Genomic DNA, 120,005 nt, shown 5'->3' with positions numbered 1-120,005 from the left:
GAATGTAGTCAGGTGCCCCCACCCCTCTTCCACACTAGATTTCAACTACTGTTCATATTACAATACAACACCATGCACATTGTAACACAAGATTTGTATATTACATACAGTATTGTATTATTGTTAATATTATGCGTATTTATTATTATATCCATACTCTCACCATCTTGAATACAAAATACTTATATACTCTCTGTTGCCTTCTTTCTTGTTTGCCAGTTTGTGCACACAGTAATTAACATTATTTTATTGCATTGTAACATTTATATCATCCTTGCAGTCTGTATTGAAATGGCAGTCCAGGTCTTTTTACATACATTTAATCAGCCTCATCTAAATGAGTACGTTAATATTGCAAGACAAAGTATAAAGGCATGGCGCAATTGGCGGATTGTCTGATCCGCTGCTTTCCGCATTCAGTCACCATCATGACTATTAGGCAGGCTACCGCCATCTAATGCCTCTTTCACACTAGTCTAAATTCCCAAGTTGGGCCAGAGAACAACCTGCGACTAGCGCTGGTGTGTAAGGTTTCCGGGCCAAAATCCCACCAAATGGAGCAGGGTTGTTCCCGTTCTGGGGTCCTGGCTGGTGTGAAATGGGTAGGGGTACTCACTCGGGTTGCCGGTCCTCGTGCGTGCTGTCAGACGGGGAGCCACACAGGTGGCGGAGGTGAGATGGATGGAGGTGGGTTGGAAGCCTAGATCAGTGGTTCCCAACCTGGGGTACTAGTACCCCTGGGGGTACTCTGCATACCAGTTGGGGGTACTTGAAAATAATATTGGTAATGGCGGAAGATGAAAAAGTATTTTGATGGCAGAATAAGACCCATTGCTATGGAGAAGAACCATGTTGTGTCACTTATGGTTCTGTCTTCAGCGTCATCAGCGTCTTATTGTGCTTTTGCCTGACCAGCAATCCACTGGGAGCTACCTATGCTGCCCTCAGACATCAGCGATCATCTGCCCTGCACTGACACAGGTGGAGGAAGCAGCGGCATTAATCCTACAGGTGTAAGTGGGAACCCTGGAGACAGTACACAGCCAGTGGCCAGACACGGAAGGTCACAATTCCTGTCCGCTACTCCTTAATATAAGGACTATATTTTAAATTGAGAGGAGGGGGTACTCATCAATGAAAAGCCTAATCAAGGGGTACGGGAGAGAAAAAAGGTTGGGAACCACTGGCCTAGATGAAAGGCTGGATGTGGCGTGGTAGGCTAGATGAGAGGCTGGAAGTGGGGTGGTAGGCTAGATGAGAGGCTGGAGGTGGGATGGTAGGCTAGATGGAAGCCTGGAGGTGGGGTGGTAGGCTAGATGAGAGGCTGGAGGTTGGGTGGTAGACTAGATGAGAGGCTGCAGGTGGGGTGGTAGTCTAGATTAGAGGCTGGAGGTGGGGTGGTAGGCTAGATGAGAGGCTGGAGGTGGGGTGGTAGGCTAGATGGAAGTCTGGAGGTGGGGTGGTAGGCTAGATCAGAGGCTGGAGGTGGGGTGGTAGACTAGATGAGAGGCTAGAAGGTGGGTGCTAGGCTAGGTGAGAGGCTGGAGGTTGGGTGGTAGGCTAGATGAGAGACTGCATGTGGGGTGGTAGACTAGATGAGAGGCTGGGGGTGGGGGGTAGACTAAATGAGAGGCTGCAGGTGGGTGGTATGCTAGATGAGAGGCTGGCTACCCATATCTCTCCGAACACCCGTTCACAGACTCTCCTTACTCCGCCCTTCCTAGCTAAATCCAAAGGTGACATATCCTTCTGGTACAAATTTCTGATAACCCCCGATGACCAACCTAAGTCAGGTGCCCAAAAAAATGGGAGCTGGATCTGGGTGTAACTCTAACCCCAGCCCAGTGGCAAAAGATTTTCTTATCATCTTACACTATGTCTAGGTGACTCAATCACACTGAAATGCATATTAAATTGATAAACAGACTAAACCTCACTCCGGACCGTCACCACACATTCTGGCCCACATGTTCCAACCTGTGCTGGAGACTATGCAGTAGTGTGGGTCAAATCTTCCAGGTATTCTGGTCCTGCCCCGTGATCCTGAAATATTGGAAGGAGGTTTTCACCTTGATCTATGAGAGGCTGGAGGTTGGGTGGTAGGCTACATGAGAATCTGGATGTTGGGTGGTAGGCTAGATGAGAGGCTGGAGGTTGCATTGTAGATTAGATGATATGCTAGAGCTGAGGTGGTAGGCTAGATGAGAGGCTAGAAGGTGGGTTCTAGGCTATATGAGAGGCTAGAAGGTGGGGTGGTAGGCTAGATAAGAGGCTGGAGGTGGGGTGGTAGGCTAGATGAGAGGCTGGAGGTGGGTGGTAGCTAGATGGAAGTCTGGAGGTGGGGTGGTAGGCTACATGAGTGGTTGGAGGTGGGGTGGTAGACTAGATGAGAGGCTGGGGGTGGGGGGTAGACTAAATGAGAGGCTGCAGGTGGGTGGTATGCTAGATGAGAGGCTGGAGGTTGGGTGGTAGGCTACATGAGATGCTGGATGTTGGGTGGTAGGCTAGATGAGAGGCTTGAGGTTGGATGGTAGATTAGATGAGATGCTAGAGCTGAGGTGGTAGGCTAGATGAGAGGCTAGAAGGTGGGTTCTAGGCTAGATGAGAGGCTGGAGGTTGGGTGGTAGGCTAGATGAGAGGCTGCAGGTAAGGTGGTAGACGAGATGAAAGGCTGGAGGTGGGGTGGTAGGATAGATGAGAGAGGCAGGAGGTGGGTGGTAGGCTAAATGAGAGGCTGGAGGTTGGGTGGTAGATTAGATGAGATGCTAGAGCTGAGGTGGTAGGCTATATGAGAGGCTAGAAGGTGGGGTGGTAGGCTAGATAAGAGGCTGGAGGTGGGGTTGTAGGCTAGATGAGAGGCTGGAGGTGGGGTGGTAGCTAGATGGAAGTCTGGAGGTGGGGTGATAGGCTACATGGGTGGCTGGAGGTGGGGCGGTAGACTAGATGAGAGGCTAGAAGGTGGTTGCTAGGCTAGGTGAGAGGCTGGAGGTTGGATGGTAGTCTAGATGAGAGACTGCATGTGGGGTGGTAGACTAGATGAGAGGCTGGGGGTGGGGGGTAGACTAAATGAGAGGCTGCAGGTGGGTGGTATGCTAGATGAGAGGCTGGCTACCCATATCTCTCCGAACACCCGTTCACAGACTCTCCTTACTCCGCCCTTCCTAGCTAAATCCAAAGGTGACATATCCTTCTGGTACAAATTAAGGTACTCTTTACCTAGAACGGCGCCCATCGCGGTGATCGCGACATCGCGGGCAGCACATAAACGGCCGCGACGCGATGCCCGCGATCACCGCGATTTTCCCATAGGGAACAATGTTAAAAAGCCTAATTGACCGCGATTTTGCATTCAATGCCTCAATGCCCGCGATTTTCCCATAGGAATCAATGTTAAATGGGCTACAGAGCCCAAATAGCCCCAATTAACCCTTAAATGTCCCCCCAATTTTTGTACGCCACCCCACGATCCACGCCAACCCGAAGCGTGGCGAGCGCAGCGAGCCCGCGAGGGGCGGCGGTACGCGTCCTCCGACCTTTTCATGCCCTACTATCCACGTCGGCGTGGAGTTGAGAATAGAATAGTGTGGCGAGCGCAGCGAGCCACCGAGCCCGAAGCGTGGCGAGCGCAGCGAGCCCCGCGAGGGGACGCGGATACCTTCACAGTTATACGCGTCCCCTCGCGGACTTCACAGGTGTCCGTGGCGACGCGGACACCTGTGAAGCCCGCGAAGGGACGCGTTTACCTGTGAAGGTATCCGCGTCCCCTCGCGGGGCACGCTGCGCTCGCCACGCTTCGGGCTCGGTGTCTCGCTGCGCTCGCCACACTATTCTATTCTCAACTCCACGCCGACGTGGATAGTGGGGGTATGAAAAGGTCGGAGGACGCGTACCGCCGCCCCTCGCGGGCTCGCTGCGCTCGCCACGCTTCGGGTTGGCGTGGATCGTGGGGTGGCGTACAAAAATTGGGGGGACATTTAAGGGTTAATTGGGGCTATTTGGGCTCTGTAGCCCATTTAACATTGATTCCTATGGGAAAATCGCGGGCATTGAGGCATTTTACAGTAAAATCGCGGTCAATCAGGCTTTTTAACATTGTTCCCTATGGGAAAATCGCGGTAATCGCGGGTACCCGATTTTGATGTACCCGCGATTTACCCGCGATGCCCGCGATTACCGCGATTTTTTACCCCCGACGCCCGCGATTCTGATTGCGGGCGCCGTTCTAGGTAAAGAGTACCCAAATTTCTGATAACCCCCGATGACCAACCTAAGTCAGGTGCCCAAAAAAATGGGAGCTGGATCTGGGTGTAACTCTAACCCCAGCCCAGTGGCAAAAGATTTTCTTATCATCTTACACTATGTCTAGGTGACTCAATCACACTGAAATGCATATTAAATTGATAAATAGACTATACCTCACTCCGGACCGTCACCACACATTCTGGCCCACATGTTCCAACCTGTGCTGGAGACTATGCGGTAGTGTGGGTCAAATCTTCCAGGTATTCTGGTCCTGCCCCATGATCCTGAAATATTGGAAGGAGGTTTTCACCTTGATCGATGAGAGGCTGGAGGTAGGGTGGTAGGCTACATGAGAATCTGGATGTTGGGTGGTAGGCTAGATGAGAGGCTGGAGGTTGGATGGTAGATTAGATGATATGCTAGAGCTGAGGTGGTAGGCTAGATGAGAGGCTAGAAGGTGGGTTCTAGGCTATATGAGAGGCTAGAAGGTGGGGTGGTAGGCTAGATAAGAGGCTGGAGGTGGGGTGGTAGGCTAGATGAGAGGCTGGAGGTGGGGTGGTAGCTAGATGGAAGTCTGGAGGTGGGGTGGTAGGCTACATGAGTGGTTGGAGGTGGGGTGGTAGACTAGATGAGAGGCTAGAAGGTGGGTGTTAGGCTAGGTGAGAGGCTGGAGGTTGGGTGGTAGGCTAGATGAAAGACTGCATGTGGGGTGGTAGACTAGATGAGAGGCTGGGGGTGGGGTGGTAGACTAAATGAGAGGCTGCAGGTGGGTGGTATGCTAGATGAGAGGCTGGAGGTGGGTGGTAGGCTACATGAGAGGCTGGAGGTTGGATGGTAGATTAGATGAGATGCTAGAGCTGAGGTGGTAGGCTAGATGAGAGGCTAGAAGGTGGGTTCTAGGCTAGATGAGAGGCTGGAGCTGAGGTGCTAGGCTAGATGAGAGGCTGGGGGTTGGGTGGTAGGCTAGAAGAGAGGCTGGAGGTGGGTTGGTAGACTAGATGAGAGGCTAGAGCTGAGGTGCTAGGCTAGATGAGAGGCTGGAGGTTGGGTGGTAGGCTAGATGAGAGGCTGCAGGTGGAGTGGTAGTCTAGATGAGAGGCTGGAGGTGGGGTGGTAGACTAGATGAGACGCTAGAAATTGGGTGCTAGGCTAGATGAGAGGCTGGGGGTGGGGTGGTAGACTAGATGAGAGGCTGGGGTGGTATACTAGATGAGAGGCTGTAGGTGGGTGGTATGCTAGATGAGAGGCTGGAGGTTCGGTGGTAGGTTACATGAGAGTCTGGATGTTGGGTGGTAGGCTAGATGAGAGGCTGGAGGTTAGATGGTAGATTAGATGAGATGCTAGAGCTGAGGTGATAGGCTACAGTAGATGAGAGGCTAGAAGGCGGGTGCTAGGCTAGATGAGAGGCTGGAGGTTGGGTGGTAGGCTAGATGAGAGGCTGTAGGTAGGGTGGTAGACTAGATGAGAGGCAGGAGGTGAGGTGGTAGGCTAGATAGAAGGCTGGAGGTGGGGTGGTAGGCTAGATGAGAGGCTGGAGGTGGGGTGGTAGGCTAGATGAGAGGCTGGAGGTGGGGTGGTAGACTAGATGAGAGGCTAGAAGGTGGGTGCTAGACTAGGTGAGAGGCTGGAGGTTTGGTGGTAGGCTAGATGAGAGGCTGCATGTGTGGTGGTAGACTAGATCAGAGGCTGGGGGTGGGGTGGTAGACTAGATGAGAGGCTGCAGGTGGGTGGTTTGCTAGATGAGAGGCTGGAGGTTGGGTGGTAGGCTACATAAGAGGCTGGATGTTGGGTGGTAGGCTAGATGAGAGGCTGGAGGTTGGATGGTAGATTAGATGAGATGCTAGAGCTGAGGTGGTAGGCTAGCTAAGAGGCTAGAAGGTGGGTGCTAGGCTAGATGAGACGCTGGAGATTGGGTGGTAGGCTAGATAAGAGGCTGCAGGTAGGTTGGTATACTTGATGAGAGGCAGGAGGTGGGGTGGTAAGCTAGATAGAAGGCTGGAGGTGGGGTGGTTGGCTAAATGAGAGGCTGGAGGTTGGGTGGTATATTACATGAGATGCTAGAGCTAAGGTGGTAGGCTAGATGAGAGGCAAGAAGGTGGGTGCTAGGCTAGATGAGAGGCTAGAAGGTGGGTACAAGACTAGATGAGAGGCTGGAGGTTGGGTGGTAGGCTAGATGAGAGGCTAGAAGGTGGGTACTAGACTAGATGAGAGGCTGGAGGTTGGGTGGTAGGCTAGATGAGAGGCTGCAGGTGAGGTGGTAGTCTAGATGAGAGGCTTGAGGTGGAGTGGTAGGCTAGCTGAGAGGCTGGAGGTGGGGTGGTAGGCTAGATAGAAGTCCGGAGGTGGGGTGGTAGGCTAGATGAGAGGCTGGAGGTAGGGTGGTAGACTAGATGAGAGGATAGAAGGTGGGTGCTAGGCTAGATGAGAGGCTGCATGTGGGGTGGTAGACTAGATGAGAGGCTGGGGGTTGGGTGGTAGACCAAATGAGAGGCTGTAGGTGGGTGGTATGCTAGATGATAGGCTGGAGGTTGGGTGGTAGGCTACATGAGAGGCTGGATGTTGGGTGGTAGGCTAGATGAGAGGCTGGAGGTTAGATGGTAGATTAGATGAGATGCTAGAGCTGAGGTGGTAGGCTAGAAGGTGGGTGCTAGGCTAGATGAGAGTCTGGAGGTTGGGTGGTAGGCTAGATGAGAGGCTGCAGGTAGGGTGGTAGACTAGATGAGAGACAGGAGGTGGGGTGGTAGGCTAGATAGAAGGCTGGAGGTGGGGTGGTAGGCTAGAGGAGAGGCTGGAGGTTGGGTGGTACAGTAGATTAGATGAGATGCTAGAGCTGAGGTGGTAGGCTAGATGAGAGGCTAGAAGGTGGGTGCTAGGCTAGATGAGAGGCTGGAGGTTGGGTGGTAGGCTAGATGAGAGGCTGCAGGTGGGGTGGTAGACTAGATGAGAGGCTTGAGGTGGTAGGCTAGATGAGAGGCTGGAGGTGGGGTGGCGTATAACCCGGGCAGGGGACCGGGGTTGGACACATGCTCACAAGAAGATGCCGAACAGTGGCTGCCGACACCCTCTCATCACTGCACAGCCAAAAGGTAATGCGCACTCACCGGAGGCCCCACCCACCTGCTTCTAATGTTCCGCCTGCTTCTGGCAGGAGGCAGCGGGCCACTTAAAGTGACATCATGGGCCACAATTAGCCCGCGGGCCGTACTTTGGACATGGCTGAATAGGAAAGGCTGGGGAGTGCTCTGAGCAGTGCAGCAATCATGGCAGACATGCACATGTCTGTAGCAGAGACTTTGTGATAGTTTCAGCTGTACTGCTATTAGATTCAGCATTGCCCTGTAATCCTCATCAACTCCCTCCCCTCCTCATCACTCCAGGTTGCCATAATTGTAATGTACTGTACTGTAAATATGATAAAAACCCTTCACCACTCCTTCCAACGTGCTTCCTGTTGTTTTCTGATTCTGGCTGGTGACATCACACAGAGAGATAGCCTATCACCTCCTTTTGCAGAGTCATGGCTTTAAAATACTGAGTCTGAGGCTTTCACACTGGTAAATGAATCGGCTCGGAACTGTGTAGGATACCTCCTTTTAAAACGGTTTGAAATACCAGATTTTTTGACCTGGTGAATTCACTGTGGCGCTTTTACGCTGCAGCTAGAACTGGGTTGACACGGCTCAAAATCAGCAATATACCGTATATGATGCTGTTAGAAAGAGGTACTAGGTTTGTGCCCAAGGTCATCTCTGCCGTATACATAGTAATTCTGGACTTCTTCCATTGAAGAAGTGAGGACGTAAGTATCTACTCAACAATTTTATGGTTGAGTGATGTATACTGTAGCAATACAGAAATGTACATATTTTGATGTCTGCAGTTTTGATGTGAAGGGCATGTCCAATTATCCAAAAGGGATAATTTCCTGTATGCCCAGCAGTGCAGGCTACCTTACAACTAAACTGGATTCTCCCGGACATCCCTGAAGATCAGGAGAAAATTATTTTGCTACCTACAGTATAAAATTCTTTAGCAAGCGGTATACATATTTATCTTACATTTTATTAATGTTCTCCTTCCATTTGTTTTACCAAGGCCTAAAGTTTGCTGTATTCTACTTATTAGGCTTTAGGTATAAAGGGAGAACTTTATTTTTTTTATTTTTTTTAAGTTATTACTTTCGAAATTGATATACTATAAGCAATTTAACAAAGGTCACCAAATCATCCATATATATTGATCATTATTTATATAGTGTCTTATATAGTAATGTAATCATAAATTAAATGGAAGAGTTGTTTAGAATGAGTGCTATTTAATTTACTCTTTTTTTAGCTAGTATACTCTGGAGATTCCATGTATACAAATAACAAATGATTAAGTGTTTTCTGATGATATACAATCATAATTTAACTAAGTCTCCTGGTGCGTAAATGCTAGATCCTCCGGGAGTCACACAAACAGCAGAACCTCTCTCCCGTAAACAGTAATTATGCTAAGAAATAGCTTCAAGAATATTTTTAGATATACTGTGTTCCCATCTTGTGGGGTATCTGGTTAGTACATCCTTGGTCATTACAGCCAAATTATTTTTATTATTATTATTATTATTATTAATTTACCTCTATGGAGCGGGCGGTATTGAAGTCCGTCGCCGGCAGCCATCGAGGATGCTGACCAAATTCGGATGTTTTTTATTTAAAGGGCAATCATTTACAAGGCAAAACCATGCCTTGTGAATGATTACCCCTTTAAAAAAACATTGGAGGTATGGCCAACGAATTCAGATTCAATATATCCCGCCCTAGTATTTAAAAACCATACATCAATAGGTACCAAGACCTCTCTCATGTGTAATGTTCTCTATTTCAGTCCAATTTTCCAAGAGGGCGGAGCAGGTAGACCGCTGCTTCCCCTTACAGGCATTGGACTGCGACTCATATTAGCTGCTGTCCCGGAATTGGCTGTATGATGGCAAGGCTTGTGGAAACTACGCTGGTGCATAGTGCATACTCACCGACTCTTCCGTATCGGCAGGGAGGCTCCTGGAAGGCAGGCAGGTCTTCCAACATCTTTCCACAACTTGGAGCCGGCCGACCACATTGCAAGTAAAGTGGACGATCCAGGTGGGCAATGGAGCAATTCTGGCTATATCACATTATCCTAGCGACACCCCTGGCTGTGGTTGCTGGAAATATTAACATTAACCTTGTGAGTGCCAACTGAATTTGTCAAAATAGGTGTGAAAATTCTGATTCATCATAATGACCTGTAACGTTTATCTTATATAGGAAATCTAATCTTTTGTACACAACTTTTTTTATTTGAATTTATATAACAAATGTGAGCAACGCTATCATTATGACTGTGATTGGCATACACATTCTCTCACTTTCCTCAGTGCGCCCTTTACACAAATATGCAAACGCAAATGACGACCATAATACGCCAACGTTGCAAAGATGCAATCCGACTTCCACAGTCTAAGCCACACTGCACATGTGCAACAATGGTTGTAATGAGTATTTTATTGCAAAGCGATTAACAGATAGGTAGTGATTGTGGGTGGTAACAGAGAAGGGGGGCGGCTTAAATGCAGGTTGTTTTGGGAGCATATGACAACTTGCAACTGCCAGCGCATGAGGTAGGAAGGCCCTGCTCGTGAGAACTTGCAATCTAAAGATAATGTCTGGTATATTATAACTTGCTGCCCTCAAATAAACATATTATTGCTGAACACACTTGACTTGGGATGTGGGATGGAATTTGATCAGCGATGGCAGAGAACGGTTATCAGTTTCGGCTTAGTGTTTGTCTTCCTCTTCAAAGTATGAAAATATTTTTGAGCATTTTTTTCCACTCAGTGGTGACACTAAGACAGTGTAAGGTCAGGTAGTGATAAAGTATCATGTTCCATCTGTCTTCTCCTCATCCAGGGCCAGCTTAAGAGGTGAACATAGTCCTAGTCCTTCAGCGATCTTATCAGCAAGGGATGGTGATCCTTTATGAGCTGTAGGAACTGATGGCAGATTTCCTTTCCATTCCTTATGATCATAAGCAGAGTATTCCTGACGTGTTCCTGGGTCCAATCTTGCTGACTGCCAGGTTTCATCTCTTCCATTGTCTCTTCTGTTATTAAACCTCTGGAATAGAAGTCATTTAATATAAGGCTGAGGTTGGGTTTACTGCTAGCAAATTTAGGAAATTTTGATCGTAGAAATCTTGTGGAGGAGAAAACAGTCATCAATACTTTGATATGGCATAAACATATTTATAAAAGTGGTATTGAGGAAATTAAAAAAGTATTGGTGCATATTGCAGTGGCACATGCAAGGGGGGTTTGACCCACAAAAGCACCGCACATTAACCTTCATCTCAGTGATCAACAGTGGCGGCTGCTGTCCATGGGCTGTGGCACAGGCCACATACAGGAGGAGGGGTGGGGCTAACACATATATACACCTGCAATGTATGGTTGTGCTACATTTTGGCTATTGTGTCGGTGTGAAAGGACTTCTACAGGTAGATACTCAGGTCATTGGCTTTGGGGGGAAAATATTTCTTACCTTCTGGATCATGCGCTTCTTCATTGTGATCCTAAATAATGTAAAAAAATATATTTGGATAACGATATTTATAAGAGCTTGGTAAATATGGTAAGGGGCATTAAAGGCATCAATATGATAGATATCTATACCATCATACTCCCCAAGTTTGTCAGGAATGCACTCTTTATTATAGAGTTTAACTTGGGCCTTATACCCCAACCCTGACCTTATACCTTGCACCTTATTCCCCAACCATAACCTCATACCTTGTGCCTTTTCCTCCAACCCTGACCTTTTACCTTGTGCCATATACCCCAACCATAACCTCATACCTTGTGTCATATATCCAACCATAACCTCATACCTTGAGTCATATATCCCAACCATAACCTCATACCTTATGACTTATTCCCCAACATCATACCTTGTGCCTTATACCCCAAACCTGACCTTTTACCTTGTGCCATATACCCCAACCATAACCTCATACCTTGTGCCTTATACCCCAACCATAACCTCATACCTTGTGCCTTATACCCCAACCCTTAACTTATACCTTGTACCTTATACCCCAACCATAACCTCAAACCTTGTTCCTTATCCCCCATCCCTGGCCTTATACATTGTGCCATATACCCCAACCATAACCTCATACCTTGTGTCATATATCCCAACCATAACCTCATACCTTGTGTCATATATCCCAACCATAACCTCATACCTTGTTCCATATACCCCTACCATAACCTCATACCTTGTGACTTATCCCCCAACCTGACCTTATACCTTGTGCCTTATACCCATACTCTAACCTCATACCTTGTGCCTTATACCCCAACCTCATACCTTGTGCCTTATACCCCTGTAGCCTATAGCCCTGCAAAAATCCACCTGGAAGTTCCACTGAACACTCCAGGCACACATGCCTAAGCCTAAGGACATTCCAGTAAATGCTCTGTTCCTCCTGGAGCCAGTAGCCTTACCCTTTGAAGTAACATTATTACCGTATATCATGTATGTGTTGGAGAGAGGGGATTCCCAGGGCTGGCACAGGAAGGAAAATGTACATCCTTCAGTAGTGTCTGTGTAGTCGATGTGCAAATGTACCTGGCTTCTCTTTGCAGAGTGTGTTATTTTGTGAACCACTGGGCAATACTCAGGTCCTAGAGATCAATTATGGGCAGTACTGCTCTTGAGTAGACTGGACTGGATTCCTAGTACCAGAATACATTGACGCTCTTGGTCGTTTTTGAGACAATGCTTAGCTGAATAATAGGAAAACCACATGGAAGACTGGATAAGCTGTTGTAACACTCGGAGGGTGGGGTGGGATGATTCGATTGGGGACATTGCTATTTAGTGATGGGACAGTAAGGTGGAGTTGGAAGTGAGGCAGATGGACAAATAGAATTAAAGAGACATGGGGCAGTAGATGCAGAGAGCAGTACATTCAAGAAATGGTTTATTTGGGATGAATTAGATGACAATAAGTTTTGAGATGGAACAGAAGGTGCCAGTGGAGAGAAACAAACCTAAGGGGTTAACTAAGTTCTGGAAGCATTGATAATCCAGGATGAGATAGAAAGCAATGTAGGAACCAAATCTTCAGTAACAGGAGAGAAAGAAAGTGGACAGTGGCATTGAGAGGGTAGATGTACTAAGTATCACCAATCTCTCCACAATTTCTCAATTTCTCAATAAAAATGTATATTGGAGAAGGTAGATGTACAAGGGTTAACCAATTACCTTGTGCAATGACATAAACTGACTGGTTGCTTTGACCAATGACTTCACTTTATAGCTTTAGAAGACTCGGAACTTCTCAATGGTGTACATTTCGCCTATGAAATAGGGCATTGTTAAACTTAATGGATATAGGGTGTCATAGTGGGTGTGGATCGTATTGCCGACCCGACTTAGGTCGGCAGTCATTCGGTCAACAGGCAACTAGGTCGACAGGTGTCTAGGTCGACATGGGACAAGGTCGACATGGGTTTAGGTCGACAAATGTGTTAGGTCAACATGGTTTTTTTAACTGTTTTTTTTTACCCGAATGTCGACACAGTCGACATGGACACAGTTGGAAGTCAACCGCAGCCCCTCACATCGATCGCTACGCTTCGGGCACACTATTTTATTCTACCACAACGCCCTAGTGGAGCTTGCAGCAGGGCCCTCCTACCTCCAAGTCTGTCTGTTGTTACCCAGGTTGTTCTATCACTGTCTACTATTGTAAAGCGCAACGGAATCTGCTGCGCTATATAAGAAACTGTAAATAAATAAATGGTAGGGCATGAAATACCGCCTGCCAGCACGTCGGCTCAAAAAACAGACAATACGACCGTATCCCATCATAGTAGTGAGTAGAAAGTACTGTATAGTAAGAAGACAAGACTTTTTGGACAGCAGATACCAGTCAAGGTCAATGAAGGGAGAGAATTATTGCGCACACTAATAATTTTTGCCGGAATTACAGTGCATCATCAAGCAGGGATGGGGGGATGGGGGGATGGGGGGGGGGGGGGTGAGAGGACATTGCATACATTACATTGAGGACATTACATGTAGGGAACACATACCCGCCGAGCTGCACAGCGCCTAGGCAGCCATCAGCGGCGCCACTGGTCGTTGCAGCAGTCGGTAGGTGACAATATGAGCAAGGATAGTACAATTTATCACACAGGGGACACATACCCGCCGAGCAGCACATCGCCTAGGCAGCCATCAGCGGCGCCACTGGTCGTTGCAGCAGTCGGTAGGTGACAATATAAGCACGGACAGAACAGTTTGTCACACAGGGAACACATGGAAAAGAAAAACCTACCCGCCGAGCAGCACAGCGCCTAGGCAGCCATCCGCGGCGCCACTGGTCGCTGCACCAGCCAGGCAGGTAACACACGGGGGTTACATAGCTGAGATGCACAGTTCCTTGGCAGCCATTTGCGGCGCCATCTTCCTGTAGGAGAAACCAGCGTGGGGGATGGAGTGGTGTGGGGGAGTTGGGGGGGGGAGGGGGCAGAGAGAGTCACTGGGCCTGGGGAGAGACAGTGAGGCCTGGGGCTGGAGTTGGGCCCTCCCTGAGCTGAGTTCCACGCCGCTGCCACTGATGGACTGATCCCACCTCCTCCTTCATTGGGTGGGTGACGCCGCCCGGTGCCGATGGGGGGGAGCGAGCTGTGCGCCTGCGGCAGGGTCCCATGCCGCATTCTGGACGCTGGGGGCTGAGCTGACACGTGCAGCCGTCCAGAGCCGGGCCGGGTTCCCCTCCTCTTCACCGATTCCGTCTCCTCAGTGCGGGGGGGGCCGTGGCGGTGTCCTTGTAGCCGGCTGTGCGCCGGGGGCTGGGCTGACGATGGTGCCGATGGGGGAGGGGGGCGAGCTGTGCGCCTGCGGCCGGGTCTTATGCCGCATTCTGGACGCCGGGGGCTGAGCTGCGTGCAGCCGTCCAGAGCCGGGCCGGGTCCCCCTCCTCCTCGCCGCTTCCGTCTCCTCAGTGTGTGGGCCGTGGCGGTGTTCTTTGGCCGACTGTGCGCCGGGGGCTGGGCCTGAGCCACATCCAGAGCCGGGTCTCCCTCCACCATGTCCCTTCCGTCTCATCTGTCTCTGCGGTGCGGGTGCTGTGGCGGTGCCCTCTCCCGGTCGGGGGGGGCTTCTTCTCTGCCCTCTCCCCTTCATCCTCCCCCCGTCCACGGGGCGCCCTTTCTCCGGGGGCCGAGGATGGAAGCTCCGGTGGCCAGGAGCTCGCATGCATGCGACCATCCCCGGCCCCCACCGGAAGCACATAATAATGTTACAGAGACTGAAACACTGAAAGAGTAATGGTGCATGAATGGATGGTAGTTTGTAGCACAAAGGTCTAGCATTGCAGAGTACAGTACATAGGAAAGTAGAAACTGTGGGGGGTTGGATGGGGAAATGTTCTCACTAGCCAGAAGCACGTGGGTCAGAATGAGGATGGGAAGGTTGGTGAGTGTATAGTTGCAGTAAATAGGATTTTAAATACCTACCGGTAAATCCTTTTCTCGTAGTCCATATGGGATACTGGGGTTCAATACTATCGGGATAGAGATCCTCCGCAGGAGAGACAGGCACATAAGATCTTTCAGTGTGGGTGTACTGGCTCCTCCCTCTATCTCCCCCTCCACTAGTCAGTTAATGAAAAACTGTGCCTAAGGAGAGCAAAGTATATGAGGAGTAAACATGGAAATGTGGTGAGATTCATACCAGCACACCATAACAAAAGTAACAAAATAGGTGAAGAAAAAACCTATAAGAACACCCTATGGTGAAACGTCATACTTTATATATAAATAACATATATATATATATATATATATATATATATATATATATATATATATATATATATATATATATGGCAACAAGTAAATTCAGGAACGTCACTCTGTTCAATAAGGCAACAAGCCAATACAAGAACATCACTCGTTCAATAAGGCAACAAGCCCAAGAAAGCAAGGTAACTACCTGCAGCAGAAAAATCCGCACTGAGGCGGGCGCCCAGTATCCCATATGGACTACAAGAAAAGGATTTACCGGTAGGTATTTAAAATCCTATTTTCTCTAACGTCCATTATGGGATACTGGGGTTCAATACTATGGGGAGGTCCCACAGCCACCAGAACGGGCGGGAATGTGCTTTAACACCGCTTGCCCAAACTGGGAATCCTCCCTGGCCAGGGCATCAAATTTGTAGAACTTTACAAACGTATGCTGCCCCGACCAAGTAGCAGCTCTGCAAAGCTGTAAGGCCGAGACTTCTCGAGCAGCCGCCCAGGAAGTCCCTACCGACCTTGTCGAATGCGCCTTCAATGAGAATGGAATCGTCAATCCAGCCATCCCATAGGCATGTTGGATAGTGGTACGTATCCAACGGGCAATAGTCTGTTTTGATGCTGGTGCACCCTTCTTCTGTGCATCATAGAGTACAAACAGACCATCCATCTTCCGGAACCTAGAGGTTTGCCTAACATAGACCTTCAGGGCCTGAACAACATCCAGAGAGGCAGGAATCTCTGAATGAGCCAAACTGGACGGGACCACAATCGGTTGGTTAATGTGGAAGGCCGACACAACCTTAGGCAAGAAATGCGGCCTAGTCCTCAACTCCGCCCTGTCGCCATGAAAAACCAAGTAAGGGCTCTTGCAAGAAAGGGCTCCTTCGGACACCCTTCTGGCCGAAGCCAAGACCAGCAGGACCACAGTCTTCCACGTAAGATACCGTAAATCGGCCTGTTCCAATGGTTCAAACCAGCATGATTGTAAAAAGTATAAAACTACATCCAAGTCCCATGGCGCAGTGGGCGGCACAAAAGAGGGTTGAATTCTTAGTACCCCTTGAAGAAAAGTCTGGACCTCAGGTAAGGCTGCCAGTTTTCTTTGAAAAAATACTGACAAGGTCGAGACCTGGACCTTTAAAGACCCCAGCCGAAGCCCCAAGTCCAAACCTGCTTGAAGAAACCGCAAAAAATTGCCCAGTTTAAACACCGCAGGTGGTAGGTCCTTTTCCTCACACCAGGCCACATATCTTCTCCAAATGTGATGATAGTGGGAGGCTGTCACTGGTTTCCTGGCTTGGGTCATGGTGGATATGACCAAGGAATCCAGCCCCTTGTGTCTCAGGATCTGCCTCTCAACCTCCAGGCCGTTAAACAAAGCCGAGGTAAGTCCTGGTAGCTGAACGGTCCTTGAAGAAGAAGAGCTTGCCTGAGAGGCAGGCGCCAAGGGTCTTCCACCAGCATGGCCTGAAGATCCCCATACCAGGCTCGCCGAGGCCAATCCGGTGCCACTAGGATTGCCTCTGCTCTTTGGTTTCTGATTCTTTTTAACACCTTCGCCAGCAGCGGAAGCGGGGGGAAGAGATATACCAACCGGTAATCCCAAGGCCAAGTTAGGGCATCCACTGCCTCCGCACAAGGATCCCTTGTCCGAGAGCAGTACCTAGTGACCTTGTGGTTCCTTCGAGAGGCCGTGGGGTCTATCTGTGGGGTCCCCCACAGATCTGCAATGGCATCAAATTTCTCTTGATGCAATTCCCATTCCCTGGGATGGAGGTCGTGGCGGCTGAGAAAATCCACCTCCCAGTTGTCCACTCCCGGTATGAATATGGCGGACAACGCCAGAATGTTTTGTTCCGCCCAAGAGATGATCCTGGCCGCTTCTCTCATGCATGGCATGCTCCTTGTTCCTCCCTGACGGTTTATGTAGGCGACCGTGGTCGCATTGTCGGACTGCACCTGCACAGCCCTGCCCTGGAGCATGGGAGCAGCCTTCAACAGGGCGTAGTAAACCGCCTTCAATTCCAGCCTGTTTTTTTTTTAATTGAGTCTTTATTTATATTTTAATCATGTAAAAAACACAAAACAGACACTAGTACAATACAGACGGAGTTTGCTTTACAGTAATTAGTCCACAAGATCATTACGGGTGACTTAACAATCGTGTCTACCCACTTCGTACCACAGAAAAGAGGAAAAAAAAAAACACATACCAAAACAGCATACATATTATGAACGTAGAGCATATTTTTACCATATTTCATATATAGACACAACCTATTGGGAATACTATTTTCTGCTAACCTAATTAAGGAGGGTCGTTATAGCTATTCTACCAGGCCTAGGGAGAGAAAAAGTAACCAGGATTTTCATAGGAGCATGAGGAGGCACGCTGAGCACCATATAACAATTTGTCTATGATGATTGATTTTGGTGACATTGCGCATTAGAAAAAAGATTTGACTGCCCATCGGTCCAATTTATATGTGTATTACTACACCCTTCAATAAATACTATGTACCCCATAAACGTGCTAAGTTGCTTAATTGCCTACCACATAGGACTAGGAAAAAGAAACACATTAAAGAAAGAAGAAAGACATAACACTTATTAAGAAGAAAGGACGCTCAAGGAGTCCCAATATAGTGATCTAATTGTCCTGTCGAGCAGGACTGTTAGTGAAAGTTACCGTGAACATTAATCAGTGAGGGTATATTGATTTGATCTGCCCTTTATTCAGACCTAGCCGAGCAACTTGTATACCGATCCGGCTAGGTAAATAGGAAAAGTGTAAGTACATAAGGATCTCGCCAATGCGAGGCCTCCCTTAGTGACATACTCAAGGAAAAGAGAAGATCGAAACAGGACATATACATGGTCTATCCTTTAAATTGATAGAATGATGATTGATACCAGGGATTCCAAATTGAATAGAATATAGTGCTACAACCATTTGATGCATAAAAAAATTCATGTTCATATGTAGTATTTACGAGATTTACCCATTCAGAAAAGATCGGACCGTTTTGAGCCATCCAATATCGCGCTATGACCACCTTGGCCAGCGCCGCGAGGTGCGTTAATAAGAGGCACGACTCTAGGCATCTTTTCTGCTTGCCAGATCCCCATTATGAGATTAATATCCGTGGGTGCCACCTTTATCACCCCCATATCCATAATCACCTGGCTTTTCCTATCCCAAAAACGGTCTACACAGTTACAGGATCTAATAAGATGCCAGAAAGTGGCTCCATTCTCGCCACACTTTGGACAGTCGTCTGTAACCGAGCCTCTTATCTTTTTTAGTCCGATGTAATATGTTAAACTGGACTTGTTGGACTCGGATAGAGTCCGTTGCCTTCTTTGGAGATGCTAGAGCTAACTGCCAGTTGCTCTCTTTTATATCGGGGATATCTATAGCCCATTTCTCCCTTAACTGGCAAAGCCCGTCGTCGGGAGCAATAGCAGATAATTACTTGTATAGTTTCGAAACCCCTTTCCGAGGTGTGATTTTTCTTAGCTGTACCTTAATGGGCGTCTCCATTAACCACCCATCTTTACCACTTCAATAGCTATTTATGGCACTTCTAAGCTGCAAAAATCTGTAAAACATTGATTGGGGCAATGCAAATTCAGCCTGGAGTTGAGTAAATGATTTAAAAGTCTTATCTTGAAATAGCTGGCCTAGTGACCCTACTCCATACTGGGCCCATAGTCTCCCGCCTTGTTGTCTGGTTATCTCCCTAGCTGTAGGTAATAGGAGAAATGATGAGTCTGGATCCACCCCCTGAAACTTCTCTATACTACAGGCCGCTCTCCAAACTCTGACAACCTGTGATACAATGGGAGGATAGTTTCTGAGACTTGAACTGGACACCAATATTTGTAGGAGCATAATACTAGGATCAATGCACCTGATCAGCATGGACAATTCTGAGGACTGCTCTTCCGGCTTGACCCAGGACCTGAGATCTAACATTTTTACCTCTTGAACTTTGGAAGGGCCAAACCGCCATTATCTCGGTTTCTCCAAAGACTCGCTATTTTAACCCTAGGGCGCTTACTACCCCATATAAATGACGAGATAATACTATCTAGGTTTCTAAAATGCTCATCCTTGATGTAAATAGGGGAGTGTTGAAGGGGGTACAAGATTTTGGGGAGAACTACCATTTTAATCAGGTTCACCCGCCCCTGTACCGATAGGGGAAGTTTGGCCCAGCCTAAACTTTGTCTTTACTTCCTGAATCACCGTTGTAATATTATCTTTCAGAAAGGCTTCTGTTATCACTGAGACCCTTACCCCTAGATATTTAAAACCCGAGACTTTTAGCAATGGTACGTCTAGCCTGCTATTACACCCACTTTCATCGCCTAACACCAACAGGTGCGACTTACTCCAATTTACCGTAAGCCCTGACAATGATCCGAATTGATTCAATGAATCTATAACAATGGAGAGGTCTCCATTTGGGTCCGTCATCCCAACCAACAAATCATCGGCATAAAGAGATATCAGATTGTATCTCAAATCTCTCCCCGGGTCGTAATGGTGCAGCTTCGATCTCAAAAGACAGGCTAGGGGTTCAATCGCTACCGCGAATACCAGCGGGGACAGAGGACAGCCCTGCCAGGTGCCTCTGAATAGGGGAAACGGCTGTGAAGTATGCCCGTTAATGGATACTCTTGCCCTAGGGTTCTTATAAAGCAGCCTCAGCCATCTGACAAATCCTGGTCCGAACCCGAATGCTTTGAGAGTGCTCCATAGGTAGCCCCAATAGACGGAATCAAACGCCTTGTTCGCGTCGAATGAGGCTACCGCGGCATTCAAGCCTCTCACGTTCATATGTTGTATATAGGAAAAGACCCTTCTTACGTTGATCGTGGTAGATTTCCCACGCATGAACCCTGATTGATCAGGATGTACAATGTCCTGAACCACGTTACTTAATCTATTTGCCAATACCTTTGCAATTATCTTTGCACGGGAGGCATTAAAGAGATTGGTCTATATGAATCGACGCTAGAAAGGTCCTTGCCTTTCTTAGGGATAAACACAATAGACGATTCGACCATAGAGGAGGGCAACTCGTCCTCTGACATCATCCCCTGACAAAGTGCGACGATCCGGGGGACCAGGATTTTGTCAAATTTTTGATATGCCTCTCCTGGCAGTCCATCTAGACCGGGGGCTTTACCTAGGGGCAAAGATTTAATTACATTTTCCACTTCTACAGAGGTAATTGGCGCATCTAATAGGCTCTGGGTGTCTGAGCCAATTACGGGGAGATCCAATTCTGCGAAGAATTCCCTCAAGTCCTCCTTGCTTGCTTTCTGGGCAGATTGATAGACTTTACTAAAATGGGCAACAAACTCTTCCACTATATCGGGAGTAGATGTCAAAATTTCTCCTTAGTCGGTCCTAATACTCGCTATAACATTAGACGGTCTATCCATCTTAAGTAACAGGGCCATAAACTTGCCCACTTTATCTGACCCAGCATACCAGTGGTGAGAGTGAACAAGCAATCTACGAGAATTTACTTCCTGCAGATATTCTAACCACTCTGTTTGCTTCATTTGCCATTCCACCCTATCTAGTTCGAGATTACTAGCCTAGTAAACCCTTTCTAGTTCCATAGACTGCACCTGAAGATTGCGCACTTTCTTTCAGTGCGCCCCCTTGAGGTACGAAATCCTCTTGATGAACACACCCCGAAAGTAGGCCTTAAAAGCTTCCCATACATAAACATTCGAAGACAAGCCTTCATTGATCTCAAAAAAAGATATAATTTCACCCTCAATCTCTGCCTGGTTAAACTGGGAGAGTCAGTAGGGCTGGAGCTTCCAGTACCTAAACCCCACTGGCTCCGCCAGATCCAGATGCATGATTAAGGGGGAATGGTCCGATATCCCATGGGCCTTGTATTCAATGTGGGTAATCTTGTTTATTAGGGTATCAGATACCAAAATCAGATCTATCCTGGAAAAGACCTTGTATGTTGCTGAGTATCAGGAGTATTGGAGGGTTTTGGGGTATCTCATTCTACATGGCTCCTTCCACCCAATACCGTCAATGAATTCTACAAATCTATTTCCCCCTTTACTAGCTACTTTACTGCACTTACTCCATCTGTCAAGTTCAGGGGACAAAATGTTATTGAAGTCTCCCAGGCAGATCGTGTGGTTTGCAGGAAAAAAGGAGGTGAAGTCGACTGCCGCCCTCAACACCTCGTAAGAGAATGGGGGAGGAATATATACAGCCAGGAGATTTATCCCCACATGGTTAATGCTAGATTCTATAAAGATGTATCTACCCCCCGGATCTATCCTTACCGTACGCTTTTCCAAGACTACTGATTTTTTGACCAGAATAGAAACTCCTCTAGAGGAGGATGAACAAGGTGCATGAAAAGCTATACCCACCCACCCATGGTCGCTTTAGTGTAGACAAATTATTCCCACACAAATATGTTTCTTGCAAGCAAATAATATCAGCCTCTAGGGATTTACAGTAGTTTAAAACTAGCGATCTTTTCACCTTATCATTAAGGCCTCTTACATTCCATGTTACGACTTTAACCATCCCCACGTTTTCTTATCAATCTCTCCAACGGTCTCTTTTTCAAAATCAGCTTCTCCATTTTCCTGCCCTCACCATGTGTACATTTTGTTTTGGGGTATGACTTACACAAGACACGACACAGACACACATACATTACATATACCCCTCCCGCCCACCCCCACCCTGTACTACCTGGACTCCCCAATGTACCTGAATCCCTACTTCCCACTCTACTCTCTTACCCCAAACTTAAATTGCTAGGGGCGATTAATTAATGGACACCATTCACATGACCGGCTCTCCCCTATCCTTAAACCAGATTTTAATTTTGCAACATTTCTACCACCCTCCCCCCCCATGCATATACACAAAGGAACAACTTAGTGCAAGTGATTCACATTTTCACATCGATGAAATTAGTCACAGGTTATGATTATAATAGGTCTATTGATTGGCTAGCGGTTTCCTGCCAGGGTAGGACCCGTCCAGCCAACCAGCGGCCTCTCCTGGGGAGAAAAAGAATTGAGTCATCCCATTAACTTCAATCCTTAATTTAGAGGGGTAAAGCATAGAATATTTTAAATCGAGTTCTCGGAGCCTTGCTTTAACGTCTCTAAATTTTGCTCTCTCATGCTGGATTTCGACTGGATAGTCCAGAAAGGCCGAGATTTTTTTGCCCATGTACCCGAAGTCCACCTTGTTCCTTGCTAGACGCAAGACACAGTCACGATCTCTAAAGTTCAATATTTTAACTATAAGCGTGCGCGGGGAATCCCCGGGGGGAGCAGGGCGGGCCGGCACCCGATGTGCTCTTTCGATAACAAATTGTGTAGAGAATGCATCTCGCCCAAATTCTTGAACAAGCCAGTCCTCAATAAATTTCTCTGGAAGACTGCCCTCCACTCTCTCCTCGAAGCCAGTAAATCTTATATTATTTCGACGTAGCCCCCCCTCAATGTCTGACATTTTAGTTCTCATGTCTGCCATCTGCCCAGACATGACTTTAGCTTGATTTGAAGAGGGGCCACAACATCCTCCAGAGAAGAGACCCGGTTCTCCACTTCCGTGACCCTCTCTCTAATAATTTGGGCATCGTGCCGCAACAGTGAGATATCCGATTGGACTTTATTAATCTGCTCAAGCAGTTGTGTCTCGCAGGTGTTAACAGGATCCAGTACCTGCTGTAGTGTGACCTCTGCAGGACGAAGATCCTGAGAACCCTTTGATGGAGTAGTCTGCGGGGTATTAGGCGGAGAGCTGCTCCCTGCCTGGGTCTGTGAGTGCGCATATTTTTCCAGGCGGGCAGCCGCCGCGCTCTGGCCTGTCTTGCCCACTTTTATCTGTGCCACGCGACTGTGGGTGCCCCTGCATGCAATTTTAGATGGGAAATAATTGTAGTTGCCTCCTGCCACCAACCAACCTAAGCAGGCTACTTATGTGCCAGTTACGCAAAGACTCAGTCCAAGAACAATGTGGCCACCTGTGACACCTGGAGGGCAATGTCCACCAATATGGGCTAACCCCTCGCCTACACACCAACCAAAAACCATAAAGTCATAAAAGTCCCAATCTGGGGCTACAAGCACACACGCCTTAGCACTCTATTTCATAGGACCAGTACATTAAAGGTACCTTAGCCAGATGAATGAGTGAAGTGCTGATTGGACTGTCGAATAGAAGCTTCCACCGTGTGTGCTGAGGCTGGAAATCACCGGCTTGTTAGGCTGTGGTGGAAATGACCCAGTACTCCTTGCTGGGATCTTTTCTGGTACCATCTGCTGGCTTCCCCCCTTGGCTGGGTAGGGTAGGTGCAGGTCTCAGGGGAGTCAGGCTACCCACCGCGTTTTAGCTGGTAGCAGGGATTCCCAGAGCGGAGGTCGGCGACGGAGCCTGTCACAGGGAGCCAGACGAGTCCTGAGCTGTACACCACGGCTGCACACTGCGTCCAGCTGACGCCACGAACTCCCGCGAGAGGGTCAGGCGGGGCGACACAGACGGAGACCAGGCTTCTTTGTGCACATACGATACACGGCACCGCTTCCAGGCTCTTGGCAGGGCAGACCGCGTTCGACTCGGCTGCAGAGAAGCCCGGATACCGGCAGAGGTAATGAAGGCACTATTGTTCTGTTTGTCGCCCACTTTTTTTATGCATTTAGGGGACGGAGGGTGCAGGAGACAAGGGGAGAGCCGACATCGACCTCCCTCACTCACACGCTGCCATGGCCACGCCCCTCCGTGATCCACTGCAAACCTCGCTGTTCTCCAGCCTGTTGATATGCAACTTGGCTTCCAACAGGGACCATCTGCCCTGCAGATGGACTCCCTGAACCACCGCTCCCCATCCTCTCAGACTGGCATCCCTGGTCAACAGAAGCCAGTCCTGGATCTGAAAGCAATGGCCGGCCAGTAGATTTGTTGAATCTAGTCACTATTGGAGCGACAGTCTTGTTTGTGCAGAGAGTATTATCATTCTGTGCATCTGGCGGGGACACCCCGACCACTTTGTCAGGATATCCAGCTGGAATGTCCTTGTGTGGAATCTGGTGAGGCCACCATCTTGCCCAACAGCCGTAAGCAGAGGTGAACCGACACCTATGGGCTCACCAACACTTCCACCACCAACTGCTGAATTGCAGTCACCTTCTCCAGTGGGAGGAATACCTTTTGCTCCGCTGTGTCCAGGATCATGCCAAGGAACAACATCCTTTGACTTGGAACCAGGGATGATTTCTTTAGGTTCAAAATCCACCCGTGGTCAGAGAGAAACCTCCTGGTCAGTTGGATTGCACTGCACAAGGCCACTGCCGACCCCGCCTTGATTAGCAGGTCGTCGAGGTACGGAATCACATTCACTCGATGCTGCCGGAGAAGGGACATCATCTCCACCATAATCTTCCTAAGGATGCACGGGCCGAGGACAGGCCGAAAGGCAACGCCCAAAACTGAAAATGTTCCTTTCCCAGCGCAAATGGGGATGTGCAGATAGGCGTCCTTGACGTCTATGGACGCCAGGAACTCCCCTCGCTCGAGACTGGCAATGACTGAATGGAGGGACTCCATTCTGAATTTAAACACCCGGAGGTACGGGTTCAAAGCTTTCAGGTTCAGAATGGGCCTCACTGACCCATCTGGCTTGGGCACCAGGAAGAGGTTCGAATAGTTACCCTGCCCTTGCTCCTGTAGCGGAACCAGCATGATTACCTTGGACTGAAGCAGTCCCTGGATTGCCCCTTGCAGGAGAATCTGGTCCTCTGCAGATTTGGGGAAGGCCGACTTGAAGTACCTTCTGGGAGGGGTTCTGTCAAACTCTAGCTTGTAGCCCTGTGAAATAAGACTCCTTGCCCAGGAATCTAGGAACGAGGCATCCCACACGTGGCTGAAGTGTGACAGGCGACCCCCCACCACGAGAGCATCCCGCGGTGGGGAGACCCTGTCATGCTGACGGTTTGGAGGCAGCTGCAGTGGCAGCACGGTCCTGTGTGCCAGAGGGGTTAGGTTTCCTGAACTTACCTCTTCCGCCTCTGTTGGCATTGGACGCACCTCTGGCCCTCGAACGGAACCGAGTCCCGCGAAAGGACTGCTGTGTAGGAGAGGTAAATGGACGCTTAGGTGCAGGAGGGGCTGATGTAAGGAAAGTGGACTTACCAGCCGTAGCCTTGGAAATCCACTCATCCAGCTCACTCCCAAAAAGTCTTTCCCCTGAGAAGGGAATACTCTCAACACTACGTTTGGAGTCCACGTCCGCTACCCACTGCCGCAGCCACAGGGCCCTTCGGGCTGAGACAGCCATGGCAGAATTGCAGGCATTAATGGCCCCCAATTCTTACTGGGCCTCGCAGAGGACCTTAGCCGTGTCCTGGATGTGATGCAGGAGGCTCCTCCCACAATTTTCTACCCGCAGGGTCAAAAGGATAAGCATTTGCAAACCTCTTTGTAAGCTGGAACCTCTTCTCAGGGTTCTTCCAGACGTTTTTAAAAACACCCTCTAATTCCACCTGCTCCGGAAAACACACAGATTGTTTCTTCTGTGTCATAAAGAGGGAGTCACCCTCCGTGACCTCCTCCAGAGGGAGCACTAAGACCTCCCTAATGGCTCTGATCAAAGGTTCAGGGCCATGGACTGGTGCCTGTTCCTGTACAGGCTCCTGATCCTGCAACTCATCCCCCTCATCAAGGATGTCATCCTCATCTGTATCAGGGACCACAGCCGACGAGGGCCTTTTCTGAGGCTGGCTAGACTGGCTGGGAAAAGGGGTGATAAAATCCACCCTAGCTGACAGGATGGCTAGATCCTTCTGTATCCTCTGAGTCTGCTGTGTATTAGCAGCTAAATGGGATGAGACTGAATCTAGCAGCGTTTTAATGCTACTGGCCCATGCGGGCTCATGGTCTCCCTGTGACACCCCACTGTATTGAGGGGACACACCACTAGCCGGAGGGTTAGTCCCACTGGGCTGTGGAGACATACACGGTTCACAGGTAACCTGAGACTGTGAGGCAGGGATAAACTTGGTGCTGCACACCATGCAGGTACATTTCTTAACCATTGTGAAGCTGGACCCTCAGCCACGCCACACACACACGCACACACACTGTTTTGTAAGTGTGTAATACTAAGGCTATGTGTTAAGGAGCTAAACAATCTTAACTAGCCAGTGTGGAAGAAAACAGAGCTGCAACCTGAGCTCACAGATTTGAGACAGCTGGTTTGTACAGTAAAAAACACAGTGATTCTATTATTCATAAAAAAACACAGTGTCATACAGGTATACATATGCTAGGTAACGCAATGCAAGCGTTACTTAGCGCTACAACTTGCTGTCTCTGCCGGCAGAAAGATCCAAGATCCACCCAACCGATGAGGAGCTGTAATGGCGACCTCAGCATGCAGGAAGAAGCAGGAAGTATGATTAAAGCGCGCCCAGCAGAGCCTGGTCCCGCTCTGAGCTAAGCCCTGCCCCCAACACGGAGCTGGCGCTGTTAGCAGTACAAAGCTGGCGTTTTAACTATATCTGCGTTTCTTTGCAAAAAACAGAAACTGCCATAGCCCTGGTGGTCCAGCGGCTATCTGTACATGCCAGTAAATATATTAAAGATGGGGGGTTCGCGCGGTATCTGCGCGAGGTCCGCCGCTACTGCCACCGCCATCTGCCGCACATAAAGTCGGGGTACTCCCTGTGAGGGACCCCGACTGGTACTCACCACTTGTAGTCTTCAGACCCTGCCAGGGGTGTGCGGCAGCTGGGGGGTCTGCTCGCCCCAGCGCAATGCTGTGCGGTGACAGAAAACCCCACTCAGGACAAAAGTCCTGCAGCAGGGCAGCTCTGCGCCTGAAGCGGCCGGTGGCTGACCCTTCCCCTGGCACCCTCGAAGCAGGACTGCTGCCTAGGTCTAAAAGCAGCGCCCCAAAATAACAAACTAAAACAAATTGTTGAAATATCTCTCTGGAGCTCCCAGAAGTGCAGCCTCTCCTGAGGCACATTTTTCTAAACTGAGGGGGAGATAGAGGGAGGGGCCAGTAGACCCACACTGAAAGATCTAATGTGCCTGTCTCTCCTGTGGAGGATCTCTATACCCATAGTTATGAACCCCAGTATCCCATAATGGACGTTAGAGAAATATGGGTGCATGATGCTGATCATTTCAATTTATTGGCTGAGGAAGTAATTAAAGGTATGGAAAAGCTGGTATGTTAGAAGAGGTAAGTAGGAGGGATGATTGTGAGTATGTAGAGGAGCAATGAGAGAAAAGATTATGGGCTAAATGTAATAGGTCGCCAAGTTCTAGAGGTCCCGGATATTGTGTGAGTCTGCCTGGTTCACCTTGTAACTGCTGTGGATGACTCGGGGCTGTGAGCAACATTGCCGGAACCTCAAACATCATCTTTAGCCCACATACTGGCCTCCTTGCCGCTGTAGTACATACTGTACCTGTGGCTTGTCTGGAGTTCCCGCTGCTCCTCTAATTTGATCAGTACCTTCTTGGTAAATGTTATTTTTCCAAGTCTTGGCATCTAAAACCAGATAGAGGTATTACAATGTGATCAGCTTTGGGACATAAAATGGGTGTATTGTGAGGAAGCAGGGTTCACAACATCTACGCTCACTCACCTGGGGGGTTACTTGTATGATTCGGCTTATTTCTGCCATCCAGGGTGTCTCGGTCCTGTAAAGCCAACAGGAGTCACTTAATCAAACAAACTAAAATATTTGTGCAGCAATACTACAACATTCATATACGCCTACAAGGTGATACCGCCTGGTTCGGGGTTGGATGCAATTCACATCGCAGTTGGGTCTTTTGGAAGCAAGAGCCATGAGATGATATGCTAATGTGTGTATATAGAAACCTCCTATCTGCTTTTGTGATCCGCCGCTGCACCCTAAGACACAGCATCATATTACTCTACAAAAACACTGGTCAACTGAGTGAGCCTGAGGCTACTGAGTGCCGAGAGTAGAACTTGCCTTATACCCCAACCCTAACCTCACCTTTTACCTTATATCTCAACTCTAACCTCATATCTTGTTCCTTATATCCCAAACCTTACCTCCTATCTTGTGCTTTATACCCCAACCTTAACCTCATTCCTTGTGCCTTATACCCACCTCTTATGCCTTAAACCCCTGAAGCCAATAGTCCTGCTGGAAAGCCACCTGAAACTTACACAGAACACTCCAGGCACACATGCTGCAGCGTGTAGAGCTCATGGACACTCCAGGAAATGCTGTGCTCTCCTGGAGCCAGTAGCCTTGGCCTTTGTAGTAACATTATTATATCATGTAAGTGTTGGGCAGAGGAGATTTCCAGGGCTGGCACAGGATGGAAAATATACATCCTTCAGTACGGTCTTTGTAATCTTTGTGAAAATGTACCCGGCTTCTCTTTGCAGAGTGTGCTATTTTGTGAACCCCTGGGCAATACTCAGGTCCTAGAGATCAATTATGGGCAGTACTGCTGTTGAGGAGACTGGACTGGATTCCTAGTACCAGAATACATTGACGCTCTTGGTTGTTTTTGAGACATATTTAATTAATGCTTAGCTGAAGGATAGGAGAACCACAAGGAAGACTGGATAAGCTGGGGCAGTAGATTCAAATTCAAGAATTGGTTTATTTGGGATGAATTAGATGGCCATAAGTGTTGAGATGGAAGAGAAGGGGCCAGTGGAGAGGAACAAACCTAAAGGGTGAACTAAGTTCTGGAAGCATTGAGAATCCAGAATGAGATAGACAGTGATGTAGGAGCCAAATCTTCAGTAACAAGAGAGAAAGAAAGTGGACAGCTGCATTGAGAAGGTAGATGTACGAGGTTAACCAATCACCTTATACAATGACATAGACTGACTGGTTGCTTTGACCAATGACTTCACTTTATAGCTTTAGAAGGCTTGGAATTTTTCAATGGTGTACACTTTGTCTTTGAAATAAGATGTTGGTCAACTCAATTGATATTAGCGTGTTATAGTAGTGAGTGAGTAGATAGAAGACAGATTTGTTGGGCAGAAGATCAAGGAGTATGGGTCAAGGTCAATGAAGGGAGAGAGTTAATAATGGCACAGAGACTTAAAAAAAAACTCGGAGAGAAATGGGACATGAATGGATGGTAGTTCGTAGCACACAGGTCTCGCATTGCAAAGCACATAGGAAAGTAGCAACCGTGGGGGCTTAGATGGGGAAATGTCCTCAATGGGCAGAAGCATGTGGGTCAGAATGAGGATGGGTGAGTGCATAGTTGCAGTAATATGGGTACAAGGAGCTGATCATTTCAAATTATTGTAATTCAAGGTATGGCACAGCTGATATGTTAGAGGAGGAGGGATGATTGTGAGTATGTAGAGGACCAGAGAGAGAGAGAGAGAAGATTATGGGCTAAATGTAATAATTTGCCAAGTTCAGGAGGTTACGAATTTTGGGTGAGTAGCTGTGGCTGACTCGGGGCTGTGAGCAGCATTGCCGGAACCTCAAACATCATCTTTAGCCCACATACTAGCCTCCTTGCAGCTGTAGTACATACTGTACCTGTGGCTTGTCTGGAGTTCCTGCTGCTCCTCTAATTGTATCAATATCTTTTATGTAAATGTTTATTTGGTACTTATGTAGTAACTGGGCTGCCGATTTTGAAATCGGGTCCATCGCATCGCATCGCACCCGACCATATCGCATGCGATGCGATGCGATGCGATGCGATGGACCCGATTTTTCCATAGGATTCAATGTTAAAATGGACTGAGTCCATTTTAACATAGAATTCAATGGGAAAAGGGGTCCTTTTCATACCCCTACTATCCAAGTGGGCATGGAGTTGGATATAAACCTGTGGCGAGCGTAGCGAGCCACCGAGCCCGAAGCGTGGCGAGCGTAGCGAGCCCCGCGAGGGGACACAGAATACCGTCCCCTCGCGGGGCTCGCTTCGCTCGCCACGCTTCGGGCTCGGTGGCTCGCTACGCTCGCCACAGGTTTATATCCAACTCCATGCCCACTTGGATAGTAGGGGTATGAAAAGGACCCCTTTTTCCCATTGAATTCCATGTTAAAATGGACTCAGTCCATTTTAACATTGAATCCTATGGAAAAATCGGGTCATCGCATCGCATCGCATCGCATGGTCGTATGCGATGCGATGCGATATCGCATCGCATCGCATCTGATTGTATGCCTTAACTTAAGGCATACAATCAAAAAATCGGCAGCCCAGATACTACATAAGTACCGTTTATTTTCCAAGTCTTGGCATCTAGAAACAGATAGAGGTATTACAATGTGACCAGCTTTGGGACATAAGATGGGTGTATTGTGAGGGAGCAGGGTACACAACATCTACACTTTCTCACCTTTAGTGTTAGTTCTATGGTTCGGCTTATTTCTGCCATCCAGGGTGTCTCGATCCTGTAAGGCCAACAGGAGTCATTTTAAAGGATAATCAAACAAACTAAAATATTTGTGCAGCAATACTACATCATTCATATACGCCTACAAGGTGATACAGCCTGGTTCGGGGTTTGATGCAATTCACATCGCAGTTGGGACTTTTGGAACCAAGAGACATGGGATGATACGCTAATATGTGTATATAGAAACCTTTTGTCACTCTACAAAAACACTGGTCAGCTGAGTGAGCCTAAGGCTACTGATATTGGCCAATGCAGCTGAATTGCCAAGAGCAGGAAAGGCGCAGACTCTGGCCTGGGCAGTATCCGGATATCTTAAAGACAATGTTTAGGTCATCATCAAAGGTCACTATCCCCAAGGTGCTTTGGATGTAGATTCTCGTTTACTGCTAGGTCTGGATCAGACGCATAGAACACGGTATTCCAAGACCTATTTGGCAGTAAACTAGCAAGCAATACAGAATACAATACAGTTCTAACTAACTGGTATTTCTCAGGAACAGGCTCACTGACTATCTGACTAAGATTCAGCAGCATGTGGCCGATGACTGCACAAGATGTTTATGCCAGAAGCAGAGTGCCGGGCCGGCCCCCTGCTGCTGCTGAGCATGCCACGCCTCCAGCCTGTGTCCCTGTACAGCTTGCTTCCCGGTTGTCATGGCGATGCGGCCGCACAGGGCAGGGGAGCATAACAGTACCCCCCCTCTGACGAGGGGTCAAAGAACCCCTACCACCAGGTTTATCGGGGAAATGTGAGAAGAAGGAGCATATCAGTCTGGTGGCATGAAGGTCACAACTGCGCACCCACGATCGCTCCTCCGGGCCATAACCCTTCCAGTGCACAAGAAAGGACAGCTGACCCCGCACCATCTTGGAGTCAAGAACCTTCTCAACCACAAACTCCTTCTGACCACGTATCAGAAGAGGAGAAGGTCTTCCATTGGAAGAAGGGTTATTAATGGCCGGTTTCAACAGGGAACAGTGAAACGTCTTGTTAATGCCCAAAGAATGTGATAAGTTCAACTGAAATGCCACCGGATTGATGACCCTTGTTATCTTATAAGGGCCGATAAACCGGGGGCCCAACTTATAAGACAGCTGTCTCAATTTAGACAGTCTAATAATTTGAAGTTACAAGGCCTCTTCCACTTGTCAAAGCACCTTTTGGTTGCTGAGGACAGAGATACAAGGTCTCTCTTCACCTTCCTCCAAATTCTCCTAAGAGCCGAAACCACAGAGGAATCCCCAGGACTGGAGTCCAGAGGGTCAAAAGAATTGGCTTTAGGATGATATCCATAAATACAAAAGAAAGGAGAAATCCCTGTGGCCGAATGAGCCGCGTTGTTATAGGCAAACTCCGCCATAGACAGGTGAGCAACCCAGTCAGTCTGACATTTGGAGACGTAACACCTGAGGAATTGCTCCAAGGACTGGATCACATGCTCAGTCTGTCCATTCAACTGCGGATGGTAGCCTGACAACAAGCTCACTGAAATCTGGAGTTTAGAACAAAATGCTCTCCAGAATTTGGCCACAAACTGGGAACCAAGTGGCAACCCATGAAGACGCACAACATGCTGGATAAACAATTCTGACAGGCGTTTGGCCGATGGCAGCCCAACCAGTGGGACGAAATGTGCCATCTTAGAAAATCTGTCAACAACCACCAAGATGGAGGTCATTCCTGAAGATTTGGGCAAATCCAGCACAAATTCCATGGAAATGTAGGTCCATGGTTTGGATGGAATGGGGAGTGGATGCAATGGGACGACGGGAACTCCTCTAGGAGTCTTATTACGGGCACAAACATCACAAGCCCGAACCCACTTATCCACATCCTTAGCCACTGAAGGCCACCACACAGCGCTAGACAGCAACTCTCGAGTTCAAGCAATGCCTGGGTGACCTGCCGACCTCTTGGCATGAAACTCCAGGAATACTCGCCGTCTTAATTTAGGAGGCACAAACAAGAGACCCACCAGAAGGTCTGAGGAGCTTGCTCCTGTGCCCTAAGGACCAGTGACAATACATTTTGGGTAATGACCACTTTAATACATGATGGCAACAAAATAGGCAGTGGCTCCTCGGTTGTCTCCTGGACAGGAGAAAAACTCAGAGAGAGCGCATCAGTCTTAGTATTATTTGACCCAGGGCGATAGGTAATCAAATAATTACAGCGGGCAAAAAACAAGGTCCATCACGCCTGTCTGGCATTAAGCCATTTAGCTGACTCCAGATATGCCAAATTTTTATGGTCGGTAAGGATGGAGACCACAAACTTAGCCCCCTCCAGCCAGTGTCTCCACTCCTCAAGTGCATCCTTTATAGCCAACAACTCCTGATTCGCTACATCATAATTTATCTCGGCAGATGAGAACTTACGGGCAGGCCCGGGGACAGCTGACCCGGGCCCCAACGATCTGAGGGGCCCCAAGGTCAGCCACCATCCTCCCCTCCGCCTGGTCCCCCGTCACTCAGACACCGGCTCTGCCGCCACGCAGCCGAGCCCTCTGACCTGCCTCCCTCCTGCCGCTCAGATGCTGCTCAGCCTTGCTGCCGCCCAGGCGCCAGATGCACCCCCACCACTCAGATGTCCGGCAGCGTGCAGTCTCCTCCTCCGTGCCGACTGCCTAGCGCTGAGGTGAGGACCCGGCGGATAATGGAGAACCCCTGCAGCAGGAAACGCACTCTTGCTCCTGGAATCCACGGCCGCAGAACAGGTAGAGGCTGACAGGCAAGCAGCGTGGACAGGGCACAGGTCACCAACTCTCACTGCACTTACTAGTATGACAGGGGGTAGCCAGCGCATGTTAGCTGGGTTTAAAAGTCCCTTGCTGGTGTTTAGCTTTCAGTGTAAAGTGGAGTGGGGGAGATAGGAGGTGACCATAAACACCAGTGTGCACATGTTTTACCCTCAGCCCCCCCTGCAAGCAAGTCTTTCTCCCCCTGTCTCTCTTGCTCCCCTCTCTTTATCTCTCTGACACTCTGTCCCCTGATTCTATCTCTCTCTGTGACACTCTCCAAGATGCTATCTCTCTTTCATTCTCTCTCTCTCTCTCTCTCTGACACACTCTCCCTCCCTGAGAGAAGGGGGGGGGCTTTCAAGATTTTTGCCATGGGGCCCAACAAGTTCTAGTTACGCCCCTGTCAGCAGCCATGGTGACCAAGCTCCTCGGCCATCCTTATGGAGACAAAATCCCTTCTCCAGCCACTCCCATCCTCCCTCCTTGCTCCTCGCCACTACTCCCATCCTTTCACCCTGCTCCGCACCACTACTTCTAATTTACCTCCTTGCTCCGCACCACTATTCCCATCCTCTCTCCCTGCTCCACACTACTACTCCCATCCTGTCTCCCTGCTCCGCACCACTACTCCCATCCTCTCTCCCTGCTCAGCACCACTACTGTGCTTGATGAGGATGTGGGGCCCCCATATATATCAGTGTATGGGGCCCCAAGATTTCTGTTGCCGGCCCTGCTTACGGGAATAGTAAGCACACGGATGAAGGCGATTATCAGATACCCCCATCTGAGAGAGTACTGCCCCAATACCCATCTCAGAGGCATCCACCTCCACCACAAAAGGACGCTCTGGATCTGGGTATCGTAGCACCTTGGCAGAGATAAATGCCCTTTTGAGGTGGGCAAAAGCCCCTTTGGCCTCACAAGACCAGTGAGCTACATCCGCCCCCTTTTTTGTTAGTGCCACCAAAGGTGCCACTATAGACGAAAATACCGGAATAAATCGCCTATAGAAATTTGCGAAGCACCTCCAAACTAGTGGGCTGCGCCCAATAAAGGACTGCCTGCACCTTAGAACTCTCCATCTGAAAACCCTCTGCAGAGATGATATACATGTATATATGTTCTTAATCGTGATACAGTTCAGTTCCCTGAAGTCAATGCAAGGACGTAACGAACCATCCTTTTTACCAACAAAGAAGAACCCCGAACCCACTGGGGACTGTGAGGGTCTGATCAATCCCTTAGCCAGGTTTTCCTGAATGTACTCTGTCATAGCCTGAGTCTCAGGACGTGACAGAGAGAATAACCTGCTCTTGGGAAGTTTAGCATCGGGCAGCAAATCAGTGGTACAGTCATAAGGGCGATGGGGCGATAGTACCTCTGCAATTTTTTTAGAGAATACATCCGCAAATTCTGCATAACACTCTGGCAACCCTGGTAAACTTAGCTGTGAGTGCCTGACTGGAAGGTGCAAGCAACCCTTGGAGCAATCACTACCCCAACTAAGAATCTCCCCAGAGACCCAATCAAACTGAGGATTATGGGCCCTCAACCAGGGTAACCCCAAAACCAGTGGGGCAAAAGAACAAACAGTCAAATAAAAGATAAAAAAAAGATAAAAATAAAAGATAAAAAAAGATAAAAATAAAAGATAAACTCTACGCGTGCGTAGTCCCAATAAACAAATGAATCTGACAGGTTTGGGAAGTAATTCTACCTTGGGACAACGGTTTCCCATTTAACCCACAGATCCCAATTTCTGATGCCAAGGGTACTGAAGGAACAGAGTGTTCCAGGGCAAACTGGTAGTCCATGAAAACCCCATCGGCCCCACTGTCAACAAAGGCATCAGTATTGACAGTTTGACCTAGGATCTCCAGAGTCATCGGAATAAGAAAGGTCTTCTTGGGAAATTCAGATCTCTGGCCTGACAGGCTATTTCCCATCACCCTCAGGCCTAGAAGTTTTCCGGCTTCTCTGGGCATGATGCCACCATATGGCCCTTATTCCCACAGTAAAAGCACAAACCCTGCTGTCTCCTCCGTGTCTTCTCACGCGAGAAGAGGCGGGTAGCCCCAATTTGCATAGGTTCCTCGGAATATTCCTCTGAGTTTAAGGTCCCCCTGGGAAAAACAGGAACCGCAGTCTCCCTTTCAAGCCTACGCTCTCGTAGCCGTCTATCCACTCGGATTGATAACTGCATAAGCTGATCTAAACTCTTAGGCATAGGATATTGTACCAGTTGATCCTTAATCTGGTTCGAAAGCCCTATACGGTACTGGTTTCTCAGGGCTGGGTCGTTCCACTGAGTATCCATGGCTAATCTCCTGAACTCGGTACAATAAACCTCTGCTGGCCGTCGTCCCTGTTTCAGGGCCGTAATCAGAGCCTCTGCTGATGCCATTTTGTCAGGGTCATCATACAGAATTCCCAATGCGGCAAAAAAGGCATCAACACTTTTAAGCGACGGACAGTCAGGCTGCAAACCATATGCCCAGATTTGTGGGTCCCCTTGAAGCAAGGAAATCACCATGCCCATCCGCTGAGTCTCCGACCCAGAAGACTGGGACCTAAGCCTAAAATATAGCAGGGTTGCCTACCCTCCCAGAATTTGCGGGAGTCTCCCGAAAATCGGGTCCCCCCTCCCGGCCCCCCATTTAAATGCCGCAATCCGCGGGTCTCAGAGGAGGGGGTGGAGCTAAAATGGCACAATCGTGTCATTTTAGCCACGCCCCCTCCATGGAGATAAGTTATTTCGCTATTTGCCGTAATGGGGGAGGGGCTTAATGACATCACCGTTAAGCCCTGCCCCCCAAACTCGTAATGAAAGACTCCTCTCCGGGCTTCTCCCGGAGAGGATATGGTGCAAGTCGGCAACCCTGAAATATAGCTTACAGCTCTCTATAAAACTAAAGAACTGTGAGCGATCTCCAGAAAAAGTGTCAGGGAGATTTTCTTTTAGGCTCTTTAATAACCCCAGAGCTTGCTGCGGCTACTGCGGGGGCTCTGCCAGCGACCTGCTGGGTGTTCATTTTAAGGGTCATTTCTTGAAATTGTGGAGTCAGGACCTGCACCTGCTCGACCACCTGTTCCAATGTTTTTTGGGGGGTATGATCCATAGTCCCACAAAATTTCAACAGGAGTGTGGCTGCTGAATATGTTATGCACAAATATGGTGTACACCATGAAAGGGGTACAAACAATACACACAAGGAGCTATAGGGGACGACTCACGCACACAGAATGGGTACAGTGCATAAACAGATAGTGAGTAAGTAACAATATAACACAAACTGGGAGGTACACACTACCTACTCAGAAGGTAGTGGGTTAACTAACAGACACAAACAGAGACTAGGGAGCCGAGGGCTCTACAGACAGAATGTATCACTAGCATGGAGTATATGCTCAGATGTAATGAAGCAGAAACGGTGGAGCGAGATGTTATGTTTCAACACGTGGATAGCAACTGAAGTGCGGTTGCTAAGGGCAACCACTGAACCCCGGAGGGTTACAAGCAAATAAGGCTAGCAGCTCCTAGGTCCTAGATGGGAATAAGGACTGTAGGAGTGTAGCCACAGGCCTAGCCTCACTTGCAGTATACCGGTTCAGCTTACTGCCACTAAGCTGACACCTGGAAGCACTACACAATGAGGAAGGACAAGGCAGGTCTGGGAGCATAGCTGCAGACTTACTGGATCCACAGTGTGGAACAGGGACCCCAGCAAATCAAATGGCCGAGTCTCGTTTACTGCTAGGTCTGGATCAGACGGATAGAACACTGCTAGAAGACCTAATTGGCAGTAAACTAGCAAGAAATACAAAATACAATACAGCTCTAACTAACTGGTATTTCTCAGGAACAGGCTCACTGACTATCTGACTAAGATTCAGCAGCAAGTAGCTGACGCCCGCACAGGATGTTTATACCAGAAGCAGAGTGCCGGGCCGGCCCCCTGCTGCTGCTGCTGCTGCTGCTGAGCATGACACGCCTCCAACCTGTGTCCCTGTACTGAGCACAGGTCTTCGGATTCAGTATGAAATCCCGGCGGTCGGGATCCCGGCGTTCAAAATCCCGATGCCAAAATCCCGACATGGGAGGGGGGCGTGGATCGCCCCCCCTTGCGGGCTCGCTGCGCTCCCCCAGCGGGCCCGGTGCATCGCTTCGCTCGGCACACTAATTTATTCTCCCTCCAGGGGTGTCGTGGACACCCACGGAGGGAGAAAGTGTCGGGATTTCAGCAGTCGGGATTCCGGCGTCGGGATTCTGAACGCCGGGATCCCGACCGCCGGGATTTTAACTTCATCCCAGGTCTTTAACCTCTGGCCCTCCAGATGTTGTAGAACTACATGTCCCAGCATGCCCTAACAGTTTTGGCATGCTCTTATAGGAAAAAATGTGACAATGCATGTTGGAACATGTAGTTTCACAACATCTGGAGGGCCACAGGTTGAAGACCCATGCTGTACAGCTTGCTTCCCGGTTGTCATGGCGACGCAGCCACACAGGGCAGGGGAGCCTAACATGAGGACCAGTTACTCCTTCTATATCCTCTACCAGGCCGATAGCTTCTTGCCTCTCTATAATCCTGTGGTTGATATTTGAAAGTCTTATTAGTCTGACTTTTTTTGCTTGTTTTATCCTGGAGTAACCAGACAGATTTCCCTCCGGATATTTTAGTAATAATTTGATCCAGCTGAGCACCAAATAAAAATAGTCACCCTGAAAAGGCAAAGATAGTAATTTGTTCTTTGACTGAACGTCAGCGGCCAATGGTTTGAGCCATAGCTCTCTCCTCACCACTGCCACGGTAGCATTAGCTCTTGCTGTTAACCTCATAGAGTACATGGAAGCTTCGCATAAGAACTCTACGGCTAACTGAATGTTCTGCACTGTCTTGGGGAGGTCCGATCTTCTAATTCCATCGAGCATGTCGGCTTCCAGTTGCTGACACCATTCCCTCAGCACTCTTGACATTACTGACATGGATGATGCAGGTTTTAAAGCTGCACCTGTAGTCAGATGTTGCTTTCTTAAGCCCAATTCTATGCGCCGCTTCATTGGATCTTTAAATATATTGGCATCTTCGAGCGGCAATGTCGTCTTTATTTAGATATCCTTGCTATTGCAGAGTCAACTTTGGGCAACTCGTCCCTTGCCATTATCTGATCCCGCTGAAAAGGGTACATCTTGCTGAATTTCAAAGGCACCGTCCCCCTCTTATCTGGGTGCTTCCCTTCATCTGCAACCAGCTCTTTTAGAGACTAGGACAAAGGAAAAGTTTTGCTTTACTTTTTACTATCCCTGAACAATAATTCTTGCAACTTCACTTCCTCTTGTGTCTCCTCTATATTCAGAGACGGTATCCGGACTATTTGTCTACAACAAGAACATAGACAGCCATAAGGTCGACACCATTAGTTCGACAACTCAATAGGTCGACATGCCATTAGGTCGACATACCATTACGTTGACATGCCATAAGTTCAACATGCCATTAGGTCGACACTGCCATTAGGTCGACAGTGTCTAGGTCGACAGTCAAAAGGTCGACATGCGGTTTTTCACTGTTTTTTGAGCCAACATGTGCCGACAGGCGGTATTTCATGCCCTGTGGAACAGAAAAGGTTTTTCCGGGGTGACCGCGCTGTAGACCTTATGCAAGTGAGTGGGCTGCGGGGTGGTGAAGGTATACTACAGGATACCTGTTGGAGGTAATGGGTTCGGATTTTACACCCTAGGGTGTCACCCTGCGCTCGGTTACACTTGCCTCTTAGTAGGTGCAGGATCTGATTCAATTGATTAGTAGATCACATATAATAAGAACAAGTTTCTTGAATAGTAAATGTAATTTATTTAGTAATAAGACATTATGTTAGCTTTTGGTACAATGGATAAATACAGAAATTCAAAAATAAAATATATTTAATATGTTTAAAAAGTTTTTTTAGAGCAAAAAATTTTTTTTAATAAGTACAATATAAAAATAATATAAAATTAATATAGTTGTATATATAAGTATAAAAGTCCTCAACTTACACTAGTACCGGTACAACAAACCACATAGGGGAGGATGGGGTGAGGGATAACAAACTGAGACTAACACAGTCCTTCTGGTACCGGTTTTTTGGGGGATGATAAGCGATTGCTGGTGTAAAAGTTTTCAGAGTATAGACTGAATGAAATCCGCAGTAATTGCAGTACTGGTATGTTCAAATGATTCCTTTACCTTTTCCTTGTGGTCAGGCTGGGATGAGTGTCTGCCGGCAGACTCTCGCTGATGCTGCTCCTGTGCGTGCAGCGCTGGGCGAGTCCAGGAAGTTCACCTATCTTTCATGCCCTACCATCCACCAGGGCGAGGTGTGAGAATAAAATAGTGTGCCGAGCGCAGCGAGGCACCGTGCCCGAAGCATCACGAGCAAAGCGAGCGATGCAAGGGGCTGCGGTTCACTTCAAACTGTGTCCATGTCGACTGTGTCGACATTTGGGTAAAAAAAACAGTGAAAAACCCCATGTCGACCTTTTGACTGTCGACCTAGACACTGTCGACCTAATGGCAGCGTCGACCTAATGGCAGTGTCGACCTAATGGCATGTCGACCTATTGAGTTGTCGAACTAATGGTGTCGACCTAATGGCTGTCTATCTTCTTGTTGTAGACAAATGTTCCTGCATCATTTAGAGACTTGTGTATCAGAGTGAGTAAGTTCTCTACCATATCAGAATTAAAGTCTGTTTCAGATTTATCCAATACAGTTTCGTTGTCATCGTCCAATGCCTCGGCTACTGTCTCCTCTACTGAATCCATAGAGTTACTAGCCCTTGAATGGCTTCTCTTTCCTGTCATTTTTATCAAGTCCTCCTTTGTGACAAAGGTGTCGGCAAGAGCACTTTTAAGCATGTCCACAAGTCCGGACATTTGTGCCATCAGCAATTGTTGAGGCATTTGACACATTTCACAAACACTTCCCACGTATTTATCAGGTAGCGCTTTATCACACAATGATTTGCCTTAACATCACCTTTGTCTTTGCTGGTATCAGACCTGCATAGACATATATATATTGTTTATACAATGTCCATACAATAAATTCAAGAATACTCATTACTCATAACAAATTTTTTTTTGCTATAGTGGCTTATCCCGACTTTTTAATGCCTGCCTCTTTTCCTCCTCCATGCTGTATGCAGATATACTGTCTATTAAAGCACAATAATCCAATCCAGGGTTGCCAACCCTCCCGGAATTTGCGGGAGTCTCCCGAAAATCGGGTCCTTCCTCCCGGCCCCCGAGAAGGGTGGGCAACCCTCCCGGAATCAGGGGGAACCCCACTGAGCCCCCCCGATCGCGGCATTTATATGCCGCAATCCGCGGGTCTCAGGGGAGGGGGCGGAGCTAAAATGGCACAATCGTGTCATTTTATCCCCGTCCCCTCCATGGATATCAGTTATTTCGGCTATTTGCCACAATGGGGCGGGGCTTAATGACGTCGGGCTTCTCCCGGAGAGGATTTTTTGAAAGTCGGCAACCCTGATCCAATCACTATCAGTGTCACAATAGCAGAATTAAAAGCACCTCCAATGCTTGCTGCATGCCTGCTGGCGGTCCCGTTACTCCTGCCCTGCCGGTATTCTTAGTGATCCGGCATCACTGGGAGTAGCTTCCGGGTTGCTCTATGGCCTGCGCCGGCCTCTTCCGACCACGGTGCTGAACTTCCGGTTGCCGCATCACAACAGTGCGCCCCCCCACCCCGCCTGGGGCACTCTGGCACCTGGCACCGGCCCTATATACAGAGATATCAGGGGCCAATATAAGGAACAGTCAGGCACCATTTTTGCTTTGAGGAAGTAGTCTAGGACACATGGGCATGCGTTCAGACTAGAGGAAAGAATATTTCATACACTTAGAAGGAAAGACTTTTTACGGTCAGGGCAATTCAATAATGGAACTCTCTTCCTGGTGATGTGGTTTCGGCAGACACAATAAATACATTTAAAATAAGTTTGGACAAACATTTATTGGTTAAAAACATCCAGGGGTGCAATCATAATTTGTTAAAAATTAAATAAAAATACACAACTCATATCTAGGAATATACAAAATAGACCAGTGGACTCCAACCTTTTTTGGGGTGTGAGCTACTCGCGGCAAAATAAACCACCCGAAGAGCTACTAAAATAAAACATTTTAAAAAAAAATCTGCCTAATAACCAAATAATGCCCTTTACACATTATGCCACATACTGTAATGGCCCTGACACACTATGCCGCATACATAACTGCGTGTGCGCGCCCAAAAATTGGGTGTAGCCACATGGGGTGCATCCAATGAAAATGGGGTTGTGATACACATATGCCCCCAATAGCGCAGTGCCAGATACACATATGCCCAAATACTGCCAGATACACATATGCTCCCACGGTGCAAGGTATGCCCCCACAGTGCCAGAAACAGGAATACCCCCATGTGACATCTGTGCCCCCATGGTGCTGGATATGCTCCCACAGTGCCAGCAAGTAGTATGCCCCACAGTGCAGCAAGTAGTACAGTATGCCCCCACAGTACCAGCAAGTAGTATGCCCCCACAGTGCCAAAAACTAGTATGCCCCCACATTGCCAACAACTAGTATGCCCCCACAGTGCCAGCATGTAGTACAGTATGCCCCACAGTGCCATCAAGTAGTATGCCCCCACAGTGCCAACAAGTAGTATGCCCCCACAGTGCCAACAAATAGCATACCCCGACAGTGCCAGCAAGTAGTATGCTCCCAGTGCCAGCAAGTAATACAGTATGCCCCCACAGTGCCAGCAAGTAGTACAGTATGCCCCCACAGTGCCAACAAGTAGTATGCCCACATAGTGCCAGCAAGTGGTATGCACACTTACACACTGCACACTCACCATTGGGTCCGGTGTCCTCCTGCAGTGTCAGTGTCTCCACCACCACTTCTCCCTTTCTCAAGGAAGGAGAGCACAGCACAACGCGCGTCCCCGTCCTTGGTAGTGTCTAGTTCCTTCTCTTTACACGTACCAATATGACGTCACATACCATGTGACCACAACATTTGACCACCACAGTATGCTTCAGGGTTGAGTCTATTTTGTAGTTGGCTAAAGAACCTTGTCCCTCCAGGCACTGTGATTTAGCCCACTCAATACAAATAGGCTATATCCTAGTGGGCTAAAAGACATGTCACACTGATCTAGCCTATTCAATAAAACTAGGCTATTTCTTAGTGGGTTAAAGAATCTGGTCCCTCTGTCCACTTTGATTTAGCCCATTCATTAAAGTTAGGCTATTTCCTAGTGGGATAAAGGACCGGTCCCTCTATCCACTTTGATTTAGCCCATTCAATAAAATTAGGCTATTTCTTAGTGGTCTAAAAGACTCACTTAAAGAACCAGGTACTTGAGGCTACTTGATTCCAACACATTTTATATAAGTAGGCTAAATCCAAGTGGGCAAAAGGACCCGATATTTTCTGAGCATCTGGTGTAAAGGATCAGGTCCTTCAGGCAACTTGATTCTAGCCCAAGACACTTGCGTAAAGAACCAGGTCCTTTTGACCACAAGTTTGTAGCCCATTTGGACATAGCCAGGCTAAATCCTAGTGGGCAAAAGGAGGGTGTGTTGTGTGCCCAGGCACAACATAAATGTCTGACACCCCCACACACAAACCGTGTTTTCTTTTCTAATGTGAATACACCAGAAGAGAAGTGCGGGGTGAAGCTATCAGCCACACTCCTCTAGGTGGAGAGCTTGTGGGCGTAGTTGGATCTCTTGGGCCAGTGGTGGCAGGGGGTGGGAGGAAGGTTAGTTACCGCCGGGTGCCACTACCAGCAAGTGTGGATCCATGGCAGGAACCGGTTATGTGACTAGCTTGGTTGGCACAGACGAGGAGAAGTGAATCCGCTATACTCATGGGGAACCAGTGGGACACTGAATAGCGGGCAATTGGGATGCGCTGACTGAAGCACCACAGATCAGGGAATAGAACAAGCTGTGGGTGCTACTGAAACAGGTGAGGTTGCATACAAGGGGTGGGGGCAAGGGATGGAACATGAAGGCGAGAAGAGAGGGAGTGAAATAAAGACAAAATAGTACAAAAACAGGAGGAAAGGATACAGAGAGGAAAACTGGAAGGACACATATTGGCACATTTAGGTAGAAGGGGCACAGACAAAGGCTCTGAGAGGCAGAAGAGGAACAGATAGTCATAACAGGGCACAGTCAAGGCCCCCATACCCTATGTGATTTTGGCCCGATTTCACTCGATTCCGGCGACTCAGGCCAAGAAATCATGTGAAATCTGCCCAAATTGCACGTGAATGACATCTAATCCGATGCTTGGTCCCGTGCGTTCAGATCAGAGCCGTAGAGCATTCGTGCTACACATAAGATAAATCTTATGTGCAGCCATCAGCGGCACATCGAGGGTGCTTCTCAGCAGAGTTTGCAAAATTTTACCCCTAATTGCGGAGCCCTAAACTGAGTGGGTACCCAGGGATGCCTCGCAGAGCGGGACACTCATGCTGCTCCCCAGAGCCTGCTGCTGGAACTCTCCTTCCTTGGCTAACCACTGCTGCCAGAGCTCTGCTCCCTAGGTCTCGCTGCTGGAGCACTCCTGCTTCCTGGACCACCCGCCACTGCTGTCTGAACTCTCCTCCCTGGGTCATCCGCTCCTGCACCCGGGGGGCCTGCTGTCGGAGTACTGCTGCACCCGATGCTACCTGCCACCAATGCTCTACTGCTCCCAGTGCTGGCAGCTGGTGCTATTACAGGCGAGCACGAGCTGCCAGCGCTGGGAAGCATGAGAGCATCCCTTTGCAGAACTGTAAAAGTCAGTGCATGGAAGGCTGATTGCTGGAGCAAGGCCTGCCGTCGCCTCACCCCCCTCCCCTCTCCCCCACCCCATCTCTTTACTCTTTTTCACCTTTTCTTTTTCTATCTCTAATGTCCGGCAGTGACCACATTTGAAATGTCTGCTAAGAGGGGAGCAGGATCATTGCTATTAGGGATGTGCACCGGCCACTTTTCGGGTTTTGGGTTCTGATTATCTTGAGGTTTTGGGTTCTAATGGGTTTTGCCAAAACACCTCCTAAGTGTTTTGTGTTTGGATTTCTTGGGTTTTGGGTTCTGATTTTTTTGTTAAAAAAGCTTAAAAACTGCTAAAATCGCAGAATTTTTGTTTTTTCTTTCTCCTACGCTATATTAACCTCAATAACATTCATTTCCACTCATTTCCAGTCTATTCTGAACAGCTCACACCTTACAATATTGTTTTTAGGGCAAAAGGTTGCACCGAGGTAGCTGGATAACTATGATAAGCCACACAAGTGTGCGGCACAAACACTAGACTGATATGGCACACTTAGCATACCCTCTAGGCTGATACTGCACACCTAGAATTACCCCTGGACTGATATGGCATAGGTAGCATCACCCCTGGACTGATACGGCACATTTAGCATCACCCCTGGACTGATATGGCACACTTAGCATCCCACGGCACACCTAGCAGCATCACCCCTGGACTGATATGGCACGCTTAGCATCACCCCTGGACTAATACAGCACACTTGGTTGCACCCCATGAATTATACGGCAGACTTGGCTTACCCCAGGAATTATACGGCACAGATGGTGGCACCCCTGACCTGATACAGCACACATGGAATTATACGGCACAGATGGCGGCACCCCTGGACTGTTACGGCACACATGGCGGCAGGCATGGAATTATACAGCAGACAAATTCCTGCAGTAAAAAAAAATTGTATTTTTTTAATTATAAAAAAGAGCAGCACACCTTACTTAGCAACACCCCATGAATTATACAGCACTCTTGGCTCACCCCTGGACTACAGCGCATTTAACAGCCCTTGCAGTAAAAAAAAAAACACCTTAATTTTATTTTCATTAAAAAAAGGGCAGCTCCCCTGGTCTGATATGGGACACATGGGGCACCCCTGGAATTATACGGCACACATGCGGGCACCCCAGGACTGATACAGGACACATGGGAGCAGCCATGGAATTATATGGCACACATGCGGGCACCCCTGGACTGATACAGCACACATGTGGGCACCCCTGGACAAATACAGCACACATGTGGGCACCCCTGGATGGATACAGCACACACGCAGGCACCCCTGGACTGATACGGGACACTGGGCAGAGCAGCTGGACTGATATGGCATACTTAACACCTCTTGCAGATTAAAAAAAAAAACACCTTTTTTTATTTCAATTAAAAAATGGGGGCAGCTCCCCTGGACTGATACGGGACACTGGGCAGCACAGCTGGACTAATTCGGTGCAGCCCTGTAGTAAAAAAAAAAATTCAGAGATCCCTTTAGATGTCCCCCACAGTGGTCCCATATAACACAGCCCCCTTTAGTAGTAGCCTTAGTAATGCCCCCTTAGTAGCTGTTACCTGAATATGTTTCCCCCTCAGTAGTTCCCCCTCAGTAGTTCCCCCTTAGTAGATGTACAACAGTTCCTGCACATGTAGTTCCCCCTTAGTAAATGTATCTTTTGTTGCTTCCCGATATATATTTGTCCCCCTTAAGCAGCCCCCATAAATTTATAGCTTCTATTAGTTCCCCCCTTAGAATGTCCTCCACAGTGGTATTATGTTATGGTATTATATTATGTCCCCCATAGCTTTTTTTCCCTGTGCGCACAGACAGCATGGACACATCCGTGCTGTCTGACTTCTACATGCCGAATGAAGATGGCACCGAAGCCGGATCTTATATAGAGATCCGAATCCGGCGCAGGGTGATGACGTTTCACTCTCGTTTTGGACCCGGGAAGATGGCTGCGACCACCGAACTCCCTGGATCCGGCCTCGGATCAGGTAAGTCCGTGGGGGTTCGGATCTCTAGGATCCGAACCCGCTCATCTCTAATTGCTATAGGGCAGAAGTATCAACTAATGTTAAGTACATATGTGCACTTAATGCTGGTTAACTGTGGGATTAAGTTTTTTTAATATGTATTAACAGCACACCTAACGTGCTCTAGGGACAACCTGTCGAGTAACGCTCGTTGGGGCTGTCCTCTGTAATCCCCCCCAGCAATTAGCGGCCCGGGGCGATGTATTAACAGCCGCTTCTCCATCTTAGGGCTAGCGTTGTCCTATCCCCACTGCGATGACAGCACTAGCCCAGCTGCTGGCTCTGGGCTGCGCTGGAGATCTTGCGATTATAACAAAATCTTGCGCATGCCCAGAGAGCCGGCCAGGGGAGAGAAGGGTTTTTTACAATGAGCATGTGCAGTGCTGCCGGTGCCGCCGATAAGGAGAGGTGAGGAGACAGGAAATAACATATCTCCTTATCGGCAGCCCCCTGCATCATACATCAGGGTGATAAGAGTGCCCACTTCTCTTCCTTATGCAGGAGAAGCGGGACCTGTTATTTTTAAAATGTGTATAGCCCCATTAATAAATCTGCCCCTATAGATAGATAAATAGATAGATAGATAGATAGATAGATAGATAGATACCACTTTATTGTCATCACCCTAATTTAGGGCGACAAAATTCAATTTAGCATCCATCCGAATACGTACATACAATAAAAAAACAAAAATCCATAAGCAATTTACAATTTACATTTATATGATGGAACATTTGTGGGCATTATCTGTAAATGGCGTTACTTTAGGCATTGTGTGGGGGACACTACTGGAGGAATCATACAGTATGTATAAGCAGGAGTACTGGGGCATTACGGTGTATGGCACATGTTCTGGGCATTACAGTGTGTGGCATGTGGTGTAATGGGCATAATGGTGTGGTATGTTGTATAATGGTACAACGGTATTTTGTATAACTGTGCGTGGCATAATGCCTAACAGGCATTATGGTGTGCGTAACCTTGCCTCCAAGTGTGTCCAAGTTATTCCAGCTGGTGCAGTGTGTTTAAGTGGCACTATTGTGTGGTGTAATGTGAATTTGTACTATCACGTGGTGCCCTGAATCTAAAAAAAATGGTGTACCGGGCTTTTGGAGTGGTCCCGATTTCCAAGATATGGAGGACAAGGTGAGGGGGCTCCACCATATTTTGGGGATCAGCACCAGGCTCTTGAGCCGGCCCTAGTTTTCAAAATACAGGGGACAAAATAATTAGGGGTCCACTCTTGATGGGGTCCCATGGCTAAAACATTACCCACCCTAACTAATCCACCCAGGACCCCTACAAATAAAGCAGTCCCCCCTCTCCAGGGCACCCCAGGCCGGGGCTGAAGCCCGGGGCTATCCCCTGCACCCCTGAGCGGTGGGTGCAGGGTTGATAGCTTGTTTAAACAGTAAAATTGTCTTTTACAGTAGGACTACAGGGCCCAGAAAGCTTGCCCCACATGCTGGTACTTGGGAGAACCACAGGAACCAGCATGTGGGGCACAAATGGCCCGCCGGGACCTATAGCCCCACTGTAAAGGAAATATAAAAAAACACAGTTTTTAAATATTTAATTTAATAAAAACACAAGAGCAAGTTTTTAAATATTTTATTAAACTGCATCTTGTCTTCACCCCCCCCCCCCCCCCAGGGCTTCTGTGGAGTCTTCACTTGGGGCAGCGGCCTTTTAAGCTCTTTTGCATGGTCGCTGCTTCCCAGGGCTTCAGCCTCTTCATCTGTGTGCTTCACCTGGGGGCGGCAGCCTTTTCAGCACTTTTGCAGGGTCGCCACCTCCCAGGGATTGTTCTTCTGGAGCTCTTCTCTGCTCCTCCTCCGCCATCGGACTGGCTGCCCTGTCTTGAACTGGCTAATATAGCCAGCTCTAGGGGGCGGGGCAATGACAAGACATGATTGGCTGTCCACGCCATTTATTTCTTCTGCTCCGCTGCCAGGCCGCCAATGGATAAGGGGGACCAGGACCGCCGCCAACGCTGCTGAGACAAGGCCACCACAAGGGTGAGCTAGTAGTTCCCATCCACTGCAGGGACACCACCGATAATCTCACATATGCTTCAGGGACCCCCTGCCCGCCAGCGCTACCCGACTTGACCCTGCGCTGCCAGAGACCACTGCATGCCACCCACTAGACAGTGAGAGACCGGTGGCCAGGTATCTGAGGCATTATAGGGACGAGGTGGCTGTGTGACTGGCCAGGCTGGCCCCTTCAGTGATCGCTCAGAAGTAACCACACAGGAGAGATGTACAAGGCATTCTGAGAGATCACTTAAAATTTACAGGCAGGGCTGTTATTCATCGGGGTCCTGTGGGGCTGCGCAACCATATCGCTGTGTGGGTTAAGCACGTTTTCTGAGCGGTTTAGTGAAATTATATAAAATCGCTCAGAAAGTAGCTGAATATCTCTCCGTGTGTAGGGCCCATTAGTTCAGTGGGAGAGGAGGCAGAGGATGAGGCAGTAGTGTTTTATGGGGAGAGTGTCAAAGAGGGAGGAAAGGGAAAAAGTGGGAAGGAGAAAAAGGAGAAAGACTAGGGGCAGAGAGAGAAATAAAGAGGAGATGAGAGATATTGCTGACAGGAGAGAGAGGGGCAGGGGAGAGAGAAGGAGAGGCAGTAGGGGAGTGACAAGTGAGAGCACGAAAGCGAAGGAAAAAAAGAAAAGGGATTGAGGAGACAGCAAAAAAAAGAGGGGAGAGTTGACACAGAGGCGGGTGAGAGAGAGGGGATAGAGACAGTGTTGGGGAGGAGAGAGGGGAGGCAAGAAGGGTGGTGAGGGAGAGCAGGTGTTTGTGTTTTGTGGGGAGCCCCCCAGTACAAGCAGTAGTGTAGCACGTCTCCTCTGCCCAGGCACTGGTGGCACAGGTCTCATGTGCCATCATCCTCACTGGTAGTGCAGGGTCTCTTATGCAGTCGCGCCCTCTCATCGGCGCTTGTAGTGCATGGTCACCTGTGTCCCGGCGCTGGATCCTGCTGCCATGAGGTCTTCCTGCTGCACCTTCTCATCAGTGCTAGTAGTAGCCTCTGAAGGGAGGGGGGCAGGCAATTGAGGGGGAAGGGAGGGTTGGGCAGTCAGTCGGCAGAGCAGCCATGGCCCCTCGGCAATATTAATATAAAAAAGCACCTGGAGAATAAAGATGGTGCAGGGGATTGCCTTCCAGGGCCAGGGATTGGCATCTCCCTGTACCCTCGGTAGTTACGCCATTGCTCAAAAGCATTATAGGGAGGGGTCCCGGGGACACACACTTTATTTTTCACTGAGTGCGATTACTGTGACTAGGAGAGAGGGGGGCGACACGGCTGCCGAGTAGGAGACTGTAGGTGGGGCACAGTTAGGAGAAGGGGGGACACTGCAACTGGGTGTGAAGCCAGTGGAAAGGGGAATGGAACACTGTGGTCGGTTGTGAGAGGGTACAGTCTCTCGGGGGGGGGGGGGCAGAATGATAGAGAGTGGACTGATCTACAAGCAGGAGTAAGAATGTCAGGGAGGGAGAGAGAAAGGTAAACAGGAGCAAGAGTGAGTGATAGGGGAGAGAATGGGGGAGTGACTGGGAGAGAGAAGATGCATGGGAAAGAAAACAAGAGTATCAAAGAGAGAGAGAGGGGTTAAAGGTGAAGTAAGAGATGGTAGAGAAGGTGAGAGTGCCAGGGAGAAAGAGGAAGCGTCGTGAAAGATGGGGAGGAGAGAGAGGAGAGAGAGGAGAGAGAGAGAGAGGAGAGAGAGGAGAGAGAGAGAGTTGAAAAAGTGGGGGCAGGGAGGGAAGAGAGCAGAGGAGAGAGAAAAAAAAGTCAGCAGCAGGGAAGAGAGAGGGTGACAGACAGGGGAAAGAGGGAAAAAGGAAAGACGCAGTAGGCGGGGAAGGGTGAGGAAGGAGAGCCAAGGTGACCAGAGGACGAGAGGGGGGCCGAGGTGACCGGTGGAAAGGCAAGAGGGGGCAAGACAAAAGGGGGAGAGGAGGCAGGTCTCATTCTCACCAGCATTGGTGGGTTTCCCTTTCACCAACCAGCGCTGTCCTCTCCTGCTCCCTGGCTTCGCGGCTGGGCAGAACACAGTGCATCCCCAGGGACACCCGCACAGCTGGCCCTGGCTCTCCTGCTGTGCTATAGAATTGCGCATCCCCGGGGACCAACAAATTTTGTAAAAGTGAGTCCCAGCCATCATGTGCGGGTAAAAATATTCGCCATACCACATATTTGCAAACACTGGGAGGGTGAAATGGGGTTTGGGGGTGTGAAGGCTGCTGGCACCAGGTGTGAAATGGAAGGGGGAAGGCTGCTGGTGCTGGCTGTGAAATATGGGGAGGACGCTGTGTGTGCAGGCTGCTAGCACCAGGTGGGAGATGAATGGAGGGGGCATGCAGGGTGCAGGCGCCGGGTGATGGATGGAGGAGGAGGGAAGGGTGCAGCTGTTGGGTGTCCAGGAAGGGTGAGAAGTGGACGGGGGTGTGCCGCCGGGTGAGAACGGGGAGTGCCACACAGGGTAAGAACCAGGCGAGTTGGGGAGAAGCTTGCCACCGGGTGAGGACCATGGGGTGAGAAGCAGGGAGCAAGAAGTGGCGGGGAGTGCCCGTTGGTTGAGAAGCTGGGGGGAGCCCGCCAGACAGGGGAGAAGTGCGGGTTAGTGGGAAGCAGAGAGTACAAGGGGGGTATGCCGCCAAGCAGGTGAGAAGCAAGGGGGGGTGCCCGGGTAAGTACGGGAGAAGCAGAGGGGGGATGCCGCCAGACAAAAGAGAAGCAGGCAGGGGGTTTGAGATGCCCGCCGGGTGGGTGCGGGAAGGGGGGGGAGGCGGGGGGGGGGTGAGACAGGTGGTGTGAATGGCAGGAGGGTGGTGGGGTGTCCGCTAGACAGGTGAGAAGCGGGGGGGAATGTGGGTGGTGAGAAGCAGGAGGTGCCACAGGGTAAGAACAGAGGGCAGGGAGTGTCACGGGGCAGGTGCCTGGGTAAGTGAAGGGTTAAAATTAGGAATCCATGTAGCATATAAGAATTTGCACGTAGACTGTTTTTCCATGGTTACATCGCAAGGTCATTGTAAGCCTGAGCTTGTCTTATCTCTATACTGTTTCTATTTCCCCTTGGAATTGGTATGCAGTGTGCACCTGCATAAACTCCTGTATAATCGAAACCCCCCCCCCTTGTTACTCATTTCTTTTGTGTATAATATCTTGTATGTCTCCTGTTTAATCTGCCCAGCAACTGTTAAACAGCCAATAACAAAGTACCACACATTTGTCCACACCCATGTATCATGTCTTTTAACTTACTGTTAAACTCCTAATAAACCAGAGTGTTTCTTAACCCGCCACCGTGTGTTTGGTGTGTAGTTTTAAGATACATTCTCACGGGTAACTAAGGGGCCACCAGGTCGAGGGGCTACACATTTATCCTTACAATTTGGGGGCTTCGTCTGGGATTCAGCCGGCCGTCCCCTCCACGGGATTGTGGCCACCTGCTGAATTTGAGAATCTGAACTCACTCCGTGTTCCGGGAACACGTGACAAGGTAATATTTAAGTCCGGGACTTAATATTACGTAATTGTATGTAAGGAAATTTATGACGTCATAAAATGTATCAGGGATACAAGGACCTGGGGTCCACGTAAAGGTAATTCAAGTCCGGGACTTGAGATTACGAAACAGGTATCCGGGATACCGCAATTGAACCAGGGGTTCACAGAGAAAGCCTCCTCGATCTGATCGCCTAAATATATGTATGTACATGTTTGTCTGTTAATGTTGCAACTGTGTATTTGTTTGGGACACTCAGTGGACGGGTGGTAAGTGCACGTACGCTGAAGTGTTCTGTCTGTTTTATATACAATTGTACTGTATATTTTGTATTCAGGATACTCAGTGAACGGGTGGTAAGTGTACGGCCACTGAGTGTTATTGCTGTTTAAAGTGATCCTAAGTAGATTTGCAAAGTGATTTGGCTACTGAATGTCATTTTGTTTAAAGTGATTTTAAGTACAATTGCGACTTGACTTGTGACAGATATTATTGTGACTATATTGACTGACATACTGTTATATTATGGGATTATATTAGAGTAAATAAACAGAATATTCCCCGCTTTTACCAGGAGAGACATGTAAAGAATATGTTGCCCGTGTCTCCCCCACAAACTACTATTTTATTAACCCTTGGGTAGACAATTTAGCGGGATAGATAGGATAATTAAAAAATAGTCCCAAACCAATAATAACACCAATAGGATGTATAATATATTTAAAGAAAGCATGCAAAGGACGCAGCTTTACCCAAGGAGATATGAGACTCATTGTTAATGATATAATTGACCATTACAATAAATGAGACTGGGAAAAAGTTCCACTTATCAGTGTACCCTCAGTCACACAAACAACTGTAGGTTACCCACTTAATACACAAGAAGGCATAGATGCTATGTGGGATCAATTTGCTGCACATATGAATGAAGTGTTTAAAGCACGCTCATCTCTCCCCATAGCTGTAAGTTGTAAACAGAAACAGTGACAAATTTCTGGAAGAGATTCAAGAAGTGCTGGACCGAGGAAGCAGGTCTGCCGCTTCTGCATAATGATAATTTACTTGTTTCTACTTTCATTAATAATCTGCTGCCGATATATATCCTCGCTGTGAAGCAGAGTGTTTCAACTTGGACCTCTGATACAGTGAAGGATTTAAAAAAAAACATTTGTATGAAAAGGAAGCAGCAGGTTGTTTTGAAGTTAAAAGAAACACTGTCACACCATCACATACCCCGTTCACACGCTTCCAAGATCAAAACAATCCTAGGAGACAGAATAAACCATTCCGTTCTCCTAGAGACAGACTACCTCAGAGGGCTCCTGCGGGACCCCCACCCAACAGGCAGACAAGCTGCTATAACTGTGAAACGGATAGCCATTAGGCTAGAGACTGTCCGTTTCCTTCAAACAAACCCGACAGGTCAGTAACCCCATGCAGCCCAGCCAACCCAGACCTAGAGACAACCCCAGATTTCAGATTGACTGGCAGGGACAGACCTTAAAGGGCCATGACATAGGAAAACATGAATTTACTGTAATACTTGACTGCCCAATGAATTTGCTAGGCAGAGATCTTCTCTCTGTGCTAGAAATCACAATCAGTCCATCAGAAGCAGGAAAGGGAATTGATGTTTCATCACCACACTTGCTCATGACTGACAGTTCTGACCCAAACACAGAATTAGACACTGTAAATCCTCAGATATGGTCAACAGGACCTCAGATCAATAAACCAATTAATTGTCCCCATTGCACCCATTGTACCTGATGTACACTCACTCATCTCAGCCATCCCTGTAGATGCCGCCTACTTCTCAGTAACCGATTTGAAAAATACATTTTTTAGCATACAGTACCTGTGGACACCCAGACACAACTGTTATTTGCATTTCCTTTTGAGGCCAGCAGTTAACATGATGCAGACTGCCACAGGAGTATATTGACTCCCCTGTTGTGTACAGCATCGTGCTCCAAGCCACATTCTCTGGCACCCCCCCTATGGTTCAGTCCTGCTACAGTATGCAGATGATCTGCTTATCTGTAGTTCAACAAAGGAGGCATGCCGAGAGGATGGTATATCACTGTTAAACTGGCTCTGTGAATGTGGGCACAAAGTGTCAAAAAGCAAAAATGCAATGGTGCAAAAAGAATGTTGATTATTTAGGTTTTGTCTTGACAAAAGGGGAAAGGAAAGTCAGCCCACAACGCATACAGTCTGTACTGGGTCTGGTCCGCCCAAACACTATTATTACAGACAGTGGATTTCTGACTGTTCCTACTATGATAACATTTTGAGACAAGCCACACTCAATGACAAACCTAAACAGATACAATGGTCACAAGAAATGTTAAATGCATATGAAAGCCTTAAAAATGTATGTTGATGAAAAGTCCGGCATTGACCCTCCCAAACTATGTACAACCATTTCATTTATATGCAAGGGACAAAATGTAAAACCATGGCGGGTGTGCTGACACAAAAACATGGAGGTAAGCTGCGCCCCGTGGCATTCTTTTCTAAAGTGATGCCGGTGTCGGTCCAAGGTATGCCTGCCTGTCTTCGGGCACTGGCGGCCTGTGCAATGGTAGCTGAGATGGCAACCACACTCACCCTAGGCTCACCCACTGTTCTCCATACCACACATAATGTTGTAGCATTACTTAAAGGGCTACACACACAACATGTCAGCCCAGCGTCTTAGTGGACATGAGGTCCTGTTGCTAGGAAGCCCCTCACTCACCATTAAGTATGCAAACGCATCCTCAGGCCCCGCACCCATTCTAAATGCACTTTTAGGACTAAAAGGGCCACAGGATGACATTCCTGACGATCATGACTGTTCTGCATCAATAGAGTCAGAGACCTCCCCTAGACTTGACATTTCCCCTGTACCAATACCAGGTTCTGACCATGTATTTGTGGATGGTTCTTGTAATAGACCCAATGACTCGACATATCAGGCAGGCTATGCAGTGGTACGCCTCCCAAATTACATTTTAGAAGCGAGACCCATTCCATATCTGCAGAACTCATAGCGCTCACAAGAGCTTGCCAAATGTAGAAAGATAAACCTGATCACTGAACTACAAAGCTCAGCATCACAAAAAGACTTGGATGACTGGTTATTTCCAATATTGCAGAAAAATCCTATAACAGGATTGATCTGCAAAGAGGGGAGACCATGCATACCACAATCAAGCGCCCCATTGTTCATTGCTCACTACCATGGGGTAGGACATTATAGCAAAATCACCACAGCTATACTTTTGAGCAAAGACTTTTATATCACAGATGCTAAAACATTGGTAGATAAGTACATTAGCAGATGTATTACCTGTCTGCGCAACAACCCTAATAACCCAATGAAAGCAAAGCATCAACACCCGGAGTACCCAACTACTCCTTTCACACATTTGCAAATTGATTTTACACATATACCTAACAAAGGTACAAAACAGGAGTATGCTCTGGTCATAGTAGATATGTTTTCCAGATGGCCAGAGGCATTTCCCACAAAAGCAGAAGATGCAAAAACAGTTGCACGCATACTAACACAAGAAATTATCCCTAGATGGGGATGCCCGCTCCAAATAGATAGCGACAAAGGCACTGCCTTTACAGCAAAAAATCACACAAGCTTTAGTGAAAGCATTTCAAATAGAGAGGAAATTTCACATTCCCTATCATTCTCAAAGTTCAGGGATAGTGGAGAAAAGGATAAACTTAGGAAAGTAACAGGAGGAACATTTAATAAATGGAAACAAACCCTCCCCATTGTCCTAGCAGGAATTAGAATGACCCCCCAATAGACTCTGGGTTATTCACCTTTTGAAATACTAATAGGAAGACTTTTTCCCACACCCTGGGCTAAGAAACCACTAGTAGTCCAGGAGGGAGACCTAGAACAGATTAGAGAAGAGTATGTTAGGTCCCTCATCACCAGACTTAGTGAAATTGAACATGGTGTTATTTGTAAAAATCTTTTTAATCCACAGGAATCAACACATCCTTTCCAGATCGGAGACAAGGTCGTTGTGAAGGTTCTCCCCAGGAATAAAGGTCCAGGAAACTTCACCTATGGTCCAGAAACAGAGATCGTAGCGGTAACAAGGACGGCTGTCCTTACAGAAGAGAGTCCAGTGTGGATACACGCATCCAGGGTAAAGAGAATCCCGAGTAACGTCCCGGATAGAGAACAGATCAAGGCGAGGTACTAATGGGGGCAGACAGCCCTAACCTCCTACATGATGGAGAAGACGACTCACCAGCAGATGAGGTCATTCTAGAATTCTGGACGATGGTGGATAACGTATATTATTCTATTGATTCTTGTTTGCCAGATACCTTTGCACAAAAACTGAAGTGGACATGACTGAAAAGGCAGGCGTATACATTTTCTGGTACAATTTTTTCAGCACCGAGGTAGCCGCTTACCAGATAGACTTTTGCACCATTAACCCCTGTGTCTCCAAACGATGGACATAGGGATGTAATAAGAATGGTCACCCAAATGGTATAGAACAGGTCCTTGTTCAATTAGCAATCTATATATTGATTATTCTTACAATTATCTGTATTGTTGTTTTTTGCATTATACCATGTTGTAGAAAACTTGCTACTAAAGGTATTGAGAATACTCTTATGTATGAATCCATTGCCCCTGCACACGCAAATTCCCCTGAAGGCTACAAACAATATCTTGCTAAGCACAGAAATAAGGAATTTGGTAAGAAGAATCATATCATCTAAATTCATGATTCTAAGAGGGTATTGAAGGGTTAAAATTAGGAATCCATGTAGCATATAAGAATTTGCACGTAGACTGTTTTTCCATGGTTACATCGCAAGGTCATTGTAAGCCTGAGCTTGTCTTATCTCTATACTGTTTCTATTTCCCCTTGGAATTGGTATGCAGCGTGCACCTGCATAAACTCCTGTATAATCGAAACCCCCCCCCCCCTTGTTACTCATTTCTTTTGTGTATAATATCTTGTATGTCTCCTGTTTAATCTGCCCAGCAACTGTTAAACAGCCAATAACAAAGTACCACACATTTGTCCACACCCATGTATCATGTCTTTTAACTTACTGTTAAACTCCTAATAAACCAGAGTGTTTCTTAACCCGCCACCGTGTGTTTGGTGTGTAGTTTTAAGATACAATCTCACGGGTACCTAAGGGGCCACCAGGTCGAGGGGCTACACATTTATCCTTACAGTAAGTACGGTAAAAGCAGAGGGAGGGAAGCTGCCAGACGGGAGAGCAGCAGGGGGTTTCGGGTGTCTGAGTAAGTAGGGGGGGGGGGTGCCGCCAGATGGGTGAGAAGCTGGTGGAGTGCCAGACAGACAGGAGAGACGCAAGGGGGGCGGGTGAGTGAGAAGCAGGGAGGATTACCAAGTAAGTAGGGGGTGTGTGCCGCAGGGGGTGAGAAACGTGCAGGAGTAGCCCCGTTGGGGGTGTTTTGAGAAGTGTGTGTGTGTGGGGGGGGGGAGGATGCCTCTGGGCAGGTGAGAAGGGGGGGGTGACATCTGGGGATGTTGAGTAGTGCTGGGAGTGCCTGTCGGGCGGCGGAGATGTTCTGTAGCCCACTAAGATTTAGCATCTACCCTGTATATACACAGGTAACAGTATGTGGAAGAAGGGGATCCCTATATGACTGGGAGGGGGGGCGGGGGGGGGGGAGTTATCGGGCACTATATACAGGGTCTGGTTAAGGGGCAAGTCCTTGCATACGGGGGAGGCTTGCTGGACTCATAGTTCCACTGCAATATATAATAGTTTTATTCTATTTTTTACCCACATTTATCAGCCCGATGCCCACCGCACAGCGGCATCGACGACAGCCCCAGGCTTCAGCCTGGGTAGGCAAATTCTGGAGGGGGGCGACCCCTTTATTGGGGGTGTCCCCACTCCTCTATGACCCCTGCCCAGGCTGAGCGGTCAGGGGAATAATGTTTTGGCCGCTAGACTTTATATAATAAGTGTCCCCCGTCTGTGACATTACCCTGCTTGCTTGTTGGGCCTGGTGCTAGTTCTTAACCAATATTCAGTTTGGTCCCCATATTTTGGGAACCAGAAACTGACCCTTGGGCCTGGTGCTGGTTTTAAAAAATAAGGGGAACCCTATTGGTTTTTTTATTCCCTGATTTTTTTTAAGCCAGGACCGGCTCTGTGAGTCTGGGGCTGGCTATGCCGAGAGGGGAGGGGGGTTTAAATTAATTTTATTTATTTTTTTACATTGAAGCCTGCATGGATCTGACTGATCCGTGCAAACTTCTGCCAAATACACCAGGAAAATTAAGTGTATTTTCCTGGCGAGTTTGGCCGGCAATTAGCACCAGTTTACCGCCGCTAATTGTAAATTAGGAAATTAGAACTCACCATTCTTTTGAATTCATATTTTGTCGATGGCGTATACATTCGTACTTTTAAATACAAATATGAATATGCCATGAATACGAATTTAAGTATTTTCGGGATAGAAAATCCCGAAAATACGAATTTTTAAGAAATAGGTGTATTGTTGTATCCGAAAACACCTTTTTTTTACGATTATAGCATAGTAAATTTCCCCCAATATATCTCTAAAACCATAAACACCCACTTCTCCTGTGCCTCTCCACAAAAGCCTATGTCCAGGGTCAGCTTAAAAGGCATTTCAGTAGAGCCGCAAAATGGGGGCATTACTGCTTAGGGAGCGACATCAATGATTGGCTGCAATCACAGATTCACCCCTATACATATACATATTTCTATTCCTGGTACCTTCATTAACAGTAAGGTCCTATAGAAGTGCTGCCTAAACGTTAGCACAGAAAAAACGTCACACCCCCTTTCCTTGAAATATATATATACTGTACAATACCAGATTATCGACCTATTTTTGCCCTAATTTCACTTTGCTGGATCTACTATCATTCACAAGCTTTGTGATTCTTTATCTGATCTTCAAGAAGGGGTTAAAGTGTGGGAGGGAACGGGCTGGAACTGAGGGGCATATTTATTAAGCTCGTGAAGTGATAAAGTGTCTGGTCTTTATCACCGGCCAATCAGCTCCTACCTGTGAAGTTACAGGGTTGGTTTGTAAAATGACAGGTAGAAGCTGATCTACCCCTGAGTTCCACTACCTCTAATGGTAAGGGGAACTCAGTTCCACCTCCACCACAGCATTGCACAATAATTCCAACAGAAAATTCTGTCCCAGCAGCTTCCTGTTCTGGCACGTTGTATGTTATCTCATGCCATCCCCACCGCTGAAGGCATTATGGGGGTTATTCTGGTTCACTCCTTCTGGCAAATTCCTTCTTAAATGGACAAAACCATGTGCAGTGTAGGGGGGGGGGGGGAGAGATGTAAAATGTGCAGAGAGAATTAGATTTGGGTGAGTTATTTTGTTTCTCTGCAGGGAAAATGCTGACTGTTTTTTGTTTTTTTTTACACTGCAATATATATCTCACTTTGAAGTAAAACCCCACCCAAATCTAACTCTCTCTGCACAAGTAACATCTACCCCCATCTGCAGTGCACATGGTTTTGTCCAAGGAATTTGCCAGAAGTGAACCAGAATAACCCCCTATGTGTTGGCATTATGTGTATAAGCAGTACTACTGTGGGCATTATGTGTAAGCGACACTACTGTGCGCCATACATGCATACTATGTAGCATAACTTGAATACAGGGCAATAATGTGTATCATAATGTGAATAAGGGAGACTACTTTGTGGTGTAATATAAATCAGGGTGATTACATACGGTGTAATGTAAATAAGATTGTGGTACTGTGTGGCATATTTTGAATTGGGGATACTATTGTAAGACCACTGTCTCTTTATAAAGTATGGGAGGTAGGGCACAAATTTTGTAGTTTGCAGTTGTGCCCAGAACCCTGGCACTGGCCTGGGCTCCACGTGATGGGGGATGGGGAGGGGGGCTTCAGTGGCAGGAGAAATTAGTTCCACCTCCTCTCTGGGACCACTTTAAGACCTGTCTATAAGAAATGGGCAGATTATACTGTGATCTGTTGGGCCTGCTTTATAATACCCAAACAGATAGGTTAGTAGCCTGGCTCATTGAAAGAACACTTGTCAAAAAAATCATGCAGCCTAGAACCACTGACCTGAACGTCTAAAGACTTGTTCAGCAGAACATTGCTTGGCTTCAGGTCTCTATGGATAATCGGTGGATTTAGAGCGTGATGGAGATAATTCATGCCCAGAACCACCTGATGAATAATCTGGAACCTCAATGACCATGGGACTTCACAAATGTTGTGGAACAAGGTGTGGAGGGATCCATAGGGCATGTATTCCATTACAAGGCTGTATCCACTGCGCGCTCCTTCCCGTTTATCGTACACGCCCAGGAGATGGAGCACATAGGTGTAATTCGCTCTGCTCATCATTTCCCGCTCTCTCTCAAGATTGCTGGAATCAGCGCTAGGATAAAAGCAGAACATCAATACAACTCAGCAAAGAGTATAAAACGTCAACAGGGGAAACCAACCCTGTGTCAGGCCTGTTACTTAGGGTTTCAGACCTGATCGCTGGGCTGCCTGTTTTTGGAGCCCCCCTTTCAGAAAACACAAGGTTTCTGCACCCAAATAGCTGGCAGCTGTCAATCAGTAATACAGCCTGCGATCACAGGCTGTCACTGGCTGTGATCGCACGGTGGGCTCACACATACGCACTGTGCACCATACAATTGGGTCTGAATTAGGCCCCAGGGAAGGGTAGGGTTTATCCATGGAAGAAGAGGATATACAGTAGCCCAGATATAGAGGCGCGTGGGTGATGGGTTGCAACACTTTGCTCCTCTTTATTGAGGATCCAATGGAGCAGATCCGACTGATGTGATGCACTGTAAAGTGAGTAGGGTGGCATTGTGCCCCATAACCCGGGTAACTGTCCAGCTGGGCTCCTCGAAGGCAAAATGACCATCAGCCAATGTCGGGCACCCTATGCAGGGGGGATGGGCTGCGGCCAAGACATTTCCCTGTATATGTGCCTCTGTCTGTATAAAAATGGTGATCTTGGCTGCTGGGTTCTCCCCCGTGGGGTGTCCAGAACATTAGAAATTGTTTCCCATAAGCTGAGAACACGGTATTTATTAGTATAACACATTCCCAGGATCATGGAAGCAATAGTTAGAGATAATTACTTGCAAATCTGAATAGCACCTGGATAGACCCTTAATATCACTTTTACACCAAAGCAATGATTTTCCCAGGCTCAGGGCTTGGTGTAAATGGGTTTACACCCATTGAAAAGCTGGAGGTAGGGTGGTAGATTAGATGAGATGCTAGATCTGAGGTGGTAGGCTAGATGAGAGGCTAGAAGGTGGGTGCTAGGCTAGATTAGAGGCTGGAGGTTGGGGGGTAGGCTAGATGAGAGGCTGGAGGTGGGGTGGTAGACTAGATGAAAGGCTGGAGGTGGGGTGGTAGGCTAGATAGATATATCATCCTTGCATTCTGTATTGAAATGGCAGTCCAGGTCTTTTTACGTACATTTAATCAGCCTCATTTAAATTAATACATTAATATTGCAAGACAAAGTATAAAGGCATGGCGCAATTGACGGATTGTCTGATCCACTGCTTTCCGCATTCAATCACCATCATGACTATTAGGAAGGCTACGGCCATCTAATACCTCTTTCACACTAGCCTAAATTCCCAGATTGTGCCAGAGAACAACCTGCAAATAGCGCTGGTGTGTAAGGTCCCAGGCCAAAATCCCACCAAATGGAGCAGGGTTGTTACCAAGTTCTGGGGTCCTGGCTGGTGTGAAATGGGTAGGGGTACTCACCTGGGTTGCCGGTCCTCGTGCGTGCTGTCAGACGGGAATCCACACAGGTGGTGGACGCAAATGACAGGATGTGGTGGAGGTGATGTGGTATGCAAGATGAGAGGCTGGAGGTGGGTTGAAAGCCTAGATAAAAGGCTGGAGGTGGGGTGGTAGGCTAGATGAGAGGCTGGAGGTGGGTTGATAGGCTAGATGGAAGCCTGGAGGTGGGGTGGTAGGCTAGATGAGAGGCTGGAGGTTAGGTGGTAGGCTAGATAAGAGGCTGAAGGTTGGGTGGTAGGCTAGATGAGAGGCTGGAGGTTGGGTGGTAGGCTAGATGAGAGGCTGCATGTGGGGTGGTAGACTAGATGAGAGGCTGGAGGTGGGGTGGTAGGTTAGATTAGAGGCTGGAGGTGGGGTGGTAGGCTAGATGGAAGTCTGGAGGTGGGGTGGTAGGCTAGATGAGAGGCTGGAGGTGGGGTGGTAGACTAGATGAGATGGTAAAGCTGAGGTGGTAGGCTAGATTAGAGGTTAGAAGGTGGGTGCTAGGCTAGATGAGAGGCTGGAGGATGGGTGGTAGGCTAGATGAGAGGCTGCAGGAAGGGTGGGAGACTAGAAGAGAGGCAGGAGGCAGATATTTTGCACATCTTTCACAGAGATGTTGGCACACAAAGGGTTAAGAGAAGGTCTTTCATTGGTCAAGGGTCAGTTGTCTCCTCTTCTGATTGGTACAGTAAGGATGCACTGGGCCTTTGTTCTAGGCTCGTCATTATGTTCAAGGGGCCCCATTGTGCAACTGGTTCAAACTGGTCAACATCTGTTCCCTTTTACACGTAGCAATGCATATGTTTTATATCTATAGTCCATAACTTGCGAATGATTTATGCTGCTGTTTCCAAACAAACACCTGGAGCGCTGCAAGTGAGACGATAAACACACAGATACCAAACATGAAGGAAAAAAATAATGTGTTTTAACATTAGACTATGTGAAGTGCAATTTTAAGCTAAATGACTATATTTTATTATTTGGGAATATGAGCATGAACCTATGTATGTGTAACATTATGACTATGATTGGCATACACATATTCTCTCACTTTCCTCAGTGCGCCCTTTACAGAAATATGCGAACGCAAATGGCGGCCATTATACACCAACGTTGCAAAGATGCAATCCGACTTCCACAGTCTAAGCCACACTGCACATAAACAATGGTTGCGATGAGTATTTTATTGCAAAGTGATTGACAGACAGGGCGAGTTTGAGGACGGTAACAGAGAAGGGGGTGGCTTAAATGCAGGTTGTTTTGGAAGCATATGACAACTTGCAACTGCCAGCGCATGAGGTAGGAAGGCCCTGCTCGTGAGAACTTGCAATCTAAAGATAATGTCTGGTATATTATAACTTGCTGCCCTCAAATAAAAATATTATTGCTGAACACACTTGACTTGGGATGTGGGATGGACTTTGATCAACGATGGCAACGTACGGTAATCAGTTGCGGCTTAGTGTTCGTCTTCCTCTTCAAAGTATGAAAATATATTTGAGCCTTTTATTCCACTCAGTGGTGACACTGACTAAGACAGTGTAAGGTCAGGTAGTGATGTTTCCAGCTGTCTTCTCCTCATTTAGGGCCAGCTTAAGAGACGAACATAGTCCTAGTCCTTCAGCGATCTCATCAGCAAGGGATAGTGAATCTTCATGAGCTGTAGGAACTCATGGCAGCTTTCCTTTCCATTCCTTATGATCATACGCAGAGTCTCCCTGACATGTTCCTGGGTCCAATCTTGCTGACTGCCAGGTATCAACTCATCCATTGTCTCTTCTGTTATTAAACCTCTAGAATAGAAGTCATTTAATATAAGGCTGAGGTTGGGTTTACTGCTAACAAATTTAGATAATTTTGTTCGTAGGAATCCTGTGGAGGAGAAAACAGTTATCAATACTTTGATATGGCATAAACATATTTACAAAAGTGGTATAGAGGAAATTAAAAAATAATTGGTGCATATTGCAGTGGCACATGCAGGGGGGGGGTTGACATACAAAAGCACTGCACATTAACCTTCATCTCAGTGATCAACAGTGGCGGCTGCTGTCCATGGGCTGTGGCACAGGCCACACACAGAAGGAGGGGTGGGTCTAACACATAGAAACACCTGCACTGTACGGTTGTGCTACATTTTGGCTATTGTGTCGGTGTGAAAGGACTTCTACAGATAGGTCATTGGCTTTAGGGGGAAAACATATTTCTTACCTTCTGGATCGTGCTCTTGTTCATTGTGATCCTAAATAATGTAAAAAAATATATATTTATAAGAGCTTGGTAAATATGGTAAGGGGCATTAAAGGCATTAATATGATAGATATCTATACCATCATACGCCCCAAGTTTCTCTGGAACGCAGTCTCTATAATACCCCAACCATACCCCAACCATGGCCTTATACATTGTGCCATATACCCCAACCATAACCTCATACCTTGTGTCATATATCCCAACCATAACCTCATACCTTGTGTCATATATCCCAACCATAACCTCATACCTTGTGTCATATATCAGAAACCATAATCTCATACCTTGTGTCATATATCCCAACCATAACCTCATACCTTGAGTCATATATCCCAACCATAACCTCATACCTTGTGTCATATATACCAACCATAACCTCATACCTTGTGTCATATATCCCAACCATAACCTCATACCTTGTGTCATATATCCCAACCATAACCTCATACCTTGAGTCATATATCCCAACCATAACCTCATACCTTGTGTCATATATCCCAATAATAACCTCATACCTTGTGTCATATATCCCAACCATAACCTCATACCTTGTGTCATATATCCCAACCATAACCTCATACCTTGTGTCATATATCCCAACCATAACCTCATACCTTGTGTCATATATCCCAACCATAACCTCATACCTTGTGTCATATATCCCAACCATAACCTCATGCCTTGTGACTTTTCCCCCAACCCTGACCTTATACCTTGTGCCTTATACCCATACTCTAACCTCATACCTTGTGCCTTATACCCCAACCTCATACCTTGTGCCTTATACCCCTGTAGCCTATAGCCCTGCTGCAAAGCCACCTGGAACTTCCACAGAACACTCCAGGCACACATGCCTAAGCCTAAGGACATTCCAGTAAATGCTCTGCTCCTCCTGGAGCCAGTAGACTTACCCTTTGAAGTAACATAATTATGTATATCATGTGTGTGTTGGAGAGAGGGGATTCCCAAGGCTGGCAAAGGAAGGAAAATATACATCCTTCAGTAGTGTCTGTGTAGTCGATGTGCAAATGTACCTGGCTTCTCTTTGCAGAGTGTGTTATTTTGTGAACCACTGGGCAATACTCAGGTCCTAGAGATCAATTATGGGCAGTACTGCTCTTGAGGAGACTGGACTGGATTCCTAGTACCAGAATACATTGACACTCTTGGTCGTTTTTGAGACATATTTTATCAATGCTTAGCTGAAGGATAGGAGAACCACAAGGAAGACTGGATAAGCAGTTGTAACACTCGGAGGGTGGGATGATTAGATTGGGGACATTGCTATTTAGCGCTGTCACAGTAAGGTGGAGATGGAAGTGAGGCAGCTGGACAAATAGAATTAAAGAGACATGGGGCAGTAGATGCAGAGAGCAGTACATTCAAGAAATGTTTTTTTTTTTTTGGTATTAATTAGATGACCATAAGTTTTGAGATGGAAGAGAAGGTGCCAGTGGAGAGGAACAAGCCTAAGGGGTTAACTACGTTCTGAAAGCATTGAGAATCCAGGATGAGATAGACAGCAATGTAGGAACCAAATCTTCAGTAACAGAAGAGAAAGAAAGTGGGCAGGTGCATTGAGAAGGTAGATGTATGAGGGTTAACCAATCACCTTGTGTAATGACAGAAACTGACTGGTTGCTTTGACCAATGACTTCACTTTATAGCTTTAGAAGGCTCCGAACTTCTAAATGGTGTACATTTCGCCTATGAAATAGGGCATTGTTCAACTTAATGGATATAGGGTGTCATAGTGGGTGTGGATCGTATTGTCGACCCGACTTAGGTCGGCAGTCATTAGGGCGACACCGTTGGGTTGACAGGCAACTAGGTCGACATGGGTGAAGGTCGACAGGTGTCTAGGTTGACAGGTCGTGAGGTCAACATGTTTTTTTTCACTGTTTTTGACCCGAATGTCGACACAGTCGACATGGACACAGTTGGAAGTCAACCGCAGCCCCTCACATCGCTCGCTATGCTTCGGGCACGGTGCCTCGCTGCATTCGGCACACTATTTTATTCTCCCACCACGCCCTAGTGGATGGTAGGGCATGAAATACCACCTCTCGGCTCGACGGCTCAAAAAACATTGAAAAAAACCCATGTCGACCTCGTGACCTGTCGACCTAACTCATGTCGACCTAACACATTTGTTGACCTAAATCCATGTCGACCTAAAACCATGTCGACCTAGACACCTGTCGACCTTCATCCATGTCGACCTAGAACCCTGTCGACCTTGTTGCCTGTCGACCCAACAGTGTCGACCTAATGACTGTCGACCTAAGTCGGGTCGTATACGACCATATCCCATAATAGTAGTGAGTAGATAGTACTGTATAGTAAGAACACACACTTTTTGGACAGCAGATCAAGCAATACCGGTCAAGGTCAATGAAGGGAGAGAATTAATAATGGCACAGAGACTGAAACACTGAAAGAGTAATGGCGCATGAATGGATTCAGCACAAAGGTCTAGCATTGCAGAGTACATAGGAAAGTAGAAACTGTGGGCACTTGGGTGGGGAAATGTCCTCATTAGCCAGAAGCACGTGGGTCAGAATGAGCATGGGAAGGTTGGTGAGTGTATAGTTGCAGTAATATGGGTGCATGATGCTGATCATTTCAATTTATTGGCTGAGGAAGTAATTCAAGGTATGGAAAAGCTGGTATGTTAGAAGAGGTAAGTAGGAGGGATGATTTTGAGTATGTAGAGGAGCAGTGAGAGAAAAGATTATGGGCTAAAAGTAATAGGTCGCCAAGTTCTGGAGGTTCCGGATATTGTGTATGTCTGCCCGGTTCACCTTGTAACTGCTGTGGCTGACTCGGGGCTGTGAGCAACATTGCCGGAACCTCAAACATCATCTTTAGCCCACATACTGGCCTACTTGCCGCTGTAGTACATACTGTACCTGTGGCTTGTCTGGAGTTCCCGCTGCTCCTCTAATTTGATCAATACCTTCTTGGTTAATGTTTATTTTCCAAGTCTTGGCATCTAAAACCAGATAGAGGTATTACAATGTGATCAGCTTTGGGACATAAGATTGTTGTAAAGGGAGCAGGGTACACAACATCTTCGCTCACTCACCTGGGGGGTTAGTTGTATGATTCGGCTTATTTCTGCCATCCAGGGTGTCTCGGTCCTGTAAGGCCAACAGGAGTCACTTCAAAGGATAATCAAACAAACTAAAATATTTGTGCAACAATACTACAACATTCACATACGCCTACAAGGTTATACAGCCTTGTGTTGAGATGGAAGAGAAGGTGCCAGTGGAGAGGAACAAGCCTAAGGGGTTAACTAAGTTCTGAAAGAATTGAGAATCCAGGATGAGATAGAAAGCAATGTAGGAACCAAATCTTCAGTAACAGGAGAGAAAGAAAGTGGTCAGGTGCATTGAGAAGGTAGATGTACGAGGGTTAACCAATCACCTTATACAATGACATAGACTGACTGGTTGCTTTGACCAATGACTTCACTTTATAGATTTAGAAGGCTTGGAATTTTTCAATGGTGTACACTTTGCCTTTGAAATAGGATGTTGGTCAACTCAATGGATATTAGAGTGTTATAGTAGTGAGTGAGTAGATAGAAGACAGATTTGTTGGTCAGAAGATCAAGGAGTATGGGTCAAGGTCAATGAAGGGAGAGAGTGAATAATGGCACAGAGACTGAAATACTGAGAGTAATGGTGCGTGAATGGATGGTAGCTTGTAGCACACAGGTCTAGTATTGCAAAGCAACTAGGAAAGTAGGAACCGTGGGGGCTTAGATGGGGAAATGTCCTCAATGGCCAGAAGCATGTGGGTCGTATGGTGGTATGTTGGTGAGTGTATAGTTGCCGTAATATGGGTGCAAGGAGCTGATCATTCAAATTATTGGAGGAAGTAATTCAGGGTATGGCAAAGCTGATATGTTAGAGGAGGTAAGTAGGAGGAGGAGGGATGATAGTGAGTATGTAGAGAAGCAGAGAGAGAGAAGATTATGGGCTAAATGTAATAATTTGCCAAGTTCCAGAGGTTATGAATTCTGTGTGAGTTGCTGGGGCTTTGAGCAACATTGCCGGAACCTCAAACATCATCTTTAGCCCACATACTGGCCTCCTTGCCGCTGTAGTACATACTGTACCTGTGGCTTGTCTGGAGTTCCTGCTGCTCCTCTAATTTGATCAATACCTTCTTGGTTAATGTTTATTTTCCAAGTCTTGGCATCTAAAACCAGATAGAGGTATTACAATGTGATCAGCTTTGGGACATAAGATGGGTGTATTGTAAAGGGAGCAGGGTACACAACATCTACGCTCACTCACCTTGGGTGTTAGTTCTATGGTTTGGCTCTTTTCTGTCATCCAGGGTGCCTCGGTACTGTAAGGCCAAAAGGAGTCACTTTAAAGGATAATCAAACAAACTAAAATATTTGTGCAGCAATACTACAACATTCATTTACGCCTACAAGGTGATACAGCCTGGTTCGGGGTTGGATGCAATTCACATCGCAGTTGGGACTTTTGGAAGCAAGAGACATGGGATGATGGGGGTTATTTTGGTTCACTCTTTCTGACAAATTCCTTCTTAGATGGACAAAACCATGTGCACTGCAGTTCTGCAGTTTTTTTTTTTATATCTGCCACCACACCTTTTATATCTGCCCCCCCCCCTGCAGTGCACATGGTTTTGTCCATCTAAGAAGGAATTTGTCAGAAAGAGTGAACCAAAATAACCCCCGGTATGCTAATGTGTGCATATAGAAACCTTTTGTGGTCCACCGCTGCACCCTAAGGCGCAGCATCATATCACTCTACAAAAACACTGGTCAGCTGAGTGAGCCTAAGGCTACTGAGATTGGCCAATGCAGCTCCATTGCCAAGAGTAGGAAAGATGCAGACTCTGGCCTGGGCAGTATCCGGATGTCTTAAAGACAATGTTTAGGTCACCATCAAAGGTCACTATGCACAAGGTCGACAAATAAAAATGTCGACATGGGATTTTACTGATTTTCTTTTTGATTTTTTTTTTACTTTTCACATTGTTTCATCCACGTGGACTCCGAAGGGTAGCGCAAAAAAAATGGTGCTGAGAGAAGAACTTGTCCCTTATACCCCATATTAACTAACTATATAGGGGTGGGCATACTCAGCAACATTTCCATCTTTGCGGATGACACACAACTGTACAGGGTGATTCGAACAGACAAGGATGTCTTCACGCTTCAGAGCAATCTAAATAAACTACAGGAGTGGGCGAAAAATTGGAAAATTACATTCAATGTGGATAAATGCAAGGTTATACATCTTGGGAGACATAACCAGCGTGCTAATTATAATCTAAGCGCGGTGACATTTGGTAAATCATAACTGAAAAAGGATCTACAGTAGGAGTCCAAATTGGCAACAAACTGGGGTGTCGTGCTCAGTGTCATGTAGCAGCAAATAAGACCAACAGGATACTAGCCTGAATAAAAAGGGGCATGGAGACTAGGGACTCAAATGTAATTATGCCACTTTACAAGGCACTGGTTAGACCACACCTAGAATATGGAGTACAGTTTTGGGCTCCGCATTGCAAAAAGGATATCATAGACATCCAGAGAAGAGCAACCAAGCTAATACAAGGGTTGGAGAATTTAAGATATAAAGAAAGATAGGATAAATTAGGATTGTTTATGCTGGAAAAAGAGACGTTTAAGTGGGGACATGCTTAACATGTACAGAGATATCAGGGGCCAATGTAAGGAACAGTCAGGCACCATTTTTGCTTTGAGGAACTAGGACTAGAGGAAAGAAGATTTCATACTCTTAGAAGGAAACACTTTTTACGGTCAGGGCAATTCAATTATGGAACTCTCTTCCTGGTGATGTGGTGTCGGCAGACACAATAAATACATTTAAAATAAGGCTGGACAAACATTTATTGGTTAAAAACATCCAGGGGGGCAAACATAATTTGTTCAAAATTAAATAAAAATACACCACTCATATCTAGGAATATACCAAATAGACCATACTCTCTAACCAAAGGTTAGTTTTTTCCAGCCTAAATTACTATTATGAACTATGTACCTGTTGCGTGACTGGCGTTCCCTCTGCTCTTATAACTTGATCAAGAACTTTTTGGAAATTGTTTATGCTCCAAGTGCTGACGTCTAGAAACAGATAGAGGTATTACAATGTGATCAGCTTTGGGGCATAAGATGGGTGTATTGAGAGGGAGCAGGGTACAGGACATCCACGCTCACTCACCTGGGGGGTTAGTTCTATGGTTCGGCTCACTTCTGCCATCCAGGGAGTCTCGGTCCTGTAAGGTCAACAAGAGTCACTTTAAGGGACAATTAAGCAAACTAAAATATTTGTGCAGCAATACTACAACATTCATATAGTACGCCTACAAGGTGATGCAGCCTGGTTCGGGGTTGGATGCATTTCACATCGCTTTTGGGTCTTTGGAAGCAAGAGACATGGAATGATATGCTAATGTGTGTACAGATGTAGCGCCCCTCTTTAAGGCTGGGGCCATGCGTCGGACGGGGGTGTGGGCACACAAGATGCACACGTGCTCTGTTCCGACGAAACTCCCCATTGGTACGCCCCGTCTCCCGACGGTCGCTGCCGCCTACCCGCACCCCCCCTAACAATGGTTGTCTCCATGAAGTGGAGACGGGCAGGGTTTCATATCCCCACCACCGAGTGACTGAGACGCACGTGCCTGTGAGGCGCTCACGCGTCCAAGTCAGGAGGAGTCCCTCTCAGCCAGCACTTGCCAGCGGGGACATTCTGGTGCGCCCTGGAGCTGAATGAGAGGGGCTCCATCTGTATATAGAAACCTCCTGCTTTTGTGATCCGCCGCTGCACCCTAAGGCGCAGCATCGTATCACTCTACGAAAACACTGGACAGCTGAGTGAGCCTGAAGCTACTGAGATTGGCCAATGCAGCTCCATTGCCGAGGTCAGGAAAGACGCAGACTCTGGTCTGGCTGGTATCCGGGTGTCTTAAAGGCAATGTTTAGGTCACCACCAAAGGTCACTATGCACAAGGTCGACATTGACAAAAACATTACAGACAGAAAAGGTCAAATTAAAAGGTCAACATGAGTTTTTTGGGATTTGTTTTTTCATTTATTTTGAACTTTTTATATTGTCCATTATCATCCATGTGAACTCGTAATGGGAACAGCAAAGTGAGAAAGGGAGCCCAGAGCAGAGTGAGGCACCTGGCCGAAGCATGGTGAGGGAAGCGGTACACTATTTGGGAGTCCACACTCTCAGGTGATGACAATGACACCAAAAAACTGATGTCGACCTTTTCATGTATCAACTTTTTTGCTTGAGCCAACCTTTTGTCAATGTTGACCTTGTGCATGTTGACCTATTGCTGTATTGTCTGTTAGCTATATCACACCTGTCCTGGGCATTCCCAGTAAACAAGGTTGGCATGCCCACATTTTCATGAATGCTGCCCATCACTGCCCTTGGCCAGTGGTGGTTTCAGAAGTGGGGCTGCAGCACGGGAGGCACAGCAACTGACACCAATTGACATTCCAAACGGACTCACTGGCAGTTGGTGTTTCTCCCTTATACCCCTTATACACCAGAGCTGCGACCCGGTTTACTGCCGCTCCAGTCCGGACCAGGGCTTGGGGTAAAAAAAACAAAAAAACCCGGGTCCTGTTACCCGGTGTCCGACCCGGCAAATGTTCGGGTCAGACACGGGGCTTCCCCAGAGTTAGGGGCCGTGTAAATGGGTAACCCCGGTCATCCGACCCAGGGACCCATTTCCACCAATCAGGGAGCCCCAACCTCCAGACTGCAGCACCCTGAGGTCAGTCCGGAGGTTGGGCAGGGGCTGCATACAGTCTCCGCTGCTGTCTGCGGTACTATGCAGACAGCAGCGGAGGCTGGGTGAAGGTGAAAGGATGCCTGTGTGCAGCATCCATTTACCTCATGGTCGGCGTTGCGAGGGTGTCGGTTGGCAGGTTTTCCGGTGCTTGGAGATGATGTCATCTCCAAGCGCCGGCTCAGGGCACGACTTCACGGGCATGAGCAACTGCCGGGTCGCATCCGGGTCCAAAAACCAGGGTGCGACTCGGCAGTTTTGGTGTAAAAGGGGTATTATTTGAATATTGCTTTGTGCTGCAGCCCCACTTCTAAAGCCATCACTGCCCTTGGCCCACCCCCAAACAACCCCAACCTATCAATCATGCTGTGGCTTTGGGGCTGTGGCTTTGGGGAACAAAAGTGCTCTCGCACTGCTGAGCATTTCTGGAAGAAATCACGATCCCTTGCGGAATTTATCCATTTCAAATTCATTCTTTCCTCCTTCAGCTCTGCTCTTGCTCTGGCCAAGGAATCCTACTTTAAGTCTCTCATCCTTTCCCAATCATCCAACCCCCGCAGGCTCTTCGCCACCTTCAACTCCTTGCTCTCCCCCCCATCTCCAGCCCTTCTGTCCTCCATCATCACCGCTGATTTTGCTACCTACTTTTCAACCAAAATCTCCTCTCTCAGGACTGCCATCACTGCTGCCATGACTTCACCCTCTCCCTCCTCCCCTCCAACATCTCCACTCGCCTCCTTCCCACCCCTGTCCTAATTTTACCCCACCACTACCGCTGAAGTCCATTCTATCCTTCAATTCACTTCTCCACCTGCCTGCTCGATCCTATCCCCTCCAGTATTATCCGTCATCTCAGTCCGTCGGTCTGCTTTCACCAGGCTCACCTCTTTAATCTTTCCCTATCCTCTGCGATCTTCCCCTCCTCCTTCAAACACGCTCTTGTCTCCCCAATTCTCAAAAAAACAAATCTGGACCCCAACTCTCCATCCAACTACAGGCCCATCTCCCTCCTCCCTTTTGCCTCCAAGCTCCTAGAACATCTGGCCTATAATTGTCTCCTAAGCCACCTTACTGCTTACTCCATTCTAGACCCCGTTCCACCCTTTACATTCCACTGAAACTGCCCTGGCCAAAGTCACAAACGATCTACTATCTGCTAAATCCAAATGCCTCTTCTCTATCCTCATCCAGCTTCATCTGTCTGCTGCCTTTGACACTGTTGACCACCCTCTCCTGCTCAACACCTTCCGCTCCTTTGGCATCACTGGCACGGTCTTCTCCTGGTTCATCTCATACCTCTCCAATCGCTCCTTCTCCATCTCCACTCCGAGCTCCTCCTCTCCTTTTACCCTGCAGCCAGTCGGTGTTCTCCAAGGATCAGTCCTTGGCCCTCTCCTCTTCTCCCTCTACACCACCTCTCTGGGCACCCTCATCAGCTCCTACGGCTTCCATTACCACCTTTATGCTGATGATACCCTAATCTATCTCTCCTCCCCCGACCTATCCCCATCACTCCTGTCCAAGGTCTCCGAATGCCTCACAGCCATCTCAGCCTGGATGACCCAACGCTTCCTGAAACTAAACATGGCTAAAACTGAACTTCTAATCTTCCGTCCCCCGAACATCCCCCCTTCTCCCACTATCTCCATCAGCATTGGTGAAACCGAGATTACCTCCACCGCCCACTATCTCCATCAGCATTGGTGAAACCGAGATCATCTCCACTGACCAAACGCGCTGCCTCGGTGTCATCATTGACTCCTCCCTCTCTTTCACCCCCCACATTCGTGCTCTCTCACAGTCTTGCCGCTTTCACCTCCGCAACATCTCGCGCATCAGACCATTCCTCTCCACTGACGTGACCTTTCTGAGTTCTCTTTAAACTCCTTACCACCACCTACAAGGCTCTCTCCTCCTCCACCGCTCCTTACCTCTCTTCACTGATCTCTATCCACACTCCGTCCCGCCCTCTTCGCTCCGCCGCCGACCGCCCCCCCTGACCTCTCACCTAATCACCTCCTCCCACTCCCGTGTCCAAGACTTCTCTCGTGCTGCCCCCCTGCACTGGAACAACCTCCCGCCACCCATCAGGCTCTCTGATTCCCTTACCTCCTTCAAGCGCTCCCTCAAAACCCACTTCTTCCTCCTACCCTCTTTCGCATCTCCGATCCTGCCTATTCTACCCCTCCATCCGTTCCCATCCATTCCTACTTATCCTATTGTTTTTCGTTAGTCCACCCACCTCCTTTTAGTCTGTTAAACTCTTATGAGTAGGGTCCTCCTTCCTCACGTACTCACCCTACCTCTTTACCTCACCAGCGCTCCTGCCCTGTTCTTCCCTTCCTCTACTTCATCTTCAGTCTCCTCGACAATTTTGACACCTCCTTCAGAATTTATGCTGATTTTAGTTCTACCAGCTGTACCCCTATTTATGCTGTATTTTATCATCACACCCTGTACGTTACCTTGTAATTTGTTTTTTTGTTTGCTATGTACGGCGCTGCGGACACTTTGTGGCGCCTTATAAATAAACTAACTACTACTACAGCAACGGATCTATCATCCTGTGCATGAGCTGATCTTCTAACTTCACCTGAACCAGATGGCAAAATATTATTATTAAAGCAAACTAACAGTGTGTAGGGAGCTTCTGCATCAAGAGTTGGGAGGCAGTGGCGGATTCGGGGGGGGGGGGGGGGGGGGGAGGTTGCACCAGGGCGATTGTCTCCCCCCCCCCCCCCCTGTCATTTTGTTCTGGATCCGCCGCGTGGGTGGCACTGGACCGGAGCTAAACATCTAGTTTTAGGGGAGGGGGGATATAATTTTTATTTAGTAGGTACGGTCACAATGACAATCGCCAGGCTGTGTTATTTACCCTATCAGGCAGAGAAGAAAGGTTTTGGAGTTTATGTAAAACATCTTCAACATCACTTTGTATCTCCAGCCTGTACGCTTCCTGCATGTCTGGTGTTTTGGTAATGATTTCTGGAAATGAAACAGTAAATAGTCAGTGTGTATTAAGGGCGTCTTCTGCGTGATTACCATTGCTCATTAATCTTATTTAAATATGGTCTTACAGAAGTGCAACAGCCACAGATTTCGATTTGTTGGAGTTTAAAGCAGCTTTTTCATTTAAAAGATTTATTTGCTTAGAATAGCATCTGAAATACCATCTACGCGTGCATCTTACAGTCATTGTTCCCAGCTACCTTCTAAAAGACATAAAGGCTCCCTGATGGACACACAAAAATGTCTGACAGACACAATCACTCTGATAGATGGGTCAGTTATGGAATACCAGCAAGCTGAACCCCAATGGATTGCGGTAATATCCTCCCTACTCCTATGCCCAATCCTAACCCAACCCTCAAACAGCTTAATTCTACTGGTCCCCTCCAATAGCCTAGCATTAACTAGGGATGGCCGATGTTGAATGCTTTTGCCATCGATGGGGGTGAACAAGATGGTTTCCTTCCAGCGATGGCAAAGCATGAGTGATTTTTTTAAAATTATTACTATAAGGTGCAAGAACATGAAGTATCGCTGTGCCCCTCAACACCCTTGAATTCCCACCCCCAGGTTTTGATTGTCCCACAGTCAAGTCAGTCAAAGAACAAAGATGACCATTGAATAGCCGCTTGCAACATCGCGATCGATAGTGTCAATTAATGGTTACCACACTAATGTTATCTATTACCCTAACCTAACCATAGTGTGTAACCCTAACCCCAACTCCAGTACTTACCATCGGGATCCTGCTGTGGGTATACAGTCAGGATCCAGACTGCTCAGCTACATAGTTGTAGGCTCACAGCTTTATTATGTCATATGATGGTAGACGGAAAGAAGGGTTGTCATTAGGTAGACTGAGCTATAATGAATGTTCCGTATCCTCTCCGTTCCTACATCAAGATCCAAGGATGGACTGGAGCTCACAATCGTCCCTGGCACTCATTCAGTGAGCATGCTGCAGGGGGCATGGCAGTCAAAGTGCTGGAAGGCGGAGCTGCTTAGGAATGTAAGTTCTTGCGAGCAGGGCCCTCTGACCTCATGCGCTTTTCCTTTTCTTAGTAAATTCTGCTGTTCTCTGCCACACTAATAAGGTGTCCATGTTGACCGACATCAAAGACCCATGAAGAACTCACGTCAACCTTTTACTGTCATATCCATGTTGACTTTTTGTCATTGTCAACCCAGGTCCAGATTCATGTGTCGACATATTGCCTATCAACCTAATAATCCACACCCTGCGTTCAGTTGAACCTTGGGTAGCTAACATGACCTAAACTGATGTCAAAATTAATTTCTCAGCTCTCCTCTGTGTAAGGCTTCTCTGCACCCTAGGCAAAATTTTAAACCTACTCACCCCCCAACCCCACACTGTCAACACCCATTTTCCAGTCCCTCAAGTGAAAGTCTGGAAGTGGCGCCTTAGAACTTCCACAGTCGCAGCCTGCCTTAAGTACAAGGATGTATCACAGAAAGGCTGTCATAGGCCGACTCAGTGGCGCCCCACCCACCCCGCCTCCCCAGATGGGAAGCCGGACCTGCTTACCGGAGAAACTGGGTCGTTTATCGGGATTCCCATCCCAACATTCCTGCATTAGTTGCTTGGCTTTCTGAACCATCTTCTTAGATTCCCACTTTTCAACCAGTTTCATATCAGGCCTGTTGTTGGGGTTATTTACTAGTAACAACTGGACAATGTGATTGTCTCTATCTGGAACAGAAAATAAAAAAAATATTTAAAATACTGCAGAAAACAATATAAACGCCCATACACACTGGGTGATTCTGAGCTGAAAGAAGCTCAGTTTTGTCTTTTGAGCAAAAGCCGCCCAATTTGAACGGGCCAGCGATGAGCGGCGAACGCTGATGGTCGTACAACTGCCGGTATTACCAGCAGATGAGCGATGGGGTGGACGGGAAAATCTCTAAGAAGGGCAAAAATCACTCAGTGTGTATGCACTGAGCAATTTTCCAACAAAAAATCGCAACACAATCACTTTCATTCTTAAAACCTTTACTAAATTTACCCCAAAATATCTTTCGGGGCTATTCCATGAAGTCCCAAATGCAATCTGCTACTGCCACCTTCTGGTAGTGAGGAGATCTCTCAACAGTGAGGCTCTATAGGAGAATTCAAATTACCCCCGTTTACAGGGTTGATCCTCTTAGCTCCGAAGGGTGCGAGGTGCCATTCGGGTGCCATTCTTAAGCTTTGAACACTGGCAGTGGCACTCTAATTAAGCTGATCTCGCACCTAATCACCTGCACCCAATAGGATCGACCCATTAAGTGAATGGAACACCTGGCTGGACAGTTATCAGTCTCCTACCAGGGTTCAGGAGTGCAGGGCAGCCGAGAGGAATGGCGGGCCCTGGTAAAAATTTGGGGGCGTGGCCTAAGTGTGGGAAGTGTGGCCACCTCGTACACTTAGGCCACACCCCCAAAATGTTTAGTGGAGGGTAAAGAAAACTATAAAAACTCTAAACTCAGGGACAGCAGGCTCAGCATGAGCTCTCATGCTGTCAGTGAGATGCTCTTGCTGAGCCTGCTGTTGCTACCTGGGAGGGACGGAGGGGGAATCAAGGGGTCTGACCAGGTGGGGCCTCTCCAGCAAGCCTGGGCCCAGGTAATTAGTACCCCCCCCCCCCCTCTCGGCCGCCCTGCAGGAGTGCACCGGTCATCCAATGCCGGCAATGTCTGCAAAAGCAGCCAGTACCTGCATTGGAGAGGTACCGGGAGCCAAAGGGCCCTGATAAAAGTGGAAGCATTGCATGGAATTAGAAAACCTCTTTATGGTGACATTAACATTTTATAATCAACAGAAAAGCAATTATAGTAACAATGAAAGTTAGAATAGAAAACAGGAGGCGTATGCTTAGCACATACAGTACAGTGCTCCCAGGGCTAGATGTATCAAGTTTCAAAAAGCGATAAAAAATGGAAAGTGAAAACCACCAGCCAATCAGTTCCTAATTACCATTTTTCAAACCCAGCCTGTAACATGACAGTTAGGAGCTGTCATAGTTTACTTAGTATTAACCAGCATGCGTTCGTGAAAAATCGATCATGCCAAACAAATTTACTAGGCTTCTATGAGGATGTCAGCAAAAACCTTGATTATGGAAACGCTGTAAACGTGGTCTTCCTCGATTTTGCTAAAGCTTTCGATACAGTGCCACACAAGAGGTTGATAAATAAAATGGAGGACGTGGGATTAGGGGTAACAATCTGTAGATGGGTAGGGAACTGGCTGTGTAATAGAGAACAGAGAGTGGTTGTGAACAGTGTAGTATCAAATATGATACCAGTACTAAGTGGAGTGCCACAGGGTTCAGTTCTAGGGCCCATTTTGTTCAACATTTTTATTAACGATATTGGGATGGGGTTACTCAGCAATGTATTCATCTTTGCGGACGATACAAAACTGAGCAGAGTTATTAAATCATCAGAAGATGTCGCCACACTTCAAAATGATCTTGACAATCTAGATGAGTAGTCAAAAAAGTGGAAGATGAGGTTCAATGTGGACAAATGCAAGGTCATGCACCTTGGGAGACATAACCAGTGTGTTAGTTATAAAACCTAAGCGGGGATGAATTGGGTAATTCAGTACTCGAAAAGGACCTAGGAGTCCAAATAGACAACAAACTACAGGGTGTAGTGCTCAATGTAATATAGCAACAAAGAAGGCCAATAAAACTCTAGCATGTATTAAAAGGGGCATGGAAACTAGGGACTCAAAAGTAATTATGCCACTGTACAAAGCATTGGTTAGACCTCACCTTGAATACGGAGTACAATTCTGGGCCCAGCACTATAAAAAGGACATTATAGAACTGGAAAAAACCCAAAGAAGAGCAACAAAGCTTATTAGGGGAATGGAGAATTTAAGCTGCAAGGAGAGATTGAGCAAATTGGGACTATTCACACTAGAGAAGAGACATTTAAGGGGGGATATGCTCAACATGTACAAATATATCAGGGGACAATATAAGGAACTGTCAAGCACCCTATTTACTGCAAGGAAGGAATCTAGGACAGGAGGGCATGAGTTTAGATTAGAAGATAGAAGATTTTGTTCCCTTAGAAGGAAAAATTTCTTTACGGTCAGAGCAGTCAAACCGTGGAACTCTCTTCCTGGTGAACTGGTGTCGGCAGACACAATAAATACGTTTAAAATAAGGTTGGACAAACATTTATTTGTTAAAAAACATCCAGGGGTACAAATAAGAATCATAATCTGGCTTTAAAAATATCAGAATATACTATATAACAAGGGATAAGCTATTAAAACCTAGGTTGAACTTGATGGACGCAAGTCTTTATTCAGCCTTATCTACTATGTAACTATTGGCTGGTGGTTTTTCACTTGCCACTTTATCACTTGTTGAAGTTTGATACATCTGACTCCCAATGTGGGTAGTAAGGGAAGATTATGGCTGCGAGTCTAGCTGAAGTGTCATCTCCTATGACTTGCCAGGCACAGAAAGTGGGAGTAGATAAGAGTCATAGGGCAGTATTCAATGAGAAAAATTCTCCGTGTTTTATGGAGAATTTTTGCTTTTTTCGCCTTGGACGGAGCATTTTGCTCTCCAAAAGTGAACCACCCTATTCAATGTGAAATATTCGCCAACTTTCTAAGTGATTCTCGCCGTCTCTCTCCGTGTAGAAATTCTCCATCTTTTGATGGAGAGCTGGAATGTGAACTTTTAAACTAAAAGGGTTTTTTTTTTAATGTTGATGTAAAAAAATCAGTTTTTTTTTTTTTCTGTGAAGGGGCATGTTTTTTTTTATTCATGTGCTTATAGCACATGAATATATATTTAATTTAAAAAAAAAAATTTAATTATTTTTTTTTTTTTTACACAGTGCAGTCAGCAGGGGGCCGGAGCGCTCGAGCTGCTCATTAGATATTCATATATTCACTGCACCCGATCGTTAATATGCACGATCGGGTGCAGTGAATACTGGGTCCCCCGCTGGCTATAGGGGGGGGCAGCCTGTGATGCCTGGGTCCCGGGGAGCCCTCCTCCCCTCCACATTCCTCTGGAGCAGCCAGGGAGACTTTAATCTCTCTGGCTGCTTCCGTCCCCCGGCTCCCTGAAAGCTCCCTGCCGCGGACGCTCGTCCGCGGCAGGGGTTAAGACTCGCCGCGAGTGGCGGCGAGTCTTAAATACATTGAATAGTGGGAGCAGGAGGCTCCGGAACAGGGAAAATGCATGGCGAGAGAAAAAATCTCTCGCCATGCACAGAGAATTTTTTTCATTGAATACTGCCCATAGTGGAGAGGTGGCACATACCTTTGTAGGGTTCACAACCTGACAAGACTGACCAGACTAATATGGCAAAGCTGTAAAACAACGGGAGAGGGAGATAATGACGTGAGAGGTGACTGCGAATAAGGTCAACACACTTGTAATTTCCAGGACCGGTTATACACAATAGCCAAAAAAATTTAAAATCCAAAATTTGACATTAAGGGTTTTTTCCTTAAGAATGTGTCGCAATACACCTGGTTCTTTTTCCAAAAAAGTATTTTAATCTTTTGCAGTTAATTTTTAATTTTTAAAAACTTTTTTAAAAAAATGGTCTACATTGAATGTTGAGCGATGTTAATATTCTTATTCTAAAGTGACTCACCATTGGATCTGCTACTAGTGCTAGGGCTGTTGAGCCCGACTAGACATTGGACTCTATGCTGATTAATATGATATGCAACATTTCTGTCTATCTGTGTGCAAATGAAAAAAAAAACTGCAAAAGCAGCGGAAAAAAAAAACACCCAGCGCTAGAAAAGTCTCATGGGACGGGAATGCAGCGCATGTGTATTGCCGAAATCACACTGGTCCCAGGATATTGGAATCTATTACATGTAACGCAACCAGTAGAACCAGTGTCAGTGGCGTGTACTGTGACAGTTGCACTCTGCAGCCACATTGCTGGTTCAGACAGAATACAGCTCTCCACCTGAATTTGGAGGTGATTACAGCTGATATATTTCTTTTCATAACACTAAAAGGAGCCAACGCAGCCTAACGCTTCAGTCGTCCCTATCACGAACCCCGCCGTCCAAACCTAACTCTCCCTCTGCCTCTCAGCCTAACACTAACTCCCCTTTTAAGTGCCTATTCTTAACTCACCCTTCCCGCAGTCTAACCCTACCTCTCCCCTGCAGCCTAACCCCAAGACCCTCCCCTAGGGCCAGATGTATCAAGCTTCAAATAGTGATAAAGTGGAGAGTGATAAACAACCAGCAAATCAGCTCATACCTGTCATTTTTCAAACCCAGCATGTAACATGGCAGGTAAGAGCTGATTGGCTGTCTTTTTATCACTCTCCATTTTATCACTTTTTAAAGCTAGTGCCCCTAGTGCCTAGATATAACCCCCTTATTCCCCAGCCTAATACCCCCCCAATGAATATTCTACAAACCTCACCTGTAAACATCAAACTTTTTTGTTGGTGTATATCTGTGTGTGGATTGGAGGGCCTCCGGAGGCATATAAGACACGGTACCAGCACATGATACACTTGAGGAGACTGAATTTTCATTTTTGGCAAGGCCAAAGTCTGTAAGCTGAAATGAGAAAGGTTTACAGTATGAACAGACCACAGTACGCATTTAGAGGTGGTGCGCAAAGGCGTAACTACCATAGGTGCAAGGGGTGCAGCTGCTATGGGGCCCAGAGCTGAAGGGGGCCCATCTTTCCTGTCTAAGTAATATGTTTTACATACATTTATCACCATCAGTTGCTAAATAGGGGGCCCTTACAAACTTTTGCTATGGGGCCCACAAGTATCTAGTTACGCCCCTGGCGGTGCGGTTAGTGGTGGGATGTACCGCACAAGGATGGTGCATCCCGCGCCATGTCAGTTCAGTACTTATATATATGACGTACAGTAATTGCAAGTATGGTGTAAAGATAGGGTATCTTTCTCCAAGCTTTGATACATATGCCTCATATATATATATATATATATATATATATATATATATATATATATATATATATATATATATATATATATATATATACATATACATACACACACACACAGTACAATACCAGATTATCGACCCATTTTACGTCGTAGTTTCACTTTGCTGGATCCGCTATCATTCACAAGCTTTGTGATTATTTATCTGATCTATAAGCAGGGGTTAAAGTGTGGGAGGGAACGGGCTGGAAATGAGGGGCATATTTATTAAGCTCGGTGAAGTGATAAAGTATCTGATCTTTATCACCGGCCAATCAGATCCTAACTGTGAAGTTACAGCTTGGTTTGTAAAATGACAGGTACAGTAGAAGTTGATTGGCAGGTGATAAAGACCAGACACTTTATCACTTCACCGAGCTTAATAAATCTACCCCTGAGTTCCACTACCTCTAATGTTAGGGGGAACTCAGTTCCACCTCCCACCGCAGCATTGCACAATAATTCCAACAGAAAATCCTGTCCGAGCAGCTTCCTGTTTTGGCACGTTATGTCATGCCATCCCCACCGCTGTGGGCATTATGTGTATACTGTATGCAGTACTACTGTGGGCATTATGTGTAAGTGACACTACTGTGCGCCATATATGTATACTGTGTAGTGTAACTTAAATAAAGGGCAATAATGTGTGCCATAATGTAAATAAGGGGCACTACTTTGTGGTGTAATATGAATCAGGGTGATTACATGCGGTGTAATGTAAATATGATTGTGGTACTGTGTGGCATAATTTGAATTGGGGATACTATTGTGAGACCACTGTCTCTTTATAAAGTATGGGAGGTAGTGGTGCCAAGAACCCTGTTACTGGCCTGGGCTCCAATTAATGGGGGGATCGGGAGGGGGGCATCAGTGGCAGGAGAAATGAGTTCCACTATGTCTCTGGGACCATTTTAAGCCCTGTCTATAAGAAATAGACAGATTGTACTGTAATCTGTTGGGCCTGCTTGATAATACCCAAACAGACAGATAGGTTAGTAGCCTGGCTCATTGAAAGAACATTTCTCAAAAACATCATGCAGCCTAGAACCACTGACCTGAACGTCTAAAGACTTGTTCAGCAGAACATTGCTTGGCTTCAGATCTCTATGGATAATCGGTGGATTTAGAGCGTGATGAAGATAATTCATTCCCAGAGCCACCTGATGAATAATCTGGAACCTCAATGACCATGGGACTTCACAAATGTTGTGGAACAAGGTGTGGAGGGATCCGTAGGGCATGTATTCCATTACAAGGCCGTATCCACTGCGCACCCCTTCCCGTTTATCGTACACGCCCAGGAGACGGAGCACATAGGTGTAATTCGCTCTGCTCATCATTTCCCTCTCTCTCTCAAGATTGCTGGAATCAGCGCTAGAATAAAAACAGAACATCAATACAACTCAGCAAAGAGTATAAAACGTCAACAGAGGACACCAACCCTGTGTCAGGCCTGTTACTTAGGGTCCGATTCAGGCCTGATCGCTAGGATACGTGTTTTCGGAGCTCTGCGGTCAGGTAAACACCACCCGATGCCAGCACTTCCCCCTCCAACAAAACACAAGGTTACTGCCCCCAAATGGCTGGCAGCTGTCAATCAGTCAAACAGCCTACAATCACAGGCTGTCGCTGGCTGTGATTGCATGGTGGGCTCATGCATGCGCACTGTTCACTGTGCAATCGGGTCTGAATTAGGCCCCAGGAAAGGGTAGAGTTTTATCCATGGAAGAAGAGGATGTACAGTAGCCCAGACACAGAGGCGTGCGGGTGATGGGTTGCAACACTTTGCTCCTCTCTGTTGAGGGTGCAATGGGGCAGATCAGAATGATGTGATACTCTGAAAAGTCATTAGAGTGGCAATGTGCCCCATAACCCGAGTAACTGTCCAGCGGGGCTCCTGGAAGGCTAAATGACCCTCAGCCAATGCTGGGCACCCTAGGCAGGAGGATGGGCTGCGGCCAAGACGTCTCCCCGTATATATATGGCTCTGTCTGTATAAAAAGGCCATGGTGATCTTGGCTGCTGGATTATCCCCCGTGGGGTGTCCAGAACATATGCAATTGGGTCCCACAAGCTGAGAACACGGTATTTATGAGTATAACACTTATTCCCAGGATCATGGAAGCAATACAGTAGTTAGATATAATTACTTGCAAAACTGAATAGCAGCTGGATAGACCCTTAATACCAGTTTACACCAAAGCAATAATTAGGGTTATTGATAGTCAACCCGGCTCAGGGCTTGGTGTAAATGAAAAAAATAACCTGGGTCCTGTTACCCCGCAATCCAACCTGGGAACCGTTCCGGGTTGAACACGGGTGAATACAAACGGGTAACCCAGGTTTACCATTTACGTCAACGGGGGAGCCTATACCTCCGGACTGCATCGACCTGCGGCCAGTCCGGAGGTTGGGAGAGGAGGCATGCAGCTCCGCTGCTGTCTGCTGTACTATGCAGACAATATCAGAGCAGGAAAGGAGGTGAATGAATGCCTGTGTGTGGCATCAATTCACCTCACGGATGGAGGCTGGGGGCACCCCAGCAGCTTTCCCGGGAGTTGATGTCAGGACTCGCCTCTGCTGACATTATTCATGGTGGGAACAGCGGTGTAAAAGGGGTCAAAAGCCATCACCCCAGGGCCCAAACCTGTGTGCGACCTGTTTTTTTTTTTTGGGGTGTAAAAGGGGTATAAGTGAGACATCTATATGAACACAGCATTACTCTAATAATATACTGTATAAATGGGCATATAGTAATAGTAGTTCAGAAAATCTCAATACATATGTAGCTATGTCGGTTTAAATTGATATTATCCTACTAAGCCAAAGTTGAAAACAACAGTATGAAACTTTTGGTGAATATTTGAAATAAATTTAAATGTAGATAATAAATGTAACAAATTACACACAGTAACTTCTGCAGATTGTGCTCACAGATAAGGATTTAAAAATAAACTGACAATAAGGCCATTCTGCATTTGAATGAAAAACACCTTTATTTAGTAGTATCCCTTAATCCCCCCTATTCCTTCCAAGTTTTCCCAATTACTCCCTCCAATGTCCCCCAACCACTCCCCTAATGTCCCCTCATAATCACCCCCCTCGTGTCCCCCAATCAGCAGCACAGATGAAGTGACAGCTGCAGTACCCAGACCCGCCGCTAGTCACTGAGCGCTGTTGCTCACCTTGTATGGGTCCACACGGTCTTCAGCGCCACTTCCATTCCCAGCTTTTTGCTCCATCCCCGCTGCACTACACCGAACCCCCCGCTCCCCACCACCCTCAGCTCCGTCAGGTCCGCGGCCTCCAGCGGCTGCATCCTGCTGCTCTCCCCGGGCCTGGGAGTCCCCGGGCCTGGGATTCTGCAGCCGACTCCTATTTCCAGCCAAGCTTGAAGCTGCTGCTGCTGCGCTGCCTGTGCCCTGTAGAGGGGAGGAGGGAGAAACCGTCACCCCTCCCTCCGAGTCCTCACAGACAGCAGCCGCGGGTGCTGCTGTGTTTGTCCAAAACAGGCACGGCACTCCAAAAAACAGAATTCAGCGGCCCCGGTGCCCTCCAAGGGTAGGTAGTTAGATTGGGTCACGGAGCTGGCATCACTCAAACATGGACTTGGTAGCAGACATATACAAGCTAAGACCGTGGCAGTAACAGTACCGGAATTTTACTCCCTTCGTCAGAGTACGAAATATAAATTCATATAAAAAAATGTGTAAAAAAAAAAGGTACTCTTTACCTAGAACGGCGCCCACGATGTCCATCGCGGTCATCGGGGGTAAAAAATTGCGGGCATCGCATGCACTTAAAAAACGGGTGCGACGCGATGCCCGCGATGCCCGCGATTTTCCCATAGGGATCAATGTTAAAAGTGTGATTGGACGCGATTTTAGTGTTAAATGCCTCAATGTCCGCGATTTTTCCATAGGAAACAATGTTAAATGGGCCACAGAGCCCTAATAGTCCCCCTGAAGTCTTAAATGGCCCCCACAATTTTTAACGCCACCCCACGATCAACGTGAACCCGAAGCGTGGCGATCGCAGCGAGCCCGCGAGGGGTGGCGGTACGCGTCCTCCGACCTTTTCATACCACCACTATCCACGTCGGCGTGGAGTTGAGAATAGAATAGTGTGGCGAGCGAAGCGAGCCACCGAGCCCGAAGCGTGGCGAGCGCAGCGAGCCCCGCAAGGGGACGCGGATACCTGTGAAGCCCGCGAAGGGACGCGTTTACCTGTGAAGGTATCCGTGTCCCCTCGCGGGGCTCGCTGCGCTCGCCACGCTTCGGGCTCGGTGGCTCGCTGCACTCGCCACACTTTTCTATTCTCAACTCCACGCCGACGTGGATAGTGGGGGTATGAAAAGGTCGGAGGACACGTACCGCCGCCCCTCGCGGGCTCGCTTTGCTCGCCTCGCTTCGGGTTGACGTTGATCGTGGGGTGGCGTTAACAATTGTGGGGGCCATTTCTGACTTTAGGGTGACTATTTGGGCTCTGTGGCCCATTTAACATTGTTTCCTATGGAAAAATCGCGGCCATTGAGCCATTGAACACTAAAATCGCGTCCAATCACACTTTTAACATTGATCCCTATGGGAAATCGCGGGCATCGCATCGCACCCGTTTTTTAGTGCATGCGATGGGCGCCGTTCTAGGTAAAGAGTACCAAAAAAAATGATATTTCCTATATAAAGGTAAACATTACAGATTATTATATTCGATGTTTAAAAGGTTTGCTTATCAAATGTCACACCTATTGTGACAAATTCCCTTGGCACTGAGAGGGTTAATGTGGGTGACATCTCACAGGTGCCCTTGCACGTTCCAGCATGAGATCATGCTGAGCAATATAGTCTGGGAGAGCAGGAAGTGCCCTCAGCCATCAGCAATACTAATTATACCATTCAGTATTCTCTAGAAAGCAGAACTAGCGTCTCTGAGAAGACTATTGAGACACTTCCTTCTCTTCTGTGCCACCTTCCCAAAAGCTGCAAATACTGTATATCAGGACGGAAAACAATTAATATGTTCTGGTTCTCTCACAGAGGGCGGTATGTATTAAAATACATCGCCGCGGCACTGCAGCGAGGCTATCGCATATGTACTAACATAAGCGATTAGCATCGCAATGCGGTGACGGAGGCCCCCAGTGATATGGTGTGCGGGGGGTCTCCATCATATCTCTGGGCTCTCCCGCTTCTGCCTGGATGGGAAGCAGGTGTCCTGGGCGCCTCCTCCTTCCCCCTGCAGCCGGAAGGACCTCCAGCTGTGTTGCTGGGGGGGGGGGGGGGGGAGTTTGACAGCGGTATGCTGGGGACAGTGGGGTCAGCGTCTGAGGCGGGGGGTGGCGTAAAGAAGCCCATTGGCTTTTATAGGGTATCGCCACCCAAAGGTAGTCAGGTCTAAGTACATTTGAAAATGTGGTAAATCCCCCGAAAACCACATTTTCCCCTTAGTACCAGAGAACATTATTTAACACTTACCGGGACTATGTAAAAACCGGACCCGGACTACACTCCGGACCGCCATCAAAATCTGCAGTCCGGAGCTTGTAGGGTCCGGTCCGGGGGGTGTCCTGTCCGGGGGTGTCCTGTCCGGGGGGGGGGGGGGGCCTGTGATAGCTATCACCAGGGACATGGGGAAGGGGTGATTACAGCCTCTCCGTGTGGTCTGGACCGTCCGGTTTTTGCTACATGCCCGGACCATACAGTGAGGCTTTATTCTACCCCTCCTCCTCTACCTGGTGACAGGTAGCCCCCCCCCCCCCCCCCCCCCCCGGACAGGACACCCCCGGACAGGACACCCCCCGGACCGGAGGCTACAAGCTCCAAAATGCAGAGTTTGATGTCCAGTCCGGCGGTCCGGGGGTTTTGTCCTGGTCCGGTTTTCACCCATACCCACACTTACCTACTCTCCGTTAGCCAGCATTACCCACAACCCAGCTATCTGGTCTGGGAGTCCAATGACATTGGCTCATAATGCTTGCAGCACACTTTTTTCCAACAGGGGAGTGGTCACACGTACCAGGATTAGACCACACCCCCAAAATGTATCCAGGCCCAGCAGTGTTTTCTACAGCAATGGCTAGGACAAGGATCCTGCCTTGTTGGAGGAGGAAAGCAGCAGTTTGTTAAGTCTCACACAGCAGTGCTAAGAGGGCTGAAGGGGGAGGTGGCAGGGGTGTTACTAATTACCCAGGCCCTGGTCTGATGGAGGGGCCAAGTGTGGATGCTGCTCCTCCCCCATTACCCGGAAGTAGGAGCTGCAGCAGCTCTTCTCCTCAACCCAGCACACACTGCTGTGTGCTCGGCTGTAGTGCAGCCAGGAAGCCGCCTAGAGTACAATTATTTTTGGTATTTAATTTCAAGTATGCGTGGTCACACCTCCTGTTATTAGGCCACACCCCCAGAGAAATGCCCAGCCAGGCACTCCACTGCCCTGGTCTCTCTTGCATTTTGTGAGCAGTCAGCAAAACAAAAACACCTGGGGCAGAGCATTGTTTTGACAAAATAGGAGCTGCCCTTTGTGATGGCCGCCGGTCTATGGATTTCCTGGTTTATGACCCAGGAGTCAGTCTGTGCATGAGCAGAAGGATGCTGGAGCCGTCGGGGGGGGGATCTGCCCTCCTGAATATGGAGATTGTCCTGTTCGTACGTCCCACCTCATTGTTTAAGGTTTTATTTTCTGACTGAACAATGGTCATTTAGGAGAAATGAGAGCCACCAACCAGAGCACAGGAAGCAGACATTTTGGTACCTTGGGCCAGAAATATAAGGAGAGCACTGGCATCAGGACTAGACTGGCTCACAAGGTTACAGGAAGAAAAACCATGCACTCGAATGGTAAGCCAAGGCTCTGTGGTGGCAGACCCTATGCATAAGCATGGGCACTAGCACCTGCATTCCCCTGTCCAACAGGGCCTAGTGAAAGCACTTACTATGATGCATCTTCCAACAGGAAGACTCAGAAATCTGGGTGGACTGGGGAGCTTGGAGTCCAGATCCTAATCACACTGAGAAACTTGAATTGAAGAAGTGACAGCTGTGTTCTAGGCTAACTCTCCCTTCTTCAGAGCCACTGTGCTTAAGGCGGAATGGCAAAACATACCACCTTCTGTTGTCCAGGAACTTGTGGACAGTTGGCCAAGAAGGGCGTCTGCAGTGCTGACGTCAATAACCGCTCATTGCCCTATTTGCTGTCAGCGTCCAATCACTTTTGTCACAGGTCGTCTTTGGAATTGTGCCCTCCCCAGTGCAGTTCTTGCGGATCAAGAAGGCACTTTGAAATTTTTATTGTTCATCAAGAAAAGTGGACAGAGCTAAAGTACCAACCACCCCACTCCTGTCAGTATTCTAGCACGGTCTGTAACTTGTAGAAGCTGGTTGGCAGGTGTTTATCTCAGGCTTAGTAAATAGATTCCGGTACTTGTTTCCTATCTGGGCGCCCAGGTTTTCTACGTACGGCACCGTAATGAAATCGGATCGCATCGCATCGGATTCGGTACTCGATGATGTACGATGGCATACGATGCTATCCGATCCGATTTCATTTTAAATCGGATCGCATCGCATGCGGTGCACAATGCTGTACGATGGCATCCGATACGACTACATTTTGTATCGGATCACATTTATTTCATTCAAATATTTTATTTGAATTAAATTATTATTTTTTTAAATAACCATTTCAGGCCCTGGTCACCACCACTATCCACGTGATCCCGAAGCGTGGCGAGCGCAGCGGTACGCGTCCTCCGACTTTTTCATACCCCCACTATCCACGTCGGCGTGGAGTTGAGAATAGAAAGTGTGGCGAGCGCAGCGAGCGGACGCGGATACCTGTGAAGCCTGTGAGGGGACACGGATACCTTCACAGGTATCCGTGTCCCCTCGCGGGCTTCACAGGTATCCGCGTCCGCTTGCCACGCTTCGGGCTCGGTGGCTCGCTGCGCTCGCCACACTTTCTATTCTATGAAAAAGTCGGAGGACGCGTACCGCCGCCGCTCGCCACGCTTCGGGATCACGTGGATAGTGGTGGTGTCGTTGGTAATGGGGCGGTAAATTGCCATTATCAGTCCACTAAAAATTGGCCATCCTATGGGCCAACCATAAAAGCGGGAACAAAATCGGATCGAATCGCATCGCATCGTTCAATATCGTGTATGTGCATTTGTGGTATCCGATGCGATGCGATCCGATTTTTATACGGAGAATAGCATGGTGCGCAATTAACGTAGCGGGCGCCCAGATAGGAAACAAGTACCTAGATTCCTTTGTTATATAATTTATTTTAAAATCACACATTTCATACCCAGGTTCATTAGTCACAACCTCCTTTATGTAAAGCATGCCATCACACAGGTGCCCCCACTCAGATCTCCTCCCAAGTCATGCCGCCATTACGTTGGTGCTTTTATAAATTCTAAAGCTGGCCATACATCTACAGATCGATTGTCAGATCTGGCTGGTTGGAACAAAAACCTGGTAATGGATGAGAGCAAATGACAGTTTACTATTTGCTTTGAAATGCTGGAAAACAGCCAAAAACTGTCATTCAGATATTACCAGGTTTTTGTTCCAACCAGCCAGATCTGACAATTGATCTGTAGATGTATGGCCAGCTTAAGAGTCGATCTGACTCCAACCACCAATAGAATCTGAGAAGTAAAGCTGCCCATACATGGTCCGTTTAACGGATCTGTTGTGTACTTATATAGTACACATCGCATCGCATGCCTTGTGCATGCATAGTGCTAGTACAAAAAGTATGTGCAGCACATACTTTTTGTACCGTACTATGAGATGCGCATCTCATAGTACAGAAGGGACGGTCCGGGAACGGACAGTCTATGGGCACCTTAACTCCTCCCGCAGCAGCCTTTCAGTTCCGTTCAAAGTATTTAAGCTTTAAAAGTCAGTAGCATGTGCCTATCAAGGCGGTAGGTCAAAGAACAGAGTCAGAACTAGAAATTAGGTTTTAATTTCAAGAATAACTTCAGAGTTTCAGCCTAAAACAACAGCCACTCTTACAAATAGATTATATTCCTGCTATAAAAAAAAAAAAAGAGAGAAGATTGATATAAAGATATATAAAATTCTTGTCGACAATATCCTACACATCAACCAATATAGGTCAGCCTATTGACTCAACAACTTAAGGGTACATTTACTTAGATGGGATGTTGCAACCAGACAGATTCTACTTATTTAGCACCTTCTAGAACAGGGGTGGGCAACAGGCGACCGGCAAACAGCTTCTGACTGGCCCGCCGCCTGGTGCTGCTGTATGTGTGTCCGATGGCGGCTGTGTGTGCGCGTATCGTAGGCCTGTGTAGCCGGTGCTCAGCCTGTGCGTAGCAGGCACCAGGCATTGCCCGACGCATGCGCGAGAGGCCGCAGGACTACGCAGCGAGCACACACCAGCTGCCATCGGACACACATACAGCAGCGCGGAGCCGAGGACGGGTGAACCGCCGTGACTGCATGGGGATGCAATCAGCGCCATTTTTCAAGGCTGGCGCCCAGGTGTTTGGAATATCTAAAGAGGGGCAGGTGTGTGGCATTACTAAGGAGGAGCTGGTGTGTGGAATTACTAAGGAGGAGCTGATGTGTGGAAATACTAAGGAGGAGCTGGTGTGTGGCATTACTAATGGGGGCAGGCGTGTGGCATTACTAATGGGGGCAGGTGTGTGGAATTACTAAGGAGGAGCTGGTGTGTGGAATTACTCATGTAAGGTGCAAGTATAAGGGGCCTACTATTGTGTTGCATGATGTGTAAAAGGGGTATATGGTGTGCTACAATACATTCAGAGACACACCCCCTTTTGAGTGACCACACCCCATATTTCTGGAGTGCAGCTCCTTGAATATTTGCTGGAAGTATTATGTGGCGCCCCAGCTGAAATAATTGCCCACCCCTGTTCTAGAAGATAATAGAATCTGATTGGTTGTTGTGTACAACATCCAATCTTTTATAGAATCTTAACACATGTGGCTTGGAATATGGATTTTAAGGACTAAATTTACTAAGAATTACTTCTCAAATGGAATGTCAAGGTAACACTGAACTGTTTATTTTACCTTCATACTGCATATAAACCGAACATTAGGATAATCTTTGAACACTATAGGTGCGGGAACATGATGTGCACCGTGCTGTACACTGACGCGTGGAAATCTGCCCTTTCATTGAGCTCACAATATAAACAGATACATGCAGCCAGTAGCTGTATTGGCACTGCACGGGAATGCCTGGACTTACTATAAGCCATAAATACCGCAAGCGCAAGGCTTAGCAAAGTTACATTAAACCAAGCTTCCTTCAGTTCCAGCCCAGGACCACATCTGATGGCGCAGCTGGTAACACTGCAGTTAAGTAGAAAGTCTTGTCACAGTCTTATTACACCAACAGTAAGTGGCTTGGCTTCCGCACCTCCTGAGCTGTAGGAGTGGGCTGTAGAAGTCCTTACAATACTGTAGATGCAGTGGTATAATTTCCCTTCTTCCTTGTTGTAAAGGAGGCGGATCAGGAAAAAAAACCATCAACATTGCTCAAGTCAACATTATTAAATTTCTATTCATTAGAAGAGTGATTTCAAAGTAGGTATACTCTTTTTGGGCTTCTGTATAAACTTGGTAAGTACAACTTTGTCCACTCGACGTCCAAGGTCTTTGATAGACGTGCTGGATTCCAGCTGCTTCTGGTCCGTATCGGAGAGGATACCCTCAGTGTTAAACTTCTCCATGACCTTTCTGTAGTCTCCAGAATTCTTGATGACCGTCACAATCTTGTTCATTACTTCATCTGCAAAGAAAGCATGAGATTAGTACATGGTAAATTCATTGACAGTCCTGCAATTACAATATTAAACTGTCCTCAATAAGGAATGAATACATATGACCAGCAGTCAGAATATTGACACCGGCATCCCAAGGAGGGAATCCCAGCAGGGGTCAGGTAAGTATACCTTCACCACGGCACTCCTAACCGCCCCTCTCCTCAGCCTGACCCTATGACACCACAGCTAGTTTCTAATCCTACACCCCCCCCCTACATTATCCATGTCAATATTCATAACATGTCAACATAATGACTGGATACAACATGAATGGGGAACACTGCATACTTCTCTACTGTCCCAGAAGTAGCAGGATCTGTGTAGTCCCTCACAACCCAGAAAGACTGCATGCTCCACCCACTTCCTAGTGAAGTTGGCAGAATGGGGAGACAATTGCTGGAATTAAGGTCCGATTAGAGGGGGAGGGGCTAAACATGAATGTGCATAATTTAGCCTCATCCTTTCACCAAGGATGGTGAACCATGTCCTTTTTTCTGTGATGGGGTGGGGCTTAATTATGTCATAACCCAGCCCACCTCATGAAGTGCTCAGCTGCTTCTCGTCCCTGGGCTTAGCAGGAGAGGAATTTTTCAATGTAGGTGAGTATATCATTGTGAGGCAGAACACTTGATTTGTTAAATCAATCATAATTGATGTTTTAGGGCAGGGGTGGGGAACCTAAGGCCCGGGGGCCGTATGTGGCCCTCGTAGCCGGTCTGAGTGGCCCACCCACCCGCATGGCGGCTTTGCCGGGCGTCAAGTACAGGGGAATTCTCGCGAGAGATCAGTAGTTCTCACGAGATTCCTCTTAATCAACAGTAGCCGGAGACTGTCAGTCCTATTCAGCGGCAGCAGCCAGAGCATGGGGTGGCTACAGCAGGACAATTTGTAACAGAAATTTTTACATATGGGCCCCAAAGGCAGAAAAAGTGATTCAGAAGTACCAATGTTCACACCCTATGCTGGTTGCCAGTAATGCCTGTAGGTGGTGGTGGTGGAAGTATCCAATTAGTACACTTGGTCGTTCTAAAGCTGGCTACACACTATATAATGTGCTCCATAAGTGATATTGTTAGTGTTTTCCAGTGAATCCTGGGCGAACGATAGTGTATATACACAATGTATGACATAGTCAACAATATCCTTCTGTGATGTCATCCAGCCCCCCTGCTGGTCATTGACAATATAGTCAACATTGAGTGGCATGAACAGATGATGCGGAAAGGGGATACGTTAATGATATCATTATTGTGCATATCATTAACGATATATACCGTCTAGTGGAAGGGGTTTGTGTTTTGGAGGTCACGGGAAAATGTCTGATTGGTTAAGAACATGAACATACATAATTACGGATGGTGTAATGGTTAGCATTACTGCCTCACAGCATTGAAGTCATGGGTTCCATTCCCACCATGGCTCTATCTGTGCGGAGTTGATATATTCTCCCAGTATTTGCGTGGGTTCCCTCCGGGTGCTCCGGTTTCCTCCCACAATCCAAAAATATACTGGTAGGCTAATTGGCTCCCAACAAATTAACCCTAGAATGTCTGTGTGCGTGTATATGTGGTAGGGAATATAGTTTGTAAGCTCCACTGGGGCAGGGACTGATGTGAATGCTCAAATATTCTCTGTAAAGCGCTGCGGAATATGTGTGCGCTATATAAGAAACTGATAATAAATAAATAAATAAATAAATAATTACCAACCTGTTCCTGAAATATCTTCCTTTATAGTGGCTTCTGAAGATGTATCTTGAACCTTAAAAAAAAGTGACAAGACAATAGTGTAAAAGTGGCTGATGTATCAACACAACCCACCTTTCTTAAGGCAACTGTTTTATGAAAGATTTGGTTACAACAAGCAGTGAACTAAGCCCAGAACACAGTCACTGTATACTATACAAGTAATGGGGGTGAATACCAGAATGCCTCGGGTTAAGTGCTGTGGGAAGGTCAATCTTCCTCTTGCAGATGAACTGCACACATGCCATGCAAATCAACGCACTGGCTCCCCGCAGCATCTAGAGCAGTGGTAGCCAACTCCAGTCCTCGAGAGCTACCAACAGTTCACAATTTCCAGACCACCTAGCTGCTGCACAGGTGCACTCATTACTCAGACACATTTTAAAAGATCCACAGGTGGAACTAATTACTTCACTTGTGATTCTGTGAGGAGATCTGGAAAACATGAACTGTTGGTAGCTGTCGACGACTGGAGTTGGCTACCCCTGACCTAGACCCATGTCGACCTTTCAGCATGTCGACCTAATGACTGTCAACCAACTTATGATTGACCATATGATCCACACCCACCTCACCCTTATACGTCTCATCTCTTATCTGGACATTGTCACCCCCACACCCTATTACACTGTCCTGCACCTCCAGTCCTCTGTGCCAACTAGTTAGACTCCAGTGTATGAAGGACCCACCAAGGAATCCATTGGTACAGGCCAAGCTTTTGAGTTCGGGCAAAACATTAGAGGGCATGTAGCCAACTATCAAAGGGGCTTAGCCAATTTTTAGAGAAATCATCAGGGACCTTTAATAAAAGAAGGAAACCACCCACTTTTGATTGACAGGAAGGCTAATCTTGGTGCAGTTTCCATAGAAACAAACCAAGCACCCATATTTATCCATGATCCAGATGAACCAAGTTACCGACCCCTAGAGAAGGGGGTGGGTCTCCTGCACAGCTATGCGCCAATAGTCTCTGTTACACGCTCACTATTGCCATTCCCAAGCCTGCATTCGAGGGCGGTGGAAAGTTAGATAATGTGACATCATGAGGCCACAACGAGAGGTCAAGGAGACACTGAGTGCTTGGGCCTACTTATGAAGGTTGTAGGGTGCTGGTGCTGTTGTAGGTGGAACTCACCACATCGCTGTCTGTCTGCACTGACTTCAGAGGTTCTAGCTGGTCTCCACTGTTTACTGTAAATGGCTGTAAAGATTCTTCAGTCGCTCCTCCAGCAATTTCTAAGGGTAAAAACATGACACCTTAATTACTGGAGATCAGTTCAGCACAGACCTTTCCAAATGGTAATGTAAAAAAAGTTTATCTTCCGAATGCACCAGTTCCTGTACTGTCGTATTGGGAAGGGAAATCCTTTCCTAGTATTTAATAAGCATTGTAATCCCCATCATGCCGCAATCCGTGTGCTATGATGCATATTGCTGTACTAAACTGTATATACAAAACCTAGGGATACAGCTATTAAGTGAGAATTTTAGGAAGATTATGACATTGGATATTGAAAAACTGCAGTAATGTTCAATGCAATGCCAGGGTTTTTATATGTTTAATATTAAAGGGCAGGGGTGTATCAAACCTTAGGGACAGATAAATTAACTTGCCCCCTTCACACCATTAAAACAGCAATTTCAAGTGCCGAATCAATATACATAAGATTAGCGACATCACTGCGAGATTCAGATTCCGTGATGTCACCAATTCCTAGTGAAAGGGCAGTAGGACTACTGTCCTGCATACAAGATGTGGGCATACTACAGGTAGAGTCTGTTCTATCACTGCCCAGCTTCATAAAAATAAGTGCTTAACTGTTATTTCACAATAAGTGTCATTTAATCAATATTAAGTTAAGGTAACAATATACAGTAAGTGCACAAAACACACTAAAGGACTGAAATGTTTATTTTACAATTCTTTACATTTATACTGTAACCACAAAAGTTTTCCTTAACCAAATAAAATGAAGAGAAAACTGAACGGCCAAATGAGGAAAATGGGTTTAGATTTCGACTTTTCTTAAGGCACAAAAAAAAAGGTCATTTACAGTAGATTTACGGTTTCACTAATTTTGGGGTAATTTTATTTTGGTTGCTTCACTTACCATTAAAGAAGTTCTCTAAACAACTGCTACGGTACTCACTTGTATCTGATAACTGTAAAACACAGAATGAATGATGAGGGAATCAACAAGTTATTAATTTAAGGATATAACTAGACACCCCTCTGAAAATGTAATTTCCCACAATCAACCTCACTGTATTCAGTGCTACACCTATGCTTTAAAAAAACTAAACAGAAATGTACACAATGGAGCAGTGGCATAACTATAATATGTGCTTCCCCTGCCAGAAATTTTGGCAACGCCCCCCCAGTAAATAAATCCTCCTCACCCCAACCCTGCCTTACCCCGCCGTCGCTGGATCTGTGGCTGGGACCCACAGATCTTCTTGTCTGCAGTCCCGGCACTCCTCCTAATGAAAAAGACCATCACAAAATGGCTGCCCCTAACAGCAGACCTTTGAGGATGCTAGGAGGCCGCCGCCTTCTCTAGCATCCTCAAAAATTGTCTGCTCTAAGGGGGCGGACATTGTGTGTGGGCTATATTTAATTAGCAGGAGCCAGGAGGAGCGCCGGGATGGCAGACAAGTAGATCTGCAGTTCCCAGTGGCGGCAAGCAGAGGGGTAAGGGGCAGCGCATTAATATCCCCGCAGACCCCCGGCGCCCACTCAGCTCCTCCCCGTGACCATGGGGTCTGTGGGGCTATTGTTATGCAACTGCAATGGAGGAAGCCATTACCCTAACCAGACCCCATAGAAGCAAAATAAAATACCAGATCTGGAGCAGACATTTTTTTGAGCAGATCTTGGACACTTCGTACAGCGCCAACAATCAGATCCTGATACGCGTCAAACATCACTTTTGTAGATTCACTGCAGTCTGTAAAGAGAAACCGTTGATTATACCGTTGATATGCATTCACAGCCATACACAGGGGTGGGGGATAAACTGTGGTGGGGCGGAGTTTTCCTGATCGCTGACCTACGGAGATTTGCAGTCCAGCTGGTCTGAATCAGGCCCTTCGATCTGAGTTTGGACATGCCCCTCACATATCATTCTCTGTACCGTTACATCTGCCCCACCTGCAGCACAGCATGGTTTTGCCAAGGTACAAGTGCCTCAAACTGCGGCCCTCCAGATGTTGTGAGACTACAAATCCCAGCATGCCTTGCCACAGTTTTGCTATAAGGGAGTGTTAAAACTGTGGCAAGGCATGCTGGGATTTGTAGTTTCACAACATCTGGAGAGGACCCATGCGAGTCTAGTCCCTGCATAACACTTACTGATACCACATCTCAGGAAAGAACTGCTGTTAAGATTTCAATCTACAGCAGACCAGGCCAACCTGTGGCTCTCCAGTTGTTTTGAAACTACAAGTCCCAGCATACCCTCACATTGATCAGCTAGTATAGCATGCAGGGACTTCTAGTTCTACAACAGCTGAAGAGCCACAGTTGAACCACCATGATCTACAATCTCCTTTGTGATAGATAATAGAGGGCAGATGGATTCTGAAGCTTAGTCATTACGGTGCTCTCCCTTATATACTGTAGCTCCATATTCTCATGTACCCACCATGGAAGCTGGGCCTGGCATCAGCGTTGGCATCCCAGCATCTGATCATTAACTCCTTTGCTTCCGGCACCATTGGGACCTTGATATATTGATCTAGAACACTGGCTCTGGGTCTCTGACCCTCAGACACACATCGCTGGATTACGGCCGCGTGTATACCTGTGAGGAGAAAACGCTCTGATGTATTATATAAAGGACACTATATACGCCAATTAGGTTGAACTAGATGGACGCAAGTCTTTATTCATCCTCACCTACTATGTAACTATCTTATAGCCCCAGTATTTATATGCCAGGAGAGGTGAGAACTCCATAAACATTCCTTACACTTCTGCATGGCTGGCGTAGTGGTTAGCATTACTACCCAACAGCCCCAACATCTTGTGTTCAAATTCCTCACCATGTCATCTGTGTGGAGTTTGTATATTCCACAGGACTCTGTGGGTGTGCTCCCAAATCCCAGAAACATTAAATGTTGTATCTGGCTTCTGACAAAAATGAACCCTAGTGTGTATATGTGCACACGTGATAGGAAATATGGCTGACAGGATTCTCCAAAGCTGGAGCTGGTGTGAATGTCTGTGAAGTGCTGAGTAAACTGGCTGAGGGCTACATAAGCACAATGCCACATAAGAGCTCTATCTTTTGAGACAAATGTAAGGCTAATTTCAGTTTTAGGCGGGCTGTGCTGTGGTAGTCTGGTGATAAGGAAGCAGCCTATGGGGAGGATAAGGGGAGGTTACCTTAGAGGGGTATATATTCCTGGTGATGTGGTTTCCTCTTAGCCTTTTGGAAGCCTCCCTCCCGCCCTGGATTTTTTTCTAAGATTTTGCCATCCATTACAGTTTTTGGTGCGATTGATAGCCAGATTGGCGGGAAGTCGCTACCAGCCAGCGGTCAAAGCATGGCATAAGAGGTCATTGTGGGGCATCCCCTTTTGGTAGGGTGGCGAGCGTGTCATTTCCATGCGGTTGGACAAAGGGCGTTTCCATTTTACCTGTCCCACTGCTCTGCCAGGTAAAATGGTGGTGGGTCCCGCACAATGCAGGTCGGAGGTGGTGTTGAGACGCTCCTTGGTTTTTGGATAAGATCAAGTTGACTGGGCTGGCATTGGCAGCTAATTTCTCTCTGCCATCCTCCAAATTTAGTTTAAAGATGATTTAAAACCTAGTTAAAATTACAACTCAAATTTTGTTTAAAGTTAGCTTAAATACGGTCACCAATCAATGCTTGATGACCTTTTTAAAATCTAGCACTTGGTTGTCCGTGTATTTATTTATTGTTTGTGTGGTTTATTTTGTGTCGTGTGATTTATTTTAGGTTAAACTAGCTTAAGTTAAGGTAGAGATCAGTCACAATAAGTTATGGGCGCCTAAATACTGCGCTACATACATTACTGGTAATATTAGGGTAATACCTGCATGGGTCTTCAAATTGTGGCCCTCCAGATGTTGTGAAACTACAAATCCCAACATGCCTTGCTATAAGGGAGTGTTAAAACTGTGGCAAGGCATGATGGGATTCGTAGTTTCACAAACATCTGGAGGGCCACAGTTTGAAGACCCATGCCTTAGAGAGAAGAACAATGTTATAGGACTTACCAGGGTAAGGCTCAGCGCCTGAGAAAACGGTCCATGTTAAGATTCCAAAGCTACAACACATAAGAGATAATCAGATACATACGGAGCATTCCAATATCACCCATAGTGCATAACACTTACAGTTGTGTCCTCATACACAGTATTAGTGACACATGGCGTGACTTAAGCGAGGTACAATTACACGGTTTTTAAAACTGATTTCCCATAGATGTTTTACGCACTATTGCAGGCTGTCACATCTTTACAACAGTCTCAAACGCAGGACAATCTGCAGATGTGGCAGGCGACCCCATGCATTTGAACACAATGAGGTGACAATATACTGTATCATGTGGTCATTTATTAGAGCGTGCAGTGTGTACAGGCTGCACAAATAGATCGTTATGTAGTATATGTGGTCAGCAGGGTACACAGGTCGTCAAAAAATAAAAAATGGTAGGTAGGATGGATGGCGCAAGACAGCACCCAAAGAATGCATGCAGAATAGGGTTATTGGGTGGTTAATGTCAGTCTCTGATTGACAGCTGACTGAGTAGGGGGGGTGGGAGTGATCAGCCATAGAAAAAGACCTCACAAGCAATTATGTACCATTCTCAAGATCAATGCGAGAAACAGCAATCACAATGTACTGCATGGGGACTGGCACTGCACCATCTCTATATTAAGGAATAACATTCTAATATAAAGTACTGTAGAGTAATGGACATTAAATGACCTATAGCACATTTCTTACAGTAAAACTGTGTAAGTTCTCAGAAATTTGCGCACCTATTTTAAAAAAGAGGTAGTGTTGTAATAACAAAGTTCAAGGCATAACACAAAGAGGAAGTGAATAGCGGTTTAGCAGGCACCCCGTGCCTCTGCGGTCCTAATCTGTCATTGACAGGGCACAGGGCATAGAATTAGTTTGTAAGACAATTTAGTAATCTTCAGATTAACCCTTTATGACCCCTTTGTATTTAAAAGGGACATAAACGTAGAGCATACCTCCCTACTGTCCTAGCTTCATGGGAACGGCAGTTTTATGGGGACGTTCCCGCATCCCGCCCAGGGCCAGCAGTGTCCCTGGGAGTGTTATATTTGAATAAGGTATTTATGCTGTATAAGCACATCAAACACACGAAACACATACAAATATATTTTATTTGTGCATGAAACAAAGTTTGTGTACAATCTCAGACACTGAATTTAAATGCCAAGCAATCATTCTTGCACATATTTAGTGGCAGTTACATATCATATCCCCAGTAGTGCCAGTCAAGGGCGTAACTACCATAGGTGCAAGGGGTGCAGCTGCTATAGGGCCCAGAGCTGAAGGGGGCCCATCTTTACTGTCTAAGTAATATGTTTTACATACATTTCTCACCATCAGTTGCTAAATAGGGGGCCCTTACAAACTTTTGCTATGGGGCCTAGGAATATCTAGTTATGCCACTGGTGCCAGTTACAGATATACCCAGTAGGTTTTTAGCAAAAAAAAAAAAAAAGAAAGAAAAAGAGTACATTTTGGCAACTACAATCGTCAGAATAATTTGGATAACGGATACACAACATGTATCTGTTATCCATATTATTCCCCAAAAAGTTTCTGGACTGTACTTTTTGCTAAAAGCAGTACTGGGGACACGATATGTAACTGGCACTACTAGATACACGATATGTAACTGGCACTATATATGTGCAAGCAGAGGCGTAGAGAGGGCGGAGCACACGCTCCAGGCGGCGCAAAATAGCATGGCGCCGGAGCTGTGCTGGCACCGCCAGCCCTCTCGCTGTGTACGGACTCCAGGAGAGAGACGTGCTGCTATGTAACATTCACATCTCACGCTGGACCGCTAGCCAATGCACGCTTGCGGTCCAGAAGCCAATCAACTGGTGGCTGCTGGACCACGAGCGCCTATTGGCTAGCGGTCCAGTGGGAGATATGAATTTTACATAGCAGCACGTCTCTCTCCTGGAGTCCGTACACAGCGGGCAGGGAACAGCCCAGGCAGGGGAGGGGGGGGGGGGGGGGACTCAGACGCACACTGGCAGGGGGAGGTGTCCCTGCTGCACACCACTCCACCCACCCTCCCACACCCACCATCGCACCCTACTGCAACCCACCCTGCTGCACCCTACTGCACCCACCCTCCCACAATGCTGCACCCTACTGCCCCCTCCCACAATGCTGCACCCTACTGCCCCCACCCACCCTGCTGCACACTACCGCTCCCACCCTCTCTCCCTGCTGCACACTACCACTCCCACCCTCCCTCCCTCCTGCACACTACTGGCGGTGCATTGAATTGAATTGAAAATAGCGACGGGGAGCCGGGATCGGGCCGCTGCACAGTTCTGTCCTCCTTGGCAATGAGCAAATTCAGTCCTCCTTGGAATCGAGCATGAAGCCCCTTGGCATTGAGCATGTAGGTAAGTGGCACTTATGTGTCAAATGTGTAATGGGCATTATAGTGTGTTGTATGTCATGGGCATTGCGGAGTGTTATATATCAAGTCATGGGCATTGCGGAGTGTTATATAGTATGTCATGGGCATTGCGGAGTGTTATATAGTATGTCATGGGCATTGCGGAGGGTTATATAGTATGTCATGGGCATCATGTGTGGGTTTATGTGTAATTGGACACAAAGTTCAATAAAATGTGCAATGGGCATTACGGTGTGTGGTATAATGTTGGTCCGTGCCCACTTTTCACTGCGCAGGAGCCTCACCTACTACAAATTGGCACCTAGCTACACCACTGTGTGCAAGAAAATGATTGCTTAGCATTCAAATTCAGTGCTTGATCTATTTTGGTTGGAATCAATGAATTGAAGATTTCCCCCAATTAGATTTCCCCTATCCAGCTGTTTGGAGAAAGGCAAATTGCCCCCATTCTTTTAATGTATGAGCCTCATAAGTCTATTTTCTTGCAGTCCTCAATACATCTGTACAATATAAACAAAGGATTCCACATTCCTTGAGAGCAAGGTGTCATGCAAGATTGTATCCTCCTACCTGTACACATCATAGGCTTTTTTGGGAATGTAGTTTATGTCATTTAGAGCTTCCGGCGCCATGTAAGACAAGGTCCCAGCAAAAGACGGTGCTGCAGTGGAGGTGGTGGCTCCAACAATCTTGGACAACCCAAAATCTGTGATCTGGAGAAAGAATAAATAGTATAAGAACTTTGTGGGATACAGGGGGTGACACAACACAACAATCCGTAAAAAAAAAAGGTAGGAAGGTCACCAATGAGCCACCACTAAAATGCCACCCTTCTGCCACCACTAAAATGCTCCCAAATGAATTTTGGAAACCACCAATGTTGCTGTATCATGTATGAGGTTAGAGAATCGTGGTCACTCACCTGGACATCTAAGTGTTTATTTAAAAGCACATTGCCGGGTTTTAGGTCTCGATGGATTATAGGTGGATCAAGGCTGTGGAGATAGTTCATTCCCAAGACCACCTGGTGGAGAATTTGGAACCTCAGAGCCCAGGGAACATCAGGGATATTGTCAAACAGAGAACGCAGAGAACCATTAGGCATGTACTCCATGACCAGTCCATACTCCAACAGATCACCTTCTGGTTTCTGGTACAAGCCTAACAGGCGGAGCACATGGGGGTTGCTGGCTTTCTGCATTACATCCCGTTCCTTCATTAGATCCTTCGTCAGTCTCTTCAGGTTGGAGCTAGAACTGAAAACCATAAAGTACATTGCGTTGGTACAGCACCACTGAATGCAATATTATTTTCTACATCACACCAGTGCATTAGAAAACATTGCATATATTACCGAGAGACCAAGGTAATAAACTTTTAAAGGCTACATGCAAAACAGAATATAGATATTTGGGTAGGCTAGAGTAAGTTCCTGCTCATGCTACAGATACTGGTGTTGACCTTATGTGTATAAGAATTTGCCCGTTCTTCCACCTTTAGTTTTGGTTTATTTGTTGCTATTTGCTGAGTGCAGGGGAGAACGCAAGGTCATTCCGCTAGGGTGCAGTTGACATGTCTCGGGTAGGGATGGCCATCGTTGCCATTGTCATCGATGGTTGCCATCGATGGCAATACTGCAATTGGCCATCGATAGTGCTAAACTATGCAAAGGATGACCATCGATATTTTTACATATCGATGGTCATCCATTGTGTTTGATTGATTGGCCTTCGGGCCAATCAAAACACTGGTGGGGGGGGGGCTTCGCGGGTGTCGGGGGCGGAGCTATACTCCGTGTCCCGGCACTTTGAAAGAAAAAAACCATCTGGTTCTCCCCCATCAATGGCAAAAGCATTCGACATCGGCCATGAACCATTGATGATTTAGAATCATCGATGGTCATCCCTAGTTTCGGGTGCCCTCACAGTCTTTTATAGTCTCACAAATCGGCCATACCATTCCAGGTGACTTATGTTACAAGGATGAGCAAGATAGCCAATTCTTTTGATAAAGGTACCCATAGAGCCGTCTGTCTACAAGGCATGACTGTCTTTGGGTTGATGCACTGATGGGCTGTGGCAATTGTTCTGGGTGGCAAACAAGGATTGTCAATCTTAATACAGTATGTCATGTTTTAAGTAAATAGCCATAGTCATTTCTTGTCTGTTATTTCATTAAGCTGGAAGGAAATGTAATCTGTACACAACACAGCCAGGCTGTACAGACAGGGGGCTACCCTTATTGTAGTGGTTTCAGTGATTCCTGCATTGCAGGGCAGTACTTTCGTGCTGTGTGGCCCCCAGCATGCTAGAGGGTATGGGGCCCTTGGGTCCACAATGTTTAGGTTGACAGTCACTAGATCGACCACTAATGGCCGACAGTGATGAGGTTGACATGCGTTTCACATTTTTTTGGGGGGGGGAAACAAAAGGGCAGTGTTTCCCACTTTGTAAACCAAGTGGGCATAGAGTGAGAATATAATAGTGTACCGAGCACAGCGAGCCATGCGGTACACTTATAGTGTAAAAAAAAACATGAAAAACTCATGTCGACTATATCCTCCTAGACATTGGATGGTTGGGACCTAGTGCTCGATGTTTTGGGCATCGAGAGTGGAGGGTTGAATAGTTTTATGCCATCAATGGATGGCTTACGATGGTATAAGTCGGGACGCGTGCGCAGCGTCGCTGCATTCAGCGGCATTGCTGCAGGTGGCCCACCCTGCCGGGAGGTACGCATGTGCGCAGAAGAATCTTAAACTGGATGTATAGCTAGATATAGTTTTTCTGCGCATGTGCGCACATCCCGGCCAGGCAGGCAGCCCGCAGCTACTCGGCGGCCCGCCCCGTTGCTCTGCACATGCGCGGCAAAGCGATAGCAGGAACCGTAGGTGGTAGAATGTTTTATAGCCATAGATAGTTCCTGCTTTAAAAGCCAACAATGGCATCCTACGATGGGGGATGGGGGATTCCAACTATAATATATATATTTCCAAATATAATATCCCTGAAACTACTTTTGAAAACTAGTTTCAGGCAGATTTTAGTTGGTGGCAGAATTTTGCACAGCGCCCCATTGAGGGGGTGTGTAATGCTCCACTAAAGGGCGTGTCTAGTCTCATATATGGAGAGATCGTGAAAAAAGTTTGTGAACGTGGCACCTAGAAGCGTGGGTGTGTACTGCTACATCTAAGAGGAATCTTTTTAAATGACTTATATACAAATGTAGATGAGCCCAAAGCAGTTAGTAAGAGATACTATACTTGGTAAAGTGCTGGGAAATGGCGTTGATGATTCAATGTAAATGTATCTATATCTTATTCATTTTCGCCCCAAAATGTAACCGTATAATGTGGGCTAGGTGACATGAGGGAGATTGCTAGACTAATGAGGGAGATTGCTGCTATGTCAGGGAGTCTCCTGCGGAATGCAGGAGGGTAGGCAACTAAAGGTGCCCATACACGTTACAATTATTGTTTACAATATCGCATCTCAGTTTTGCGATGAGATGAGATCTAGTACAAAAAATATGTGCTGTACATACTTTTTGTACTAGATCTCATCTCATCACCGAGATGTGATAAGATGCAATATTGTATACAATTATTTGTAACGTGTATGGGCACCTTATGTCCTTATTCAAATTTATGAAAGTGAAAGTAGCTTGTCCCTCTGCAGACGGTGCTAATTCCACCCCCGCCTCCTGACCTCTTGCACGCAGCACCTCTCTTCTGTGTTATGTGCATGTCATCAGCAGGGAACTTCCCGTCCGCTCTTGGAGTTTCCGTTTCAGGAAAATCCTGTTACAATTATAGCACAAAGGTCCTGTTTTCCCAGCTGTACATCTGTATTATACTAGCAAAACGAATACTGCTGTATAATAACAATGTATCCTCTAGATTAAACGCTTGTAATATGGATTAATATAAAACAAAAGTACAGAATGTTTCTGCTCACAGTATCATTGCACAGTACAGGTGTAGGCAACCTGTGGCAATCCAGCTGCTGTGAAACTACACATCCCAAAATGCCCTGCCACAATGTTAGCATTCCGTAAAAGCAAAACTGTGCAGGGCATCTTGGGAGATGTAGTTCCACAGCAGCTGGATGTCACAGGCTGCCTACACCTGCTGGCATATAATAAACTAAATCTGATTTGTCGGAACAATCAGAGCCCAATACAAATACATATTGTCCATTTACAGTAGTTGTGATGCCAATGGGCATGTCTACTATTGTAAAGCGCAACGGAATCTGCTGGGCTATATAAGAAACTGTAAATAAATAAATAAATAAATGTACTGTCCCACAATGGCCAAATGCACCCATCGTGTACCATTAAACTACGTCCTATGCAAATACAAATAATTAACATACCCATGAGTCCCTTGGATCATCTTCAGCGCAATTTCCATTTTCAGCATTTTGCTCCATCCGCTATATACCAGCCCAAAGCCTCCACTGCCCACCACCTGCAGGTTGTCCAGGTCTTCAGCTGGGAAAGGAGGCAGCATGTTCTCACACTGCACACACTGCAGTCCCACAGCGCACAGTATGGCCACACAGCCCAGAGATCCACTGAGAGCAGTCACACAGCCCAGAGATCCACTGAGAGCAGTCACACAGCCCACAGTATGGCCACACAGCTCAGATATCCACTGAGAGCAGCCCCACAGCCCAGAGACCCACTGAGAGCAGTCCCACAGACCAGAGACCCTTTGAGAGCAGTCACACAGCTCAGAGACCCACTGAGAGCAGTCCCACAGCCCAGACCCAGAGTGTAGTCCTCCCACAGCACAGTACAGAGTACAGCACATAGCACAAGGCATGGACTGAGTGAGTTCCAGGAGGAGCTGGCTTAGAAGGCGAGGCTTATTTAGGAGGAATAGAAACCTCATTTCAATGCTGTATTTCCTATCCCTGATAAGGATCTCAGCAGCAGTTGTCACTACACTGCAGTATTTGGAGAATGCACGATAATCACCCCAGGCTATGTATTCAGTGGCTGCCTGATAGGCCCCTGCTGGGTGTGAGTGCTTTGTCACTCTTTGTTAATGCCCAGATAAAGGTAAATAATTGGAGACCTGCCGTACACATGTGATACTCGTCTGACTCCGTCTAGAGCAGGCATGTTCAAACTGTGGCCCTCCAGCTGTTGTGAAACTACGCATCCCAGCATGCCTTGCCATAGTTTTAGCATTCCCTATTAGCAAAACTGTGGCAAGGCATGATGGGACTTGTAGTTTCACAACAGCTGGAGGGCCATAGTTTGGACATGCCTGGACTATACAGAGAAATTATACAAATTCTGCTTTTCCCTCAGTATACGAAAACATTGAAATATATTCCGTGGACTTCACTGCAATCCATACTGGGTTTTCCTGAAAAGGAAACTAAAATAAATAGATTTTTGAGGTTTTAAAGTCAGATCGTCTCAGGGTTACAAGATAAACCGTAAAAAAACAGAAACACGGCCGCAACAGTATCAATGCAAACTTGTAGCGGGTTATTCAGTCCTGATCCTCGAATTGCAGAGCCTTGTGATCAGGGATACACCACCAGTGTATCCCTGATCACACCACCCCCGAAACATTTATTATACATTTTCTTCCCTACATGCTCATTGCCAGGGGTTACATGCTTGTTGCAATGCTCAGGACATGGAGGGAGGCAGTACACGGGCAGCACCAGTAGGGAAGGGTAGGGATGGCCATCGGTACAGATGCCATTGATGGTTGCCATCGATGGTGATTCTGCACCCAGCCATCGATAGTGGCAAACTATTTGATGGATAAGACATTGGTTCCCCCAGCACACTGAGTGGTATTAGTAACCAATCTTGAACACTACATAATAATAGAATTCAGAGATATTGGTTACATATACCTGCGCAGGTGTATGATATGCCCCCAAGCCACGTCAAGGCTTCTCTGGGTACTTATGTATTATCTGGGCTCCCATGTTAAATGCATCCCATTTTTTCATACCCCTACTATCCAACTACGCATGGAGTTGATTTTATATAGTGTGGCGAGCGCAGCGAGCCACCGTGCCCGAAGCGTGGTGAGCGCAGCCAGGGCTGCCAAGAGAAATCCTGGGCCCCGGTACATGAACTTCCAGGGGCCCCCATGGGGGGGGGGGGATGTGACCACGGCATGTTCCTGCCTCCCAGCTGGGTTATAAGTATTATATATATATATATATATATATATATATATATATATATATATATATAGCTTAAAGGGATCCGGCGGCACTCAGAATGAAGACAGCAGGCAGTTATATATATAAATGTCTTTGCTGCTGTCTTTGGATGAAAATATTTTATATTTGTATATACAGCATATATACATACAGATCCTTCTTACTATACAAAAGGCCTTTGCCTTTGTTTTATATCATATACTGGTGTACTCCAGTAGTCTGTGCAGATAATCCAATGAAGGAGGCAGACAAGGAATTATGCAGAAATGACTATATTAGCGCCTAGCGCCTTTCAGGGTCTCCCTTGTCCTCAGGGCGATACAGCATAAATATAAACACAAAAAAATATTCACTTACCCCTATAAATACCCCCACTGTAGTCCCATCTCTCCATCCCCGCCGGGCGCACGGGTCCGACCTACCGGAAGTGCTTTGCACCGTACTTCCAATAGGAAGTAAGGACACACTCACGTGCATTCCACTGATCCCCTTCCGCGTTCCACAGGCCGGCAGTACCAAGCTACATCATAAAAGCGGATCCACGGCACTCATTCACTGGGGTCTAAAATCGCCTCTTCTGTTACAGCTGGGTGCCGTGGATCCGCCTGTTATGAGCCGGGTACTGCCAGCCAGTGGAACACGGAGGGGGAGCAGTGGAATGAATGCGAGTGTGCCCTGACTTCCTACTGTGCGCGATACGGGAAGTAGGGTGCCAAGTACTTTTAGTATGATCGACCCAGGTGCCCAGCGGAGACCACAGTGGGGGTATTTATATGGGAAAGTGAATGTCTTTTTGAGTGTATACAGTATTTATGCTGTATCGCCCTGAGGACGGGGGAGACCCTGCAAGTGCTATGTGAGAGAGAGAGAGAGAGAGAGAGAGAGAGAGAGAGAGAGAGTGTATTAAGACAGGCAGGGCAGAAAAAAAATGCACTTACAGGGCAGGACTCGAGTTAGACAGATTCAGGAGCTCCTCCGGCTCCAGCCTTCCCTGTCACATGCCGCGCGCTTCGTGCACCTGACCTTCCGACCTTCCCCTCTGACATGTTGTGAAAGGAGCTAGTGCAGTCTGCAGACACACGGAGTTTCTCTGCAGACGCTCCGCAGCAGTGGATGGGGCCTCTGTCACTGTCTGCAGCACTCCACACACAGTTAATGAAGTGACACAGGCTGCCGCTGCTGACCCGCTCTCACCGGCCAGCCGCAACCCCTCTTCCTTCCCCCCCCCCCACGCTGCTGCAGCGCTGCAACACCGCTGCCATAAAAAAAAATGTAAGTGTGACTGTCCCCTGGCCCGGGCCCCCCTGACAGGCCCGGGCCCAGGTAAAATGTACCCGCCCCCCTGCCTCTCGGCGGCCCTGAGCGCAGCGAGCCCCCCCCGGTCTCATAAGAAAAACGGGAGCCCAGATAGTACATAAGTACCCTTCTCTGTGTATATTGGGGGTCCCTAGTGCTATATCTAGGTGCAGGGTGCGGCACCCCAAAAACTATCAAAAGCGAGGAAGCCCAGTGCGGCATGCCAGTGAGATACTATCTCTTAAATATTTAGGCAGATCTGTCACTCATCCCCTCTGTGTATAATGTTCCCGCCCAGCGTTCTACACAAACCCGCCCCCCCCAGGGAAAAGACCAGTGTTATGCACACCACCACCCCCTTGACATCACCTCCCCCGGCCCAGCCAGGGCTACAGTACACGTCCACCATCCACCATTACTCCACAGCCAACAGGTGAGCGGCATGTCTGCCCCCCCTCTGCCAGCACCCCCCCGCACCCCCGCTCCCACAATTCACGGGCCCCCCCTCTCGCGATTCGCGGACCCCCCGTGACCCCCTGCGATTCACGGCTCCCTCCCGCGATTCGCGGCCCCCCCGTAAACCCCCCTCCCACGACTCACGGGATCACCCCCCCATGCCCCCCTCCCATGATTCACGGCACCCCCACCCTCGCGATTCACGGCACCCCCGATTCGCGACCCCACCCTCCCGTGATACACGGACCCCCACAACCCCCCCCTCCCGCCATTCACGGACCCCCATGACCCACCCTTCCCGTGATTCACGGCCCGCTCCCTTGATTCACGGTACCCCCGCACCCCCTTCCGCGATTCACGGACCCCGCGACCCCCCCTTCCACGATTCACGGACCCCCACAGCCCCCCTCCCGCACCCCCTTCCTGCAATTCACGCCCCCCCTCCCACGATTTGCGGATCCCCCCTCCCGTGATTCGTGGACCTCCGCACCCCCCTCCCGCAATTGCGGACCCCCCTGACCCCCTTCCAACAATTGCCCCCCCCCCTAGACCCCCGCGACCCCACTCGCGCATTTCACGGTCCCCCATGAGAATGGGGGATCCTGTACCGCCACAAGCAGGTGCCGCCCCTAGGTGGGAAATCCGGCCCTGGCTGCCGCGCTGCAGGTTCCCCCACTGCCAGAAGTGTCCCCACGGTCCTCTGCACTAGCGCCACAACTTTTATCAATGTCTTTCCCACATACCACTATTATACAGCCTCCTGCTCTCATGCACCATCAATCCCTCCCAGTGGGAGGAGATGCTCACCCACTGCCGGGAGCTGCATACTGTCCCCCACCCTCCTCCAGTTGTAGGGATGCCCATCGACCATCAATGATTTCAAATCAACAATAGTTTATGGCCGATGTGGAATACTTTTGCCATCGATGTCGGAGAACCAGATGGTTTCCCTACATCAATGGCAAAGGAGAACCGATCAAGTTTCAATTTTTTTTAATGAGCCGGGACACGGAGCATAGCTCCGCCCCCCCACAACCGAAAGTCCCTCCACTGAGTTCTGATTGACCCACGGCCTATTTAGTCAGATATAATGGATGACCATCGATAGCTACAACAATCGATGGTTATCCAAGTAACATTTTACTACTATCGATGGCAGGGTGCAAAATCGCCATCAATGCCAACCATCTATGGCGTCTGCACCAATGGCCATCCCTACTCTGCAACAGCCAAAAACCTTTACTACCCCTCATGCACACACACCTCTATCACTGCCCTGCCTCCTGTTCTCATGCCCCGTAACTTCCACAAGTGGAGACCCGCTCACCCTGTGTTGTCCACATTCCCCTATCATGCTTTACCGCCCAGCCTCCTGCTTCATGCACCCTTACGGCCTCACAATGGGAGAACACACTGACTCAGGGGCACCGTCCTGTACTCCTGCGCTGGCACGCTGGACGCTCACCCACTGGCTGGAGCTGCACAGTGTCCCCCCACCCTCCTCTGCGCCAGCACAAAAGCTTTAGTCCCCCTCATACCCACACACCCCTATCACTGCCCTGCCTCCTGTTCTCCTGCCCCGTAACTTCTGCCAGCGGGGACCCGCTCACCCTGTGTTGCCCACATTCCCCTATCATGCTTTACCGCCCAGCCTCCTGTTTTTATGCACCCTTACGGCCTCCCAGTGGGAGAACACACTGACTCAGGGGCACCGTCCTGTACTCCTGTGCTGGCATGCTGGACGCTCACCCACTGGCTGGAGCTGCACAGTGTTCCCCACCCTCCTCTGCACCAGCGCAAAAGCTTTAGTCCCCCTTATACCCACACACCCCTATCACTACCCAGCTTCCTGCTCTCCTGAACCGTAACTTCCACCACTGGGGAGTCGCTGATGCTGTGTTGCCCACATACCCCTATCATGCCTCATAGCCCAGCCTCCTGCTCTCATGCACCCTAACTCCCACCCAGTAGGAGGAGATGCTGACACAGGGCCACCATCCTGCACTCCTGTGCTGCCACGCTGGACCCTCACCCACTGGCAGAAGCTGCATAGTGTCCCCCACCCTCCTCTTTAGTCCCCCTTATGCCCACACACCTCTATCACTACCCAGCCTCCTGTTTTCCTGTGTCGGGACCTCCGCCAGTGGGGAGCCGCTGACTCAAAAACTCCCTACTATACTATTGCACACACACACCTAAACAACATGCACGCACACCCCCCCCCACACCCACAAATGTCACTGTACCCTCCACACTATCAATGTACATCTTACTCTGTTACCACTTTTTAATTAAACAAAACAATACACACCCCCTTCCAAATCATATGCTCTCTATTTAACACATTTCACCTATAACGCAAGTTGCAATACAGGGCATCTTTCATACAATTCTTCTAACCATATTTCACACAATACAAAAGTTCACAAATTAAGGGGGCGCAGCCCCTTACGACGGTGTGAAGAGCGACATAGGGTGCGATGAATCACCTAGTCATACAGTATGTAGTGACAGTAGACATGTCAGCAATTGTTTGCAGGACCTTCAGACCGGACCAGATGTCCAAACTCACTCCTGCTTGCCCTGCATCACCGCCAGTGGGTTGAGTAGGAAATCTGAGGGGTTTCTTTGCAGCCACAGGTGCGGGTAAAAATGAAGGAGGAGCTGTTGCCGTGTCACGGTACGCTCCAGATGTCCTGATTAGTAGGTCCGCCGGTAACAGATACACAACATACGTTTTAAACTGAAGAACAAGGACAGTGGCCAAAATGTATTCCTCTGACTTTAATAGACTGACCACCCTCATATCCTGGCAAAGCGTATGAAGGGCTTCATCCACAAAACCTACATGCTTTGTGGAATCGCAACGCTTTAGCTTCTCCTTCACTTTCACCAGCTGCTTCTGCAACAGCCTGATCAGGGGAATCACCTGACTCAAGCTGGCAGTGTCGTAACTGACTTCACGTGTGGCAAGTTCAACTGGCTGGAGAACCTTGCACAACACTGAAATCAGACTCCCCTTTGCTTGGGTCAGGTGCACCCCACTTCTTTGCCTAGATTGTAGGTGGCTGAGTACGCTTGAAAAGCCTTTTGCTGCTCCTTCATCCTCTACAGCAGGGATGGGCATTTGCGGCCCTCCAGATGTTGATGAACTACACATCCCAGCATGCCTTGCATCAGTTTCAGCATGGCCACATAGCAAAACTAATGCAAAGCATCCTGGGATGTGTAGTTCATCAACATCTGGAGGGCCGCAATTGCCCAGCCCTGCTCTACAGCATATAGTGGGTGGAGTCCCAGCGCATCACAACCTCTTGTTTGAGGTGATGGCAGGGCAGGTTGCTGAAAGAGTTCTGCAATTTTAATCTCCTGCACGCCCCTGTCACTTTTTAGGAAATGCTGCATCACCAAATTAATTGTGTGGGCAAAACATGGCACATGTTGGAATTTGCTCATATGTAATGCCCGCACAATGTTACTGGCATTGTCCAATACCACAAATCCCCAGGAGAGTCTAAGTGCCTGTCATATCCCGCCGCGGCAAGGGTTCCGGCCGCGGCTACTCACCCTGCTGGGCTCTTCTGTTCCTCCGGTGCAGGGGCGCTGGGCTGGGAGAGTCAGGGGGGACAGCCTGGCGTGGGGGCTCCCTGGTCAGCGGCGGGTCCTGTGGCGTGGTCGGCGCCGGCTCCCGTGACTGGGCGCCGCCATCTTGGTCGGGTCATGTGACCTGAGGCAAGAGGGGTACTTTATCCCTTCATTGTGGAAGGCTGGGCGGATCTGGCTGGGCTATAAATCCCAGCAGACAGTGTGCACCAGTGCTCGGCAGCTCAGTAGCATAGCTCTGCAGCAGCCTCCTGTGTCCTAGTGTGGTACTACGCTCCGGCTCCTGGTCTATTTCCTATTCCAGCTTCTACCATTCCCTAGTTCTGTCCAGTCCTGTTCCCGAGTTCTGCAAGCCAAGTCAGACATTCTTCAGTTTCCGTTATTGTTCCTGAGTTCCGCAAGCCAAGTCGGCCATTCTTCAGTTACTGTTATTGTTCCCGAGTTCCGCAAGCCAAGTCGGCCATTCTTCAGTTACCGTTATTGTTCCCAGAACCCTGCAAGCCAAGTCGGCCATTCTTCAGTTACCGTTATTACTCCTAGAATCCCGACTCAAGTCAAGTCAGCTATTTATGTTTATCCTACGCAGACCGCAACTCACACGCCCTACCAGTCTACATGTAGATCGTCTGCTCCGAGCTCTGTGAGTTCTCCGGGTGAGGGCCGCGACCTGCTGTCCAGACGCAGCGAAACCCAAATACCCTTGCGGGGGTCCCTGGAGAAGACCGCTGGGCAGTTAGACTCCGCGCCCTCACCACGGAGTATTCGCCAATACTCACATCTCGGAATTAATGCAAAGGTCTTACATACAGCTCGCTAAGTTTCAAGGACGCTCAGTTCATCCCGCATCCGACACACCACCTGAGGTGGATCCTCAAATTCCGCCGGTCGTGACAGTGCGATTGTGCAATGATTTCCTTCAGTTTCTCTAAGTGGTTGTCGGTGTTGTGCCTCTTAGTGAAATCGGTGATTCACATCGTAGCCTGCCTGGGAACGAGCTAGCGTTACGGAGATGCTGCTGCTACTGTTGTTTCGGAAGGCGATGCATCTACCCAGTGGGCTGTCACAGTCATATAGTCCTTAGTTCACCCTCTACTACTTGTCCACATGTCCGTGGATAAGTGGACAGTGGATACAACCGCATTTTTTAGGACACTGAGGACACTTCTTCAGAAGTCTCTGTACAGCCTACATACAGATAGTGGTAGATGCTCAAATTAGTTCAGTAATACTTTTCAGGTGCATGCAAGGGAGGGGTTAATACTTGGTAAGTAACAAGACATTGGTTCCCCCGGCACACTGAATAATATTAGTAACCAATCTTGAACACATGATAATAGAATTCAGAGATATTGGTTACATATACCTGCGCAGGTGTATGACATGCCCCCAAGCCACATCAAGGCTTCTCTGTATATTGGGGGTCCCTAGCGCTATATCTAGGTGCACGGTGCGGCACCCCAAAAACTATCAAAAGCTAGGAAGCCCAGCGCGGCACGCCAGTGAGATACTATCTCTTATATATTTTATAGATCTGTCACTCATCCCCTCTGTGTATATCTTTCCCGTCCAGCGTTCTACACAAACCCGCCCGCCCTAGGGAAAAGCCTTAGGGAAAAGACCAGTGTTATGCACACCACCACCCCCTTGACATCACCTCCCCCTGCCCAGCCAGGGCTACAGTACACGCCCACCATCCATCATTACTGTGCCTCTTAGTGAAATTGGTGATTCACATCGTAGCCTGCCTTGGAACGAGCTAGCGTTACGGAGATGCTGCTGCTACTGTTGTTTTGGAAGGCGATGCATCTACCCAGTGGGCTGTCACAGTCATATAGTCCTTAGTTCACCCTCTACTACTTGTCCACATGTCCGTGGATAAGTGGACAGTGGATACAACCGCATTTTTTAGGACACTGAGGACACTTCTTCAGATGTCTCTGTACAGCCTGCCTAGTGAAGTGGAATCTAGATGGCATTTGGTACCAGGGACACAATACCTCCATCAATTGTCTAAATCCCACTCCACCAATGGCGGACACCAGATGCACATCTAACACCAACATAGCTTTCAAGGCCGCAATTATCCACTTTACCATAGGATGACTGCTGTCGTACTTCGTCCTCATCGCAAATGACTGCTGACGGTCAATTGCTTAGTGAAAGAAGTAGTGGTGTTCCGACTACCCCTCTGGGATGATGAACGACTCCAGCAGCAACCGCAGCAGCGGCAGTAGTAGGAATAGTGCTGCAGGATCCTCTGTAGGAATCCCGGGTAGAAGAGGAGTCAGTCAAGCCGGTGACATGGCCTGCTGGACTACCTCTGATCCAGATTGAGGAATAAATTGACGAGGAGTGACTTGCTGGTGTGGGTATCAGGCGCTTGGATACAACAGGACCAAGTGTTTAAGGTGTCCCTGGACTGCTTATGGTCATATCTACAGTTCCTAAACTAAACAGTAACTTATGAATGAGTTTTAGGTGACGAATAAGGGAGGATGTCCCTAGGTGGCCAATGTCCTTACCCCTGCTTATTGCAGCTTTACATAAGCTACACATGGCAAGACAGTTGTTGCCTGGATGTAGATAAAAAATAATGGTACTTATGTAATATCTGGGCTCCCGTTTTTCTTATGAGGCCGCGTCCCCTCGCGGGGCTCGCTGCGCTCACCACGCTTCGGGCACGGTGGCTCGCTGCGCTCGCCACACTATATAAAATCAACTCCATGCGTAGTTGGATAGTAGGGGTATGAAAAAATGGGGTGCATTTAACATGGGAGCCCAGATAATACATAAGTACCAAAATAATTCCTGTCCCAGGAGGTGGATTTTTGGGGTCTTCTGTCCAGGCATGGTGATGGACTTTTGCATTCCACGGACAACGGTCTTGCTGGGTGCCTCATTTAAGCAAACCACCTCACTATCAGTAGCATCCTCCTTGTCAACTTCCTCCTCAGCAACAGCTACAGCAATATCCTCCTCGGGTGTGGTATATGATTCTGACAGTCGGGATCCCGACAGTCATTAGCCCGATGTCGGGATCCCAACTCAGACAGCATGGCGAGTGCAACAAAACCCCTTGCGGGCTCTCTGCGCTCGCCACAATGCGGGCACGGTAGCTCGCTATGCTCGCCACCTATTCTATTCTCCCTCTATGGGGGTCGTGGACCCCGAAGGAGAATAGCCGATGGCCATCAGGAATCCGGCTGTTGGTGTTTTAACAGTCGGGATCCCAACGTCGGGTAAATGACTGTCGGGATCCTGACTGTCGGGACCCCGTCCGGCACCCATCCTCCTCCTGGTCTACTTCCGCAGTGACACCTTCAATCTCAAAATCAGGAACTGCATTGTGGGTGATCCTTCCAGCATATGCAGAGGGCATGCAAATGGTGGACGGAGCCACCTCTTCCCATACAGTGATGGGAAGGTCAGGCATCGCAACCACCAACGCACTTCGACTCTCCTTTAGGATTTGTGATACCATGTCTTTAAAAGGCACAGTTGTTTGATGTGTTTTTGATGACAGCTTAACTCTTACAGTACATTTTCTAGCAGGGGGAGGAGGAGGGCTTAGATCATCATGAGAAGCTTAATCACTAGTCATGAGCCAGGGCCTAAGCCGTTCCTTCCCATTCTGTGTCGTAAATGGGATATTGGCAGGCTTACGTTTCTCCTCAAATGATTTTCTTTTTTTTCTTTGTGTTACTGAACTTTTTGGATTTTACATGCCCTCTATGATGACAACGGGCATCGGCATTGGCAGATGACATTGATGGCATTTTATCCTCTATGTCACCAGTGCTTAAAGTGGTCCTGGTGAGGTGGTGGAACTCTCCCCCCCCCCCCGCCATATGTCACAGCCAGGGTGGGTACTAGGGTGTTCAGCGCCCCCCTGCAAGCTTTAAATTAATGGCCTATCTCACATACACATGAAAAAAATAATGCGGGCCACATAATGTCAACCTAATGCAAATTATACCCCCCAGTGCAAAACAATTTAAAAGGCTAATAATAGGGACATGTGCGCGCCGAAGACGTGACACAAAATTTAGGGCATGGCTTTGTGGGACAGGGGATTATGCACACTGTAATGCCCATTCTACACTATGCCACACATCACAATGCCCATTACACAATATGCCACACACAGTAGTGCCCCTGACATATTATGCCACATAAGTGCTGCTTACCGACATGCTCATTGCTAGGGTTTTCTTGCTTGATGACAGGGTTACATGCTCAGTGCCAGGGGTTTCTTACACAGTACCAGGGGTTACATGCATGGTGCCTGGGGTAACATGCTCCGTGCCAGGGGTAACATGCTACTGTACTCATAGACAGTGTGCACAGCAGGCTAGCAGCAGCCCCTTCTCATGCTTGTTGCCTCTCAGAGCCTGACACACACTGTGCAGTATTGTAGTGGCATGGGGGGCAGATGGCACCCTGCCCCCCGGCCCGGCCTAGCCCGCCACGGCCGCTGTTTCTGTCCCTGCCTGCAGCTTATAAAAGAGACAGCCAAGCAGAGCACTGTAAATTGTGGGGACAGAGCCAACCAGAATCACCCCCTAACAGTCTGCGAAGTGGGACAGTGTCAAAAGCCTTACTAAAGTCTAGATAAGCTACATCTACAGCCCCACCTTGATCTATTACTTTAGTCACCCATTCAAAAAAGTCAATAAGATTTGTTTGACATGATCTTCCCCCAGTAAACCCGTGCTGTTTTGGATCCTGTAAATTGCTGGTTTTGAGATATTCTACAACTCTTTGTTTTAAGAGTGTTTCCATCAATTTCCCTACTACTGATGTAAGGCTCACTGGTCGCTAGTTGCTTACCACTTCCTTGCTTCCACTTTTGTGCAGTGGGACTACATTCGCTGTTTTCCAGTCCTCTGGGATTACTCCAGTAGCTAGTGACTGGTTTAATAATTCTGTTATTGGTTTTACCAGCTCCCATTTAAGCTCTTTTAGTATCCTTGGATGTATCCCATCTGGCCCCATTGATTTATCCACTTTCAGTTTTGAGAGTTCTGTGAGGACTTTCTCCTCTGTAAATGTACTTGTTTCTCCCTCAGTTTTCTGACTATACTTGCAACTTAACTGTGGCCCCTTCCCCTCTCTTTCAGCAGTGAATACTGAGCAGAAATAATTATTAATATTATCTGCTATTACATTGTCCCCCTCAAGAAAACTTCCACTCTTTGTCTTTAGTCTTATTATTCCACTTTTTGTTTTTCTCCTTTCACTTATATACCTAAAAAAAGTTTTCCCCCCTTTACCCACTGACTGGGCCATTTTCTCCTCAGCCTGTGCTTTTGCACATGATTACATTCTTAGCCTCCTTCTGTTTAACAAGATACACCTCTTTGTCCTCATTCTTCTGCGTCTGCTTAAATTTCTTAAAGGCCAACTTTTTTGCTTTCACAATACTTGCTACTTCTTTTGCAAACCACAATGGCTTCCTTTTTCTTGTGTTTTTCCTAACTCTTTTGACACAAAGTTCTGTTGCTTTTAGCAAGACTTGCTCCTGAGGAAGCTGGAAGCATATTAATCCGGCATATTAATCCGGGGAAACGCATTGATCTTATTTACTGGGTTTACCAACAATTGATTTTATTGGATGAGCTGTTTTTGGTAATCGATTCCTAACAACCACCTTCAAACCGACAATTGGACCCACTCTCCTGAAAGTCTAGAGCACCACCAGAGACTGGTAAAGTGACATCATCATATTCCTGGGTTATCCTGCCAGATCCCTAAAAGTCACCCAACAAACTTTGTGGTCACCATCAGGATATCTTGAGCTCTTGAAATTATAGAGCATTCTATATTGGATCCACTTCCATCAGAAGCAGGGGCTGGCTGGCAACTTTTAGCCTAGGGGGCAAGTCCAGAGCACTGGCCCATACCCCCCCCCCCAACTTTCTGGAAGACGGAACGCTTGTGCGCGCCGGAAGCGCGCCGAAAAATTAGGCGTGTGGCCTATCATAAGGGGGCGTGGCCTATTCCATGATTGTATTGTGTACCTGCTAGATTGCACATTGTGATGCTAATTACACATTATGCCGCACACCTTGATGCCTATTACACTCTATACTGTGATGGCAATTACCCAATGATCCCCACACCATAATGCCCATTACGCCCCATACCATGATGCCCATTGCACCGCACAATGTGATGTCCACAGTGCCAGATTTGCCCCCACAGTGCCAGATATTCCGCCACAGTGCCAAATACACATATGCCCCCACAGTGCCAGAGACACATATGCCCCCACAGTGCCAGATATTCCCCCACAGTGCCAGAGACAATAATGCCTCCACAGTGCCAGATATGCCCCCACAGTGCCAGAGACACATATGCCCCCACAGTGCCAGATATTCCCCCACAGTGCCAGAGACACATATGCCCCCACAGTGCCAGATATGCCCCCACAGTGCCAGATACACATATGCCCCCACAGTGCCAGAAATGCCCCCACAGTGCCAGAGACACATATGCCCCCACAGTGCCAGATATGCCCCCACAGTGCCAGATATTCCCCCACTGTGCCAAATACACACATGCCCCCACAGTGCCAGATATGCCCCCA

General features: G+C 47.6%; 2 protein-coding genes across 7 annotated transcripts; both read right to left on the bottom strand.

Annotated features, from left to right (window-relative positions):
- Window positions 1-9,572: 9,572 nt before the first annotated feature.
- Window positions 9,573-85,198, bottom strand: LOC146050559 (receptor-interacting serine/threonine-protein kinase 2-like). Of its 5 annotated transcripts, none has more exons than XM_083167626.1 (16): window positions 84,797-85,191; window positions 82,667-82,985; window positions 81,071-81,210; window positions 79,934-79,983; window positions 76,180-76,344; window positions 74,500-74,609; window positions 70,034-70,088; window positions 69,854-69,936; window positions 68,105-68,159; window positions 67,924-68,006; window positions 66,883-66,937; window positions 66,707-66,789; window positions 27,761-27,815; window positions 27,581-27,663; window positions 10,809-10,839; window positions 9,575-10,464 (listed from the first exon to the last, which is right to left on the bottom strand). In XM_083167626.1, exons 1-16 carry the CDS (start codon window positions 84,928-84,930, stop codon window positions 10,205-10,207), a joined length of 1,761 nt encoding a protein of 586 aa, XP_083023752.1. In that variant the 5' UTR covers window positions 84,931-85,191; the 3' UTR covers window positions 9,575-10,204. The 5 variants fall into 5 exon arrangements, with proteins under 5 accessions (XP_083023754.1, XP_083023752.1, XP_083023756.1 ...); XM_083167630.1 differs by having other exon boundaries at window positions 10,285-10,385; window positions 84,797-85,181; XM_083167629.1 differs by lacking the exon at window positions 9,575-10,464 and adding an exon at window positions 12,537-12,631 and having other exon boundaries at window positions 84,797-85,183.
- A 5,367-nt stretch (window positions 85,199-90,565) lies between these two features.
- LOC146049402 (receptor-interacting serine/threonine-protein kinase 3-like) lies at window positions 90,566-106,865 on the bottom strand. Of its 2 annotated transcripts, none has more exons than XM_083165931.1 (10): window positions 106,235-106,865; window positions 102,781-103,114; window positions 102,429-102,571; window positions 99,430-99,479; window positions 97,949-97,987; window positions 97,026-97,132; window positions 96,296-96,347; window positions 95,320-95,420; window positions 94,149-94,200; window positions 90,566-92,405 (listed from the first exon to the last, which is right to left on the bottom strand). In XM_083165931.1, exons 1-10 carry the CDS (start codon window positions 106,753-106,755, stop codon window positions 92,182-92,184), a joined length of 1,623 nt encoding a protein of 540 aa, XP_083022057.1. In that variant the 5' UTR covers window positions 106,756-106,865; the 3' UTR covers window positions 90,566-92,181. The 2 variants fall into 2 exon arrangements, with proteins under 2 accessions (XP_083022057.1, XP_083022056.1); XM_083165930.1 differs by having other exon boundaries at window positions 97,829-97,987; window positions 106,235-106,860.
- Between the last annotated feature and the right edge of the window lie 13,140 nt (window positions 106,866-120,005).

This window comes from Crinia signifera, chromosome 12 (assembly GCF_055691185.1).
Source record: "Crinia signifera chromosome 12, ASM5569118v1, whole genome shotgun sequence".
Lineage (NCBI taxonomy): Eukaryota > Metazoa > Chordata > Amphibia > Anura > Myobatrachidae > Crinia > Crinia signifera.
This window is presented reverse-complemented; position numbering and strand designations above follow the sequence as displayed.

Bases quoted from the DNA above. Each gene is read 5' to 3' on its own strand.
- LOC146050559 (XM_083167626.1), bottom strand. From the start codon at position 84,930: ATGCAGCCGCTGGAGGCCGCGGACCTGACGGAGCTGAGGGTGGTGGGG. The intron at 82,986-84,796 runs GTGAGCAACAGC...TTTTTATTCTAG, and splicing joins ACCGTGTGGACCCATACAAG to CGCTGATTCCAGCAATCTTG. The intron at 68,007-68,104 runs GTGAGTGAGCGT...ATCTGGTTTTAG, and splicing joins CCATAGAACTAACACCCAAG to ATGCCAAGACTTGGAAAATA.
- LOC146049402 (XM_083165930.1), bottom strand. From the start codon at position 106,755: ATGAGGTTTCTATTCCTCCTAAATAAGCCTCGCCTTCTAAGCCAGCTC. The intron at 103,115-106,234 runs GTATGTTAATTA...TATGGTTTTCAG, and splicing joins ATGATCCAAGGGACTCATGG to TTCTAGCTCCAACCTGAAGA. The intron at 97,133-97,828 runs GTGGGTACATGA...TTCTCTTTACAG, and splicing joins TGCCAGGCCCAGCTTCCATG to ACTGCAGTGAATCTACAAAA.